Here is a 110,078-nt window from a genome sequence, read left to right on the forward strand (position 1 = left end):
ATGCAAGTCACTTAGCCAGATCTAAATGGCTTCTGCCTGTCATATTTGATGTCAATTCATGTGGCTAGTGAAGGCTGGTGACAAATTTGAGTGTACATTCTTACAGCTTTTGTTCCTACCTGTGCTCCTTTCTGCATGGCATCAGGTTATCTTAAGACAAAATTAGATTAACTTCATAAAAATCTCTTTAACCCATGGACTTGGGCTCGAAGAATCCCTTGCTTAATGGCATTGGTCCATGGTTTAATAAAGCCTGGGAACTCTGCTTTAATCAGGAAATAGTTAGGGTACTTTCAACCAAGTCAGAATTTTTGTGAGGATGAGTTATATTTTAAATTACTGTATGACATATACTAAAAATTCTCATATTAAAATACAAACTACATTCTAGCAATTTCAATATGAGTAGAAAATATCCAAAGGACATTATAATTTAATAATGTGAGAAAAATATTTTAGCTCTTATTACTACATCCCTTAAAAAAGGCTCTGTTTTCAGAGAAGAGAATATATAAATGAGTTTTTTTGTCTCTTAGCAATAAAATATGCTCTTCAGCAATTTATCTAAAAAAAGACACTAAATTGACTAGTATTACAGCTTCAAATTTTAAATGTCATTCAAAGAAATGATTTTGTTAATTGAGCCCTATTCAAAATGGAACAGGTTCCAATGAAGTTATCACTAAAACTATACATATATGTATTCAGAGCATTTAATAAGTCCTACAAATATTTAATGACATCAGAATATCTATCTTTTATTCAGAAATTCAGCATTTACTTTAGTAACAATAACTTTCATATCACATTTAAAAATCTAATGAAGTGTTTAAAACTTCTTAGACTTAAAAAGTGTCTGGATTTTTAACTATTTTTTCAGAGCATATGTATGCTTTTATTTTTGTTTTTTTAATGCTTTAAAGATTTTGCATTTTGAACAATTCCAAATGTCTCAGAAACATTGTGAAATGGTTGAAGGGTTGAAATGGTTTTATAAATTTCATCTTTCTACCATCCTTTATCAACTGGCCACCGATCCTTTTACCTTTTAATGATTACTGGGCTAGTTTTAGTCAACATGTGAGATTCCATAACGACAAGGAATATATTTTCGCTCTGCAGGACTTTGTCCTCCTGCAATTTTCAAAGTTCCAATGAGTAGGATTGCCAGAGGAGGTGTGCATTTTCTTCGCAGTACCAATGGTGAACCAATAGGCCAAAGTGGTTACTCAATAGTTCCCACTGACTGCAACATCAAAACAACTGATTCCAGTGAACGGAAAAGTGCAGCATTGTGTCCCCAACACAGCATAGATGCCCTGACATGAGAAAGTAATTTCATTGTTTATCAGAGACTCAGATGCAATTCAACTGCCATACACAGGGATGGGAGGGGGCCATTTTACAATGTGTCCCAGTTCCTGCATTCAATGATACTCTGGATCTGTGTCCTGATTCCATAGATTTGCCTTTGTTCGATATTCAGGAACGTGTTTGGTTAACAAAAATCTACTTTCCTCTGATTTCAACCTAATAATTATGGCTAGCAGAACACTGTTCCAAACTGCAACTGAAGGATAGAAATTTAGTCCTTATTAGTGCTAAATCTACAAGAATTTTCTTGTGTTGTTTTATTAATGATTTTCTCAAAGACTACAGGGACTGCCTGTCTTATCTTATTTCCTTTGGAGGTTCTAATCCATTACTCCCTTTCAGAAGCTCCAGATCAAACAGAGTAATTTGAAAAGAGCGAGACTGATAATCCCTGAGAGAGAGAGCAACTAGACTTCCTTGAATTTAAAACAACTGTTTAGTTCAAAAGAAATTGCAAATCAAAAACACATCTGAACAAATCACATGGCATGTTTATATTTGAATTGAGTGGCTTGGCTCTTCCGTAAAGCAATCTGCTGGAAACCAACCAAGCTATATTTGCAACACCATCATTTCACGCCAGGACATCATTTCGGTGAAGCAGGTGGTAACTGTCCAATCACAGCAATCTCAGTAGCTAAGTCAAAGTTAAAATTAAGAGAAAATTACTTCAACCTTAGATAAATAACTACTTAAGTTTTTTTCCTTCTAAGAGTTTCAAATTAAAATACAAGATAAAATATGCTGTGCAGTAAATGTTATGATTACCATTAAAGATGGTCTTGGAAGGGACCTCGAAAGGAAATACCCGTACTTTCAATTTAACATTCAAAAGTTCAAAGTAAATTTATTATCAAAGTACCTGTATGCTGTAGGGTAATGTAATTGGTAGAAATGTAGATAATTCATAACCACCAACATTGAACCATGGTTCATTTTAAGGGGCCGGTCTGACGTGACGACATAATTATTTGAAGCTTTGTGATCCGATTTTGGAGTACAATAAATGAGTTGTCATGGTTTTTCTTTTAAAACATAAAATGTCTCACGTCATTTTATTTGCTAAAATCTACATTGGCGACCCCAATACTCAAGGACAATTCCAGTTTTATTGAACATGTCAGCCAATGCAATCGCTTTGAAACTGCCGGACTTTTGGGAGCAAAATGCTCGGTTTGTACAAGCTGAGGCCCAATTCGCGCAGCGAGAAATCTTCACTGATAACACCAAATATTTCTATGTAGTAGTGTTGCTCAGCCACTCTACACTGTGAGACCGGTGAGTCTACTAGAACACCGGCCAGAACACAATAAACACCAATCGCTGAAATCTCACCCATTACAGACTTCTGGAACATTGGAGTCTGATCGCACCAAACAGTTGCTCTCCTTGCCTGGCTTCGGTGATGCTAAGCTGTCAGAGCTGATGAACCACATGCTGCCTCTCCTGGGAAATCACCATGCTTGTTTTATTTTTAAGGGATAATGCCTGATCAAGTTCAAATGTTCATTTATTACCAAAGCAGGCATCCATATACAACTCTGAAATTCATCTTCTCCAGATAACCACGAAACAAAGAAAGAACATGAAAGTTGCTCAGAGACAAGCAACAAATCTACCCCCACCTGCACAAAAAGGATTGGCATCCCGATCATCAACTCCCAAAAACCCCCTTCCCCACACACGCAAAATGGAATAGGAACATCAACGGCCAAAAAACAACCCCTCCCCCCCCCCCCACAAAAAACTAAGAGGACACAACAGAATATCAACTCCCAAACAGCCTACCCTCACACAACAAAACAGAAAAGGAATGGGTGATAAAACCATTAGGCTGAAAACTGTCCGAAGTCCATAAACACAACAGTCCAATCCATAAACGCAGAACCACAGTACCTTCTTATGATATCACCAACAATCATCGGAAGAGAGGGACACTACACGAGACGGAGACGGAGACCACATGCCACAGTGATCCACATAGTGACAAGCCACTCATAGACTCCTTCTCGGCAGTGAATAAAAGAAAGGCACTCGCTCGCTTTCTGCATTTGCCTCGATGTCTCAATCTTCCTCGACGATTTAATCAGCGATTAATGGACGTCCTAATCAGCGAAATGGAGTCATACATAAGCAAAACGGAGTTGTACATCAGTTTGCACCCCATCTCAAAGTTTCTTTGCATCGAGGCCGTCCAAGTACACGCTCGCTTCCCGGAATCTTCTCAGAGACAGCAAAGCGCTGGATCACTCAAACAATCTCCAAGCTGTAAATCGTAGGCTCTAACAAACCCAGAAACACACTCAAGGTAAGAAACAAATATAAAAGAAGTAAAAAAGACATTTTCATGAGCTATCTGGAAGATGCCGACCGAGGGAGTATTGTACACTGGCACCATCTTGACAGCAAGTTCCCATAGGTCTCGCTAATGCACCTGTGAAGGACTATAAGGAGCTTGCTAAAATAGTAGACAGTCGACACTCAGCCAGCCTTCTCTTTTCCCTGTCTCAATAAGCCCGGTCAACAAACCTCCAAACAGAACATGTTTTCACCACGCTCACTTTGATACAAATTCTAGGAAGAGCCAACTATCTTGCAGCTTCAACAGTGCCAGCGCATCGGGACATCGGGGGTCTGTCAACACCATGGATTCCAGCTACCAGGGACGCCTACTGTTCATTACGGACACCTTTTCAGGGTGACGCTTCCTGTGTGACACGGGTGCTCAAGTGAGTGTGCTGCCAGCATCACTCATTGATCAGAAAGCAAAGAGTGATGAAACCTTGCTGTAGGCCGTCAACAGAAGCAGGATCAATGCTTATGTTACATGGTGGGTGACGCTCTGCTTCAGTGGGCAACGTTACACATGTAACTTTGTCCTGGCTAAAGTGGCTAGTCCTCTGCTCGGTGCAGGTTTCTTGTGTGCCCAAGGACTGTTAGTCAATTTTAAGAACTGCCATCTTGTGTGGATGTCAAGGACTTTGGGTCATTACCTCTCCCCCAGTAAGTTCCTCACAACGTCCCTGTCAAGAGCATGCACCACTTCTTGTGAGTTTACGAAACTCACCAAGCCTCAAACCTCACCAAGCCCACATTCTCCACTACCAGTCGCAAAACATGGGGTCAAGCACCAGATTTCCACAGTTGGCCCACTAGTCCATGTCCACGTGTGTAGACTGGACCCAGAAAAGCTGGCAAAAGCAAAAGCTGAGTTTGCCAACATGGAAAGACTTGGCATTGTATGCTGGTCGAATAGCCTGGGCTTCACCCCTCCATATGGTCCCTCAGTCTGATGGTAGTTGCCACCCACGTGGTGATTACCGATGCCTTAATGAGGTCACCATTCCCGATCACTACCCAGTTCCACACGTATAAGACTTTTCCGCACCTTTAGCAAGAAAGTGATCTTTTTCCCAAGTCAGCTTAGTTAGAGGTACCATCATGTGCCTGTGTACTTGGAGGACATTCCCAAAACAGCTGTGAAGACCCCATTTGGCATTTTTGACTTTCTGTGCATGCATTTGAACTGAAAAATGGAGCACAGACTTCCCAATGGCTGGCAGACTATGTACTAAAAGACTTGGTTTTCTTTTTGTTTACCTGGATGACATATTTGTCACCAATGCGTCCAAATCCGAACTCGTATCTCATCTCTGCATTTTTTGAACACTTAAGCCAGCATGGGTTGATTACTAACCCTGCTAAGTGCTAGTTTGGCATTTCAACTATTAACTTTTTCAACCATTGCATCTCCGCAGAAGGAGCAAAACCCCTCCCATCAAAAGTAGCCACTGTTATGGATTTCCCACTCCCCCCCCAACACAGGAGTTTTTAGGCATGGTGAATTTCTATCAACGCCTCATTCTGTGAGCTGCTGTACTTATGCTTCTCCTGTATAGTACGCTTAAACACAAAACCTCCAATCACATGCTTGACTGGTCAGTGGACTTGACCAGGGCATTTGATGACACTAAACAAGCACTTTCTAACTCAACCCTACTGAGTTCAACTACAACTACAACAACTACAACACAGAGTCTTGCCATCTTCAGAAGTTTTCTGATGACTCTGCCATAGTTGGATGCATCAGCAGGGGAGATGAGGCTGAGTACAGGGCTACGGTGGGAAACTTTGTCACATGGTGTGAGCAGAATCATCTGCAGCTTAATGTGAAAAAGACTAAGGAGCTGGTGGTGGACCTGAGGAGGGCTAAGATACCGGTGACCCCTGTTTCCATCCAAGGGGTTAGTGTGGACATGGTGAAGGATTACAAATACCTGGGGATACGAATGGACAATAAACTGGACTGGTCAAAGAACACTTATTTCCTGAGGAGACTGAGGTCCTTTAACATCTGCCGGACGATGCTGAGGATGTTCTACGAGGCTGTGGTGGCCAGTGCTATCATGTTTGCTGTTGTGTGCTGGGGCAGCAGGCTAAGGGTAGCAGACACCAACAGAATCAACAAACTCATTCATAAGCCAGTGATGTTGTGGGGGTGGAACTGGATTCTCTGATGGTGGTGTCTGAAAAGTGGGTGCTGTCCAGGTTGCATGCCATCTTGGACAATGACTCCCATCCACTCCATAGTGTACTAGTTAGGCACAGGAGTACATTCAGCCAGAGACTCATTCCACCGAGATGTAACACTGAGCGTCATAGGAAGTCATTCCTACCTGTGGCCATCAAACTTTACAACTCCTCCCTAGGAGTGTCAGACACTCTGAGTCAATAGGCTGGTCCTGGACTTATTTCCACTTGGCATGATTAACTTATTATTATTTAATTATTTATGGTTTTATGTTGCTATATTTCTTCACTATTCTTGGTTGGTGCGGCTGTAACGAAACCCAATTTCCCTCGGGATCACTAAAGTATGTCTGTCTGTCTGTCTACTGGCACACCCACTCCCCTACACACCTATAGCCATTACAACTGATGCCTCAGACTATGCTATAGGTGCTGTGCATGAACAGTTGGTCGGAGGCATGTGGCAGCCACTCACCTTCTTCGCCCAGCAGTTCTGTCCCACCAAAAGGAAGGACAGCACGTTTGACGTGAGCTTCTCGGTCTCTATCTGGCTGTCTGCCATTTTCATTTTCTTCTAGATGGTCATTTCACAGCGTTCATTGACCACAAACCCCTCATGCACACGATGGCCAAAATATCAGACCCTTGGTCTGCACAACAGCAACACCATTTGGCCTACATATCTGATATACATGTGAAAGGTGAAAACTAATGCCGTGGCTGATTTCCTCTCACGGACTGCCATTGAGGCCATACACAATGGGGTTGACTATGCCAACATGGCAGCTGACCTGGAGGTCCAGGCTTACTGAACAGCTGTCATAGGACTGCGGTTGGCTGATATTAAGTTTGGAGAAGCTGGGGTTTTTTTTCCTGTGCGATGTCTCAAGCCATCGTCCTTGCCCCATCATGCCTGCAAACAGAAATGGACTGTTTTTGACTCCATACATGCCCTCTTGCATCTGGCCAGAAGACCTCACAGAAACTGGTTACACTAAAGGAAGGACGTGCATGATTGGACTGTAGTCTGTGTGGAGTGCCAGCGGGCAAAAATTAACCATCATGTTCAGACACGATTGGCACCTTTTGAGGTCACTGAGAGATGGTCTGACCATGTCAATGTGGACCTAGTTGGTCCTCTTCCCCCCCCCCCAGGGTTTCTTGCACCTCCTTACCATATCACCAGGTGGCCAGAGGTCGTTCTTCCAGTATTAACAGTGACCGTAGGCATGACTTGGGCATTCATCAGCACCTGGGTTGCTCAGTGTGGCACCCCATCTGATATTTCTTCTGACCACTGTCCCCATGTCATTTCAGAACTCTGGGCTGTGATGCCCCAGAACCTCAGTGTTAGGCTAATCACACCACAGCGTATCATCCATAGTCCAAAGGCCTATGCAAGCAGTTTCACCGCTCCTTAAAGGCAGTTCTGAGGACTTCTCTGACCAATGAGTGTTTCCATGATTGTCTCCCATGGGCCCTGCTGGGGCTCAGAACAGCTCCAAAGGAGGATCTGCAGTTGCCTGCTGCTAAGTTAGTATATGGGCAGACATTACGAGTGCCAGGTGATTTTACTCCTGACACGACGACTGTTTGGTCGGCCTCTCAATAGCATTCCACCCTCTTCAGTAAATTCAATTCCTTTTCACCTATCCCCACTCCCACCATGTACAGCACTCTTGGGTTCCCGTTGACCTTGTTTGTTTTCATCCGCCATGATGTACATCGATAACCACTTAAGCCCCCTTACGTTGACCTGTTCCACATTTCGGAACAGAGAGAAAAGACTCTTATCATAGGTAATAAGGGGAAACCTGAATGTATTTTGGTAAATTGCCTTAAACCAACCCGCCAGAACTTTGAGGATTCTGCTACTATGCCCCTGCTGTGACGACGTAACCACGAGCACATCATTGGTAGGTGAGACTAGAACTAAGGGACTTTGGCTCAAGATTCAGGGAAGAAGATTTAGGACAGAGATGAGGAGAAGCTGTTTTTCCAGAGAGTGGCGAATCTGTGGAATTCTCTGCCCAGGGAAGCAGTTGAGGCTTCTTCACTAAATATATTTAAGATACAGTTAGATAGATTTTTACATAGTAGGGGAATTAAAGGTTATGGGGAAAAGGCAGGTAGATGGAGCTGAGTTTACGGACAGATCAGCCATGATCTTATTGAATGGTGGGGAAGGCTCGATGGGACGGATGGACTACTCCTGCTCCTATTTCTTATGTTCTAACACATCTCAGGACAAGCCAGAGACACCACCCACGGAACACAGCACCCGAGCCAGGCGGCTTATCCGAGCTCCAGACAGACTCACAATGCCGATTTTAGTGAATTCTGGGAGAGGTGGGGGGAGCCTGTGTAGGGTAATGTAATTGGTGGAAGCATACATAATTAATAGTTAGACTTTGAGAGGCAGCTCTGACGTGATGACATAATTACTGTACGTGAAGTTTGGTTACCAAACTCTGTGTTCAGGTTTTGGAGTACAGTTAAGTTTTGTTTAACCATAAAACACCTCACGTTCTTTTATTTGTGAAAACCTACAATATCACCACCTGCTACCTTGAGATTCATTTTCTTGCAGGCATTTACAGGAAAGTAAAGAAATACAATTGAATTTAGGAAAAACTATACATAACCATACTCTGCTTCTGGTTTAAGATGGCGTTGGTGAAGCACAGTGACGACCTGCTAGCAGCAAAAGCAGCTATTACTTATGGGATTAATCATGCTTTTTTTATTAAAAAAAACAATCACTACAACCAACTTCCCTTTCGGATCTGAGCTTTTGAACTGCCTGTACGACCTGGCACTTTTGTGGTGTGAACTGAAGTCTCAAAGGTGCAGAACATTTGCAGTTTATCAACTTATTCCATTTTGACTCTGGATTTCATCTCCCTCCCCACCCCCCCCCCCCCGCCCCGATCTTTCTTCCCCACTGCTTGACCCTGCTCAGTGGATAAATAGAGATGGCGTGTTGACAATTAGGCTCAATCTCTGGCTCTTAGCATCCTTGCTCAGGACATGTTTTCTTAAAAGAAAGTGGTTTGGGCTTGTCACTGCCGTTCGCTGATCCATGCTGGTGGCAGAGTGATCATGAGAGAATGTTCACTGATGTGATAGCCTTCACTGTCAAATAAGTAGGGACGGAGGGGCTGACAGCAAAAGAGCTGCGTGGCCTCGGTAGTACCAAGCACTAGCCCTCAAGTCCCAGTGTCGCATGTTTACAGCCGGCCAGGAGGGGCATCGGAGTTGGTGCACCCCGCCAGAAGCTGTGTAGCACAGAGTCCAAGCTGGAGTTGGTGCTGCCCCCCAATGTTCATTCATCAGTAGACAAGCGGTACTGTATTGTGTTCAACTGCAGATTGCTGCAGCCTTCATGGATTCAGGATCTTGGACTGTATTCCTTTGTGTGACGGTCTCTTACTGATACCTCATATGTGCTTGCAATTGTGTGTGTGCTATAGTGCCTTGTGTGTGTCAGTTTTATACCTTGTCTCGAGAGGATCACTGTTTCAATTGGCTGTAGTCATATGTGGTTGAATGACCTTTAAACTTGAACTGGACCTTGAAGAATCGATCCCATTTTAACCAAATTGTAATTTGTAGAAAGCACTATTGAGTTCTTTCATGTACTCCTTGATAGAAAGATAGAAATGTAAATTGACAAAATACCAACAGAAAATTATTAATCAAACATAAAATATTCTGTGCTTTTAAAATTCTTTAATATTATTGAATATCTAGATAATTTTCTATGCCATACTTTTTATTGTATTTTTATGTCAACACTACACTGGAAAAATGTCTGTAAATATTTAGAATTAAGCCCCTTCCATGTAGTTGCCGGTTTGAGCCATGGGTTGGCAGTGTGCACCGAATGTCCATTGGTTTCTGTTCACTTCATCAGCAAATAAAAATGCCTTCCACCTATCAACTGGCCACGAGCAATGACACAGATACTTTACTGTAGATTCACAAGATCTAAGAATGTGTTATTATGTTAGACTTAGTGGCTACAAAAAATTAATTAAAAACATGGGGAAATTAGCACAAACCTAGATTGTTGAGAATCCTTTGTTTAAAACCTCCAAACTCCCACTGAACTCACAGGACAGGCTGTAACATCACTTTGACCAGGGCTCTGGACATTACACAGTTCTTTCAGATATTGCTCCTTCCCTGTATGCACTGTTAGTGGATATGTCTGTATATTTACTGGGATTGCTTGAAGTCTGTATATTTTCTACATCAGACGTGATGAATTAGGGTAATTTTAAGCACAGCAGTGCCTCAAAATTAATACTTTTATCCTTTAAAAAGGTAATAAATCATTATTTTCCAATTAATGATACTGATTAATAGTAAAAAAACCACAAAATGCTAGCAGAACTCAGCAGGCCAGACAGCATCTATGGGAGGAGTAGTGACAACGTTTGGGGCCGAAACATCGTCATTACCTCCTCCTATAGATGCTGTCTGGCCTGCTGAGTTCTGCCAGCATTTTGTGTTTTTTATTTACTTCCAGCATCTGCAGATTCACTCGTGTTGCCTGCTGATTAAAAGTAGCATCTTATGTTTACAAAATGTTGCTTTCAACACAGCTAACTCCACGTCAAACACATAAAAAATACTCAGGCAATGATCAATATGGGTTATTAAAGAGGAAATATGTAGAGGCAGAAATGCTTAAAGTAAGAATTTCAGAGATTAAAGTCTTGACAACTAAAGGTACAGTAACCAGTACCTCCAAACCAGAAGCCCTGGATGAACCAGAAGATTTGTAGTCTGCTGAGGGCTTGACTTGCGGTGTTCAAGACATGCAATCCAAAGTGCTACAGAAAGTCAAGTACGACCTATCATGAAAGTAGAAAAAAAACAATTCCGTGTGCAGTTAAGGACGCAGTCGGATGCACGACAGCTATGGCAGGGTTCGCATGCCACTACTTCCTATAAAGCAAAACCTAGCAGCATAATGGCTGTGATGCTTCACTCCACAATGAGCTGATCGCCTTTTACGCACTCTTCTAAAGGTAAATGAAACAACCTGTGCAAATCCCCACAACATATGGCAACCATTTAATCTTCGTCTCAGAGGACAACGTTAGAACATCCTCCAAGATGAATCCTCACAAAGCTTCAGGCACTGATGGTGTACCTGGCAGGTTACACAAAACCCATGCCAACCCATGCTGGAGTGTTCAAGGACATCTTCAGCTTCTCACTGCCGAATTCTGAAATTCCCATCTGCTTCAAAACAGCGTTAATCATCTGGTGCCTAAGAAGAGCAATGTGAGCTGCCTCAATAACTATCACCCAGTAGCACTTACATCTACTGCGATTAACTGCTTTTGAGAGATTGGTCGTAGCTAGAATTAACCCCTGCCAGAGCAAAGACCTGGTCTGGCTGCAGTTTGCCTATTGCCATAACAAGTCTATAGCAGCTATAAACACAGAAAATCTATAGTTGTTGGAAATCCAAAGCAACACCCACAAAATGCCAGAGTAACTCCGCAGCATCTATGAAAAAGAGTGAACAGTTAACGTTTCAGGACAAGAACCTTTATCAGGGCTGGAAAGAGGAGAAGTCTGAGTAGGAAGAAGTACAAGGTGGTAGGTGATAGGTGAAACTGGGAGAGGAGGAGGGTGTGAAGTAAAGGGCTGGAAAGTTGAATGGTGAAAGACATACAGGGCTGGAGAAGAGGGAATCTAATAGGAGAGGATAGAAGGCCTTGGAAGGAAGGGAAGGAGGATGTGCACCAGAGGGAGGTGATGGGCAGGTAAGGAGATAGGGTGAGAGAGGGGAAACAAGAATAGGGAATGATGAAGGGGGGGCAATTACTGGAAGTTTGAGAAATCGATGTTCATACCATTGATTGGATTGGGTTGGAGCCTACCCGGATGGAATACAAAGTATTGCTCCTCCACCCTAAGTGTGGCTTCATCACGGCAGCAGAGGAGGCCACAGACTGACATATTGGAATGGAAATGGGAAGTAGAATTGAAATAGGCGTCTACTGGGAGATCACACTTTTTCTGAAGAATGTAGGTGCTCGGCAACACGGTCTCACAATGTACATTGTGTCTTACCAATATACTGCAGGCTACACCGGGAGCACCAGATACAGTAGGTGACCCCAACAGATTCACAAGTGATGTGTCGCCTCAACTGGAAGAACTGTTTGAGGCCCTGAATGGCAGTGAAGAACTATGTGCTGGACACGGAGGCCAGTGAGTAGGGTGATAGGTAAAGATAAGAGGAAGTCTATCCCTGGTGTGGCAATGGAGGGGATGGAGTGAGGACAGATGTGCGCAAAATGGAAGAGATGAGGGTGAATGCAGCATTGATGGTGGAGAAAGGGAAGCCCCTTTCTTTGAAGAAGGGGATCTCAGTAGTTCTGGAATGAAAGCAGATAGCAGGTACAATCTCGCTGGTTCTCCACTCAGCCATGGAACACCTGGATACAACAATACATACATCAGACTATTTGGCATTCAACACCATTAGCCACTCAGTACTAATCAACAAGCTTCAAAACCTGGACCTCCGGACCTCCACCTGCAATTGGATTCTTGACTTCTTCACTGGGAGACCAGTCAGTGCATATCAGAAATAACATCTCCTTGCTGATAATCAACACAGAATGCGCCTCGTTTGTTTATTCCACCGATCTACTCTTTCTATACACATACACTGTGTGACTAGGCACACCTCAAATACTACCTCTAAACTCTCTTTTGACACCACTGTATTTGATGGAAATGAGAAGGCATACATGAGTGAGATAGGTCAAGTGGAGTCATAACCGCAGCCTTGCACTCAATGTCAGAAGGGCGAGGAATGATTATGGACTTTGGGAGAAGGGGAATTTGGGAGAACACAAGCAGTGGAACGAGGGAGCAGCCTCAATTTCCTGGGTGCCAATGTCTCAGAGAATCTATCCTGGGCTAGTTAACAGCTTGACGTGATCATGAAGAAAGCATTCCAGTGGCTATACTTTATTAGGAGTTTAAAGAGATTTGGCATGCCATCAAGGACCCTAGCAAATTTCGATGGATGCACAGTGGAGAACACCACCAAGTGTTGGCTTCAATGCACAGGATTGAAAGTCTGCAGGAGGTTGTAGACACAGCCAGCTCCATCATGGGAGCAACATCACCCTCAAAAGTTGGTGCCTCAAGAAGGGGACATCCCTCATTAAGGGCTCATTAAGGTAACTTGCAAACTCGGCACTCAGGACATCCAAGGTGAGGATTCAAACCAGGTCTGTGGAGTAGTCTGACAACAGTACCAACCAGTGTTAGTAACCTTAAAAAAGGAGCAAGATGTACAATTGAATGATGGCCAAACCACACTCTTTTCTCAATTCATCTGGAAAACTACATTTTGTGCACTTGTGCACTCACGCTAAAGTAGTAAAGGCAAATCAGTAAGTATTACAGTTAACGGTTAGATTAGGGCCAAAATTCTCCTCAGGTCTAACCTGGGCTGATACTTCATCACATGACGTCTTGGCGCCAAACATCTACTCGCCACTCCCCTCCCCCATCGCCAATACTTATATATAATAATTTCATCGGAGTTCCCCCAAAATTAACCTTTTGATCTGTGTGGGCTGCTGTTGATTTTTTAAAGCTTTTCCAGCTCGGAGCCGAGCGCGAAGGGCGTGAGTGGGGCCCAGTTAACACGTGCTTACCCGGGCGGGCAGTACACGATCAGAGGAAGAGCTGGATATGAAGAGAAACAGTCACTGGCTGCCTGATGGTAAACAAAAATATCTCTTCTGTTTGACAAAAAGCGAAGATGTTAATGATTTTTATTTGGTTTGCCAACCCCTTCCCCATGAAGCAATGTTAGACCACGCTTCCATGCCGCTTAGCGTATTCGCTGTAAACCATGGGTGAAAAAGGCAGGTTGGAATATATATCGAAGGAAATTATTAACGGATTATTAGTTATGGAAGCATGGACAGTACTAACCCTATAAAAGCAGTAGCGGGGCAGAGGTTCGTCGTGTTGACTATAAATACTCGGTTCTTCAACCGTTGCCACAGAAACCAGATTCCTCGGGCTTGGTATATGGCAGAGAAAAAATATCGTCTTCGCTCAGCGTAGAAATCGGAGCCGGAGGTATCCTGCCGAATGGCGAGGAACTCCATTACAATTGAGCGCCAGGCTGCGCTTCTATTGTTCACGGCTGTGTAAACGCTCGTGCGCTTTGACAACCCTCACACAAATGAGCATAAACAAGAGTTTGAATGCGTCCGCTTCATTGAGGCCCTTCTCTATTTCGAGTCAACTTCCCCTTTCCCATTACTGCTTTCTGTACCCTCTTCATTTCTCCCGTTTTACAATTTTTTTTCTCTCTTCATTCCCTAGCTTCCCCATAATCTCCAATGACCTGGTTATGTTTCCATGTTTTAAGAATACCAGACTATCGCCATACATGCAAGTTACATTGTCTTGTCATTAGGTAGATATAATTCGGATATATAAATACATTGCATTTAACATAGCAAAAAACTGCATTGACTGTCGTGCTATTACCCAAAATATTTTTACAGTGACTGGAGTGTCCTTGATATGTGGGTGTCTTTTCACTACAAATTAACTTTATAGTTAACGTGACATTGCTGAATCAATACTGATTTATTAAAATGTGTCTAAATTGTACATAAGCAGTAGATATTATGTTTGCTATCCAGTTTAGCTAAAACAAATATTTGAATAGATCACAGGTCTTGCAGCTTCCATCAATTTCTGACGTAGGATGGCAATAAATCAGGGCTTCTTCATGGTAAATTATTCAATTGACAAGACTTGTTAATATATCCTATTAAAATCAGCGGACCGACAAAAAGTACTAAAACAGATAAACCCTTAAATACAATGGAAACTATACAGCCATATTTGCAATAGGGCAAAACTCCGATGTAGTACTGAGTAGAGCAGTTAAAGGTATTTTTTCTTCAGATTTAATATCAAGTAGTATTTAGAGTCACACAGCACAGAAATAGGCCCTTCGGTCCATCTGGTGTATGCTGAACAAGATTCCAACCTAAGATTTGTCTGCATTTGGCCCATAGCTACCTTTCCTATCCAAGTATCATTTAAATGTTATTAATGTACCTGCCTAAACCAGTTCCTCTAGTAGCCCATTCCATGTATGGACCACCTTCTGAGTGAAGAAATTGTCCTTCAGGTCCTTGCTCAGTCTAAACTTTGCCCACTGGTTCTTGATACCACAGCCCTGGGGAAAAGACTGCATTGCTCCTATCTAAGCCCCTCGTGATTTTGTACACCTCCGTAAAGGTCACTCCTCAGTCTCCTACACCTCAAGGGATAATAACCTAGCTTGTCCAATCTCTCCCTGGGATCGGGAGCCTATTACTATCGGAGGTGCACTCAGTGTGGAAATCACAGAGGGTTGGAGTGAAACTTTATTTTAATGCAGACTTCTGTTCTCCTGTTTGAATATCTAGCTGGATATAGTATATGAATTTTGTGGATCATTAAACAAAGAGGACATTTCTTTCATTGTCCTGACCAATATTCTTCCCTGCATCAAGAATAGATCCTTTTTTTTTTCTTTTCTGGTATCGTGGTGTTCACTGAATATTGTATTTCCTTGCATGTGAAAAAAATAATACCCTTCCACAATATTTCTGTATGAAATGTTGAGAAATTTCAAACAGTGAGAAGTCTGGAAATAGTTAAATTAGCTTAACCAGAATGGACTACACCTAAGGGTTCTGAAAGAGGTAGCTAAAGAGACTGAGGATGCATTAGAAGTGATCTTTCAAGACTCACTAGTTTCTGGAATAGTTCTCAAAATTGCAAATATTCAAGAAGGAAGGGAGACAAAGTACAGACCAGTTAGCTTGACTTCAGTGGTTGGCAAGATGTTTGAGTCCTTTATTAATAATGAAGGTTCAGGATGCTTGGAGGCACATGATAAAATAGGCTAAAGTCATCATGGTTTCCTTAAAGGGAAATTTGCCTGACAAATCTGTTGGAATTCTTTGCAGAAATAACAGGCAGGATAGACAAAAGTCAGTAGATGTTTTCAGAGGGCCTTTGAAAGGTGCCATGCTTGAGACTACTAAACAATTTCAGCGCCCATTCAGGAAGATTGGCTGACGGGCAGGAGGCAAGAGTGTGAATACAGAGGGCCTTTTCTCATTGGCTGTCAGTGACAAGTGATGTTCCACAGGAGTTGGTGTTAGGTCTGCCACTTGTCACATTGTGTGATAATGATCTGGATGATGGAATTGATGGCTTTGTGGATGATACAAAGCTAGGTAGAGGAACAGCTGGTGCTGAGGAAGCAGGGAGTCTACAGAAGAACTTGGACAGATGAGAATGGACAAAGAAGTGGCAGATGGAATATAGTGTAGAAAAGTGTACGGTCATGCACTTTGGAAGAAGGGACAAAGTTGTAGACTATTTTCTAAATGGGGAGTGAATTCAGATTAGAGGTGCAAAGGGTCTTAGGATTCCGAGTGCAGGATTCTTTGGTTAACCTGCAGGTTGAATAGGAGGTAAGGAAGTCAATCGCAATGTCAGCGCTAATTTTGAGAGGACTAGAATATAAAAGCAAGGATGTGATGCTGAGGCTTTTTAAAGCATTGGATGGACTACATTTGGAATATTGTGAGCAATTTTGGGCCCACATCTAAAAAAGGATGTGCTGGCTCCAGAGGGTCAGAGGAGGTTCACGAGAATAGTCCTGACAAAGGGTCTCGGCCCGAAACGTCGACAGTGTTTCTCCTTATAGATGCTGCCTGGCCTGCTGTGTTCCACCAGCATTTTGTGTGTGTTGTTTCACAAGAATAATGCTGGGAATGAAATGGTTAACGTACCAAGAGCATTTGGCTGTGTTGCCTGTACTCTCTGGAGTTTAGAAGAATGAAAGGTGATCTCATCGGAAAAAAAACAATTATTGAATGTCTATACAGATTGAACATGGAGAGCATGTTTCCACAATTAGGAGAATCTAGGGCCAGAGAGTACAGCCCCAGAATACAACAATGCCCTTTTAGAACAGAATTGAGGAGGATTTTATTTAGCCAGAGAGTGATGAATTTGTGGAAGTCATTGCCACAGATAGTAATAAATAGTATCCATCAAATCCTCTCACTCAAAAGCATTTTCTTGCACTGGGAGAACTTCATACTGAAAGCAAATTGCTTATCTTGCTACAACTAGAAGAAAAAGAACATTTTTTGAAAAACTATTTAAAGCTAATTTAATTTCACCTGCATTGGTGAGATTTGAGAGATTTCAGCTTTGAAAATGAAGTTAACAGTAAACAGACATGTTGAGAAGTACTGTATATGATAATCTGTGGTCTCAGTAAATGGGATCAGAAATGAATTTACATCTGCCATCTTTGATCTGCAAATAAAAATGTTAAAATTTATTTATAAAAATAATTTTTAATTGACAGAATTAAAATCAGAATTAGGTTTCATACACTGGCATATGACATGAAATTTGTTTTAAGGCAGCAGTCCATTGCAATAATTTACATCTTTAGTAATAGTATAGCAAAGACTGAAAATATTTCATTGGAGCATTATCAATCATTAATTTAGACTACATAAGACAACATAGATTTTAAGAACATTCTAAAAAGAAGAAAGTGGGGTAGTGAGGACTAACAAGAAACACTCTTGGCAGCTAAAGGCACAGAGTAAGTGGATGAAGCAATTAACATCAGTGGCCAAGGAGCTCAAAGTAGAAGAGTCTAGATCAGGCATGGGCAAACTACGGCCCGCGGAACTTGATGAAATTATATTAATAAACCTTGTTAACGTTTTTTCCCTGCAATTCTGGCATTTTCCCAATATTTGACGCACTCTATATACATTGACCTTTGTTGAGGTGCAGCGTATTACTCCACATTTGCGCTTTACTCTTTGTTCGGCTCAACCTATTTGTGTGAACAGGCGTTCAGCATCATGAACATCAACAAAGCCAGCCACAGATCCAAGTTAACTGACCAACACCTCAGATCCATCCTGAGAATCGCCACAACAAAACTAAATCCAGACTTTGATGCGCTGGCTAAAAAGGGAGACCAACAACACTGTTCCCACTGAAATTAAAAATAAGTTTCTTCGTTGTGTTATGTAAAAAATGCATTTGAAAATATTTTTTTCAATAAGCCTTACATGTTACATGTCATTTCTGTTAAGTGATGGACATGAGTAGTGCGCAGGTGCATGTACGTTCTCAAAATAAAAAATGCGCTCCAGATCAAATAACGCGCTCCGCATACTGGCGTGCTGTCACTGTTCTGTCTTTGTGCTGGTCGTTGTTGAGTTTTGGCACAGGGGACAATTGAATAAGAAGGAGCGGGACAAGTAGACCTGCATCTCCTACCGTTTTTGAAATAAAGACAGTTAGGAGGAGAGTGATGATGATAATATCTTGAAGGATAACAGAATTTTCAGTGCTTTAAAATAATAACTGTTTCTATTAAAAAAGCTGTATTTTATTCATTTAATTTTCAGTGTTTTAAAAGTCATTTCAATAAATAGCTAAATACCATGGGACTTCAAAGATAGATATTTTGTTGTAATGCATTTGTTCATTTTCAATTTAAATTAAAGCACATGTTTTCTACATATTCCCTGATATTTTATTTTCTCTTATGAGGTGTATTACCAAAACACTCCGTCCATCTGCTCCTGGTCCATCCCCCCTGTCAAATTTTAGAACCCTTTGTGGCCCACAAGTCAAAAAGTTTGCCCACCCCTGGTCTAGATGTCTGAAAGAAGAAATGTGAAGGGTTGAAGTCATGAAACAATGTGAAAATCAGGATTTGAATTTGTTAAAGCAAAATTCATTGTAAGTTAGTGACTTCATTGCAGAAAGACTTGGATTTAAATATCACCTCTCATAACTTTGGTCATCCAAAGGACTTTTCAGGTAATAAAGAATTTCTAAAGTGTAGCCACTGTTGATGGAAATACAGCTACCAGTGCACAGAAACAGCAATGTAAAAATAAATGGAAGCTCTATTTTAGTATTGTTGATTGAGAAATATTTATTGCTGTTAAGAATAAGGGATCTGCTATTTAAAATAGATGAGGTGAATATTTTTCTTGGAAATTTTGGAATTCTTCCACAAAGGGAAAAATATTTAATTAAAGCATTTAAGTTTTTTTTATTACAAAGTAGATGGATTCCTGATGGGCAAAGGGGGTTGAAAGGTCAGATATGCCATGATCGTTTTGATTGGCAAAGCAGTGGGCCAAACTGTTAACACTTAATTTGTATGTTCCTAAATAACAGAATCTTTGTCACATAATACTTTACATTGATTGGCAGTTTTCCTCAGCATTAAAGCCTAACAATTCCACATGGAGCAAGATGAAGTTTTCTCTTAAATTCAGTCCTCAATCTATGAAAAACAGAAAAAAAAGTTTTGTGGGAAAAATATATATTTTTCTAACAATTATGAAAAATCCAGTACTATTTCTCTAAGTTAATTTAGAAACACACACAGCAACCCAAATCACCAATGACTTGACTAATCCAATGCAGTCATACACTGAAAGAAATTAAAACCTTTTTTCTACTTTCTCTACTGTGGATGTTATTCTTTTGTTTGTTATGCTCCATTGGTATCTCAAGCTCCCTGGTATCCAAAGACAGATGGATGTTTGATGTGTGGACAGCAAGCACCTGCAGGTAATTATATCAAAGAGCAATCAACCAAATCTGGACCTTACTTCAGCCTCTGGCAGGAACTGATCTGAAATGCCAAGCTTGTCTGATGATGTTTCTGTCCTCTCTAAAACATTAAGTAACTGCATTTCGTACAGTTCTGCTTGGGCTGTCTGTTAACTTAATAAAAGCTGGGGATCAAACCAGTGATATCTCTGGACTATAGATTTTAGATACATGCCCATAAAACCTGATGGATTGTTCTTGTTTAGTTGTCAGTCAGAATCAAGCTGATGATTAGAAATTATTAATATTCAGAAGTGGTGCATGTAATTTAAGTCTGTTGTTTGCTGATAGGCCAAGATGATTTTCTCAGGAGCAGAGAATTACATCTACTAGAAATCTGAAATAAAACAGAAAACACTGGAAGCAACATGTTTGGCAACACCTGTAGAGAATGAAACTAAATTAACATTTCAGGTTCTGATGAAAAATCATTGATCTTAAATCACTGTATTTCTCACACATTTGCTACTGGAATTGCTGAGTATTTCCAGCATTTTGTGACGTACCTGCCTGGGCTTAAATTTTCTGAGGGTTGAAATATTTGATTGTATCTACTTATTGCCAGTATCCTTCGAGTATTCTGCTTGTAATTTATCATCAGACATAACTTGTGATTGCCTTGTAGTGCCACTTCTCAAGCGAAAGTTCATGGGTTTGAAATTAGTTGAGGTTCCTAAATGGACTTTAAGACGTCTGCTTTCTCCAAAATCTATCCTCGATGCTCTCTGCAGAGGTAAGTGTGATACAAAGTATCATTCAATGCCACCTTAAGAATTCATAAATCAGAAAAAGCAAGAGTTAGCTTTTGATCATAGCTTCTCTTTAGTAACTATTCACTCTAATTCCAACATTTAGGCCACAATGCCTATTATAAGAAGTACATCGATGTGAAGAAAGGTGGGATTGGTGGAGCTGCAATGTTCCTAATGGGCTACGTTGTAATCAGCTACATATGGGAATACAGCCACATTAGTAAGTAGATTTAGGGGCCTTACCAAATTGAATTTTATTTACTTACTTGTGTTTAACCCTGTATTCTTAAAGAGCTGCACACACTTAAGCAACTTACCTCTATTCTCACCCTGTTATGTGTGAAATTCTCAAGCAATGGCATTGTTAGCAGGGACGGAGTCCCACAATCAATGGAAGTGTTTAATTATCAAAATTACTAATTTTCACCTCCTTTTCAATCCTCAAGTTTCATGTTATAATGAGAAAAAGGTGATAGTTTTAAACCAATTACTTCCCTAATTTCTGATTTAAGCTATTCTCAGAATTTTAATATTATTTATCTTTTATTACATTTGCACAACACATAAATCTCAATTTTTGACAATTGCAATAGGATAAATTAAGATACCTGCAAATATACAGTGGGATCCTTGGTATCCAGTAGCTATGATGTAGTCAGACTAACTGTATAGCCAATTATGTTAAAAATAATCTCATAGGTAGCAATCTCTAGAAGCAGAAGCACTATTTTAATTAACCTTAACATTTACCTAGTGCTTAATAAAGATCAGTCTAATCAAATGTAGATTAAGCTGGAAGCTGAAATATTTGAACTCTTAAAAATGCTTATTTTATTTCAAATCCTTTCATTAAAAATTCCTGTGCATCCAAATGGACGTAATGTTCAGTCACGGTAGAAAGATGCAAACCACTGATTTCATCATGGGCTCCCTACTATGTATTTAGTGAAGTATTTCACTAGTTGAAGGGCTCTGCGTGTTTTCACAGTTCAAAGTGTGTCTGGTAGGATCAGGGATGGGCATTAGTTTAGAGGCCATTAGCTGAGGAGTAGATCAGCAGCAGTTCATATTTACAGTCCACAAAATACTTTTATCCATCTCTTTCAACCTTGCTGGTGTAATCTTCTATTCTTTTCTCCATCCTGTGATTGAGTGGAATCATGATTAGGTCAAACCTGTTCAATCTCTTCAAAAGCTGGCTAACATTCAGATTTGTTTTGCCATCACACCTCACACATTTGTTAATTGAAAACAAATCACTTCAGAATTTTCACCTAGTTGCTAGTTACTGTAGTTGTTCTGTGGCTGTTGCAGGTTGCAAACAATGCCAACAAATTATATTTGCTACATGACATATGAATATCCTTCCTGATCTTGGGCACCATGTAGCAATGTAGTGATTAGCATAATCTTTTACAGTGCCAGCTGTAAGATCAGGGTTCAATTCCCATCCACGTCTGTGTAGAACCTGTAGATTCTCCCCATGACTGTGGTGCTCTAGTTCCTCTCACTTTCCAAAAGACTTATGAGTTAAGATTAGTAAGTTTTGTCCTGCTATGTTGTACGGTGACACTGCAGGTTGCATATCCTCGGATCCTGTTGATTATTGACACAAGAGATAGATTTCACTATATACTTCAATGTGTGTGTGACAATAAATTTAACCTTTATTGCTAGAGTTAATTCAGTCATTCAAATTCCATACAGTAGACTAGACTCTTAAGGAAAGACCAGTGTGTTCTTTAAATCATGGTATGGCCTGTGTGTGTGCTATAATTATTTTTTCTCAGGAAAACATTCAAGTTCAGATCGCTACCTTTGCTCCTAGATTACTGAAAACAAACTCAGTAGCTGATAAATGCCAGTCCCTTGAATTGATACTTGTATTTCTCGTAACAAACTTGTTAACTTTATTGTTAATTTTGAGTTTATTATTTTAGATATTTGGTTCTGATATTCAGTTGAAAGGAATAATTCATTTTGATTAGCTTTTCTCAATATTTTGAAGCAAAGAATAATGTAGAGATTATCCTGAGTTGAAAATATTAATTTTGCTTTTATAATAAGCTTGGTCAGTTGATGTCAAATTTGGTATAGATAAGAAAATTCCTCTGATAGTAATTTCAAGAGGCAAAATTTTAATTTCTAGTCTGTTTTCACTCTCTAAGAAATGCAAAATAGCAGAGTGGAGCAGTGTCACTTGCAAATTCCAAATACAGCACTGTTCTAGATGCACTGACCTAGCTCCAGCTGTATACCAGAGATCCAAAGTAAAAAGTAGTTAAAACTACTCTTGCAATGGAAAATTAATGACAAATATATAATTATAGGTTTTATTCCTGTGTATTACAGAGAATGATCGCTGGAGGAAATATCACTAAACAGCTCTATTAACACATGACAGATCAAGGAAATAATGCAAAGGGAAATACTTCATGATTACACACCAGTGAATTCAAATAGTCGTTGCTGAACTGAAACTGTGAATTGAAACATTGTTATTGTAGTTGGAGGAGGCAGGGTTCTTCACAAATTGAGGACAATAAAATTTCCTTTCACTTTCTTTCCTAATGTTCCTTGGCATTTGGTAATTTATATGCGAGTGTTAATTGTCAAAACAAAAAGTTTCTTCATTTGAAGAATTTAAATGGTATAGGCCTGTATTTGGCTTCATTTGAGGTATAACTGTTGATGCAAAATAAACCATCCAGGGAGCACCTACTTCAAAGGCCCAAGTATAAGTTTATATGTGAAACTTAATTGAGTGGATCATTGATCAGGCCAGGAAACAAGATACCCCAAACTCTTTAAAGGTTCAGAAGCAGGTTTATCATCACCACCAGCATGTGCCATGAAATTTGTTAACTTAGCGGCAGCAGTACAGTGCAGTAGATGATAAATATAGAAAATCAAATAAATCAATTACAGTAGTATATGCATTATATTAAGTAGTTAAATCAAAAATAGTGCAAAACCAGAAAGAAAAAAGTGAGGTAGTTATTCATGAGCTCATGGGAAGAACCAGTAGCAGCTTTGTACCTTCATTTTCTACAAAGATTGTGCCTGGGCTTGAAAGACCAAGTAATTACATGTCAATTAACCTAATAATGTTGGTGGGCAATTTACTGGAAGGATTTCCAAAGAACAGTTAATCATTCAATAAGTTAAAGGTAATCAGAGATATTTGGTATTAATTTAGGAGGTCAAAGCATTGCCTGATTAATTAGTGAATTCTCAGAGTTCAATGAAAGTAGTATAGTTGTAGTGTACATGAAAACGGCATGTAATAAAGACCTACAAGACAGACTTAATCATAAAAGTGTGTGTTAATGTATCCAAGAGAAAATGGCAAATTACAAAGAAATGCAAAGTAGTATCATGGTTGCCAGGAATTTCTAGAAATACACATGGGAGTTTCATGAGCTCTGTGTACATGGGTCTACTGATTCTTAGCATAAATTAATAATTGAGACTTGTAAGTTTGCAGATGCTACCAACATTATCAGTGAGCCAACAGTGGGTGTAACTTGTAGCCTGAAAGATATAATCATAGACTGAACAGGTTGGTACGAAAGCAATACTGTACTTAAAATTCAATATGGAGAAATGTGGGTTAATGCATTCTGCAATAGCAAACAAAGCAATGGAATTCATAATGAGATTATAGAGCATAAGGACGATATTGGTGCACAGCTATAGATCCCTGAAAATAGCAGGGTTGGTAGATAAGCTAATTATGGATTATGAAAAGTTATGTATATCCTCTGAGAGTTTATCAAAGAGATCCATCCCAGGAAACCTTATCTGCATAGCTTCCAAAGGATCTCACAGGAATAAATATGGATTCTAAAACTGTACACAGTAATTATCAGCAAACTGTAAAGTTCATCAAAACCTTTCAACTTTTAGTATTATATCCTTTGCAATAAAAGCTAACATTCCATTAGTCTATTCAGATCCTTGCTGTACTTGTACCCTAACCTTTTGTTTCGGGTAGGACTCCAGATCCCTTAACATTTTGTCAGCTCACTGCATTTATATTTTGTTTTTTTTTAATCTCCCTTCTGAAGTCCACCTACTTTTTAATCCACTCACTTTAACCTATTATATTTACAAGTTGCTCACCACTTACCTTTCTATCATCAGCAATATACAGTTGCAAGAAAAAGTTTGTGAACCCTTTACAATTACCTGGTTTTCTGCATTAGTTACTTATAGATGAAGATTGGACCACACTTTAAGTCAGAATAATAGACAAACACTATCTACCTAAACTAAACACACAAATAATTGTACTTTTCATGTCTTGATTGAACACATTGTTTAATCATTCACATCAGTCTGCAAAACGTATGTGAACCCTTGTATTTAATAACCAGTAGAACCTCCTTCAGTAGCAACAAACTCCATTAAACATTTCCTGTAACTGCAAATCAGACTGGCACCATGGAGAAGAGGAATTTTAGACCATTCCTTCATACAAAACTGTTTCAGTTCATCAATATTTTTGGGATACCTTGCATGAACAGTCCTCTTCAAGTCATGCCACAGCATCTCAATTGTGTTAAGGTCTGGATTCTGACTTGGCCATTCCGAAACATGAATTTCTTTTTAAACCATTCTGTTGTTGATTTACTCGTGTTTTGGATCGTTGTCTTATTGCATCATCCAACTTTATTAAGCTACAGCTGACTGACTGCTACCCTGACATTCTCCTGTAAAATGTCTTCATACAATTTTGAATTAATTGTTCCGTCAACAAATGCAAGCTGTCCAGGCCCTGAGACAGCAATGTAGCCCCAAACCATGATGTTCCTTCCACCATGCTTTACAGTTGGGATGAGGTTTTGGTGTTAATATGCAGTGCCCTTTTGCTTCCATTTCTGCCAAAAGTTCCTGTTGTCTCATCCGTCCACAGAACATTGCCCCGGAAGCATTGAGGACATCCAGGTGGTCTTTTGAGACAAGTGCAGCAATGTTTCTTTGGAGAGCAGTGGTTTCCTCCATGGTGTCCTTCCATGAACACCATTCTTGTTTAATATTTTTCTTATAGTGAATATATGAACAGAGACTTAAGCAAGTTCTGGAGATTTCTGCAGGTCTTTTGCTGTTACCCATGGGTTCTGTTTCACCACCTTCAGTATTGCATATTGTGCTCTAGGTGTTTATAGGACACCCACTCCTAGGAAGAGTAGCAACTGTACTGAATCTCCTCCATTTATAGACCATCTCTTACTGTGGACTGATGAACACTCAGGTCTTTAGAAATGTTTTTGTAGCCTTTTCCTGCTTCAGGGATCTCTACAATTCTTCTAAGGTTCTCTGAAAATTGTTTTGATCAGGCATGGTGCACATAAACAGGTCTTTCTTAAGATCAGGCTCCATCAGTAACCTGACTTTGTGTGCCTTTTTTTTATAGGGCAGGGCACCTCTACAACCCACACCTCCAATCTCATCCCATTGCTTCCAACACCTGACTCCAATTAGCTTTTATAGAAGGCATGATCCCAGAGGTTCACATCCTTTTTTGAAGCTAGACTGTTTAAATGGTGTGTTCAGTATTGATGAGATGAGGTACAATTGTTAAGAGTATTATTAGTTTAGGCAGATTGTGTTTGTCTATTATTGTGGCTTAGTTGATGATCAGACCACATTTTATGAGTAATTAATGCAGAAATCTAGATAATTACAAAGGATTCACAAAGTTTTTCTTGCAACTGTACCTGTTTATCTTTAAAACACGAAGGTTCCAGCAATTATCCCGATGGCACTCCACTAGATTTGAAAAATAACCCATTTATCTCCTATCAATATCAATGTTTACTTCAATGTCATCTGCTCTTATGCAGGCAACAACTTTATAGATATAAAAATATTATCTACTAGTTCCCATTTGATACACCCTCAAAGAACTCAAACTCAAATTGTCAGTTTCATGAAACCATACTGGATCTACCGAATTGTTCTATGATTTTATAAATTTCTACTAGCTCTTTGTAATGGATCATTGCAATTTCCCAGAGACAGATAAAGTTATGTTTTTTTAAATCACTATTTTTATTGCAACACCAACAAATTACATTCAATACAATCAGTTGCCAATTACATTTTGACTGTTTAACCCAGCCACCCCCCAACCCTCATCCCCCTCTCCATCAACCAACTAAATAGTAGTGCATACACAGACAGCATTTCTATTCTAACAGAAGATCTTTTAAGTTAGATATCAAATTTGTCCACATTAAGATTGTGTTTGGTCGTGCATCATTTACTCTTGCTGATGATAATTCCAGGTAAGAAATGTCCAAAAAGCTCTGAAGCCAGTGAGTACTTGAAATATTATGAGGAGGTTTCCAACGCTGGACTACAATCTTCTTAGCAGTCAGGCCTGCCAGCCAGACTTTGTGTATTTTTTCCATAAGGGAAAGGTGGGAGTCATCATTTAGAAGATGTACAGCAGGGTCTATTGGTAATCCTGTTCTGTAAGAGTTCTGATAACCTTCCCCCACAAACCAAAATCCTTGGATATTCCCATACAACATGTATAGAAGAGCTAACGGTTCCATGGGGGGCAAAATGAGCAATGTGTATCAGGAACCAGTCCCATTTGATGTCTAATTCTCGGTGTTAGATATGCTCTTTGACAAAATTTCAAGTGTATATACCGATGATTTGGGTTTTTCAAAGCACCGGCAGCATTATCCCAAATCGCATCCCAGTCTAAGTCTTGTCCCAATTAAAATGGGATGGTCCTTTAAATCTGACCCCCAGGGAACCCCATCGGCTCTACAAGCTGATCTTACTCTAAAGTAGAAGAAAAGAGAGTGTTTATCAATATTATATCGAGATACCAGTTCTTGAAAGCTAAGGATAGTACTTGCCCCATTAATATCTTGAAGAGTAGTAATACCTTTATCCTCCCAAGTTCTGTTCGTGAATGGATCCCCCCCCCCCCCGGATAGAAAATGATTATTGTTCCAGAATGGAGATGACTTGTACCATATGCTTTAAAATTTTAAGAATTTTTCAGCTGCTGTAAACACTTGTAGCATATGGGTTAAAATTGGACCATAATACAAATCACATTTTTTGGTAGACATACCTATAAGGAGAAAGTCCTTCAACCTTATTGGTCCTATTAGCTCTTGATAAAGTTATGTGCTTTATAGCTGGCAGCTTTCTGGCTTCATCCTTTCTTGCAAAGCATGTTACACTTGCAGATTTCCAACATCTGGGACCTCTCAAGGAAGTTTAGTAGGTTGCAATCAACAGGTCCATGGAACTTGAGAGCCTTTAACCACATTAGTTTACCCAAGTAATTTTTAAATGACAGATTGCTCTAATCCCCATCATCTATAATTGGGATTTTAGCTACCATATATATATAAGCAGGATATTGAGAGATATTAAAGAGAATTCTCATGATCCCTTTGAGCCTTTTTAGTTGCTTTCAAACATCTCCCTACCCTTACAGTTACAGATTGGCTTTAACACCTGCTACTTCTTCTTTGAATGCTTCACACTGTGTAGATGTAACCTTATCTTCAAGTAGATGCCCCCAATCTACCTCCTTATGTAAATAAAATTGGCCTCTCACCCACAATTTAACACCTTTGTTACTGGTCGATCCCTAACTTTTTCCATTATTACTTTACAGAGACACGGTCTGTATCTAGAAAGTAATTTCCCACTGACACTCCCTCCACCTGACCCACCACATATATTCCCCAGGGTCCAGTAATGTTACTTCATTCGTTATTCTCCTTAACTACTAAATCAAATAGCCTCTGGCCACAACTCAAAAATTCAACCCCAAATCTTTACCACTAATGCAATCCCAGTTAACATTTGGGAAGTTGAAATCCTCTAGTATAACAACACTATCTTGTTCATCAATCTCCTGTTGACTGTTGGGAAATCTGTAATATACCCTGTAAGTGACTTTCCCCATGTTTCTACTCCCTACCATATGGCTTCTTTTGAGCAGCTATTTAGGACATCATGCCATTAGTGAAGTAATGCAATCTGACTAACAGTGATATGACTTGCCAGTCCTGCTTGCCCTTAAACATGTCTCAGTAATGGTAACAATATTGTAGAACCTCCCCCACCACCCTCCACTGTGTGCGGCCTCAAGACCAAGAGGCTTGGAGATGTGGCGCAAGCCCAAGATCGACTCCATTTCTTGCTGATCTCACCAATTAAAGCTGCAAAGAAGGTTGAAATCATCAAGGCAAGAGAGTGTTCAGCACCATCTACCAGCCTCTCGCTCGCTGTCGGAGGAAGCTGTCTGCGTGTGACGGATCTCTCTTGCTTACTCCCGAAGGAAGATCCCTGCGTTCAAAAGGTCTCCCACCACCCCTCTCCTAAAAAAAAACCCTTGAGTTGCCAGAGTTCCTGGGCAAGGTTTAATTGACACTTGTTTGCGGTTTGGACTCTAGTTCATGTTATGATGCTTTTCTGGTTGCTCATTTTGAATTGGGCAGCCTGCAGATAAATAACACTGAGCTGAACTGAATATACGTCTGTTTTTTTACCTCGCTTTTTTTTTGTTAGTGGTTGCACAATTTCGTTTTGTTGTGCATGGGGGGATGGGTCTTTGCCGTTTCCTTTGAATGGGTTGTTTCCTTTGATTCGTTGCTGTCTGTGGGGAAGACAAATCTCAGGATTGTATACTGTATACATACTTTGATAATAAATGTACTTTGAGTTTTATATTCCTGACATTAAAATAGATGCAAATTAGCTTTAAAATTCCTTTAATGTTCATTTACTCATCTTTTCTGCCTCTTCCTCTTCTAGATGGTTGTACTTCCTCTCCTGTAGGACCACTCTGAACCCCCTTCTCCTACCAACTCAGTTTAAACCTTCCCCAGCAGTGCCAACAGCAAGGGTGTCGGCCCCCACTCTGATTAAGGTGCAACCTGCCCTGCTTGTTCAGATTCTGGTTTCCCCAGAAACAGTCCCAATGATACAGCCAATTAAATTACAGGCTCTTGCTACATTCCTTAAGTCACACCCTTATCTAGTCTTGTTCATCTTCTATAACATTGTCTCACAGTGTTATCACGACCTCTGCCTGGTCACCCCTTTCAGAATGTTCTGCAGTCATCTGAGATCCTTGACCCTAGCATCAAGGAAGCAAGCAACATGGATTGACTTACTTGGCTACAAAATGCCAGTCTGACTCCCTCACAACCGAACCCTCTAGCACCACTGCTGTCCCGATCTGTTTACATCCCTTTTGTACATCAACGCCCACTGTGGTGCAGTTCTCTGCCGGGAGGCTCCTGACCCTTATGCCAACGGTATCCAACACTATATTTGTTACTGATAATGACCACAGGGATCTCCCTGCATGTCTTCTACTTGTCCTTCATGATGACCACCCTTCTCCACTTTTTTTTGTAAATGCCTGGTGACCAACTCACTAAATATATTGTCTGCTGTGTTCTCTGCATCCCCAATTAAACGCGGCGAGAACTTCATAGCTCCAGCTGAGTGTACTGCCTGAAACTAACTGATACATTTCCTGCAGGTGCTGTCATCATGAACATTGGAAATGTCCCCAACTCTCAAATCCTGCGGAAGGAGAATACCCCTGCCTTAGCCTCCATAACTTTTATGATTACTCCCCAAAACAGTTAAAAAAAATATACAAAATAGTTTAAAAAAAACTTGCTTTGTCAATACTCACCAAAGCCCACATTTTGAGCTCAGTAGTAAAACTTCAATCGGACGATAGTCCTTCCAAATAAGGCCACTCAAGTCAGAGCTTGCCCCCTTGCTGCTAGTAGGTTAGGAAAATCCTCATCACTACTACCTTCCTCCCTGTTGCTAGGTTTACTGGTAGAAAAATCCTGCTGTCGTACTCGTTTGTTTAGGAGAAATCAATAGAATAAACTAGTAATGAAAATAAATGAATGCAAGATCTTTGTTAAAAAATATTTATTAAATTGGATAAAAATGAACCCTTTACAGTCAAATGGTAATTGAGGCTTTAAGAATAGAATTTCTGCAACTCTTATGCACTTCTCTTTTGCCGCAAAACTAAAAACCTTTTTCCTATAAAATGTAATAACATAGAGGCAAATTAATATGACACCATATCAAGAAACTTGATGTAGCAAAGTAATCCATATCAATTAATTCAAAATTTCAACAGCTATTTGCAGCTGCTTACACAAGGCCAGAATTTTCTTCCTATTTTTGTGTTAATTTACATGAGTGGTTGTCTGGATGGTAGTGTGCTATAATGTTATACCTAGGCTGGAAACCATCCATGCCAAACACATTAATGGCATTTGCAATGCCCTCCTGCCCAATTAACCATGTGCACAACTCAACCGTCATCACAATATCTCAACATTAAACATTCTGAAAGGGGAAGATGCCTTGTTTGTGTAAGACTGTATAGCCGGCAGTTTTGCATACCCACCCCAAGCACAAATGGAGCTCCATATGTGACATGTCACAAGTTGGGAGGTATACTTAAAAGGCTTCTAATTGAAGAAATTCAAGCCTGACTGATGGGAAATTACAAAACTACCCTCAAAGTAGGTGTTTTTAGAAAATCAAAAAAGAAACATACACAATGATATTAGAAATATCACAGTTGAAGATAACTTGCAGTAATCTATTGAACTTGTGTTCTTGCCTCTCAGTTTCATTTGAATCCACTGCACATCTGTTTATTGGAAAGTTTGTTAGAAGATTAAAAAAACTATGGGTGAGGTACAGTAAAAGCTCCAGTTGTAGTTATTCTCTGTAGCTTTTTCATTCGTCAGAGTGCAGTCCTTCCCAACACCAAACCTCAATTATAACTGGTAGCTTAGACAGCAGTAACAACTATCACAGTGTGTGCAAGGAAGGACAAAAAAATCAAATTCAGCTTTTAAATTGCTAGCCCCTTCGAAGAATAAAATGTCCATTCCATTGGGGCATCAGTTGAACTTGAGTTTTTCCAGAATAATTTTCACCAGTGAGATCACTACTGACCGCTAAGAAACGCCAAGTGTCCTTTGGTGCATCGGTTGGCATAATGCCCTTTTTCACCGCACTGGAAAACAAAAAGAACTTATTTCAAGGCCATGATTCTACAGCTCATAACGCAAGTATACAATCAGTGAAGGAGAAAGTGCTGTCAGTATCGACCACTCCCTCACCATTGTATCATGAGACTAATATTCACCATAGCTAGGATTATCTTATACAGTTGAAAGATCCGATCAGCTCCTTTCTCCCCAGATTTTTTATTTTTCATGAAGAATTTACCAAAATACAATGTGCAAAATATGTTACAACTAAACCTCTAATTTACATGAATGTATATTATGTATGCACAGTTAAAGCATACAGAGATAACAATAACTCAAACAGAATGAAATACAAATTCATCTCTACTTTCCATATCAAGTCAACATATTCCATTGAAAGAGCATTTTTATTCCTGCCATGTCAACCACTGAAAAGGCAACATTCCTTGAGATCATGGCTTAAATGCTAAATACCTTAAGGATTAAATATTTACCAAACTGTAGTATAGGTAGAGTTGGGTCATTCAAATGTAAACTATTACCAATAACCTTTTTAAATGAATTGCCTTCTCTTGTACAGGTAAATATATCAACCTTAACAATAATCCTTAGAAAGTATCAAGGTATTTTCACCCAAACAGCAATTTCACACATCCAAATGATAGTGGTGTTAAGACCCAAGAAGTATGTATGCATCTTATAAGTCAGACATGACATGACAGAAATCATAAGTATTTGCATTTCTCTCACTCATGGAACCATTTCTCTGAGATGTTGATCCACTCACCTTATAACATGTGACTTGTTCCAATGGTCTGGGGCCTCGATTTGATGATGTCTGAAACTGGGACTGTTGTGCTGATCCTCCGGATTGTGTAACTGGTTTCTGCTGTCCGACACTAGTGTTCGTGCTAGTAATCTGTACCAAGGAGGAAGATCGCTGTTGAAACTGATTAACATTTTGCTGCAAATGGAGAGAAACATCATCGACCATCAGCACACTTCAAGAGCTGTGTACTGTGGCATCTCAATTTGCATGTAACAATTTTCTAAACTATTTTAAATTCAAAATTAACAAATCAAATCACCACCTCACTCTGCAAATAAATTCTTTGCTAAAGGACCTGCCAATCTTGCCTGCTGTGTCCTGGACCAATTAACTTCTTAAAATGTAGTGCTATCACTAGCAAAAAGATACCAATACCTCACTTGTACATCAGTAATTAATTTATCATTATAGACGTGCCTTCCTTCTCACTCAGAGAATGGGAGTATGCTTCTGTTGGCACGAAGATTACTGTATGTCACGGATAGTTAGTTTCCCTTTGACATACCTCTATTTCACACATCAATATGATACTGGCGTCAGACACATCTAATCCAAACGACAAAAATCCTATCATTTTTCACGTGTGATTCTGTAGGCCCCTTTATCATCATATTAATCCCGTTTAAACTAAACAATTACTAGGCAGCATGTGACAAAAGTTTTTGTCTACCTTTTAACTTCCTAGCTTAGGGTTATTCCTGGTTAAATTAAAATGCCTCTGCATAAACTTCAGGGATCCCAACTGGAACAATGTTTAGAACTACACTATAGTGTCAAATACTGATCCCAATAACATTTTTATTACAACCCATTCGTACCAGCGGACTACTATGAGTAAAGGCTGTGGAAAGAAAGATACTAAATGAGGGGAAGCTCTTCCTTTAACAAAAGGTTGTGAGATAACTTGTAAACCAAAACAAAATGTAGGAAAAATACTATTTCCACAGGCTAACTTTCTGCCATACCTGCTGTTGCTGTTGCAGTGGTGGTTGGTCAGCAGCAGTACCCATTGGTAGTTCGAACCGAGGGCTGATAGAAAGAATAAATACATGAGTTTCATTGTTAGATTAAACCTCGAAAGTAACATTCATGGTAAGTTTAAAAAAAACGCCTGAGGAGAATACAGCAGAAAGACTTAAGTCAAGTGCAACAAATCAGCCCCAAGAGAGATGCCCTCTAATTTAGGTAATGTCTTTAGATGACTTGTGGCATGTGGCCAAGTGGTTAAGGCATTGGACTAGCGATCTGAAGGTCGTGAGTTCCAAGTCCCAGCCAAGGCAGTGTGTTGTGTCCTTGAGAAAGGCCATACACTGCTCCAGTCCACCCAGCTAAAAATAGGTACCTCGCAATAGACTGGTGTCCTATCCAGGGCGGGGGGGGGGGGGGTGGGGGGGTGGGGGGGGGGTGTCCTCACACTCTCAGTCCCTCATACTCTCAGTCGCTTCACGCCACGGAAACCGGCATAAGCATCAGCCTGATGAGCCTATCAGGCTCGGGACAGACTTTAACTAACTTTAGATGATTTACATCTTGATGCCATTTTATATCCTTCAAAACCTATTCCAACACAAATCTATCGGCTTCAGTGTTGTAAATTTCCATCATCCATGGTCTTTTGGGATCAAGAGTTACAGATTACCTCTACCAGTTGTACCACTGGTCCAACTTCAGTTTTAAGGTTAAGTCTCTTAATCCTGTATTAATCTACAAGAGGAAGTAACTTCTTTGTATCAACTCTATTGAATGCCTTTACGGTATTTGAAGACTTATACTTGATCATGCCTCAACCTTCTCGTCTGCTTTACTTTGCAGTAAGTTCTAGTACATGACTACCAATAAAATTAAGTATTATTACATCAGAAATTGATGCAATAACTCAAGAGTATATACATTGCTTTGCCCTTTTCTCATCCATCTGTCTCCCCTGATCAATTCCCTTCCTATTCCACCTTACTTTTCAATATGAGCAAACATGAGGAAATCTGCAGATGCTGAAAATTCAAACAACACACACAAAATGCTGGTGGAACACAGCAGGCCAGGCAGCATCTATAGGAAGAAGCGCTGTTGACGTTTCGGGCCGAGACCTGAGACCTGAGGTCTCGGCCCGAAATGTCAACAGCGCTTCTCCCTATAGATGCTGCCTGGCCTGCTGTGTTCCACCAGCATTTTGTGTGTGTTGTTGTTTTTACTTTTCAATATTCAGTTTTCCCTCTCCCTGCCATATATATACACCCTCCTCTCCCACTGTCTTATAGCTTGTAGTTCTAGGGGGATCCAGCGATTTCCTCCCCCATCTCACTTACTTTTCTATTATGGACTTCATATAAAATAAGTTTCATTATTCATAGACACCATAGTGAGAGATTGTAACCAAAAATAAAAGAAATGCAGAGAAGACATAGCTAGTTAAACTTTCAGATCTTTTGTGCAAATTGAGCTATTAACCCAAACCATTAAATTCCTGCTTGTTGTTGTCTATCTTGCTGAACGTGTTCATAATTTTATGTTGCCATTCATTATGGTAATTTTTAAAACATTTTTTACACATGTCATAGCTAGTCAGAAAATGCCTGATCAATGGGATTTCAAAGCATATGCAGCAGCAAAGGATGAATGAAATTAGGGCAGACATCAGCCACAATCCAAAACAATGGAAGGATAAACTCAAATAAAAACAGAAAATAGTGCAAACATTCAGCGGCACGGACAGCATCTGTGGAAAGAGAAAGAGTAAACATTTCAGTTCAAAGACCTGGTAAAGAGGAAGCAAGTTAGTTTTAAGCTGCTGAGATGGTAGGGGAGAGATGAATACAGATCTCTCTAAAAAGGAGATGACAAGTTTGCTTAGAGACAAATTGAAAAAGGTCATCAGATAGATGGGTTATTAGGGGCACATAGAGAAAATGAAAAACAAGGTAGGGTTGGTAAACTAAAGAGAACATAAAGGAACAAAAATGTAGCAAACTGCAGGGCTTTTGTACATACCAAGCAGATATTGAAAAGTAAAACCCCAATGTCACAAATGGATGACGTAATGGTCATTCCTAACAGAGAAAATGAATTTCATCCAGTTCTAGAATTCAATATTGTCCAAAAGACTACAATTTGCTCAGATGGAAAATTAGATGTTCCTCGTTTATATTGTGTTTCATTACAATCTTTCATTTTGAGCAGTTCTGTATTCCTTTGGTTATATTCCCAATCTCTAACTGCCCTCATCTAATATGTTAATTTTCTCTCCAACTGCCCCATAAAACCATTTGACCTCCACAGTAATCCTGGCCTCGCTTTGGAAATATCCCCTTTGTCCTATCCATTCTTCCACCACTTTCCATACAACTTAAATTGAACATACAACTTAAATTTTTCTCTTTCCCAGTTGGGACGAAGAGTCTTCAACCTAAAAGGTTAACTGTTTCTTTTGCTACAGATGCTACCTGATCTATTGTGCTAAATAATTTTCAGATTTCAGATTTTCAGATTTCAGATTTCAGATTTTCAGATTTCAGATTTCAGATTTTCAGATTTCAAGTTTAAACTGGTTTTGATTTAATTTTGCTGACAGGATATGCTGAAAGGCCTTCTCTATCATGCTCCAAATTGTTGTATACTTACTGCATGAATTTACAATAGGGGCCTTCGGGACAGAACCCCACCAGATAATTTACACAGATGACTCGGCGGGTATGCCGGTGCCTGCACAAAGGACCTGCAAAAGGACAGGATTTGGATCAGCAATCTGAAGTTATAACTCAGCAATAACATCCCTCCATCTCCATGACACGCTATTAAAAACGACTCCGAGACAAAATGGTCAGAGCATCCTTTCCAGAAAAACAATGTAAATGTTTATTCTGTTAAAAAGAAAATTTATATTGGTAGAGGCAGGTTCGATACTATCATTTTTTTTTTAATTTTTAAAAAAAATTTTAATTAGTTTTTCAAAACATTTTACAAATTAAAAACCCCAAATCCCAATGAGGAACATTAAAACGGTGCAAAATTAAGCATACAATAACAATATGCTACAAAGGAAGAGAATTAAGCAAAAAAAAAGCACCTAAATTAAAGACAAGTAAGCTTAGTGCCCTCCCCAAGCCCCACAACACAAGAAAAAACAACAACTCCTCCAGACCAACCACAACACAATATAGAGAGAATAAGTCAGGATAGCCAAGCTCCCAGACTGTGAATACACTCAGCAACAGAGGATAATAATGCCTTCTACCAGAAAAAAAAAGGAGCTGAAAGCAAGGGACCAAAAAGAAAAAAAAAACCCTAGTCAAGAGGAAGGTTATGAAAGTACTCGATAAAAGGTCCCCAGACCTTATGGAACTTTAGATCCGAATTGAGAACTGAATAATGAATTTTTTCGAGGTCCAAACAGGCCATGATGTCGTTAAGCCATTGAGCATGAGTGGGCGGGGCAACATCTCTCCATCTGAGGAAGATGAAGCATCTAGCCAGGAGAGAGGCAAAGGATAATATTCGGCATTTGGTCGGACCCAGACATAAATCTGTCTCGCCCCAAAAACCGAACAGAGCAATTAAGGGGTTTGATTCTAGGTGCTGATTCAAAATACACAATAACGTAGTGAAGACATCTTTCCAGAATTTCTCCAAGCTAGGACAGAACCAGTACATATGGATGAGAGAGGCCACGCCCCTCTTGCATTTATCACAGAGCGGACTAACACTAGGGTAGAATCGAGATAGTTTAGATTTAGACATATGGGCTATATGAACAATCTTAAACTGTAAAAGGCAGTGGCGAGCACAAAGAGAAGTTGAGTTAACTGATTTGAGAACTGAATCCCAGCTCTCCTCAGATAAGGAGATATTTAAATCCTGCTCCCAGGCCATTTTGATTTTATCCATGGGGGGATACTGTCATTTAAAGTAACATTAGATAGGTATATGGACAGGAAAGGAATGGAGGGTTATGGGCTGAGTGCAGGTCAGTGGGACTAGGTGAGAGTAAGCATTCGGCAAGGACCAGAAGGGCCGAGATGTCCGTGCTGTAATTGTTATGTGGTTATAACGGCAACTGGAACTGAATAAAGAATATTTTTAACTTTCCCTAATTTGGACATTGCCCAAATTAAAAGTAAAAAAACATCTGCCCAATACAAATATTTTAGTTTAAAAAAACTAATTTTAACATCTTACAACTACTCCTCACCTCTAGAGAGTCAATCCCTCAGGTAGGATGGTAAGTGTGCCACCACAATTGCTCGTCTCTCCCTCATCACATTTTTGGTTAAGTTGTAAAATCAAAACAAATGAATAGATTTCTGTATCTGATCACCAGGCAATGCATCCTATTGGAGGTTACACAGGTGTCTACAACAGCCTAAAATGGGATCAGGCTTGCGATCAGAGTGAATGCTGACCAGATTCACATGTGAAGAATGATCATTTGGATATTCTGCTGAAATGGATGGCATCTAGAGAGTAAAAAATTGTTTCTCTTTCCCTCAGGGTACTTTGGAAGTTTTGTTCCATTCTCAACCACCGTTCTCTCCGTGCCACACAACAGCCCAACTGAGAGTCAAGTAAAACGACACATTCTCCAATCTCCAACAGAGCCAAAACAATGTACTTGACAGCATCCATTCAGATAATTTAACCACTTTTCCACCTTACATAACACTTACCATGTTTACAAAATCCTCTGTCATACCATGGACAGTCTTTAATTTTGGACTCAGGATCAATATGTAGAAATGGACATTCTTTGTTACTACATTCTCCTGCAGCAGCATGAGAGGGGGAAAGAAAACCAAATTAAAACAAATCACAAAGGGAAAATAAGGGAACTAATTGCATTTAGGCTAGCTTAGATTATTTCAATTCTCCCTTCTTGATATCATCCTATAACCTATTCCTTAAGGAATGTTTCAACCGAACGAACTGATCATTCTGATAGCAGTCTATTAACTCTCAAACACCAACTAAATTTGCTCTGAAGCAATATCCCTAATCTGAGGCAACTGATTGTAACAGCTGGGAGATACTTAAGGAATTTATCACTGCATGTTGCAGGCATATCCAAATCCTAAACTTGGCCCGGGAAGCAGATGCACTCAGCATTACGTGCAAGGAATTTGAAAATACATAGGTGATCATATTCCAAAACAGCGTCGTTTCAGAAACTTGAGGGTTATTTCTTATTAAAGTGTACCACACTGCCCTGATATAAGAGATTATAACAGAAGTAATTCTTAGATGTGACTTTAAAGCTGTAGTGCACAATTCTTGTACATAGGAAAGCCATAATAAGATTTTTTAAAACATTTCAGCAAGACAGCATTTTGTCACAGTTACTAATGCTAAGCCTGCTTTTTCCACCTTCAATTAGCTTGGAAATCCCACACAAAGTGAACAGTGAGCTCACCAAACTTGGAATAGAAATAACACTCTGGCATCTTCGTCATGTCATACTCATGTAAGAATTCACACTGATCTCCTTTCTTGCACAGCCCCCGCAACCAGTGTTTACACACCACTGTCTTCTCACCACTAATGTGGCGAAAGGGACACATTCCACCTGCAATAGAAAAGTCAGGTTCAATCACTAGAATAGTTACTGGGGATGGGAGAAAGGAAGAGAGGAAGAGGCACATCACCAACAAAGGGAAGAACATATAAACATGTACAAAATACCATTCCTCAAGGTTTCAGAGTCACAAAGGCAGCGATTCATAAACTTTGAGGAATAGTGTACTGTACATGTTTATATACATCCAGTTTCACAAAACATGTTCTCCTGTTTCTCTCGAGAGCACATACCATACCACAGGCTTTGTGAGATCTGCAAGCAAAAGTTCACCTCTATCAGGAAATGCATATTAATAACAGGTACCAGGATTTAATTTCCATGTGATTCAATATTTTTAGAAGTATTTGGCCTCATTCTCTAGAAACCAAGGAAAAGATCAGAATGCTCTCAAACAAAAAAATTAACATACCTGTACCTCCCAGATTGTTATGACCAGACCTAATCCAAGCTTGTAGGACAACACTTAATTTTCCATCAGTACATATCACAGGGATCAAAATCATTATCAAATTCTGTAACTTCGTATGACTGACGTTCTCTGTAGCAGAGTTAATCTTCTGTGATATTGGCTCAGTTTTTCCTCTTTCTATTAATGAAACCTGACATGTTGAGCATGTTCCTAGTGATAAATTTTGCAACTCTTACAGTCCTTTTCTCTTCTCACTGTCATTTCAAACATTTTATAGGAAGAAATGGCAAAAGTTTCCCCTTCCTAATAACTACCAATGAGATGACTATATCTTAACTTCACTCCACACCAGAGATATTCCCATTGTCCTATTCGTCCCTGTCTTAGCTTGGAGAGGAAGGAAGATGACAGAGGGCTACCTACCTAGGACAAAGAGTCTTTAACTTGAAAAATAAACTGCTTCTCTTCTCACAGAAAATACCTGATCAATATTTCTAGCATCTTCTGGTCCTATTTAAGATTTTCAATGGCTACAGTTATTTTGAATTTCACCACATATTGATGGTCCAGTGCACAAGGTCCCTACCATGTCAGCATGGATTAGGACATCATTGTGATGAATACTGCAAATGATTGTCTCATTAAAGACACAGTCTTTTCGGTAGTTTAGTTTCCTCTCCTCATTCCATTAGTCTCCCTATCCCACCACCTAGCTGAGAGAATTGACTAATGAGCCACCAACCCACCATCAATACCAGGTGAGGTGCTGGTAATGGGTGGATGCAAATACTGAGTGCTTCCCGTCCTTACAGAAAGAGCTTATCTCAGACATTCCTCTAACGTGATGCAGCAAAACAGACAAATAGGTAAGGAAGAATAAAAAAGGCGGAGGATGATTCTGTGTCTGCTGAGAACGTTTGTGTAAAATTATAATTAGTTAAAAGTGAAATTCCATGTTCTTAGTAATAAATGCTATAGTAACTAATCAAACTGATCAACAGTTGCTTTGATAGCTTACCCTTCCCACATGACGCCCGCAGAAAAAATTCACATACCGCTGCACCAGACTCTGTAAAAGAAAAATAACAAGCACATAAGCTATGTTCAATAGCTTTTAAAATCCTTGTCCCAATTATGGAGATAGAGTCACTGATACCTCAAATGCCTAAAAATGCTTCCTTTTTCTTCATTGGAAATGAATTGTTTTGGACGATCTAACTATTTTCTAGGGACCATTAACAAAAAAATACACAAGTTACTCCAGTAAACAACTGATGTCAAAATTAGTGCACTGTCCAAGTAGTGAAACAATGTGGGCACAAGAATAATTGCAAGTCAGATTTGTTCTGTCTCCAATAAGTCATTTGGTTTATTTAAACTTGAAAGTTTAGATAATATGTCCTACTAAAGCAAGTAGACAAACTTATTAAATGCACTATTAAAAATATTAGTCAGCACAAATGGATGCAGTATTGAACACATCATGCTTCGCAGGTAGCTTAAGAGGGATCTCAGTATTTAGGACAAGTACACCAGGGATGGAAAACAAATGTAGCTGCAGGCGCTGGAATCTGAAACAAGAACAAAAATGTGGAAAACTTAAGTCAGTCAAGCAGCAGCCATGGAATGGCAATTGAATACTGTATTTCAGTCCAATGACCCCGCCAAAGAACTGCTACAGAATTGCATCAGGAATGCTGACTGCCCTGGAACTGACCTATTGCTTGCATACACATTAATTCAAAGCAACAGCAATTTTTCTTTTAAAGTATGCATCTAGTAGGAATAAGACATCTTTAGTCTGCTCATTCATTAAGCTCATGGCTCACCCACTTCCCCTGCTAGCCCAAGACCCCAAACACCCAAAAATTTTGTACGTATTCAATATCTGAGTAACAGGCACCTGCAGTATTTAATTATAAGCATTTAAAAAGAACTGTGTAATGCAATTTGTCATCTCAGCTCTAAATAAACTATGTTCTCCAGTCTAAGGAAACTGCTTCCCAGCATTTAATCTTCTTAGAATCTTCTCTCTCAATTAAACTATTTCTCACCCTTTTAGACCCTGGTGAGTACCATCATCCAGTAAGTACTTTTGTCCCAGAAGTTAATCTAATGAATGCATACTGCACTTTCTCCAAGGCAACAAAAAGAGATCAAAAGAGTACATAGTACTCAACAAACCCTGTCACAAGAGGAACAAGCCTTACAGTCGCAAACTCCAAATTTTACCTGCAATTAAAAATTCTCTTTGCATCATTTATTTTACCCATGTTTACTTATTCATGAATCAACAAGATTTTGCCAGTGTTTCCTACAGAGTGAATAAATTCAGATTTTCCCACACTTATCACAGCTGCCAGAAGTGAGGCCAAAACTGCCGACCTCGGAAATCGAGCCTCCGCAACCGTGACTCAGTTCACAGACTTGTTTCAGCCGGGAGCCCGGCCGTCCGGGATTAAGTGTCGGCTTTGGGGCCCGACCCAATCGACAGCCCGGGCCCCCTGCAGTTGGAAGTGGCAGCGGAGCCTCCCCTATCACTCAGCCCGACCTGGAGCGCCAGACGATGTGACTTGCCAATCAATCCCTGTGGGATGCATCCACCAATCTCAAAGAGCTGCCAACAACACACTGCATCGATGGAAACCTGGAAAGATGCACTATTTACTGAGGAAGTGTGGGAAAAGAACTGGGCTACTGGTCAGATTGAAGCTGAGGGGCTTTAGGGTCCCCCTGCCCACTACTAGCTAATATGCAAGCCATAGAGAACAAGGTGGATGATCTTAAAGGGAAACTCACCTCAGGGAGATGCAGAACTACTGTGTATTCTGTTTCACAGAGAACTGGCTCTCCCCTGCCACCTCAGACTGTGCCATCCGACCAGAGGGATTTTCGATCCATTGGATGGACCGCACGGCATCTTTGGGCAAGACGAAGGGAGGTGGTGTCTGCCTACTGATCAACACTGCGTGGTGCTCGGACACAGTGGCACTGACAAGCTCCTGCAGTCCGGACCTGGAACATCTGTCTGAAGTGTTGTCCCTATTATCTGCCATGGGAATTCACCTCGGTCATACTGACGGCGGTCTACATTCCCCCCCAGGCGGGCGTGGAGTGTGCTGTGAACACACTGTATGCCAACATCAGTGAACTTGAGACCAGGTATTCGGAGGCTTTGCTCACTACAGCTGGGGACTTCAACCAGGCCAATCTCAGAAAAGTGCTACCAAAGTTATACCAACATGTCTCCTGCTCCACTAGAGAGGTCTGAATATACTTGACCACTGCTACACAACAGTCAAGGATGCCTACCGTTCCACCACGACCTCACTTCGGAAAATCAGACCATCAGGCCATACTCCTCCTCCCGGCTTACAAACAGAAACTGAAGTGGGAGGTCACGGTGTCAAAAGTGGTGTCGCGTTGGACAGAGGAAATGGATGAGATCCTCCGTGACTGCTTTGAATCGGTGGACTGGTTAGTATTCAAGGACTTGGCAGCTAACCTCGATGAGTATGCCTCAGCTGTCACGGACTTTATCTGGAAGCGCACAGAGGACTGTGTGTCTCGCAAGATGATCCGGGTATTCCCTAACCAGAAACCTTGGATGACTTGAGGTCCAGTCCCTCCTGAAGGCTAAAGCTGCGGCTTTTAGGTCCGGGGATACCAGTTGCTACACAGAATCCAGGCGTGAACTCTGGAAAGCCATTAAGGGCGCCAAGAGGCAATATCGAGCCAAGTTGGAAGCCCAGGCTAACCAGAGGGATGCCAGTAGACTATGGCAGGGTGTAAATGAGATCACTGAGCGCAAAGAAAAGGCTGGGAATATCAATAACTGTACCGCTTCTCTTCCTGACGAACTTAACATATTCGACGCAAGATTTGAATACGAGTGTCCCGCCCCCTCCAGATGAACCGGACTTGGTGGCATCGAGATTCATCATCACTGAGGAAGACGTTAGAAGAGCCTTCCTGAAGAATAATCCAAGGAAGGCGACAGGCCCAGATGGCGACCCGGGACAGGTTCTCCAGGCCTAGCGAGCTAGCTGGAGTGTTTGCTGACATCTTCAACTGCTCCCTGCTTCAGACTAAGATCCCCTCATGTTTTAAGAAGGCAACGATAATTCCGGTGCCGAAGAAAAGCAAGGTAGCATGCCTGAATGACTATCTACCTGTGGCTGTGACATCAATTGCTATGAAGTGTTTCGAGCGAATGGTTATGGCACATAGCAACCATAACCTACCAGTCAACCTCGACGCTTTGCAATTCGCCTACCCGAGCAACAGGTCAACGGCAGATGCCATCTCTCTGTCACTACATTGCTCCTTAGAACACCTGAAGAAAAAAGACACATATGAAAGGCTCCTTTTCATTGAATACAGCTCTGCCTTTAATACCATCATTCCAAATAAACTGATTCCTGAGCTCTGGAACCTGGGTCTTAGCACTCAGATCTGCAGCTGGATCTTCAACTTCCTCACAGACAGGACCCAGGCTGTAAAAATAGGGGCCAAGCTCTCCTCTACAATCACTCTGAGCACCGGTGTCCCACTAGGCTGTGTACTCAGCCCCCTGCAGTGCTCACTGTACACCCATGATTGTGTAGCAAAGTTTCCATCGAACTCAATATATAAGTTTGCTGATGACACCACAATTGTAAGCCGTATTTTGGATAATGATGAGTCTGAGTACAGAGAGGAAATTAAGAACCTGGTGGCATGGTGCGAAGACAATAACCTATCCCTCAACGTCAGCAAGACGAAGGAATTGGTTGTTGACTTCAGAAGGAATAGTGGACCACATGACCCCATCTACATCGGAGGTGCGCAAGTGGAACAGGTCAAAAACTTTAAGTTCCTCAAGGTGAATATCACAAATGACCTGCCTTGGTCTAACCAAGCAGAGTCCACTGCCAAGAAGGCCCAACTGTGCGTTTACTTCCTGAGAAAGCTGAAGAAATTTGGCCTGTCCCCTAAAATCTCACTAATTTTTATAGATGCACCGTAGAAAACATTCTTCTAAGGTGCATCACAACCTGGTATGGAAGTTGTCCTGTCCAAGACCAGAAGAAGCTGCAGAAGATCGCGAACATAGCCCAGCACATCACACAAACCAATCTTCCATCCTTGGACTCACTTTACACTGCACACTGTCAGAGCAGTGCTGCCAGGATAATCAAGGACACGACCCACCCAGCCAACACACTTTTTGTCCCACTTCCCTCCGGGAGAAGGTTCAGGAGCATGGAGATTTGTACGGCCAGATTTGGGAATAGCTTCTTTTCAACTGTGATAAGACTGCTGAACAGATCCTGACCCGGATCTGCGCCATACCTTCCAAATATCGGGACCTGACTTGCACTACCCTACTTTCCCTTTTCTATTATCTAATTATGATTTATAATTTAAATTTTTATTATATTTACTTTGATCTGTACTCCAGGGAGCGCGAAGCGCAGAATCAAATATCGCTGTGATGATTGTACGCTCTAGTATCAGTTGTTTGGTGACAATAAAGTAAAGTAAGTAACTTCTACTTGCTCAAGTCTAGAACCCTTCACTCCCCTGCCCAAACTGCAATAGCAACACAATATGAACACACTTACATCATTAATATAAATTGCAATTAATCCTGATTGTTGCATAATAAAACAAGTACTTTAAAAGAACACAGGAAATACATTGCCTTGAAAAAGTATTCAACCCTCACAACTATTTTCACATTTTACTGTTATTTTCTAAATTTAAAATATATCGATGTAGGATTTTTCCGAGTTAATCTTCAAAACATTGTGCATCACGTCAAATCTAAAGAATTCCCAAAACTGTCAACAATTTACTAAAATTAAAAAGCAAGATTGTGAGGCTGAAGCAGTATTCATCCCCTTTGTAATTACTATGCTAACCTTCCTCAGGTGCAATACTGTATATTACCTTACCAACTCACCCAATTTGTTGATGTAGAAAATTGGAATATCACCTGTTTTCAATGAATTTGTAAGAATCAATACCCTTCTCTCTATAAGGTCCAACTCTATGCAGATTTTCAACAGACCAAACCAAAATGAAGACTGAAGAGCATTCTAGACAAGTCATGGAAGCGATAATAGAGAAGTATAAATCCGGGAAAGGATAGATTAGCTCAAAGGCCCTGAAAATACCTTGGAGCTCAGTCCAGTTCATTGTGAAAAAATATGAAACCACAGTCACACTGCCTAGGTCAGGCTGCCCCTCTAAACTTACATGCCAGAGAAGAATGGCACTTGTATTGAGGCCACTGTGATGCCAACAGTCACTCTGAGTGAGCTGCAGAAGTCAGTGGTTGCAACTGGAGATGAAGCTCATTGCTCCACCATCTCCAAGGCCTTGCACAAAAAAGGTATTCATGAAAGAGTGGCAAGGAAGAAGCCATGGCTAAAAAAAAACATATCCTTGTCTGTAAAGACTTTGCAAAGCGTCGCTTAGAAGATACAGTTGACCTTCACTAATCCAACTACTTGTAATCCTGTTCCTTCAATAATCCGGCACTGATTTCAAATTTCCCGAGCCACCGTACCAATCTGCTGCGCGTTGTTTTGGTTGCGCTAGTTCTGTTCACGTGTTGGCACGCTCTTGTAAGCAGACAGGCGATTCCTGCTTATTGTGATAGTGGCTCAAAGAAACAGATGTGCGTTAAAAAAAACAATGAAAGACGGAAGAAGTTCATAACTAGATAAAGTGCTGATAACGTGGTTTAATCTTCGTGTAAGTGAAGGTGTTGAACTATCTGGAGATATGGTGAAGGAACAAGCAAAAGTGTTTCATGAAGAACTAGGACTAGATTATGAGTGTGACTATAGTGAAGCCTGGCTTCATTGGTTTAAGCAGTGTCATGGCTTACAGTTTTGTGCAGCCTGTGGTGAAAAACATTCAGCAGACAAGGAAGCAGCAGTAGAGTTTGTTGAGTTCACCAAGTTAGTCTCCGATGAAAAATTAAGCCCCGAGCAGGTGTACAATGTTGTGCCACTTTCAGCACCAGTTCCTGATGCTTCACTCATTTTTCAAGATGAAGATGTTGATGATCCTGACAATCCCACACTTGCAGACACGTAACTTTGCCTGAAGGTATATTAAACATCTCACTTTAGAAGCGGAAGTGCTCAACTTTTCTATATAATTTCTGTACATTTAGCTGTACCCTTTATTTTATCTGTGCCTGTACAGTATATTACCTTATTAAAATTTCACTTGCTACTTATGTAATATTTCTGTTTCATTATTATCTAACTTGTACTGATACACATGATATTTTAAAGGTATGATGAGGCTGTTAGCTATTGCTTAATGTGGTCCTTCTGTAATTCAGCATTTTCATTAATCCGGCACTCCTCAGGTCCCAATGGTGCCAGATTAGAGAAGGTCGACCTGTACTGTGAAGCTGTGGAAGAAGGTCTTGTGGTCAGATGAGACTAAAGTGGAACTTTGGCCTCAACACTAAGTGTTACATATGGCATAAACCTAATACTGCTCTTCAGCCAGGTAACAACATCTCTACTGTAAAGTATGAAAGAGGTAGCATCAAGCTATGGGACAGGGACTGGAAATCTGGTCAGGAAGATGAATGCCCCTAAATACAGAGAGATGCTGGATAAAAACCTGCTGCCCTTTGACAGAAAGCCTATACTGGGGAGGAAGTTTGCCTTTTAGCAGGAAAACGACCCAAGGCACACTGCCAGAGTAACCATGGAGTGGCTTCAAATGAAGAAAATTGATGTTATTGAATGGCCCAGAGTCCTAACTTTAACCAGATCAAACATTTTATGCAAAATCTCAAAATCACTGTCACTGTCACTCCCCAACTAACTTGGCACAGCTTGAGCAATTTTGCAAGGAGGAAAGGGCAAATCTTTCTCCATCACATTGTGCAAAGCTAACAGAGACTTACCCAAAAATACTACTGGCTGTAATAGCTGTGAGAGGTGATTCAACTAAGTACTGAACGGGGGGGGGGGGGGGGGGGGGGATGAATACTTTTGAGCTGCTGACATTTCAGTTTTTGAATGTTTAGGTTTTCATGCTTTACAATTTTTTGTGTTTTTGGGCTTTATTGTCAAAAAAAAAGGAGGACGTGATTCACAAATAAAAATTATCAAGTTAAATTGATCAAAATCCCTGGTTGTAATACTCATTTATGTGAACAAAGGGTTGGGTGCTAAATACTTTTACAAGGCCCTGTACATTATTTAGCCACAGGTCAGTGAAGATTGTCAAGATGTTGTTGGTGGGGAACAAGGTAATGGTAATGCCAATGCCATTGAGTACAAGGGAAGGCCAACTAAACTGCTTCACATTGGAGAAGGAATGGCCTGGTACTTCTACTTGTCACTTATCAGCCCACGTCTGAAATGTTATCTTGGGTCTTCCTGCATGTTGGCTTGATTCAGCTTCTGAAGAATTAAAAGTGAAATATAATATTGAGCAACATCACACTTCTGAATTTGAGAGAAGTGAGAATGTTACTAGATCAGATACTGAAGTAGTGGAAGATGAGGAACTCCTACAATGGCCCTACAGCTGTGATGGTTGATCTTTAAATATCATAACCACTGCCCTTTGTGCATGCATCGACATCAACTACTGGAGCTTTTTAATGTCCTTTATGCCCACTGGCTTCGGTTTAACCAGAACTAATTAGTCAAATGACATCCTGATATCAAGGCTCATCACTTTCACCCCACCCGGAAAACTTAGCTCTGTGAAGCAAGGCTGTGACAAAGTTCGGTGCAGAGTGGTCGGAGAGCAAATTATTGGAGAGCTAATGCTCCCATTACTTTCCTGATGACATATTGGGCTGACTGAATGCTATTCTGCACATGGGATTTATCGTGCTTTTTGTGAACAGCACATACCTGGGCAAATTTCCATATCGAGTAGATGTGGGAGATGCAACTGTAGTGGAACTACTCGGATGCAGTAATGAAGAACAAGTCTTCAGTGCTTCCTTCTGAAGTGACTGTTTCATTCCTAACTTTCTGGATTACTCTTCCATTTCCACCAACTACTCTGTAACTTGCCCCTTCAAGGACCCAAACAGCCCTTACAGGTGAAGCAGCAATTCACTTTACCGCAACTTAATATACTGCATTTGAAACTAAAGATGTGGTCTTCACCACAGAGAGTAAACCTAGACTCTAACCACTTTGCAGAACACAAAGGCAACCCTATAAGTCCGATTACCTGCTAATAACCCTGTATCCCATTCCCAGTCTGTTCTGTCCTTGTTGTCCAAAACTGTTACAGCATAAACTCGGGGGAAGAGTGCTTCATCTTCTTTTTAGACACACTGCAGTCTATGGGATTCAAGACTGAATATAAGTTTAGACCACCAGCCTTTTCAATGTCAGAAATGGCTGATTCTGAGATACATTCAACAATTTTAATTACATTTTTCTCTCACTACCAGTGTTGCCAGAACTGCTTGGTACTCCCAGAATTCACTTTCATTTACCATTTTCAGCAACTTATAGCCTAGTTTTCACTTATTCTGAGTGGACTTTATTTCCTCTTGATCTCCATCAGGAAGGGTGCACAAGGCTGTGTGCTTAATCCCCTGCTCTACTCACTTTATTCTTATGACTGTGAGGCTCAGCCTTTGTTCCAATGCCAAATTTAAGTTTACTATGACAACACTGTTGTTGGCTGAATCAAAGGTGGTGACGAATCAACATACAGGAGGGAGACTGAAAATCTGGCCCCGTGGTGCCACAACAACCTCTCACTCAATGTCAGCAAGACCAAGGGGCTGATTATTGTCTTCAGGGGGAGGAAACTGGAAGTACATGAACCTCATCAGGGGACCAGAGGTAGAGTGGGTTGGCAACTTTAAATTCCTTGGTGTTATCCTTTCAGCAGATCTGTCCAGGGTCCAGTAATTAAGTGCCATTACAAAGAAAGCATGGCAGTGCCTCTAACTTAGAAGTCTGCGAAAATTTGGCATGTCATCTAAAACTTTTTTTTGAGCTGAAGGATTTTATTTTTATTTTTTTTTAAGTATGACATGCAGATCTCTTAATGCTTCTTGCTGGCTGCTGCAACCTGCCCAGCGATCTGATCCAAGTCTCTCTGTCCCTGTGGAGTCAGCCTCCCACTCCCATTGGGATCTTTTTCCACCATCTTCAACCCGAGTGCCTGTAGCACTTTCTAAGCGACGGACTTGGAGCCAAGGCTGAAGTGGCTAGGCTTCACGCCGTTATGCTGGTGGCCCCCGTAGATCTTGGTCATGGTCCCCATGCCAACGCCGCCCCTCAGGGACAGGTGACGGACTGTGGAGGCAACTCGGGCGTAGAACCAGTTTTCGTTGTAAGGAGTCAGCTCCTTGTGTTTACCCAGTTTCACAGTGTCAACCCAGTCGGGGAGCTTCAGTTTCCAAACCTTCAGAAAGGCTCCCAGGGCCCGAACAAACTCCTGCTGGTTCACGTCCTTCATCATGACAGCCGCCAAATTCATTCCCTGGGCTCTGCGTGCAGAAAGCTCTAAAACTTTGACAAACTCCTATAGGTGTGTGGTGGGGAGTATACTAACTGGTTGCATCATGGCCTGGTTTGGAAACCCCCAACGCCCTTGCATGGAAAAACCTCCATAAAGTAGTGGATATGGCCCAGCCCATCACGGATAAAGCTCTCCTCATCACTGAGCACACCTACACGGAGCACTGTAATAGGGAAGCAGCTTCCACCATCAAGGACATTCACCACCCAGACTTCTTCTCGTCACTGCCGTCAGGAAGAGCGTTCAGGAGCTGCTCCACTAGGTGCAAGAACACTGTTTACCCCTCAACCATAAGGCTCTTGAACCAGAGAGGATAATTTCACTCACCCCTTCACTAAACTGTTCCCACAACCTATGGACTCACTTTCAAGGATCTTCATCTCACATTCTCGATATTTATTATTTATTTGTTTTCTCTTTTTATATTTGCAGTTTGTTGGGGTTTTCTGCACATTGGTTGTTTGTCCTATTTGTTGCAATCTTTCATTGATTCTATTGTGTTTCTTGTATTTACTGTGATTTTATGCAAGAAAATCTCAGGGTTGTTTATGGTGACATACATGTACTTTGATAACAAAATTACTTTGAAATTTGATCTAATAGTCTTGAATATCTTTTAACTAGACGGTGCTGTAGGTATTGTGGACTATTCTATCATACACATTCAATTCACAACTTAAAAACAAATTTGTTTTCACTTCACTAATTCTGATAAAGAAATCTGGATTAAGAACATTAGTTCTATGTCTCTCTCTCTATAGGGAATGCTGCCTGATCTGCTACATGCTGCCAATATTTTGTTTTTATTTCAGGTTTGTAGCATGTGTAGTTTTTATTTGATATCAGGAGTGGAGATATTATTGAAACTGTCTCTTCTATTACCTCTAATTGTCTATTGCTACTATATATAGTACGACTACAAGGCTTTGGAGTGGGATTACACACCACAACCTGCTGGTTGTTGTTTTTGCCGTTTTGCACACATGTAGTTCTGTGTTGTAGCTTTGGCCTCATCCTCAGTTACATCTGCAGCTGCCCGCAGTGTACTCTTCTGCACTTCCTCATGGTGTTGATCTACTGGCTTGATTGGCATAACATGTTTAATACACCGGACCATGAAGTTATAGATGATGTAGTACATTTCTATTCCTACTGATAGTTCTTATCGCCTCACATGCCATATCTGTCTGAACCTATGCCAACTAGTATGATAACACTGCCAATACATGGAACCTGTACAGAAGGATAGTGCAATGGTCACTGCTAGCAATGCCAGCACGGAGAGATGAATCAGTCATTGGTAGAATGAAGGTCAGGCTTCTCTCTCAGCCCAGATCTCTCAACTTTTCATAGACAATTAATCAATTCGTAGCAGTGATGATAGTAAGCAGACTTAGATATGGACATTGAACTCAAACAGCTTGCGTGCACTGAACTCTTACTACGTTCAATGTTTCCTCCACACGTTCAAGCAAATTGTATCGTCCAATGAGGTGGTGTAAGGCAACAGGATCAATCTTGAGAATGATTCCTGGGTTTCCATCTTTCTTTTTATAAATAAAAAAGGTAACACTTAAGTCATACAGCACAGAAATAGGTCGTTCAGACCTCTACATCCATGCCGAACTTTTTGCTTAACTACCATTGAGAGGTCTAATGTTATTTACTCACAATGGTCAGAAAGGCGTTGGTGTTTAAAAAGACCCAGGTACACTTTTTTCCCTGCTTGGGAACAGTGGCGTGTTGAAAGAGGAGCTGTAAAGGGTGGGAGGTATGACAGGAGGGGAAGTCTGTGGGCGGGGAAGGGAAGGGCCTCCAGGCCCGGCTCTGCCTTGCGTGTCGAGGCTGGTACTTACTGTCCATGCCCGGGAAAGGCAGCGGCTGAGCCCCCAGCTGCTGCTCCACCGCCATCTCCAGCTCAAACCTGATGTGCTCCACATTGGAAATGAGCTCCTGCATCTTGCGCCGCTGCCTCTCCGGCCCGAGATTCAAACGCTAAGACCGCCTCAGCACCGAGCCCGGGAACAGAGCAACCCGCCCCTTGACCCCTCACCCCAACAAAGAGTCGTCGGCGGCGCAAGAGTCGTCCCTCCCGGCGGTGACTGGAGCGCCCCCTCAACCCAGGAGGACCGCAGCCACCCGAGGGCGAACGGGTGGGTTTAGATGGCTGGACTGGGAAAGGCTTCACAGCACCTTAGAACTTAAATGGGGAAACAATTGGAAGTGAAATTTTAGCGACAATATTTCAATTATTTATGCTACAGCTTTCATACTTCAGGAAGAAAATGCTTCTATGCTTTCCTGTTACACATTCTCTTACTCTGTGTCCTTCAGTTGATTTCTCTCGTTATGCCTGTTTGTCTCGTCTCATAACGAATCTAGAATTTAACCACAAAAGCTAAATTTTCCAGGTTTCGCATGAACTGTAGTGACTACACCAACCTTGCGGAGAGGTGTGCTGGCGCTGTATGACAGAGTTTATAAACTAACCTGACAGGAGAATGAGGCATGGTAAGGAACTGCCAAATATGAAGAACAATAAGTGCTGGCCACACCGGTAACACAAAACCCGAAAACGTGAACGAGGGAATACATTTGTTTATGAGGCTAGGAATACATGTATTGTTGCTGTGGAGATGTATTCAGTTTAATTGATTGATGAGAACTCTATTACTCGGCAATCCACCACATTGGTCCCGTTGTCCTCAAAGACTAACGAGACCATTGACCAATCAATGCCTGGATTCTGAGACAGACGCCCGGCTGTTCGAGAACGGTGACCAATCGCAGTCCTTGTAGGCGGGATCTATATAAACCGGAAGCACATGGGGAGAAGGTACGTTGTTAGGAGCATTTTAGAACTATAATGATCTCCTAGAATTTTCTATGTCCTGTTTGTTCTCTTATCGAGATTACAGTTGGTGCAATGATTACCTTGCACTCAATGTTGTATGTAGGTGCGGATCACGTCCTTCTCTGCAGTCGTTTCTGGTGTGGGAACTGCACATAGCAAATGTTCAGTGAAGACTATCATACCAACAGAGGGCCAGAACTGAAATGAATAGCTCTGCTGTAAATTTATGAAAATTATACACTTTGAGAGTGCAAAACATTTCATAATGTCAAGTAAGTTACACTGCAGATTCTGGAATCTGAAGCATAAACTAGAAACGCTACTCAGCCCATCGAATAGCATCTGTGGAAAGAGAAAACAGTTAACATTCTTCAGGACTGAAGAAAACCCATGTCTCTTTTCACAATGCTGTTGACTTGATAAATTGTTTTTCTGTATAATTACAATGTCATTTGCATCTTCAGTTTGAAGTCTTAAACAATTGAACGTTTCAAAACTCAGGCTGAACCAGAATCAGGTTTATGATTGCTGACGATGTCGTGCATTTTGTTGTTTTTGTGGCAGCAGTACAGTGCAAGATATGAAAAACTGCTACGTTTCAATTTTTTTTAAAGTGCAAAGAGGAATAATGAGGTAGCCTTCATGGATTGTTCAGAAATCCCATAGTAGAGGGGAAGAAGCTGTTTCTAAAATGTTGAGTGTGCACCTTCAGGCTCCTGTTCCTCATCTCTGATGGTAGTAATCAGAAGTCGGCATGTCCTGGATGGTGAGAGTCCTTAATGATGGACGCTGTATTCTTGAGGCACTGCCTTTTGATTAAGTCCTTGATGGTGGAGCTAGTGCCCATGATGCAGCTGCCTGAGTTGACAACCCATGGCAGCCTCTTCCAATCCAGGGCATTGGAGCCTCCATACCAGGGGATGATGCTCTCCAGGGCACCCTATGGAAATTTGCTCTTTGGTGACATACCGAATCTCCTCAAATTCCAAATGAAGTATATCATTGTTTAATAAGGGAAATAGGGACACAACAGGTAGTTTACCTTTGATTGTAGGCAAATTATTGGAATCCATTGAATAAACATTTTATAAAAGTGGAACTTAATTTGACAAGTCAGAACGGATTTGTTAAGGGAAGGATTTCCTAACTTGATTTAAGTCTCAGAGGTAACAAAAAAGCTTGATGAGGACAGTGTATTTTATGTAATCTATCGCAGGCTTAGCAAGCCTCTTGTTAAAATCCACATGGCAGGCTGATACATATATTTTTTTAGAAAGCCCAAGAGATCTGGGGGTCCATTCAAACAAGGAACAAATTAGATGAAAAACTGGCTGCCTTGCAGGAAGCTGAGCATAAATGGTTGTTTCCTGTTGTTACTGATGAAGTTCACAGATCTCAGATCAATTTGTTTCCCTTTATAAAATAGATTAATGATTTCATTCTAAGTTTAGCAGACTTGAGAAAGAAGTTTGTGGTGCTTACAAAAACATGCTGTGTGATGGACGGAGAAAGGGAAAATCAGACTGTATGATAATATAAATGGAGTGGTTAGTTGGCAGGAAAATATAAACAAATGGAATTTGCTGGAGACCTGAAGTGATAACATAAAATGGTGAAGACCACTATGAGACTTCAAAATACTCCATTTGGTTCAACTGCCACCTCCAGCAAATCTCATAACATATATTTTATTTTTCTTTTTTATTATTATTTTTATTTCTGTACTGATTTTATTCTCACTTGAAGCTTAACAGAAACTTACCTTCTGGAGAATCCAGACTGAATCAGGAGGAATTTGCAAAACATGATTTGGCCTAAATTTTTGCAGCTTCGGTACATCCCCTTGCAATGCCATTCTTTTCTGCATTCAGCAAGTCATGTCCAGTTGAAACACTTCAATATTCTTGCGAGGATCAGTCCTGTGAGAACCTTGTCCCGTGAAAGGAACCTGCTGTCTGCACCCTGCAGGTCCATCACAGTCAACGGCTCGGAGAATGGCGTGCAGGACCATGCTGCGCCCGGGCAGAAAGCGCTGCTCGCCTCCGCAGAGGATAAAGATGACTTGGAAGGCTTTGGAGCACAAGGAAAGTTCTATTCTGCCAGGAGAATTTTCCGTAAAACCTCTTCACAGATGCAGGATTCCAAATACAATGATACTGAGGATCAGGATGAGGAAGTTGAAACTCCTAAAGTGAGGCGGAAGCTGGGTCGAAGGAATACTACCTACTGGTACTTCCTACAATGTAAAAAACTCATCAAGGAAGATAAGGTTTGAAATGTTACTATACGTTTTTTCTGGTTTTACTAACGCTAATTTGTTACAAAAGAACACAGAGTCAACAGATTATAACAATCAAACTCCAGGCTTTTAGATACACAGGGCAACAATCACTTCATAATGCATGGGATAGACCCTGCAGCACATGATTTTTCAGCTTTCCTCCCCATAGAATTGCCTACAAATGTGTCATTAAATTCAGCCTCTCCATTTCCCCCCACATAAGGAACTCCGACACCTTCTGCTCAGCCGCTCAAGATCATTGCAGCAGGGCAGGCCAAGATCATTTTAGAAAATAGGCAGAAAAGAAGATTTGTGTAAAGGGAACACTTCATTAAAAGGATCCAGTTTCCCTTTGAAAGATTCTAGAACTGTCTTGAATGCTTGTGTATTTGAGGTGTTGCTTTAGGATACAATGCTACCAATCCAATACTAAGTACAAAGAAGTACAAATGACTGTTCAAGGGATGGTAGAAGAACGATGGGAGCATTTGTTAAATTTTGAATCCCAGTGGAATGCATGCCAAAAATGGTGTTAATGTTTGTGAATTCAGGAGTCACAGAATAGTTGGGCTGTGGGTAGGGACCAATTGGTCCAGAGCCTTCAAACAAGCCTTTTAAAGTCCTGAATTCCCCAAATGATTTGCAGCTGGCTTGTATCTGGACAGGTGACTTGGCTTACCTGGAGCAGAAGTTATGTTTTTATAGAATCAGATCTGTAAGACGTTTCACTGATCTGAGTGGAACCTTTATGAATATGAAACCCAATTAAAACTGAAAATGCTGGAAACACTCATCAGGAAACACACGTCTTCTCTAGAAAGAGAACCAGAATGAATCTCGCACCAATTTCTGTCAAAGGGTCTTGAACCTGAAACATTAACCGTTTCCCTTCCACAGAAGCTGCCTGACCTGCTGAGTATTTTGAACAGTCTCTGTTTATGTCAGGTTTCTAGCATCCGCAGATTTTTAATTTTCCTCACCCCTAGTTATTTATCCTTTACTCTTTTTACAAAGGCATCTAGGCAAGTACAGCAGGGGAATTACTCTCATTGTACTAACTGAGCAAATTATCATTCAATAAACATTAGTACAAAAAATCTGTTGAGTGCTACACTGGTGTTTGTAGACAGTTGGGTGCAGCTGTCCACTACATTTGTTCATTGCAACAGTTGCTTTGCTTCTGAAATACTTCATTGGGTGTCTGATACTTTGGAATGTCAGAGGGGGATTGAAAGACACTAGCTCCACAAGTCTCTCTTTAATTTGAAATGCATCCAGTTATATTTTTGTCTCGCTGGGTTCCTGAACAACATTTCTGAATGATTATAATCCTGAGTGGGAAATAATGGTTGTCCAGACTTCCTTTGTACTTTATTATTTGGTGGCAGTTAATCTAGATCAAATCTCAAGTCTCATTGTAATGGGAAAAATTGCTTGTTCAAGACAGGGTACTTTTCCAACAAGAGGAGGTATAGCTTCTGAGATATTTCCTCACAACTAGGACTCCGAATGGTCTTTGCAGATAGGATACTACACCCTTTCATGCACACAGGTTTGGCTGCAAGAACTGAACACCGGTCTAGAGACTAATCTAGTATACCCGATGACAGTATCTCCTGTTTTGAATGCTAATGTCTGCAGTCAACATACTTTAAACTTGCATTGATCTCATGTGTATGCCTGTCAGGTTGTTTACTTATAACCTTTTCTTGGTTAGTACATTGTTTGTTCCAGCACTTAATGAGAATGCTCACAATGATATTTTTCCTGCATTCTAGTTAGCCGAGGCCCTGGACCTGTTTGAGACTCGGATGATGAAGGAAGAGCAGCTCTTTCCGGAAGAATACAATTACACAGTGTTGATAGGGGGATGTGGAAGAGCAGGTTATTTGAAGAAAGCCTTTAATCTCTATAACGACGTGAGTAGCAGAGACTGAACAAATATGTTAGTGAACTTTATACTAACCATTTCTTTGTATGAAGGAAGAGATTTTAAAAGAACCACTGTTGCTTCATTGGTGAATAATTCTTACAAACTTGAAATGCATCAACACTCACATATTTCTGCTTTATGGGTCTGAGGTTTCATGCTGCCCACCTTTGCCCCTCATGAAATTGAAGATCCAGTCAGTAGTATTCAATGTAGAACAGTCTGACTTTTGAACTTTCAGGTTCCAGCTGTGTATCTTGAGGACTTATCCAATTTAAGTCAAGTTGAGTTCTTGTCATATTCACAAGGAATTGTTTGCACAGGTGCAATGAAAAACTTACCTGCAGTAGTACTGCAGGAACATAACGTTAGAGACACAACATTTACAGGAAGGACATAAATTAAGTATAAATTATCCAAGCAACAACACAATTAGAATTTTTGAAAAGGCAATGCACTCTTGTTGTGCAATGTGGTCATAGTGTAGGGATACTGAGGTGAGGATTGGATTTATGTCACTCAGAGGAAGAACCAAGTGGTTGAAGGGAAGTAGCTGTCCTTGAATCTGGTGGTGTGGGGCTTCAGGCTACTGTCCCACCTGTCTAATGGTGGCTGTGAGAAAAAGGCATGGCCTGGATGATGTTGACTTTTAATGCTGAGGCAATGTCTCATGCAGGTACTTTTTAACAGTGGAGAGGGATGTGGGACAACACAACCAGTCAGGCAGGATATTTTCAACGATTCAACGATGTGCTGTTAACAAAAGCACATCAAATGAAGCTTGTCAAGAGCAAATGGCCGTCACCATTGGACCTTTATCTTAGTCATTCATTCAAGCCCCAAAATCTGCTTTTCTCTTTAAATTTCTCCTTGTTTTCAAAAAATGTTATTTAATTATTTTCCTTGAAGGATTTTGATCCAGCCAGTCAATGCATGTTCCTCTGTTGGCTCCGTGTCTGCTTTAAGCAGGTTACCAACGCTCTATCATGACAAGGATTTGTTAAGATTTGAAATATGGTTAACATTTTTCTGTGCAGATGAAGAAGAGAGGACTGACTCCCTCTGTCGCAACCTACACTGCTCTATTCAATGCTTGTGCAGAATCCCCATGGAAAGACACGGGCCTTCAGTTTGCCGCGAAGCTTCGCGAAGAATTAAGGAGCAAGAATATCCGCATGAACCTTATCGGTTACCACGCCATGCTGAAGGCATATGCTATCTGCTCCGATATGAGGGCTTGTTTTAATGTGGTCAGGGTAAGCACTTGCACAAGATGCTGACGCATACTGTCATGATTACCAATTAAAATGTTCTAGACCACTCCACACTGTGTAGAAGTCATTGTCACCACCTGTTCAGGATATATAAGAAATAGGAGCAGGAGTAGGCCATCTGGCCCATTGAGCCTGCCCCGCCATTCAATAAGATCATGGCTGATCTGTCCGTAAACTCAGCTCCATCTACCTGCCTTTTCCCCATAACCTTTAATTCCCCTACTATGTAAAAACCTATCTAACTGTATCTTAAATATATTTAGCGAAGAAGCCTCTACTGCTTTCCTGGGCAGAAAATTCCACAGATTCATCACTCTCTGGGAAAAACAGTTTCTCCTCATCTCCATCCTAAATCTTCTCCCCTGAATCTCGAGGCAATACCCCCTAGTTCTAGTCTCACCCACCAATGGAAACAACTTTTCTACTTCTATTTTATCTATCCTTTTCAAAATTTTGTATGTTTCTATAAGATCCCCTTTCATTCTTCTGAATTCCAGAGAGTATAGTCCCAGATGACTCAATCTCTCCTCATAAGTTAACCCCTTCATCTCTGGAATCAACCTGGTGAACCTCCTCTGCACTGCCTCCAAAGCCAGTATATCCTTTCTCATGGAGACCAGAACTGCAGACAGTACTCCAGGTGCGGCCTCACCAGTACCCTATATAGTTGCAGGATGGCCTCCCTGCTCTTGAATTCAATCCCTCTGGCAATGAAGTCCAACGTTCCGTTTGCCTTCTTAATAACCTGTTGTACCTGCAAGCCAACTTTTTGCAATTCATGCAGAAGCACTCCCAGGTCCCTCTGCACAACAGCATGCTGCAATCTTTCACCATTTAAATAATAATCTGCTCTTCTATTATTCCTTCCAAAGTGGATGATCTTGCATTTACCAACATTGTATTCCATCTGCCAGACCTTGGCCGATTCATTGAGCCTATCTATATCCCTCTGCAGACTCTCCACATCCTTTGCACAATTTGCTTTTCCACTCAGTTTAGTGTCATCAGCAAATTTTGCTAAACTCAGTCCCCTCTTCAAAATCATCAATGTAAATGGTAAACAGCTGCGGGCCCAGCACGGACCCTTGCAGCACCCCACTCACCACTGACTGCCAACTGGAGAAACACCCATTTATACCAACTCTGTCTTCTATTGGTTAACCAATTCACTATCCATGCCAATACACTTCCTCCGACTCCATGCATCCGTACCTTATTTATAAGACTCTTGTGCGGCACCTTATCGAACGCCTTCTGGAAATCCAAGAATACAACATCCACCTGTTCCCTCTATCCACTGCACTCATTATGTCCTCAAAGAACTCCAGTAAGTTTGTCAAACAGGACCTGCCCCTTCTGAATCCATGCTGCGTCTGTCTAGTGGAACCATTCCTTTCTAAATGTTTTGATATTTCTTCCTTAATGACAACTCCAAGCATTTTCCCAACTACAGATGTTAAGCTAACTGGCCTACAGTTGTCCATCTTTTGCCTCCATCCTTTTTTAAAAAGTGATGTGACACTTGCTGTCTTCCAATCTGCCGGGAGCTGCCCAGAGTCTAGAGAATTTTGGTAAATGATTACCAACGTGTCTTCTATAACCTCCGCCAATTCCGTCAGTACCCTGGGATGCATCCCATCAGGACCTCCACCATGAAGACTGACACAAAATAGTCATTCAATGACTCAGCCATTTCCTTATCACCCAATATCAATTTCCCCTCTCATTTTCCAAGGGACCTACATTGACTTTAGCCACCCTCTTCCGCTTTACATATAAAAAATTTTCGCTATCTTTTTATATTTTGTGCTAATTTACTTTCATACTCTATCTTCCCTTTCCTTATTTCTTGTTTAGTTGTTCCTTGTTGCTTTTTAGTTTTCCCAATCCTCCAGTCTCTCACTACTCTTAGCGACTTTGTACATATGAGCTTTTAATTTGATACTACCTTTTATTTCCTTGGTTATCCAAGGCTGGCTCTCCCCACACTTACTGTCCTTACTTTTGACTGGAATATACTTTTGTTGAACACTGTGAAAAACCTCTTTGAAAGTATTCCACTGTTCTTTAACTGTCCTACCAAATAGCCTGTGCTCCCAATCCACATTAGCCAACTCCTCCCTCATCCTATTGCTATCTCCCTCGTTCAAGCTTTAGATCTAACTATTTCATCCGCCATCTGTTGCGAAATTCAATCATACTATTATCACTCTTTCCAAGAGGATCCCTGACTACAAGATCATTAATTTTACCTGTCTCATTGAACAGGACTAAATCTAAGATAGCATTTTTCCTTGTAGGTTCACTAACATGCTGCTCAAAAAAGCCATCACGAATGCATTCTATGAAGCCCTTCTCAAGACTTCCTTGACCAACCTGATTTACTCAATCTATGTGGAAGTTAAAATGCCCCATGACAACTGCCATTCTGGAGAGGTTAGTTATCATCAGCCTCCATAAAGCCTTTTAATGACAGATCTCTTGGCTGTTTCTGAAAAGACTTAAGAGGTAGAGATCATGGTTAAAATATTTAATTCTCCAGTGTAATTGTTAGGAAGTACATATATACTGACATCTATGCAGCTCTTAACACAATCTTAAAGCTTGTCAGCTAACAAGAGAGTTACAGATGTGATAAACTTCTGAACATGATGCAAACGCCAGCCTATTATTAGGACCGAATAGCATTTCTCACACTTAACAATTCTTTAATTATTCCTATAAGAACGAGTCTTGCTTTGTTATTTGTATGAAACGCTTTATTGTGTTTAATGTATAGGATTTTGTAAACAGTAGGTTGTATTCAACTGATTTATTATAATTCTTGGTACAATATTGTATGTATGAATTTATTAAATTGAATAGTACACAATATAGAATCATTTCACCTCGTGCATCCTTTGCCTCTGACTGCAAATCCAATGTAGCTGTACGTTATAGGTAATACAAGGAAACTTCATTTTCTTCTCTGTTTCCTGCAGTCTTTGAGCTTGTGAGATGAGCTGCAGCATCAGGTAGAGTCTACACTCTGAAATTTAACCCTCACTCCTCCGGCTTTCCACCTCCCTGCATTTCTGGAGACCCTCTTTAAAGCACATTTCCTTGACCAGGTTTTTAAAGAGCCTTCCCAATGTCCTTCAGCTCATTTTGTTTTCTTTATACCTTTGGGATATTTATCTTTGTTAAAGGAGTATTATGTTAATGAAAGTTTTTGTTTAATACAAATACAATGATGATAAAGTTATGCTAAATATTAGTTCATTGGAAGATTGTGGTGAACATAAACTAAGGTGCATCAGGACCAAGAAGATAAAATAATGAAGAGGGACTTGTAAAACAGGTATTTCTGTCTAGAATAGCAAAGTTTAAGAGGTTTTGTGGGGTGGCAGGGTGGAGAAACGTCTCTGCCAAAGGAGGTGTAAGGTGCTCCTTCCCTCCGCTAACCTGCAGGTCACCCTTGGGCAAGGTGTAGCACCTGCTTAGCCCCTCCCCCCCCCCCCCCCCCCCCCCCCCCCGATCGGGGTTAGGTGAAGCCATGTGAGCAGGTGTTGGATGGTCGTACGAGCAGTGGTGCAGATCACAATTCCTGGTTATGCAACCACTGACACCAGGCAGACAGTCTGAGGAGTATTGATACTGGCTGGGGCCACCCGTCTTGTAAAGACACTGCCCAGAAAATGGTAACGGTAAACCACTTCTGTAGAAAAATGTGCCAAGTACAGTCATGGTCATAGAAAGACCATGGTGGCCTAAGTCATACAACACGGCACATAACGAACGAAGAGGTTTTTAAAAATATACATGGGCCAGCTGAGACTTTGAACAAGTTATGCTATGTTGCTGCCTTTCTTATGAGAGACGCCTTGTGTGTTTATTTTTCAGGAAATAGTTGACAGTGGTTTTGAGCTTAATGTAGAAATGTTCAGCACTTTAATGATGGCCAGCATTATGGACACTGACAATGGCTTTAGATATTCATTACAGGTAAATTGAGCATCATTTTCTTCTCTTTTCCTGCCTTTCAATTTTCAGGATAAAGTGGAGCTACAAGAGGCAGTTCTTGCCTCTCTCAGTGATTAGCTGCTGGAAGTGACAGCAGGAAATCCTGAACTCAGTGACAAAGCCTGCCACTCAGTGTTCCACCACTGTCCTGCTAAGTAGGAGTGTTGAATGCATTGATTTTCCCTCTTTTGTCTGAAATGACAGCTAACATATTGATGGCCCTTCCCGTTCAGTAGTGTGGTGTGCTGGTGAGTCACCATATACCAGAGGGCTTTCTTAGTCAGTGATAATCTGTCTCTTCTGACATTTTTGTAAAGGTCAATTCCCCTTTCTCCCAATAGTTTTCAGAAAATGAAATAATGTAAGAACAGTGATTGTACTAAATGTCACAGCTCCAGCTGAAGCAGAGCTTCGAGTGGCAGTAGGTGGATATTGTAAGATATTGCTCGTTCATTGTTTCTGTTTTTCAAATTCAAGGACATCAGTATAAAAACCAACAACTCTGGTTGGATAATGAAGCAATAGACAGTAAGTAATTCTTCAAAAAGGAACATGCAGCAGATATAACCCAGCAGTGAACTGGGCATAACTGAGACACCAGAGTGGGAACCAGGTGACGGGCAAGACCAATGCAGCTTAGTGTACTAAATAAAGGAATGAGGGGAGCAAAGCATTAGGATGGTTATTCATTAAAAAAGACCAACTTTTTTGAAGCCAGAGATGGTTGCCCAGCCTGATAAAACTCTGCTGGAAGAATGAATAAAGAGCAAGAGGTTGCTTCCGTAAAGCGCCTATCACATCTTCAGATTCACAAAGAGCTTTAAAATCCATGAAATATTTTTCAAAGAGGTATCATGAAATGCAGCAGGTGATTTTTACCTACCACGGGCCAATTAATTCTGCTTTGGTGGAATTACTCAAGGGTATTCTAGATCCTATCTTTCTTCAAGTTGTGTAAGTGAATTGCCGGTCCACTAATGAAAGAGAAGGAATCTTCATTTAATGTATTATTTGTTAAGAGCCATTGCTCTTGTAGCACTTAGTGAATTGATCATCTAAAATGCCAGTCTGTCAACTCTTAAGAAGATGGTACTGACACTGAGCCAGAGATAAAAACCAGGGCTCATAGCTTTCTTTTAAATTTGAGAGGATGAAACTTAGTTCAATAAATTAATGATGGATTTGGGCAAACAGGTTTTATTGTAACATTCTCTTTCAAGTATGATCAATGATACCATATTGGATCTCACAAGCTTATCGTGAAAAATGCACCTTAGTCTTGCCTTTGTCTCTTTTGCAGGTTTGGCGGGAGATGTTAAAACTGGGCATTCAGCCTGATGCCAAGAGCTACAACCTGCTACTGCGGGCTGCTAGGGACTGTGGTATCGGGAATCCTACAGTGGCGTCTCACGCTCTGTTGAGTGACGAGAATGTGAGGAGGCAACTAAAGCAGTTCAGAAGAGTTCAGAAGCTGAGAGGTCAGAAAGTGACAAGAAACAGTAAACACACAGCCACTTTGTCAGTTGATACATTGGAAGAGCAGTTGCTTAGCCTGTCTGCTAATGAGCATAAGGGCAATTCGTTTACTACCTGCAGAGCCTCTGAACCCGAGGATGAGCACAGCAATGTAACTTTATCAGGACTGATTGAAGCACCAAACCTGCCATTCGAAAGTAGCCAAGGAAAAGAACTTGTTCCCAGGAATGAAAGTCATATAATTGACTCAGACTCCAAAGGACTTCCCCAAAATAATCTACCTAATCTGCTCCACATCCAGGTCAACAAGAAGAATATAATTTCTCTGGGAAGTGCAACCACACCGCACGACAGACTAGCACTGATCGGATATCTGGATGGCTTTCTAAGTAAAATGAGGGAAGATAATGTGCCTCCAGATATTAAGACATTCACACTCTTGGCTGATATAGTGGAACCAAACAGCCAGTCCGAGTCATCCTTGCTGTCCCTCATGGATGAGCATGGTGTGAAGCCAGACATTTCATTCTTTAACACCCTCATCAGGAAAAAGAGCAGACAGGGTGATCTAAAAGGTGCAAAGGTAAGCGATTTTAGCAGCCTCAGGCTAACACTGGAGGGGCTTAGTGATCAGAAAATGTCTATCTCATAATCTCTACACCAAAAAAAGTCAAATAAATCTGTCAAAGTTATGACAACTATAATTAGTGTAGAGTTCATGACTCCTGTTCTTCTGAATGAATGTATTGCATGAACCATCACTTATTCCCTTTCTGGAGTCGGCACTGATCTATAATAAGCTAGATTAGCCCTGATGGTGCAAAGATCTAGTACCAAGATCTGAGTAAGATTGACAATTCTTTCAAAGATATATCTCAAAATCTCAGTGACATCCTTACTGAGACCTTAGTTATCTTAAACCGTACCAAATACACTTCATAAACCTGTCGACAAGATTAAGTTCCCAATCTGTATGAAGATTTGCTGCTCACAATTATTGCAGTGCCTTTCCTACACAGCTGCGTTATTTTGTGGTTTACATGATTCTTATGATTAGCTACAATTGGGAAGCCCTTTAAACTACTCCCACCAGTTTTATCAGTACCCCAGCTGATTCTAGTTGTGATCACCCAAGCCAAGTTCCTGTTATTATTCTGATTTCATCTTTTGTTGGCAAAGCTGTTCTAGCTCCTTTTCCTTTCTGCCAGCAAGAAACGTGGCATATTCAATTCCTCGTTTTATCATTACTCAGATTTCTACCTTGTCCTTCCTCTATTTCCCCTCACCCAAAACACCACTGCTGGTCTGTTTCAAGTGAAGTCCTTCCCTGTGGAACAGCAAACACTTTCCTCAGTAACTGTGTCAGTGCCCCGTTCATTTCTTCCATACCAATCCTCAACGTATGCACTTAATGCCCTGGGTTTATTTACTCCATGTCAGTTTGCTTAATGCCCAGGTAACAGCCCAGGGATTACTCAGTTGAGATTCCAATTTCTAATTTGGGGCCTAATTGGAATAATTTATCTTTAAGCCTACCTATTTTGACGGTACCTTTGTTAACCTTGACAATTGATTCCTCCCTTTCCGTCCCTAGTTTCTCCCCATCTCCTTGGTGATATCTTTACTCCTGGAACAGACAGGCAATATGGCCTTTGAGACGTGCTCAAAGCCAGGTTCTATCAGTCCTACGTTCCTTTTCACTCCCCCAATTTAAATGGGTGTATTGGCATAATATCCTTTGTATTGTTGTTGAGTGAACTATTTATATTTAGCTAGTTTCAATTTGGGTAATTTTCTGATTTTGTTGACTCTAAAATGAAAGCACATCGGGGAGCCAGAAATTGTAGAAACACTGTTGAGGTTCACAGGATATCTGAGACATTTTCCACCTTCAGTGATGTGATGTGCAGATCAATCAGAATCTTGACTAATGACACCACACTGGGATCCTCTCATTTATATTCTCCGTAAAATTGTATTTGTTCATATTCAGAATCTATGTCACTGTTTCACTTCAATAATATGAAATCCGTATAAAGTGCACATTTGTATCCAGATGGATTTTGTGTACTGAGGTCAGAAAACTGAATACTTCCAGTTCAGCTATAAAGTACCCCAGGCTGAATCGCCACTTGGCTATGTCCATCCTGTCCAATCTGCGTGTGTCTACCCAGTCTCCAAAGAACTTTCACCTTCAGTATTAGACCATGCTTCATTATTACCCATAGTTATCCAGGATCTGAATTTAACTTGCCACTTTGTGGTGTTAGTTCACACCTGCCAGAAATTAGACTGAAGCTGTTCAGAGTATCTTCACTGAAAATTGTTATAGGAAGCAGACATGCCACCAGGCTGGGTTGGATTGGAATCCATTTTGCTGAGCACAGCTTTATTTCACCTAGTTACATACATTACTGAAGACCATTGCTTGGTTTCCATTCAGGATGTAGCACAGCAGTAACACGTCGTCTTTTTAAACCCTGTGATAAAATGTATTAATTCCCTTTAGGCTTTACTGTCAATTGTAGTTGAGCGAGGCCTCTCACCAACCATGCATACTTTCTGCAACCTGGCAATAGCCTGCAGGAAAAGCCATGACGGACTGAAGCTCCTCCAGGACATGAAGGTAACCATTAATGATCTGTTCCTAAAGAGAATAAATGACAATAATCTTGAATGTAACTGTACATTTATGTAGGTCTACACAACATCTTAACTATAACTGGAGCATTTTTATGAAATGAATGGAGAATACGCTTCCAGTAAATAGAAATTAAATTCTTCTGTGTCTCCTGCAATGTGGATTGCAGGAAATCTCAATCTCAGAACAGAATAAAAGTCAGGCTAATAGAGGGAAGAAGTGCCTTACACCTCCTTTGGTAGAGACATCTCCACCCTGCCACCCAAGTCAGACTGGTGTTAATTATTAATTGAACTAAATGACTTCATAAGCTATTTTCAAGAGATACTTAAAGTCAACTGTTGAGAGTCAAAAATAGGAGCCACAGGTTAGGATGACAGTTTTCCTCCTTTCAAAGAAATTTTTGGTGAACCAGGTGGGCATTTACAGTAAGTAATCTGTTAGTTTCACAGTTACCAGCACAGGCATTAACATAGCTTACCCTGATTCCTTTCGAATCATTGCTGGGGACTTCAGTCAGGCTTGCTTGAAGAAATCACTGCCAGATTGTCCTCAACATACAACCTGCAGCACCAGGGGTCCCAACGCATTCAACCACTGTTACAGTTAGGAATGCCTTCCGTCCCATCCCTAAACTACATTTTGGGGAATCTGATTATCTGTCTGTCCTTGTTCTACCTGCATACAGGCAGAGGCTAAGGAGCAAGGCACCAGAGGTAACAATAACAATGGGGTGGTCATGGGAGGCAGACAGGGTTGCTTCGAGTTAGTGGACTGGGTGATGTTCAAGGACTTGTCAGATTATCTGAATGAATATGTCATGGTTGTCACAGACTTAAGACACTTGTGGACGAGTGTGTCCCCATAAGATCATTAAGAAAGTTCTCCAACCAGAAGCCCTGGGTGACCAAGAGATCCGTTATCGACTGAGGGTTAGATCAATGGTGTTCAGGTCTGGTGACTAAGTAGAGTACAAGAAGTCCAGGTATGACCTTCTGAAGGCCAGCTTGTGTGAAATAGCAATTCCGATCAAACCTGAATCACAGGATGTTCGACAACTGTGGCAGAGTTTGAATGCTATCACCTCCACAAAGTAAAACCAAGTTACGTAGGTGACAAGAAGATTTCACTCCCAGATCAGCTCATTACTTGCTTTGGCCGACATAACATGGAGGCATCTTCACGAACAACCACAGCCCCCAACGACCGTGATTTCAGTCTCTGAGGCTGACATGAGAGCATCCTTCAGGAGGGTGAACCCAGAGAAAACATCTGGCCCAGGCTGTACCTAGCTGAGCACAGAACACCTGTTCTAAACAGCTGGCAGGAGTGTTTACTGATGCCTTTAACCTGTCACTTCAGCATTCTGGGGTATCCACCTGCTTCAAGCAGTCTTCAGTTTTACCGGTGTCCAAAACGAACGTGGTAACCTGTCTCAATGACTATCGTCAGGCAGCACCTACATCCACTTTCATTGGCTCTTCACTCAATCCTCGGACATCTGGACAGTAAAGATGCATACATCGGGATGCTCTTCATTGCCTACAGCTCTGAATTTAACACCATCATCCCCTCAAAACTCCTCAAGACCTGATCCCCAATTTCCTCACTTGCAGACCCCAGGCAGTTTGGATTGGCAACAATATCTCCTGCACATTCACTGTGCAACACAAGGCTGTGTGCTTAGCCCCCTGCTCTACTTGCTTTATACTTATGACTGTCAGGCTAAGTACAGCTCCAGTGCCATAGTTAAATGTGCTGATGACACCGTGTTGTTGGCTGAATCAAATGTGATGATGAATCAGAATATAGGAGGTAGCTTACAAGTCTGGCTAAATGGTGCCACAACCACCTCTCACTCAACATAACCAAAAACAAAAAGCTGATTATTGACTACATGAGCCACAGGATGCACAGATTTCTTTCTTGAAAATGATTACAATCAGTGCAATTAAACAAGCTGGTTATCCAGCTCACTCAGATAGAGATACAATTCAAAACAAAAACAAATAGAAGCAAACATCAACAATCTTTATTAACTCATCAAATATTTTGAACCAGTTTCAGAGTTCAAAGTAAATTTATTATTTTAGTATGTATATGTTACCATTTATTACTTTGACATTCATTTCCTTACAGGCATTTACAGGAAAATATACAATAAAACTTTGTGAAAACTATACATGGCTGACAAACAATCAATGTGCAAAAGAAGATAAGCTGTGCCAATAAAAATAATACTAGGAACACGAGTTATCAAGAATCCTTGAGTGAGTATGGAAGTCACAGAATCAGTTTAGAGTAGCATTGAATGAAGTTATCCACACCGGTTCAGGAGCCCGTTTCTGACCTGGTAGTGTGGGACTCAAGGCTTGCATTCCTCTTCCCTGGTGGTAGTAGTAAGAAGAGGGTATGGCCTAGGTGCTGGGGATCTTCAATGATGGATGCTGCTTTCTTGTGGCAGTACTCCATGTAAGTGTACTCGACGGTGGGGAGTGATGGACTGGGCTGGGATGGAAAGCTTTGGTACGTAAAGGGCAACTAAAAAAGCTACGAGAAGGGAGAAGATAAAATTTGAGGGCAAACTTGCCATTAACATACAGTAGGATACTAAAAGGTTTTTCAGTTATATAAAGAGGAAAAGGGAGGTGAGAGTTGGTATTGAACCACTGGAAATGATGCTGGTGAGGTAGTAATGGGGGACAAAGAACTGGCAGATGAACTTAATGGATACTTTGCATCTGTCTTCACTGTGGAAGCCACTAGCAGTGTGCAAGAGGTCTGTGAGCATCAGGAAGCAGGAGTGAGAGCCAGTGCTATTACAAAGGGAAAAGTTCTTGATCTTGGCATGGTCCTGGAGGACTGGAAAATTGCAAATGTCACTCTTTAAGAAAGGAGGAGGGCAAAGGAAAGGAAATTATGGGCCAGTTAGCCTAACCTCAGTGGTTGGGAAAGTGTTGAAGTCTGTTAGTAAGGATGGAATTTTGGGGTACTTGAAGACTACTAATAAAATAAGTCATAGTTTCTGTAGAGGGAAATTTGCTTGACAAATCTGTTAGAGTTCTTTGAGGAAGTAACAAGCAGGGTGGACAAAGGAGAGGCAGTGGATGTCATTTACTTGGACTTTCAGAAGGCATTTGATAAGGTGCCACACATTTGACTGCTTAACAAGATAATATCCTATGGCGTTACAGGAAAGATACTGGCATGGATAGAGGAATGGCTGACTGCCAGGTGGCAGTGAGTGGGAATAAAAGGGGGCCTTTGCTGGTTGGCTGCCAGTGACTAGTGATGTTCCTCAGGGATCAGTATTGGGACCACAACTTTTCACATTGTTTGTCAGTGATTTGGATAATGGAATTGATGGTTTTGTGGCAAAGTTTGTGGATGATTCAAAGATAGGCAGAGGGATAGTAGTGCTGAGGAAGCAATGCATTTGCACCAGGACTTAAGACAATTTGGAAGAATGGACAAAAAAGTGGCAGATGAAATACAGTGTTGGGAAATGTATAATAATGCATTTTGGTAAAAGGAATGATAGTGCAGACTATTGTTTAAAAGGGGAGAAGTTTCAAACATCAGAGGTGCAGAGGGACTTAAGAATCCTTGTGCAACACTCCCAGAAAGTTAATTTACAGATTGAGTCTGTGGTAAAGAAGGCAGATGCAATGTTGGCATTTATTTCAAGGGGAATAGTATATCTAAATGAGATAATTCTTACGCTTTATATGACACTAGTCAGACTGCACTTGGAGTATTGTCAACTGTTTTGGGCCCCATATCTCAGAAAGGATGTGTTGTCATTGGAGACAGTCCAGAAGAGGTTTATGGGAATGATTCCAGGGACAAACTGGTTAACAAATGAAAAGCATTTGGTAGCTTTGGGCCTGTACTCACTAAAATTTAGGAGAATGTGTGGGGAACTCATTGAAACCCACTGAATGTTGAAAGGATTAGGTAAGGTGGATGTGGAGAGGATGTTTTCTCTCGTGGGGGTATTCAGAACTAGAGGGCACAGCCTCAAAATTGAGGGGTGACCTTTTTGAACAGAGGTAAGGAGGAATTATTTCAGCCAGAGAATAGTGAATCTGTGGAATGCTCTGCCACAGACTGCAGCAGAGGCCAAGTCCATAGGTATACTTAAGGTCCTGATCAGTCAGGACATCAGAGGATATGGTGAGATGGTAGGTGCATGGGGTTGAGCCATGTTGGAATAGCAGAGCAGACTCGATGGGCTGAGTGGCCTAATTCTGCTTCTATGTCTTATGGACATATGAGGCCATGATGCAACCAGTGAAGATACTCTCCATTGTGTATCTATAGACGTTTTCAGAGATTTTGGTGACATGCCAAATCTACTGAAACTTACAAGAAAGTAGCAGCATTGTCGTGCCTTCTTCATAATAGCATTTATGTGCTGGTCCAAGGACAGATGCTTTAATATGTTAACAAGAAATTTAAAGCTACTGACTCTTCACCTCTGATCCCCTAACGAGGACTGTCTCACGGACCTCTAGCTGCATCCTCCTGTAGTCAATAATCAGCTCTTTGGTTTTTCTGACATTGGTGAGAGGGTGGTGGTGTGGCACCACTCAACCACATTTTCAATCTCCCTACTATTTGCTGATTTGTCACCACCTTTGATTCAGCCAACAACAGTGGGACCATCAGCAAACTTAAATATGGCGTTGGAGCTGTACTTAGCCACACTAAGTATAAAATGAGTAGAACGGGGGCTAAGCATACAGCCTTGTGGTGTCCCTGTGCTGATGGTGGGTGTGGATGGGATGTAGTTTCCAATCCACACCAACTGCGGTCTGCCAGTGAGGAAACCCAGGATCAAGATGCACAGGGAGGTTCTGAGGCCCTGGTCTTGGAGCTTCGCGATGAGTTTAGAGGGGATGGAAGTTCTGAAGGCTAAGCTGTAGTCAATGAAGAGCATCCTGGTGTGTGCATCTTCACTGTCCAGATGTTCCAGAGCTGAGAGAAGATCCAATGAATGTGGTATTTACTGTTGATCTATTGTGAGGGCGCACATTACAGTGCATCCAAGCCACTCCTCAGGCAGGGCATACACTTCATGGCCAGTGTCTTGAAGCACTTCATCACAGTGGATATAAGTGCTACTGGTTGGTAGTCATTGGGCAGTTGACCACATTCTTCTTGATGTCTCCTTGAAGCAGGCGGTACTCCAGATTGCCGAAGCAAGAGGCTGGTGTCCATAAATACATCAGCCATTTGATTAGTACAGATCTTCAGTAGCCTTTTGAATCATATGTCCTTCATAACGTATTAAATATGTTTATTGACATTTCATTATTTCATTCATATTTAGCTATAATTAGAAATATTTTTGTCAGGTCTATGATCTTGTTATGAAAACAGAAAAATATACTTTAATTGTGATGAAAATTGTGAGTCCAGTATCCTTGAAAATCAGATGCAGAGTCAACTGTGATGCTTAAATGGGAAGATTCAGATACTTATGTTGGAAGTAGGAGGGGGAATTTAAAAGGATCTGCTCTGGCAAACAAAATGAAAGAGCAGGTTTCAGGAGATGAATGAACTGATCAGAAGGCTAAGGTATTTAAATATGGCAAATAAACACAGACGCAACTTGGTCAGGGTATGCACACTGCGCCAAATGGAACAATTATAGTAGAATGCATCGGAGGCAGTTTTACTAAGTGGCAGTGAGAAGCTATTTTCCATGTTGTCGTCTCCCAGCTATGCACCCACTTAATCTGCAAACAGCCACCATTTTTTAAGTGTCAATGAACTCAGTTTTGTTCCTGTCAATCCACTCTTTATTTCAGTTTAGCAGAGAGGGTAGCTGGATTATAATGTATTTCTGCTTAGCATCAGTCAAAGAATGGAGCACATTTGTCTTGCACTGCCAGGCAGCTGAATTAATTGCAGGGATGACACAAGGCTGCAAGTGTTTCTGGCTACTACTGCAACCCTGCCTGAATGGAAGGACACAAGGAGACAAAATTTTGTGCTTGCTGTTATTACATCACTGCTACATAACAAACTGTACTTTTCTTTTCTCCCTTTAGTAATTCATCTAGGTATTCCAAAAGCACTGTATTCATTGAAACCTGCTTTATTTCAGCTCTCTGGAATAATCCCCAATGTCAATGTCTACAGCACCCTGATCAACAATGCAGCAAAGCGATTAGATTATGTGTTTCTCACCAAGATCCTGCAAGACATGGCGAGAAATCAAGTACCCCCCAATGAGGTTGTCCTTAAGCAGTTGGAATTTGTTGTTAAGTACCCTCCAAACTTTGACAAGGTTGGTGATGAGCATTAATATTTTTTAAAGTTTTTTTAAAAATGCATGCTGTTCACTAAACCAAGGGAAACAGGAGGCAACACCTGTGTATTCTGTGGTCAGCGAGTGTGGTTGGGAGCCTAGACTGGTCGTTTATTCATAGTTACAGGCAATGTGGCTGCCTCCAGAAATACACACTATGTGCAACAGGGTGCTCTTCCTGGCGCATTGATCTTGTACAGCAAAAAGTGACAGACGAGTTCATGTGCATTTGCTGAAATTGTGCCTACAGTGGCTTTTGCTGCCTTCAACAGCAATAATTTTTGCAGTGTTTCTGATAGCGAGTGTAATTGAGTCAGAAAGAAATGGTAGCAGTTTAAATTCCGTTGTATCTAATTGAAGTATCTCAGAAGTTCACGTACAATGAAGATACTTTATTAGGCAATACTGGACTGAAGCGCCATAAGAAAAAAATGTAAGTTTGGAGCGTCATCATACTGATGCAGCTGTTAGCCAGAACACAAATGTCTGACTTATTATAGCAGTTACTTAATGTCTATGCACCTAGTAGATAGGACATTACTTTTCATCTCTTCCAGTCCGAAAAAAAACCATACGTTAGAAAATGTACCAGTTACATTAAAAGCAGCATGAAGAAAGAATGTAACTAATCTGTAATTAAGTGGTAATGGCAGAAGACTCGTTATTTTGCTATAATTCACTTTTACATTTGATCAGTATTTGGCTGGTGTATACTGAAACTAGAAGTAACAATGCAGTGGACTCTTAGTACCAAATTAATATGACATCACCATTACTTCTAGTGCTGAATTACTGTTCTAAGCTATAACCAACATTATTGTACCCAGTTCTTACAAGAACCTATGGCAGTGATCATGTTAAGATAGAATTCACCCTGCAGTTTGAAAGGGAGAAGCTTACAGTTGAGTAAGGGCAACCACGGGGCACGAAGAGGAGCTGGCCAAAGTTGATTGGAAGGGGACACTATCAGAGGTGACGGCAGAGTACCAATAGCTGGAGTGTCTGAGAGAAACATGCAAGAGGCAGGATCAGTTTACCCCAAAGAAGCAGCATTTTAATGGGAGGATAAGAGAACCGTGTCTGATAAGGGAAATAAGACAATATAAAAGCAAAAGAAGGGACACAATGTACCAAAATTTGTAGGAAGCTAAAAGATTGGGAAGCTTTTGAAACTAACAGAAGGCAACTGAAAAATGAGAAAAATAAAGATGAAATATGAGCAATAGAGGATACCAGAAGTTTTTTTTAGTCTATAAATAGTAAAAGAGGGGCAAGAGTGGACATCAGTCCACTGGAAAATGACACTTGTGAGGTAGTAATGGGGAACAAAGAAATGGTAGTTGAAATAAATGAGTTTTTGCGTTAGTCTTCACTATGGAAGACACCAGCAGCATATCAGAAATTCAAGTGTGTTCGGAGAGTGTACTAAGGTGTTTGGGAAGCTGATAGGTCTAAAGGTATATGTCACCTGGACCAGACTGAATACACTCCAGGGTTCAGAACGAGTTAACTGTACAGATTGTAGAGACATTAGTAGTGATCATTCAAAAATAGCTTTGGGAATCTTTCAAGCACTCTTAAATCACAAATGTCCACACTTTAAAGGGAGGAAGGCAAAAGACAAAATTAGAGACCAGTTAGCCTGACTTCAGTAGTTGGCAAGATATTAGAGTCCATTATTAAGGATGAAGTTTTGGGGTATTTGGAGGCACGTGATAAAACAGACCAAAGACACCATTGTTTCCTTAAGGTGTAATCTATTCCCTAAAGGTTAACTCTCAGGCTGAGTCAGTAATAAGGAAGGCAAACGCAATGCTAGCCTCCTTTTCAAGAGGACTAAAACATAAAAGCAAAGATGTAATGGTGAGGATTTATAAGGCATTGGCAAGTCTGCCATTGGAATACGGTGAGTGGGGAGTCTACATTGTAGACAGGATGTTCTGACATTGGAGAGGATCCAGAGATCGTTTACAAGAATGATCGCAGGAATGAAAAAGTTAATTTACAAGGAATATTTGATGGGTCTGGACCTGTACTTGGAGTTTAGAAGAACGAGGAGGAAATCTCATTGAAACTTACCGAATATTGAAAGCCCTGAATAGAGTGTACGTGGAGGATGGATCCAATTGTGAGAGAGCTTTGGAGCAGAAGACACAGCCTCAGAATGGAAGGATATACCTTCAGAATACAGATGAGGAGGAATTTCTTTAGCCAGGTGATGATTCTGTGGAATCCATTGCCACAGACGGCTGTGGAGGTTGAGTCATTGAGTATATTTAAAGCAGAAGTTCATAAGTTCTTGGTTAATAAGGACATCAAAGATTATGGAGAGAAGGCTAGAGAATGGAGTTAAGAGGGAAAATGTTAGCTATGATTGATTGGCAGAGCAGATCTGATGGACTGAACAGACTGATTTCTGCTATGTCTTAAGATTAGGACACCATCAGTATAATACCTAATCCTGGTCAAGTTCACAGACTTGGGTAGAGAGACATTGATACACTCAATCTGATTTATCTCCTCTTTTTTTCAGTACAAGTCAAGGAACATCTATCTGGAAAAAATTGATGGGTTTCGAGGGTTTTACTATCGTTGGTTAAACTTTATGCCAGCAGTGGAAACACCACATCCTTGGGAAAAGTACAGAATTAAGAGTGATGTTGCTGGAGAAGAACAACCACACTCATAATCCTTGAAGCTGAAGAACACAACGGGATCAGTTCCGAAACGCAACACTGCAGTGTCAATTTTCAGCCCTTCATCTCCTCAATGTATTCACTCACTGCTGTTTCTGTCCATACCAGTCCTGGACAAATGAAAGTCAATGCTGTAAATCTGTCCTAATAAATTAACAATTTATTATGTTTGTCTGAGAGAATAAAGACATTTAAATGCATAAGGGATACAGAGTTTCAAGTCTGTGGCGAAAAAAAAATTACCTTTAAACTCTTAAGAATCAGCAGTGAAAACCATGGCTACTTAACACAAATTATGGAAAGCTTCAAACCTCGAAAAGAATACACACAATTTCAAATATATACATTGTAATAGCATGAAAGGAAATTATTTAGCCTGTCAAATCCAGTCCAGCTTTTTGCTGCAGTAATCTAAACCCATTTCCCAACAAATCCTCCATCTCCTTTTTAAATGTTACAATGAAATGTACCTTGATGAACATGTGACAAATAAACGTGAACAAGAAATTGAATAATTAAGATTATAAGCAGGTCGTTACATTAAATAGTGAAGGGGAAAATGGCTTGGGGGAGTGGAATGTTAAAGTGAACAGGTGAGGAAATACTGATTATTAATTATGAGGTGTCTAAAGGGGCACTTGGATAAACATAATAAAAGGGCAAAATTAAAATCTAAACAAAGAAAGCTATTGCCCTATCCTAATGATACTAAAGAACCCTCTTCAAAAAAACAAATATGTGCCAGTCCCCAGTAGAACAATCCCATCTGTCATATCCCCCCCCCCCATTTCCCAATAGCCCCAGAAATCGTACTCATCATTACCTTTTCCCATAAACCTAAATCTGACACATGGAATATAATGTGAAATATAACATTTTCTACTTTGTTGGGAAAAATAGAAATGGTCATTTCAATAGAGAGATGATTATTTGCAGGCACTCCTGGTACATGAAATACAATGGTAGCATAAAGATGCAGCACATAATTATAAAGAAATATATGTTAATCTTTATTGCAAGGTAAGTGGAATATACAAGTAGAAAAATCTTGCTGCAGTTGTCTATGGTTCTGGTAAGACCACACCTAACTGTTATGATCTCATTTAAGGAATAATGTACTTTCCTTGGAAGCTGCACACTGAAGGTCCGCCTGATTAATTCATGGGTTGAGGGGATTTTCTTAAGAGGAGAAAAAGGAAGATTGGTTTAAACTTTTTGCCATTTAGAAGTGAGATAATCAGAGTGCAAGACACAGGATCCCACATGGCTTAATAGTGTAAATATATTAAGGTCAGCTCAATATCATTGGGCTGAAGGGCTGGTACTATACTTTTGTGTTCTCTTCCTTGTTCAGGGCAATGCAAAATAAGATGGGTAACTCAATATAATCAGTTGATCACTTAATACTGAGAAAAGAAAGAAATCCCATTGGAGATTTTTTCTGAACAATGAATTATTGAGTTTGTAGAAGAACAAGATTGAGAAGACTGCAAGGAAATCAAGGGTTATGAGCAGCATATTCTAATACTTAAGTATACCAATATTTTCAGGTAAGTAAGTGAACAAAAAGAAAAACTTTATTTTGTAGCAACCTTCAGTACAGTTCAATAAGCAGTTTTAAAAAGGATTACAGTACTCATAAATGAAAATCTAGACGACCATCAAAGATAGTTGTATAATCGGGTAGTCTAAAGTAAATGTTACTGCTATGACATAACTATATAGGTCAAGGTGACTCCAATCACCTACTAAAAAGTCATCTGCAGGGCAAAAAACATCTTTCCTTCCAAACCTAAATTACACACAAGTACGATTGTTGCATTACATTCACATCAAACTGCCCTACCTTCTTAAGACGGTGCTTCAGACTGGGGAGCTTGCTGTCCAACCAATCTGTATGCAATGTTGGGTTCATGTTGGTTTATGCAGTCTACAGTGTTCACAAACTTCAGTTTTTAAAAAAGTTTTATTTCATTCCAGTCGAAGAGAAAGTTAATTAGAAGCAAGCCACAGCATTTACAGAACATCTTACTATGGTCCATATATTCTAAATCAGAAATAAGATTGATTGTACATGGACTAAAATCCACTTCATCCAAGAAAGAAAAGTTAACCAGAGCAACCTCTGCATCCACAGTGTGTGCACTCAATAATCCTTCCCTGCAAAGGAAAAATAAACAATAAATAAATGACTAAGAACACAATTTCAAAGCATAAATACCGATCAAGGGTAAACTATATATACAGACCGTTGCCCCCAACATCTATTCGAGAACCCTGAATTACCTATCCTACCACCCACATTGTTCTGCATTTATTATACCTTGGTCCTTTCACATTTTCTCTAAGCACAGCCAAGTTTACCAACTCTGCACACTTGAGGCTTGTTTGAATTTGCATCCTAAATATACCAGTGTTTTCTGTGGTTCAAGCTACAACCAAAGCCCCATAACAGATTATGTCCTTGCAAGTTGTTCCATCCTACCCCTGACCTCTGCTTCAGGCCAAGTGAGCGCAGTTGCAGCAAATGAATCCAAATTAACACCAAGCCAAGTTCTTTCCTTTATCTAATCCATTCCAAAATCCCCTCTTTGTATCTACACCTTACCTTAATCCATTCATGACTGAAACACTCATCCTAAGTTAATATTCAGAGTTGGCTGTTTGCAAATGCTATCAAAGTCATCTTAGAGATGCAGCCCAGAAACAAGATTTTGACCCACCAAGTTCATGCCAGGCATTAAGCACTCATCTTTACACCAACCCTAGCCTAACCCATTTTAGCCCAACCCCCAGAATCTCCAAGTTATCCAAAGCTCATCACTCTATACTCTACCCATCACAAGGAAGTACTCCACACTCATCATCTTGATGAGCAAGCACTGGCTCCTGGGTTCCAATACCTCAATTCTAAAATCTTCATCCTGCTTTATAAATCTGCTATTTATGCTCTTTCCTATTCCCATCTCTGCAAGCTTCTCCAGCTGATCGTGCGACCTCACTCCTCTTTAATTCACAACTGATGATATGCTAGAATTACAGATTTTTATCACTGAAGCAAAGAGCACAGCTGGTTAACGTGTGGGTTCACAGTACATGATTTAATGATATTTCTATTCAACACTGTATTTACACAACAGTACATGGCAACTGTGGTACACAAGAAAACACCACTTTCTACATTTTTGTCTATGTTTACATCATCAGCAAATGGAAAGGCATTAAAGGAACCTGCTTCAAGGGATATGCTAATCAATTTAAGGACTTCCAGCGGTGCAGACACTGCATATCCAAAATATGTTATTACAACTGGACTCCAGTAACTGAAATTTTGGCCACAATTAGATATGAAAGTACAACATAGGTAACAGGAAAGTTCCTTGCACTCAAAAGTGCACTACAATGCCACAGCATCCTTTCAATTTGTCTTTAATTACTGAAAGCTATGAGGGGGTGCAGTGGTATCCAACATACACATTTAGTTGGAAACTGTTTCAACCTGAAAAATCCCAAACAAACTTAAAGCTTATTATCTTTTGGAAGTAATGATTTTGTAAGCAAATGAACTGTGGATTAAATATTAACTTTGGTAGTTGAAATTATTTCATAGTATCTTTTTAGACAAACTGCTGTTGGATCAAACTCTCTCATGTTAACAGCTTGGCAAGTTGGAATGTTTTTTTACTAAAAGAAGATGGAAACTCACCACTTCAAGTTTGCTTTTTGGAACTCTACAGATGCAGTTAGTTCCAAAGTTGGTGTCTCGGGTTTGAATACAACGAAGACAACACAGGTTTTCATAGCCTTGCTTCTTCCACTTGGCAATCAGATTCTTATCAGCATATCCCTCCCTTATGCAATAATCATAAAGCTCTAGAGAAAAAGATTGTGATGTTACCTGAGGTGCCATTTATAAAACAGCCAATAACAGAGGATATAAATGATATGTTTAAGTTCCTTAGAAAAATTTAAACAATTAGAACTTTGCAGTGCAAATTAGATTTGCCAAAACAAACATCCTACAGACAGTGGGTTTACTCTCTCTAGCATGACAAACCATTTATAAGCCCTATGAAATGCCACTCATTTTGTAAACTTTCAAATCTCAAAAACTTTTTCCTCACTTGCACAAATAATTGTAAGTCACAAAATAAAAGCAGTATTGTAATTTTTGAAATACAGACTGAACATAACACTCATTAAATTTTAACAACCCAGGGGGAAATTTAATTAGTTCTACTGCACACTGTCGTAGAACCACTTGTACCCTATAAAGCACCATTATGGGCAAGAACAAAACCAACAATTCCAAATTCAATGCATAAATAGAACATTTTAAGCACCTAGTATGTAGACTTCAACACAATCATACCCTCAGTTCTAAACAAAACCTGAGCCTCTGTCCCTCCCTCTGCAACTGAATTCTTCACTTCTTCACCAGGCCAGTCTGTGCAGATTGGAAATAACATCATCTCCTTGCTGACAATCAACACTCACACTTCCAAGGGAGTGTGCTTAGCGCAGTGCTCTACTCTCTCTATACCCATGACAGTGTGGCTAGGCACAGTTCAAATGTCATCTATAAACTTGCTGCACCACAACTATTGTTGCAGAATTTCAGATGGTGACGAGAAGACGTACAGGAGTGAGGTAGATCAGCTGGATCAGTGTTGTGACATCAACAACCTTGCACTCAACGTCAGTAAGACCGAGGAATTGATTGTGGACTTCAGGAAGGGCAAGTCAAGGGATCAAAGTGGAAAAGGTGAGCAGTTTCAAGCTCCTGGGTGTCAACATCTGAGGATGTATCCTGGCACCAACATATCGATACAATTACAAGGAAGATACAACAGTCGCTATATTCCATTAGGAGTTTGAGGGGAATTGGTAGGGCAAAGGAACTCTCAAATTTCTACACATACCATGGAGAACATTTTAATTGGTTGCATCATTGTCTAGCATGGAGGAGTCTCTACACAAGATCAGAAAAGACTGCAGAAAGTTGTAAACACTGCCAGCTCCATCATGGGCACTAGTCTCCCCAAAAGGAGCTGCCTCCAGCATCCATCAATAAGGACCTTCATTACCCTGGATATGCCCGCTTCTTATTGCTACCATCAATGAGGTGGTACAGGAGTCTGAAGATACACACTCAACATTTCAGTAACAGCTTCTTTCCCTCTGCCAACAGATTTCTGAATGGACAATGAAGTCATGAACACTTCCTCAGATATTGTGTGTGTGCGTGTGCAAGAGAGAAAAATAACTTACAAGATACTTCCTGTGTTTTGAGTGTTTGTGAAACTTTTAAAATGTAGCATATTTATATAAAATAAGAGGAGTTGTAAAAGTAAGTAAACTCCCTTTGTCAGTTTGGACCAAAAAGAGCCAAATAACAAGCTATAATTTGAGAGCTCTAAAATGATGCAGCAAGATATCAAGTGAATAATTGCTGCTGGTTCCAAAGGACAACCCAGGTATTACATCACAATGAAACCAACGGGATATCGGCCCAGTCAATACTGTAATGTTCTCCATACAAATATCTGGAGTTGCTGACCTACAGAATATTTAATCGACGCCGTGCCAAAAATAAGATAGTATAACAGGTGAACATTAAAGTATCAAACTTTGTGAATCCATTATGTTAAGGTACCAGGTAAGCAACAGATCAAAGCAAGTCTCAGTTGCTCTATTAAATCCAAATGAGAATCATTGTACTGTCCACATCAATCAACATTCCCATTCTAAACCAGCAAGAGTGTAGAAGGAAACACAAAGTATTCTGCCTTCTTTCAAGACTTTTCTCCATTTTCTTAAGCTAGGCAGATAGGTAAACTATAGTCCAGGTGTAGTTGGAGCTTGAAGGTGGTTTTATTGATCACCAATGTGTTACAATATGCAAGAAGCTGAATAAAAGACAGTAGTTCTGCATTCTCACAAAAGATTCAAATATTGAATAAAATTCCTTTGCCTCATAAAAACAGGCCATCGACAAGAGTGGGAATGTCATGAACACAAAACTTCTAAGGAAAAGATGCTGTGGCAAGGCTGCTATTCTGCAAAAGACCAAATGGATTTTTTAAATTCCAAAATAAATTGCAATGAACCTGGGTGGAAATTTATTTGGTTGTAGTCAAGTCTCTTTTCAGCAATTTAACTATTGATTATATACCAACATGAAATAGATTCAACTGAACAATTTTGCTTTTAAAAACATAAGTATTTCACTTTGAATAAGGAAATTTCCAATAGTTCACAAATGTATCCATACAGCAAATATTAGTGGTAAAAGTGTACTATTTAATACTTATACCTCTGCTAATCGCCTTTCTCTTGTAGAAGAGGTCAAATATGTAACGTGTTCGCTGGTGATGGAGTCTGAAGATAGGCCACAGTGATTCTACCTTCCTCTTCCCTTCATGCGGCTCTGTCTCAGCTACAAAGAAAAAGTTAAATTAATTTAATAGAAACTCAATCTAAGTTCAGACATTTCTTTGTATCACGGTGCTGTCTGTAAGGAGTTTGTACATTCTTTCTTTGACTGCATGGCTTTCCTCTGGGTGCTCTGCTTTCCTCCCACAGTCCAAAGAAGATAGCTTACAGTTGTTCAAATGAAAAATAACTCTCATTTATTCTCTACATCTTTAGTCCACAAATTTGAATCCACAACTTGTTTGTTAAGTCACTTGCTAAAGAGTATTTTTTCCAGATCCACTCTTTAGAAGCCTTTCATTGGGAATTTTTCAGGTTTTCTCTCAACTTCCTCCACTTCAAAGACAACTATATTCACCTTCCCAGCTCTCTCCATTATGGAATTTCCTGATAACATCCTGCTAAACCCTCCTGTACACTCTTCAACACCTTTGCATCTTTCTTGTTCTCTTGCAGCCTAACAATTTATAAAGTCTAGCCTTCTTTTCTTTGCATTTGTATTCTACTTCTGTTTATTAATTTGCCTAACTTACAACTTACCCAAAGTTGAGATATTCACCAGGGTTGTACAAGATGAGGAAACGTCTGTGGAACTTTTTGACTATAAGATCAGTTCCCCTGATGTAACCAGGCATTGGGTCAAACACAGGAAACTCCCTCTAGTAAGCATACACACCCACCCTCAGCTGGCGATTCAGCACTCAGCCAATGAGGAAAGTGCTTGTGATAGTATGGACACACTGTATGCTCTGGGTGGTCAACTTCAAATGTCTATTATCGAGAACAGCTCTATTGCCCTTTACTCACTGAACTCTGAGCTGACGACAGATCAAACATCTCATCCCCATCAATCTACCTGTTACAAACGAACATCTGTTTCAGCAGACGCACCAGTGACCCGCAAACAAAGCAAATCTTTAAAAGAACGATGTTGCATTACTAACATACTAAGAAGGTGGATTCAGAACAAATCTGGGAATGTGCAAGGTGGACCTGCAGCAGAACTGTATCACCCTAGTGAAACCAGATAGGTGGAAGAGATGATAGAAATGTTTAATAGTCCAGTCAGCATCCGTGGAGGTACTGAGTTGACATTCAGATCACTGATCTTTCTTTACTTCTGGACCGCCAGCACCACGGACAACCCGAACAGCTGATGGAAGTCATCAAAATACCCCATTTTAGTCTGGTATGGCGGAGAACCATAACTGCATATATAATGTGTACGGACAGTGACGAAGTTTCATTGCAAGAGAACAATTACTGCTGCTTATAACAGACAGAAATCGACCAGACTGTGACCAGCACACTGTCCCTTTCAGAAGCCGCTGGCAAAAGAAGGTTCAACATGCTGGTCTGATGGTGCCTTAATAAAAACACAAGGGTTTTGACTCCCAAAACCAACTATCTTGCTGGCAAATGCAGTCTCTGGTAAATAAAACTGACGATCTCAGAGCTAGGGTGGTGTATCAGAGGGACGCAAGGCCCATGTGTGTCCCTTATTTTACGAAATCTTGCTTAACCCCTTCCATGCCAGTTACAACAATTCGAATAGAATTCACAGTTCATTGTCAAGATAGGTTGGTCGAGTCTCTCAAAAGCAGAGGTGGAAGTGTATGCCTCACAATCAACTCTTCAAGGTGTAGTATTGTGTTGCTGACATCCCAATATTGCTCATCAGACTTGGAACGTCTCATAATTACATGCCGGCATTTTACCTGCCACGAGAGATTTCTGTGATCACTTTGGTAGCGGTGTACATTCCACCTCAGGCCAGTGTAAAACAGGGTCTAGATAATCTGAGCAATGGGATCAACATGCGTGAAACAGCACACCCTGATGCCTTTACTATCACCTTGGGGAATTTTAACCAGGCCAGCCTGACAAAGTCACTAAATAATACAAGTCATCCATAGTACTGGGGAAATAACACACTGGACCACTGTTACACCAAATTCAAGAGTGCCTATCATGCTATCACACGCCTACACTTTGGTAACTCTGATCAGCTGCTGGTAATTCTACTTCCTAAGTATAGGCAGAGACTAAAGACTGCAGCACCGGTTGTGAGGACCAAGAAGGCATGGACCAGGGAGGCACAGGAGCGCCTACAGGATTGCTTTCAATCAGTGGACTGGACTGTGTTCCGGGAGTCATCTTTGAGCCTGGATGAGTATGCCAGTCGTCACCAACTTCATTAAAACCTGTGTGGATGAGTGTGTGCCTACAAAACCTTACTGTACGTTTCCAAAGCAAAAGCCATGGATGAACCAAGAGGTTTGTAGTCTGCAAGGGGCTAGATCTGTGGCATGCAAGTCTGGAGATCCAGGTCTGTGTAAGAAAATCAAGTGTGACATGCAGAGGCCATTTCAAGAACCAAGAAACAACTCCAGGAGAAGTTAGAAGTGACAAAAGAGGCACATCAGCTCTGGCAGGGTTTGCAGGCCATTACTTCCCACAAAGCAAAACCCAGTATCACAAATGACAGCGATGCTTCACTGCCAAATGAGATCAATGCCTTTTATGCATCCATTGAAAGGCAGAATTAATGCACCGTTATGAGTACACCTGCTGCACCCAGTGGCCCTTCGATCTCTATCTCACAGGCCGATGTCAGGCTGTCATTCAAGAGGGTGAACCCTCACAAGGTGGCAGGGGCTGATGGAGTACCTGGTAAGGCTATGAAAACCTGTGTAAACCAACTGTTGGGGGTATTCAAAGACATTTTCAACCTCTCACTGCTAGTCAGAAGTTCCCACCTGCTTCAAAAGGGTAACAATTATACCCAGTACCCAAGAAAAGTAGTGAGCTACCTCAATTACTATCACCCAGTAGCACTCACATCTATGGTGACAAAATGCTTTGAGAGGTTGGTAATGGATAGAATCAACACCTGTCTCAATAAGAACCTGGACCCACTGCAATTTGCCTGTCGCCACAGTATGTCTATGGTAGATGCAATCTCACTGGCTCTCAATGTGGCCTTGGATCACCTACGTCAGGATGCTGTTTATTGTTATAGCTCAGCTTTTAACACCATCATTCCTACAGTTCTGATCAAAGAGCTCCAGTACCTGGGCCTCTGTGTCCCCTTGTGCAATTGGATCCTTGACTTCCTAACCAGAAGACCACAATCTGTGCGGTTTGGTGATAACACCTCCTCCTTGCTGATGATCAACACCAGCGCACCTCAGGGGTGTGTGCTCAGCCTACTGCTCTACTCTCTGTATACCCATGACTGTGTGGCTAGGCACAGCTGAAATACCATCTATAAATTTGCTGATGATACAACCATTGTTGGTAGAATCTGAGATGGAGATGAGAGGGTGTACAGGAGTGAGATATACCAACTAGTGGTATCTTGCACCAAAAAGACTAAAGAGTTGATTGTGGGCTTCAGGAAGGGTTGGGTGAGGGAGCACAAATAAGTTCTCTCAGAAGTGGAGAGAGTGCACAATTTCAAGCTCCTGGGTGACAATATCTCTGAGGACCTACATAGATGCAACGTATTGATGCAGCTATAAAGAAGGCAAGACAACAGCTATATTTCATTAGGAGTTTGAAGAGATTTGGTTTGTCAACAAAAACACTCAAAAAGGTTTACAAATAGAAACTGGCTAAACCACTATATGATATGGGGGGGGGGGGGGTCTACAGCACCAGATCAAAGTAAGTTGCAGAAACTTGTAAGATTAGTCCGCTCTATCATGTGTAATGGTCTCTATAGTAACCAACGGAGTAGTGCCCTAGGAAGGTGGCGTCCATGATGAAGACTCCCACCACCCAGGACATGCCTTCTTCTCCTTATTACCATCATGTAGGAGGTACAGAAGCCTGAGGGCACACACTCAGCGATTCAGGAACAGCTTCTTCCCCTCTGCCATCCGATTTCTAAATGGACATTACTACTTTTTATGTTTGTATTTTGCACAACTTACTTTAACTTAGCTATTTAATACACACATACATACTTACTATAACTCAGTTTTTTTCTCCATATTCATCATGTATTTCATTGCACTGCTGCCATCCTGTTAATAAATTTCTGGATATTCGCCGGTGATACTGAATTTGATTCAACTGAAACGTCAATCGCGTTTCTCTCTCCAAGGACACTGTGCTACCTGCTGACTAGTGCCAGCATTTTTCTTTTTCATATTTGCAGTATCGGTAATACGTTTTAACGAAATATAGCCGGAGCAACCCACCCACCTCCCTCGCTCGCAGACCAGCCCGGGATCGGAGGGTAGCGCCTGGCTGGTGAGTCGCAGGCCGGGCCGTCTGCCCCCGATGGTACTGGCGTAGGCTCAGTGCCCCCTCTCCCACCCGAATCTCACTCACCCTCCCTCATTTTCTGGTCCAGCTCGTCGAGGGTGGGCTCGATCAGCTCCCAGCCGTCAGGGGGAGGTTTGCGGCTCCGCTTCACTTTCGGCATCTCAACCGTTCAGGAACCTGCTCATCCGGGCACCGCCGCCGCTTCCCGGTCCTGGCGCAGGCCGTCGCACAAATAACACGTCCCGCTCCGTCATAACTAAGCGATTTCATCTCCATGCCGGAGTTGCCCCTGGAGACTGGACAGGGAGTTTTTTTTTGGGTGAGGAAACCCTTAAATTATTGTAGTGCTGTACTACCCCGATACCCATATAAGACACGAGAACGGAGTTAAGCCGTTCAGCCCATCGAGCCTGTTCTCCCATTCCATCATGACTGATTTGTTATCCCTCTCAACCCCATTCTGCTTTCTCCTCGTAATGTTTGAACACCTTTGCCAATCAACAACAGTATACCCAATGACGGCTTCCATATCTGTAGCAATTAATTCCACCCATTCACCACCCTCTGGCTAAAGAAATTCCTCCTCATCTCGGTTGTCCCTCTACTTTCAGGCTGTGTCCTCCGGTCCTAGACTCAGCCACAATAGGAACCATCCTCTCCACAACCGCTCTGTCTAATCCTTTCAATATGTGATAGGTTTCAATGAGATTCCCCCTCATTCTTCTAATCTCCAGCGAGTACAGTTCCAGAGCCGTCCAACACACTTTTCATTCCTGCAATCATTCTTGTGAGCCTCCACGGGAGAAGCTCGCAAAGTTCTTCTCTTCCTTCAAAGTCAAGTTCTCATGGTGAGCAGAAGATTGAGAAAAAGGGTCTCTCACCCAGGGCCTTGCATCAGAAATTAGGTTGAAAGTTCTGAGCAGCAGCTATATTCATTTGATTTGCCAATTTGCAGGGAAATTGAATCACAGAGCTTTACAGCAGAAAAGATAATCTTTTGGCCTATATGGAGAAGTCTGAAGCCAATCCTGTTGCTATTTATATGATTTAAGACCATAAGATATAGGAGCAGAATTGGGCCATTTGGCTCATTGAGTCTCCTCTGCCATTTCATCATGGCCAATCCATTTTCCCTCTCGGCCCCAATCTCCTGCCTTCCCCCCTGTATCCCTTCATGCCCTGACTAACCAAGAATCCATCAGCCTCTGCCTTAAATATACCCAATGACTTTGCCTCCACAGCCACCTGAGGCAACAAATTCCACAGATTCACCACTGTCTGGCTAAAGAATTTCCTTCTCATCTCTGTTCTAAAAGGATGTCCCTCTATTCTGAAGGATGTGTTCTCTGGTCTTAGACTCCCCCACCATAGGAGTCGTCTGCTACACATCCACTAGGTCGCTTGCTTTCTCTCCTTTGTAACACAAGTTCATCTACTTTAGATATTTGTTGGGACCTCCCTGAAAAAATGGCAATACCCTGCACTTCTGCCATTTTATGTGATAAACAATAAAGGGATTTGATAAGATTTTAATCAAAGATTGCGTGGGATAACAGGTGGGATCCAAATGAGATCCCGAGTTAGCTTAATGGCAGAATATTAATTGTTGATGTGTTTGTATGAAAATAAGACTGTTAGTGGTATGGTTCTGCAGGGCTTAGTATTTACTACCTTACTTTTATTGCCCAGACTTCAATGTTGTAGAAAGATTGCAGATGATACAAAAAGTTGTATGGTGCAGGCAGATAGGAACTGGGCAGGAAGTTACAAAAGGAATTCAATCTAGAAACGTGTGAGGCAATGCACTGAGGGGATGGAGCAAGGCGATGGAATGCAGAGTATGGAGGGACAAAGTACATTGGAATGAATATTCTCAGGTCATCAAAGGCAGCAGCTCAAAATAATTGCACGTTTCATGCCTTGTACGAACAGCTGAAGCTTTCTCCTCTCTGTACTGAGCAATTTAATATGAATTCCTAGTGCTGTTTATTGGTTGAGGTATGAACTAAAAGAGCAAGAGGTTATGCTGGAATGGAATATAGTTGAAAAGTAATAAAGGCGGAAATGATCATTACATTTAACAAGGTATTTGGATGTGTATTTGCAGAACTCTGGATCAACAGACATGAACTTGATGGGCTGAATGGCCCCCTTCCCTCCATACTATAAATAATTCCATTCTACGTTGTAAATAGAAACTATGCACTTTTAAAATGAATAAATACTTGCAACGTGAAAGAGGCAGTATGATAAGAAAGCCTGCTTATATGCACAGGACCCAATCATGCTCTTCTGTGTAAATTCTACATTTCATTATCTGCGGCTGAAATTTCTAATGCTTAGCAAGAGTTGTTAATAGTTACAGAGATACGGATTAATTTTGTGGGTTTGCAGTATGACTGGGTTTTGAAAAGAAACACTAGAAATGCAGATCAGAGCCTACCTAAGAAAAATTAAGTTGTCAATCTAGAAGCAATTGACAACTGAAATGTACCGAGCTTCCAATTGAGACAGAGTTTTACTACTATTGTTTCACACAATATTGATTTATCAGGGTCAGCAATGAGGTGGAATAAGTTTATTTAGAACTGCCATTATGGTGTAGAAAATAAGTTGCAAAGCCTCATTTCAGACATTGAAATTTTGTAAGCGAAAGTGAACTTATCTAGTGTGATACCTCGTTCTGTCAGCAGATGGCGGCATTGCCACATTAATATTAATTTAGCAATTTTGTATAATCCTGACTGACAAGATCAAGAAGGCCATATAGCAAATGCAAAATAACAAAGCTTCAAGAGCTATCAGTATGCCCACTAAAATTTTAAAACTCAGAACTGAAGAGCTTCACAAATCTGTTGTTTCTTTGTTCAATGGGAAGAGGAGATATTTGTGGGGACCTCAAAGATTCTGTGATTGTGACCATCTTCAAGTAAGGAGACCACTACAGGGGAAGTCCTCCCTAAATCTTCTTGTTCATGGTTGAAGAACTACTCCCTGCATCCATCCATCTAGAGGCACAATAGATATAGTCTTCACCGAATAACAACTCCAAGAATATTGTGGGGAGCAGCAGCTACTATAATGTTCTTGATGGACCACACCAGAAACTTTGATACCATCGATTCACATGGACAACACATTGCCCAAACAAAACTGATCTCTATCTTACATTTACTTCACAATAACAACCAGAGGATCTACTCGATAAAGAATGGTTTCACACAAGGTAGTGCCATTGCCCAACACTTTGCACCATTTTTCCTGCCATGATGATGCCCCTCCAAGAAATTTTCCAAAGGAGTGCAGCTAATCTTTAGAGCTAATGAGGAATGGTGACTACATTCTAGAACTGTGATAAAACAAACTTCAATAATTAAGCACAACAATGAGATCTCTCTCTCTCTCTCTCTTTCTTTCTTCTATCTCCTCTCCCCATCCATCTCCCTCCCTTTCTCACTCTCCCTCCCCCTCACCTCTCCCACTCTCACTCACTCTCCCACCCCTCCCCCCTCTCTCTCTATCTCTATCTCTATCTCTATCTGTAGTGCCAGACTAGACTTGCCGCAGATCTAGCCTTCAGCAGATGACATACCTCCTGCTTCATCCACAGCTTTTGGTTTGGGAATGTACAGTAAAGTCTTTGTAGGCACACACTCACCCACACAGGTTTTAATGAAGTCGGTAACAGCTGCAGTGCACTCAGACAGATTCGAAGCTGAATCCCTAAATACGGTCCAGTCCACCGACTCAAAGCAGTCCTGTCAGCGCTCCTGTGATTCCCTTGTGCAAATCTTCTTGGTCCTCTCTACTACTGGTGCTGGAGTCTTCAGTCTCTGCCTATACTCAGGGAGTAGAAGTCCAGCCAGGTGATCAGACTTCCCAAAGTGAGGGCGTGCAATAGCATGGTAGGCACTCTTGATGGCGGTGTAACAACAGTCCAGAGTGTTGTTTCCTCTGGTATTGATGGTAATTGCTTAGTGTTTGTACTTTAAAGCAAGGTTTTGGTGAATGGTGTTTGTCACTTATTTTGGCTCTGTAAGTAATCAAATTGAGTTAAACTGCTGCAGGATCTTGTGATGTGGTTTCTCTTGGCATTTTCTGTATTTAATCCTCTTGAATTTGTTGGTGTTTTATCATGTAGTTTTGAGCATTCTCTATGTTAAACACTTGGTCCTGTATTGCCACCAGGAATCCCTCTGCTTCTAGGAAAACCTCTCCATCTCTGAGGCAGGCATTCGACGCTTCCTTGTTGTCATCTAGTCTGCTCAGATCGTGGGAATGTCTTCCATGGAGGATCATGCTCTTCCATTGTTTAACTTTTTCTTCTATAGTTATAATTTCTTCATTTTTTTGGCTGTTCTTTCATTTAGTTTAATAGTGTGTACTTATCAAAATTGTGTATGCTTGCATGGAGTACTGAGTCCTGTTTTTGTTGATGAGAATATATTCTTAGAAGTTTTATCTGACTGCAGTGTAAATTTTATGTCTCTTATTCCTCTTCCCACTTCTGTCCTTCTGTCCTAAGCACGTTCAAGTGTACATAGTGTTTTCTAAAAGGTGTTTTCTCAATTCCTTTTCTTTGTACATTTTCCAGATCAGTTTCAGACCAAGATATTATGCCGAAAGAACACATTTAAAAATGTTGGTGGAATGCAGCAGGTCAGGCAGCATCTATAGGGAGAAGCACTGTCGACGTTTCGGGCCAAGACCCGTCCTGACGAAGGGTCTCATTTCTCCCTATAGATGCTGCCTGACCTGCTGCGTTCTACCAGCATTTTGTGTGTGTTGCTTGAATTTCCAGCACCTGCAGATTTCCTCGTGTTTGCCATTAATATAGGTATAAGGAAGGTGTTTATTGCCCTTGTTATATTTTTGCTATTGAGCTCCGTTTGGCAGATTTTCTTGAAGTAAGTTCTGTCAAAAGCTTTTCCTTTGTCACATCTATTTTCTTTGCTTGTTGATATCCCAGATATTTATATGTTTCACATTTATCCACCAGTTGTATTGTACCCTGCTGCTCTGTTTTGTATTTTAGCTCTTTTGCACCTTTCATTATGTTTAATGTTCTGCATTTCTCGTGTTCAAAGTTCAAATTTATATGTTTAGAAGCTAGTTTTATGATATAAATTAATTAGTTTAGCTTTATTGATGAAGGAACATATAATTTCAAATTGTCCGTGTAGAAGGTTCAAAGGTTTAAAGGTACAATTTAATGTCAGAGAAATGTATATAGTACAATGTACATCCTGAAATGCTTTTTCTTCACAAACATCCACTAAAACAGAGAAGAGCCCCAAAGAATGAATGACAGTTAAACATAAGAACCCCAAAGTCTCTCCCAGCTCCCCTCCCTCCTGCGTGTAGGAGTGAGTCAAGTTATCATTCATTGGTTGTTTCTGATTTAATACCCTATCTTAGTCGGGTTCACTAGAGAGCAGGTTTAAAGCTAGTCAAAACCACAGAGGGCTTAGAGAATCACCTGGAAAATGCCTTGGTTTATTTTGATAATGGTGGTTATTCTTTTTTGATTGTTAATAGATAGGGTGATTTTAGTACACCAGTGCTTCATCAGATGTTGCAGGAATTTCTCAAGTATTGGGTGTAGTTTACATGTGTAAAGAACTTCTATTAACCATAAGTCTGGGACAAAATCAAATGCTTTCTGGTAGTCAATTACAACAACATGAAAGGTTTCTGCTTTAAAGCTGGGCTTGATTTAGAATTACAGAATCTATTATCAGTTGTTCTTTACATCCCTTCATACCCTTATGGCATCCTGTCTGCTCTGCTGTAAGTATATTGTGGTTATGCAAGTGAGTGGTGATTAGTTGTGAGATACATGATGCTAAAATTTTGAATAATGTGAGCTGCCTTAATGACTATCGCCCAGTAGCTCTCACATCTACAGTGATGAAATGCTTTGAGAGGTTGGTCATGGTAGATGCAATCTCAGCGGCTCTTCACACGGCCTTAGATCACCTGACAATACAAACACCTACATCAGGATGTTGTTCATCGACTATAGCTCAGCATCTAATACCATCAGTCCCACAATCCTGATTGAGAAGTTGCAGAACCTGGGCCTCTGTACCTCCCTCTACAATTGACTTCCTAACAGGAAGACTACAATCTGTGCGGATTGGTGATAATATATCCTTCTTGCCGACAATCAATATTGGTGCACCTCAGGGGTGTGTGCTTAGCCCACTGCTCTACTCTCTATATACACATGACTGTGTGGCTAGGCATAGCTCAAATACCATCTGTAAATTTGCTGATGATTCAACCATTGTTGGTAGAATCTCAGGTGGTGACAAGAGGGCATACTGGAGTGAGATATGCCAACTAATGGAATGGTGCTGCAGCAACAACCTGGCGCTCAGTGTCAGTAAGACGAAAGAGCTGATCGTGGACTTCCAGAAGGGTAAAATGAAGGAAAACATACCAATCCTTATTGAGGGATCAGAAGTGGAGCGAGTGAGCAGTTTCAAGTTCCTGGGTGTCAAGATCTCTGAGGACCTAACCTAGTCCCAAAATATTGATGCAGTTATAAAGAAGGCGAAACAATGGCTATACTTCATTAGAAGTTTGAAGAGATTTGGTATGTCAACAAAACACTCAAAAACTTATATGGATGTACAGTGGAGAGCATTCCGACAGGCTGCATCACTGTCTGGTATGGGGGGAGGGGGTGGCTACTGCACAGGACCAAATGAAGGGTTGTAAATCTAGTCAGCTCCATCTTGGGTACTAGCTTACGAAGTACCCAGGACTTTTTCAAGTACTGGTGTCTCAGAAAGGCAGTGTCCCAGCGTTCTCAAACGCATCTCTCCCATTTCCCGCACATCTGCCCTCACCCCATCCACCCGCCACCCCACTCGGGATAGCGTTCCCCTTGTCCTTACCTACCACCCCACCAGCCTCCAGGTCCAACATATAGTTCTTCGTAACTTCCGCCACCTCCAACGGGATCCCACTACCAAACACATTTTTCCCTCCCCACCCTTTCTGCTTTTCGCAGGGATTGCTCCCTACATGACTCCCTTGTCCACTCGTTCCCCCCCCCCCCATCCCTTCCCACTGATCTCCCTCCTGGCACTTATCCTTGTAAATGGAACAAGTGCTACACCTGCCCTTACACTTCCTCCCTCACCACCATTCAGGGCCCCAGACAGTCCTTCCAGGTGAGGCGACACTTCACCTGTGAGTCGGCTGGTGTGGTATACTGTGTCCGGTGCTCCTGGTGTGGCCTTTTATATATTGGTGAGACCCGATGCAGACTGGGAGACCATTTCGTGGCACACTTACACTCCGTCTGCCAGAAAAAGCAGGATCTCCCAGTGGCCACACATTTTAATTCCACGTCCCATTCCCATTCTGATATGTCTATCCATGGCCTCCTCTACTGTCAAAATGAATCCAAACTCAGGTTGGAGGAACAACACCTTATATAACGGCTGGGTAGCCTCCAACCTGATGGCATGAACTTTGACTTCTCTAACTTCCGTTAATGCCCCTCCTCCCCTTCTTACCCCATCCCTGACATATTTAGTTGTTTGCCTGTTCTCCATCTCCCTCTGGTGCTCCCCCCACCCCCCGCCTTTCTTTCTCCCTAGGCCTCCCGTCCCATGATCCTTTCCCTTCTCCAGCTCTATATCCCTTTTGCCAATCACCTGTCTGGCTCTTAGCTTCATCCCACCCCCTCCGGTCTACTCCTATCATTTCGCATTTCCCCCTCCCCCCCTCTACTTTCAAATCTCTTACTATCTTTCCTTTCAGTTAGTCCTAACGAAGGGTCTCGGCCCGAAACGTCGACATCGCTTCTCCCTATACATGCTGCCTAGCCTGCTGTGTTCTACCAGCATTTTGTGTGTGTTGTTGTTTGAATTCCCAGCATCTGCAGATTTCCTCATGTTTGTCCTTTATTGAGGACCTCCAGCACCCAGGGCATGCCGATTCCTCACTATTGCCATCACTATTGATAGGAGGTACAGAAGCCTGAAGGCACACACTCAGCAATTCAAGAACAGCTTCTTCCCCCTGCCATCCGATTCCTAAATGGACATTGAACCTGTGAACACTACGTCACTTTTTAAATATATATTATTTCTGCTTTTTGCATGATTTTTAATCTATACAATATACATATACTGTAATTGATTTACTTATTTATTAATGATTATTTTTATTTTGCTTTGCTTTTATCTTCTATATTATGTATTGCATTGACCTGCTGCCACTAGCTTAACAAACTTCACAACACTTGCTGGTGATAATAAACCTGATTCTGATTTTATATATAGTTTGTAAACAAGTTATAGGATGATATTTTGATGGATCATTTATGATCTCTCCTTTAGGTAACAGAAATATTTTACCTTCTGTTATTTTCAAAAATCTGGGCACTTTTTCAGGATTTTTGTGACCAATAGGTACGGATGAAGGCAAGTACATTTCTTATCCCTGTAACTATGAATATTATCTCATGGCTGGTACTTTTTCAATTGTGGGTATTCTTTAGAACTGCTTTTAACATATCCCTTGTAACTTCAGGTGTTATCATGTCTTTAGTTGTGTGAATGTATTCTTTTTCCTCCACAATCCAGTTTGTTTCTTGATTGTGGGTCACCCTGTTTGACCAGATATTAGTTCAAAGGCTCGTTATCATTGTGCTTGTTGGTAATTCTGTGCCAGGGTTGCTGACACTTTGGTGCATGGAATTTAGTTTCAATGTTCATTTATTATCCCGTTGTAATATGGAAATTTAATTTATTTGCTGATCAGAAATTGTTGTGAAAGTTGTTTCCACCGTACTGATTAATGTCCATGCTGCAGGTATGTAGCCGACTTCCTATTGGTTAGCTCTCATGACATGAGGCACCAGTTTCTGGTCTCAGGTCACATGCTGCGATATGGCTTCTGGTCTTCAGGTATAAAGATGATCATACGTGTGTGAGTGGCTCTCTTGACCCTGAGCTCTCTCCAGACTGCACTGGAAGGTGTGTTGCAATTAATAAGGGGAGGGGTTCGTGCATCGGGTGCACACCTAGTTAAGTCATTGTTTATTGCTTGTTTTATCTTGTTTTATCATGGATGGATTTAACACGTGTATCGATTGTAGTAGATTGGGTGACTTGGAAGAGTGCTTGTTTGACTTACATGTGAGCAAAGTGTTTCATTGCTTGCTTGTGAATACACAGTTGTTGTACTTATCTGCAATCAGCATCTGCTGTTTCGCTTACCGAACCCACAAACCTGCTTCCTTTCAAAATCTGTATAAAACTTTTTCATAGTTCCCAAACTGATAATTCTGTTTACTTTGTCTGATGCATTTCATGTATCTATTTCGTCTGTCTTTGTATGCACTGAGTTTCTGTTGTGGTGCAGCAATAAATTCTACAATGCTATCTCAAGGAAATCTGCAGATGCTGGAAATTCAAACAACACTCACAAAATGCTGGTGGAACACAGCAGGCCAGGCAGCATCTATAAGGAGAAGCACTGTCGATGTTTCAGGCCGAGTCCCTTCGTCAGGACTAACTGGAAGGAGAGATACTAAGAGATTTGAAAGTAGTGGGGGGAGGGGGAAATGCTAAATGATAGAAGAAGACCGGAGGGGGTGGGATGAAGCTAAGAGCTGGAAAGGTGATTGGTGAAAGTGATACCGAGAGGGGAAAAGATCATGGGATGGGAGGCCTCGGGAGAAAGAGTGGGGGGGGGGGGAGCACCAGAGGGAGATGGAGAACAGGCAGGGTGATGGGCAGAGAGAGAGAGAGAAAAAAACAAACCACTAAATATGTCAGGGATGGGGTAAGAAGGGGAGGAGGGGCATTAACGGAAGTTAGAGAAGTCAATGTTCATGTCATGACAGTATTTTGTGTGTGTTGTCTACAATGCTATGTTAGGTTGATCGTAACTTGTTATAGACCTTATATTTCCTTAACTTTTCTCTTAACTTTCTTCCTCAGGTCCTTTTAATACTCCATTAGGTGGGCTATTTCTGTATTTATGGTTTCAATTTTGTTTCTTAATCTCTTTTGCCATTTGGGTGTCCTCATTTCATTACTCAGTTTTGGGTTTCTATTAATGAATGTCTCTGTTTTTGAGCCATTGCTGTTAATGTTATTGTGTGTAGTTCTTCAAATGTTTCAAGTTTTCCTGAATATTGTGGTAATATAACATTGTTGAGATATAATATAATAATATATGATTATTATTTCTTTTTTTTCCTCTTTTATTTTGTATATGCATAGAGTTTTTTTGTAACTTTGGTTGTTTTTGGGTGTGGTCTTTCACTGATTCTATTGTGTTTGTTGTAATTACTGTGACTGCCTGCAAGAAAATGAATCTTGGAGTTGTATACAGTGACATATATATACTGTAGTTTGATAATATTTACTTTGAACTTTGAATGCCCCTATTCTGGGCTATAATGCTTGCAGCTAAAGACTGAGTAAGTTCGGGCAAGGTGTTGGAGAGGGATCAAATTCTTGAATCGTGGTCAGGCAGGGAGAGAATTGAAAAATGGATCTTGGATTGGGGAAGAAGTGGGGAAAAGAAAAATCTGACACATATTGTTTTGCATGATAGCTCCCTCCAAATGTTGCTGGCTTTGTAAAACAAAAGTTTGACATTGAAGATTTGATGCATCTGTTTTCTATCTGCACTGTATTCTGTGTTGTGTGTTTATTATGGTAGTCAGTCACATGGGTGGGGGAGTGGTTAAAGTGTAGTGTTTAGGTGCGTATTTGGGCTTTGCTCTTGGCAGTTTAGTTTAGAACTGGGGACCAAGAGGTGTCATATCTTTAGTTGACTACTTCATTTCATTTAATTATGCTTCATTACATCGCTTCAAGATTGTTTGTCTTGCTGTTGCTAATAAAGGATTAAATACATTTCTTCAGTTAGTTGGAACACAATTATTGGATTGATCCAAGTGCATGTCAAACAAGGATAACAATCATTGGGGGTCGCCAGTAGTGTTAGAGTTTACCCATACGGAATGTTGAACGACATTCTGAGCACATTACTTTTTGAAGTCAAACAATCATTATAAAGTAAAATAAAACACTTTATGTTACGCAGAAAATAAGGTGCAGACGTTCATATACCAATTATCTATAGCCCTTTTCTGAGAAATACAGCATACAATAACAGTATTAATCAAAGCCTCAGTATGGGGTAATATTCTGAAGGAAGGCTTGCTTGCAAGAAATTTTCTTTAGTGATCTTGATCTTATATTCCAGAAAAGCACAAAATTTACTTTTTTTAATGAAATGTCATATGTTTATTTTCTCATAAAATTCACTGTTACTAAGGAAACATCATGTTCTAAATTCTGAATAACAATTAAAGCACTTAATGCATGCTGTACAGTCGAGGGAGGTATGTTCGCTGTCATGGATCTCTCATAGGGATTTCCAGTCATAGATTGGCCACGAAAACCAATGGGAGGGACAGGGGACAGCATATTAGTAAGTGAGTCATCTTATACCCAAGTGAAGCACAGATCAGAGCCACAATGTAGCCATTAGCACAATTGCAGGAACTGTATTTTGCCATTTCATAATGGTACTTAAGAACAAAATATAAAACCTACATAAAATGAATCTAATTATGCATTTTATTTAAGTGTTCAAGATTGGCAGAGCTGATGAAAGCTCTTTTGCTGCAAATTCAGTATAGTGTGTCATTTATCCCTTTATTACTTTGACATATACAGTTGAATGAATGTTCAAAGTAAACTTATTATCAAAGTCGGTGTATGTCACCATGTACTTCTTTGAGATTCATTTTCTTGCAGGCATTTACAAGAACATACAAAGAAAGTTATGAAAACTATACAAAACATAGACTGACAACAAATAACAACCAACATGCAAAAGCAAAAACTGACAAACAATCAATATGCATAACACTCTTAAGCTTTATACACACTGGGTATCAGGTCTGAAATTTTATAAATTGTTTTGAAAAAAATAAGCAAGTAGCTTTGAAGTCCAATCACAAACAGAGAAAACCTTCAGATGCTGGGAATCTAAGCAACACTCACAAAATGCTGGAGGAACTCAGCAGGCCAGGCATCCACAGAAAAGAGTACAGTCGACGTTTCGGGCCGAGACCCATCATTAGGACTGGAGGAGAAAGATAAGGAGTCAGAGTAAGAAGCTGGGAGAGGGGAGGAAGAAACACAAGGAGATAGGTGAAACTGGGGAGGGGGTGGGGAGAGAGGTGAAGTTTCTCCCTCCCCTTTCATGACTTCTCTGTCTCTTTCTCTGGACGCAGCTTATCTACTGATGTCTATTATAAACCCACTGACTCTCACAGCTACCTGGATTATATCTCTTCCCACCCTGTTACTTGTAAAAATACCATCCCCTTCACTCAATTCTTCCATCTCCGCCACATCTGCTCTTAGGATGAGGCTTTTCATTCCAGAACAAATGAGTCCTTTCTTCAAAGAAAGGACTTTGCTTCCTCCACCATCAACACTGCCCTCAACTTCATCTCTTCCATTTCGCACACATCTGATCTCACCCATCCTCCCGCCACCTTACCCGGGATAGGGTTCTTTTTGTCCTCGCTGACCATCCCACCAGCCTCCGCATCCAGCACATAATTCTCTGGAACTTCCACCATCTCCAATGGGATCCCACCACCAAACACATCTTTCCCTCCCCCCCACCCCCCAACTTTCTGCTTTCCACAGGGTCGTCCTTGTCTATTTGTCCTCCCCACTGATCTCCCTCCTATTATTTATCTTTGCAAGTGGAGCAAGTGTTACAGCTCCTCCCTCGTTACCATTCAGGGCCCCAAACAATCCTTCCAGGTGAGGTGACACTGTACCTGTGAGTCTGTTGGGGTCATATACTGTGTCTGGTGCTCCCAGTTTATCGGTGAGACCCAAAGTAGATTGGGAAACCATTTCACCGAGCACCTACGCTCTGTCCACCAGAAAAGGCTGGATCTCCCAATGGCCATCCATTTTAATTCCACTACGCAAACACGAGGAAATCTGCAGATGCTGGAAATTCAAGCAACGCACACAAAATGCTGGTGGAACACAGCAGGCCAGGCAGAATCTATAGGAAGAAGTACTGTCGACGTTTCGGGCTGAGACCCTTCGTCAGGGCTAACTGAAAGAAAGGATAGTAAGAGATTTGAAAGTAGGAGGGGGAGGGGGAAATCCTAAATGGTAGAAGACAGGAGAGGGTGGGGTGAAGCTAAGAGCTGGAAAGGTGATTAGAAAAAGGGATATAGAGCTGGAGAAGGGAAAAGATCATGGATGGGAGGCCTAGGGAGAAAGAAAGGGGGAGGGGAGCACCAGAGGGAGATGGAGAACAGGCAAAAAGTGATGGGCAGGGAGGTTGGAGGCTACCCAGATGGAATATAAGGTGTTGTTCCTCCAACCTGAGTGTGGCTTCATCTTGACAGTAGAGGAGGCCATGGAGAGACATATTAGAATGGGAATGGGACGTGGAATTAAAATGTGTAGCCACAAGGATAAGTGCTGCCTGGCCTGCTGCATTCCACCAGCATTTTGTGTGTGTTGCTTTAATTCCACTTCTCATTCTCATTTTGACATGTCAGTCCATGCCCTCCTCTGCTGTCATGAGGCCACACTCAGGTTGGAGGAGCAACACCTTATATTCTGACAGGGCAAACTCCAACCTGATGGCATGAACATCGATTTCTCAAACTTCCTGTAAATCCCCCCCTCCCCGTCACCATTTCCCATTCCCATTTCCCTCTCTCACCTTATCTCCCTCTGCTGCTCCTCCCCCCTTTTCTTTCTTCCATGGTCTTCTGTCCTCTCCTATCAGACTCGCCCTTCTACAGCCCTGTATCTCTTTCACTAATCAATTTCCCAGCTCTTTACTTCACCCTTCCCTCCCCTCCCAATTTCATCTATCACCTTCTTCCTCCCCTCTACCCACCTTCTTACTCTGACTCCTCATCTTTTATTTTTCCAGTCCTGACAAAGGGACTCAGCCTGAAACGTCAGCTGTACTCTTTTCCATAGATGCTGCCTGGCCTGCTGAGGTCCTCAGCATTTTGTGTGTGTTGCTTGCAATAGCTTTGAAGCATTAGTCAGTGCTAAAAGCAGAAAAAAATAACCCAACTGATATTCAAAAATCTGTATATACTGGAATTCTGAAATGAAAACAGAACCTGTTATAACTTATCAACAGGGCAGCATTCCACGGAGAGAAAAAGTACCATTTGGGGAGGATAAACAAAAGGAGTGTCAGTGGCAGGTTAGATTATCCAGTTGATACAAAACTTTCACAGCTGACTAGTTAATAATAACTAAAACGCTAGGCTGGAACTTTAAAAAGCAAAACATAGTTACCAAAACAGTGCTGGAAATACCTTGGAGATCGGGCAGCATCTGTGGAGAAAGAAAGTCCAAGTCAGGGGTTCCCAAACTGGTGTCCAGGACCCCTCAGTTAATGGTAGGGGTCCATGGCATAAATAAGACTGGGAACCCCTGCTCTAAATTAAGGTGACTTCAGAAATAAAACCAGAGAATGCTAGAAATACTTAGTAGGTGAAATAATATCTGTGGAAAGAGAAATCTAGTTAATGTTTCAGGTTGAAGGTCTTCCATCAGAACCGAGAAAGAGAAAAACTGGTTAGTTTTAAGACTGGAGGGCAGTGAGGAGGGATGTATAGGGCAAAGAAGATATTTTTCATAGGCTAAGAACAGCACTGCTGAAAAGATTTCACTGAGTACAAAGCTAAGGACATTTAGGGATTGAAAAAACAAGCAAGGGGCATGCAAACACAGTGAAATACAGGTTGCTGGGGTTTCTATAAACAATAGGATGATGCTGGAAATGCCAGGCAGTGTTTGTGGAGTAGGCAAAATCAGAGTTAATGTTATGGATAGATAACTTTACAGCAGAACTGGCCAGGTTAGATAGAACAAACTGAGGAACAGAAAGAAGTTGTGTGAAACTGTTGAATTCAATATTCAGTCCTGAAGGCTTCCGCCTGTCCAATTAGAAGATGTGATCCACTCCTGAAGCTTACTTTGGACCTCATTGGATCTCTGTAGGATGCAGAATTAAAGTTGCCCCTGCACATTGAACAGCAGTATTCTGTGAAGCTGTCATCCAACTAGTTTTTGTTTCCTGTGATGTAGAAGACATCACATTCAATACGTTAGACTGGAAAAAGTCCAAGTGAATCATTGTTTCCTCTGAAAGGACTGCTTGGGTCCTTGGATGGTGAAATAGGATGTAATAAAAGAGCAAGTGTTTCAACTTTTATGGTTGCACGGAAAAGTGACATGAGAGGGTGAGTTAATTGGTGTAAATATAAATAAATGTAAGCAAGTTGTGAAGGGAATGGCCACATCAGGATGGGAAGTTCAGTAAAGGTGGTGGAAATTGTGAAAGTTGATCCATTCAGACAAATTGATGTATCACTCTAAAATTCAGGCACCAAGGATTTCCTCATTCCCTCTGATCCCAATAAATGAAAGAGTTAAATGAATAATGAAATATTGACTTGAAAAATCCAAGATTGGATAAAATTCTCTGGATTATATCAAGGAGATAGTTGCGGACATTGCTGTGACTCAAGTCAGATGATTATTGGTCCAGATGTCACTCCAAATCCTGAGCACAAGAATCTAAGCTGATAATTTAGTCAACATTCAGGAAGGAGGAGCGGCCATTTTTACAAAGGACATTAAATGAATGCCTCTCCTGCACTTACAAGTAATCTGAAATTTCCCAGAGCACTATCTCAGAGGTGCAGGGGAATTCTCTTCATTGGCTTTTTTAATGTGTTCTCACATAGTACTAAAACAAATTAACTTCTCGGTCTCTGCCTTCTGCAGAGCTCGCTGTGCACAAATTGGCTGCTGCCTGTCCCACATAACAACAGTGACAACGAATTAAGTTTCTTGGCTCTAGAAAAGTTTGAAAATGAACATTAAAATGATTTAATGAAAATGAACATCATTAAAAGGCTAAGGAAGGTGGGAAACTAGCTTGATTAAGGATGAGATGGAGAACTGGTAAAGTTGATTTGGAGTTAGAAAGAATAAAAAAGGAGTAAAATTTTGGGGGCCAAAGCTCAGGGTTTCTCCTGCAGATGGAACAAAGGTATTCTGCAAAGCAGCCACCCATTCAAACTGAGACCCTACATCAGGGCTCATGATGAATAGTCCTGATGAAGGATCTCAGCCTGAAACATTGACTGTGTGTTCCCCTTCGTGGATATTGTCTGACCTGCTGAGTTCCTTCAGCATTTTGGGTGTGTTGCGTAAATCATCAGCCTGTTATTTTATAAGCCATGAACTGCCATTAACTAAATGATCTGAATTGCCTTGAGTTCCTCTTTGGTTTTGATGCAGTTTTCTCAACACATCTTTCTGAATAATCTCACTGGATCAGTCTTAGTCAAACCTCCCTTGGCAGTTCTATTGAAACATGGCTTGAAGCAAATGCAAGTGCCTCCTTCAGCCCTCCTCCTTCTAAATGTATCCATGGAGGTGGGAACAATAGGATACTGTACATAGAAAAAGAGCAATTGAAAATTTCATTGGTGATATCAAAATATTATAATATTTATAAGTTGAGCAGAAATATTGCCCTCAAGACATTTAATACTATGATCAGTTATATTTTAATAGGCTTTTTACATTATACCTTTAACAATTTTAGATATTTCCATTTTCAACATTTTTGATTCTTTTTCTGTTATTATATTTTCTTGCTGAATTTACTAACAACAATTTATTAACAATTTCAGAATCTACTATCATTACTAGTACCAGCCCAAACCGTTAACTCTTTTACATAGATCTGCCTGGCCTGCTGAGTTCCTCCAACTTTTTGTGCTTGTTGCTTGGCTTTCCAGCATCTGCAGATTTTCTCTTGTTCATATTTTATTAGTTTATTTTTCTTCACTTATTTCTGTCAACTTCTCCACTATGTATTCAAACTGTAGTTTAAGTGGGAGCAGAATGCCCTCTCAGCAGAGCTGTTCCTGGAAACAAAAGAGAATTCCAAGAATTAAGCTTACGTGTTTGGATGAGTCAATTAAAATAAGAGTGGCTCCTTTCACTTTCTCTAGAATACAGTGTTTTGTCTGCCATTTCTGTTCATGTTCAATGCGGATGTCACAGAAATACAAATGTCACTGCAGCAAGTCCGGAGGCAAGCTAATCTCTGACCCAAATCACAACAGATAAGAAACAGAGGCACTGTGAAGGAAGCATTGGGGTTTCTGTGTTAAGAGTCTTGAAGTTAAAGCCGATACAAGAAATTTCAGGTATGATAAATACTGGGAAATAAATACTGCTCTTTCATAGATACTGTCAGTGAATAATAAATTATCTCAGGGTCTTCACCAATTATAAATTAAATTGTGGGGAAATTAAAAATTTCCATTATTGTAATAAGAAAGAGTCAGTCAGTTCACTGGAGTGATAAACCTGGATATGGTTGTTTTGTACTGAAAGGAAAAAAGATTTGCCAAAGATCTGTTCACATAGACTTTGTTCAAGATCAGGTTCAAGTTTATAGTCATTCAGCCATACACATGTATACAGCTAAACAAAATAGTGTTCCTCTGGAGACAAGGAGCAAATTACAATACACATAATCACACACAGCACATATAGTTACGATCCAGCACATAGAGTCACAAAATAAAATTAGCACAAGCCCCTGAGTGGCATGACCTGAAGATTGACAGGTGGACATAAAGTGCAGGGTGCATGTTTATGTAAGACAGTGCCATGTTACTGGTGCTAATATAATAAAACAGGCAGAACAGGTTCTGGAGAAAGATGTCGCTAAGCCTACATGCAAGATCAGGAATCAAAAGGTTGAGCATTGTGGCACTAATGTTCTGAGCTGCATATATCTCAATGCAATGAGTATTGTAGGAAAGGTGGATGAGCTTAGGGCATGGATCAGCATGTGGATATTGTTGCCATTAGTGAGGCTTGGTTGCAGGAGGGGCGGAACTGGCAGCTCAATGTTCTGGGGTCCCGTTGTTTTAGACGTGATAGAATGAGATCAATCAAAGGAAGAGAGGAGGCGTTACTAGTCAGAGAGAATGTCATGGCAGTGCTCGGAAAGGACAGACTGGAGAGCTTGTCTAGTGAGACGTTATGGGTATAACTGAGGAAAAGCAATGGTATTACCACACTAATGGGATTATATTTTAACTATCCACCCAATTGCCCTCGGGGTTTAAAGGAGCAAATTTCTAGAGAGATCGCAGATTGTTGCAAGCAACATAAGGTTGTGATAGTAGGTGGTTTTAACTTTCCACATATTGACTAGGACTCCTGTACTGTAAGGGGGCTGGATGGGAGAGAGTTTGTCAAATGTGTTCAAGAAAGTTTCCTTTATCAGTATGTAGAAGTCCCAACTCGAGAGAGTGTGATTCTAGATCTCCTATTAGGGAATGAGACAGGGCAGGTGACAAAACTTTGCATCTAGTGCTCATAATGCCATTAGTTTCAGAGCATTTATGGAAATGGATAGGTCTGGTCCTCAGGCTGAGATCCTACATTTTAGAAAGGCCAGTTTTGATAGTACCAGAAAGAACTTGGCAAGTGTGGATTGGGACAGGTTGTTTTCTGGCAAAGGTGTACTTGGTAAGTGGGAGGCCTTCAAAAGTGAAATTTTGAGAGTGCAGAGTTGGTATGTTCCTGTCAGAATAAAGACAAGGACAACAGAGTAATAGACCCTTGGTTTTCAAGAGATACTGAGGTCATGGTTAAGAAAAAGAAGGAAGTGCATAGTAGGTACAAATGAGATACTTGAGGAAAAGAAATGCAAGAGAACACTTAAGGAGGATATCAGGACTAAAATAAGACATGGGGTTATTCTAGCAGACAAGGTGAAGGAGAATCCTAAGGACTTCTCCAGATATATTAAGGACAAAAGGATAGCAAGCAACAAATTAGTCCTCTGGAAGATCAAAGTGATAATCTATGTGTGGAGCCAAAAGAGATGAGGGAGATCTTAACTGGATTTTTTGCACCTGTATTTACTCAGGAGATGGACACAGGGTGTATAGAAATTCAGCAGCAAGGTCATGGACCCCATACAGATTACAGAAGAGGAGGTGTTTGCTGTCCTGAGGCAAATTGGGGTGGATAACCCTTAGGGCCCGACAAGGTGTTTCCTCAGATCCTGTAGGAGGCAAGTGCAGAAATTGCAAAGGCCTTATCAAGGACATTTTAACAATCCTTAGCCATGAGTAAGGCACCGGAAGATTGGAGGATAGCTAATGTTGCACTGTTGTTTAAGAAAGGCTCTAAGAATAAGCCAGGAAATTATAGGCTGATAAATCCAATGTCAGTAATGGGAAAGTTATTGGAAGGTATTCTAAGGGACCAGATTTATAAGTATTTGGATAGACAGGGACTGAATAGTGATAGGCAAAATGGTTTTGTGCAATGTAAGTCATGTCTATCAATCTTATAGAGCTTTTCTAGGAAGTTATCAGGAAAGTTGATGAAGGCAAGGTAATGGATGTTGTCTACTTGGACAAGGCATTTGATAAAGTCCCAAATGAGAGGTTAGTTAAGACTATTCAATCACTTGGCATTCAAGTTGAGACAGTAAATTGGATGAGATATTGGCTTCATGAAAGAAGTCAGAGAGTGATTGGAGATGGTCGCCTATCTGACTGGAAGCCTGTGACTAGTGGTATGCCACAAGGATCCATGCTGGGTCCATTGTTGTTTGTCATCTACTGTATATCAGTTATCTGGATGATAACGTAGTAAACTGGATTGGCAAATTTGCAGATGACACCAATTTTAGGGCTGTGGTGGACAGTGAGGAAGACTATCAAAGCTTGCAGCGGTATCTGGACCAGCTAGGAAATGGGCAGATGGAATTTAATGCAGACAAGTGTGAGGTGTTGTCCTTTGGGAGGACCAACCAAAGTAGGTCTTACACCGGGAGTGGTAGAGAACTAATGAATGCAGCAGAACAGAGGAATCTGGGAAATACAGACCATAATATTTGAAAGTGGTGTCATAGGTAGATAGGATCTCAAAGAAAGCTTTTGGCACATTGGCCTTCATGAATCAATGTACTGAATACAGGAGTTGAAATTGTGTTAAGACATTTTTGAGGATTAATGTGGATTATTGTGCACAGTTTTTGTCACCTACCTTCAGGAAAGATATAAATAAGATTGAAAGAGTGCAGAAAAAAATTACTAGGATGTTGCTGGGACTTGAGGACCTGAGTTATAGGGAAAGGTTGAATAGGTTAGGACTTTATCCCTAGAGCGTTGAATATTATGGGGAGATGTCATAGAAGTATACAAAATTATGAGGGGGAAGAGATAGCATAAATGCAAGCAGGTTTTTTTCACCAGGTTTGGGTGAGACTACAATTAGAGGTCATGGGTTAAGGACAAAAGGTGAAATGTTTAAGGGGAACATGAGGGGAAATGTCTTCAAACAGAAGGTGGTGAGAACGTGGACAGAGCTGCCAACACAAATAGTGGATGCGGGGTCGATTTCAACATTTACAAGAAATTTAGATAAGTACATAGATGAAAGGGATATGGTGGGCTATGTTCCAAATACAGTTTGATGGGACTAGACATATTAATGGTTCGGTACATACTTGATGGGCCAAATGGCCTGTTTCTATACTGTATTGCTCTATGACCCGTGTTCCTTCTTTCTCTTCCTGGACCTCAATTAAGCGGTATAGTGTCCCAAATACACAAAGTGATTCCTGGATATTTTCTCGATTAGCTTTTGGTCTTTTAAGTGTTGCCCCAAGTAAGTTATCCTGATTAACCAAAGAACCAATTAACCAGAATCCAATGTATATATTTCTGAGTTTAGTAGTTTTGAGAGAGCTGTTTAGGAGGTATTTAAAATGATAATGGGACTTACTAGGTTAAATACAAAGAAAGCAATTTATTTAGTGGAGGAATCCAGAATAGGAACATAAAACCATTAGAACTAGGCTGCTCAGAAGAAATAGGGACTTTACTTTTCCAAACAACTATGGGGACCAAATTATTCAAAATTTTCAACACTGGTTTGAACAGATTTTCATTTAGAAAAGACTCTGAGAAGTTAAGAACAGAGTATTGAAAGAAAGTGAACGAAGGGTGGTAAATAGATTTGTGAACCCATATTTGTTAAATGGACTAGTTTGGTTACATAAACAGTTGAACTGTTGTACCCATCTGGATTTTACTTTTATCAATGTTTTATTCTAGGTTACTGCCCTGATAGTTCCCTTATTGTTAAAATATTTGTGTTTTCTTTCTCTCATCAGCATTCACTGTGAACTTTGAATTGGCATCTATAAGCAACAGATTTACAGTAAGGTTACTTAAGCATCACCAACCATCTTTTAAGGACCTGTGAGATAAAATAGATTGCATTTTGTTCAGTTTGAACTGTAAGAGGCTTGTAATAGTTGAGTAAAGGATAATTTTCAATTAGATAAAGTAAAACTTGCATGATCTTCATGGATTATAGGGTGCTTTAACATCACTGAAGTACTTATTTGAAGTACTTATAGAATAGTCTATGACAATAGTACAATACAGCAATATCTCACAAACTGGATTAAGATAAGACAATTTGATTTCATGCGGATGTTTCAGGGATTAAACACTAAGTGGAATACAAAATTTCCATTTTAAGTAGTAATGCAGAAATTAGAGTTGAAAACCTGAGATATGTTAATGTTTTAGTTGGATCAAGGGAGTCCACATATTTGTATGAGAGAACAGGATTTATGAGACATACTAAAACCCAGACACATTTATTACTCATTAAATTTCCATGGTCATCACATATAAAAAACTGACATCTCTCACCCCTTCAAAAATCAATCTTTCATTTTCCACTGCCTGTCAGCTTCAAAGTAATTCTATGTTGCTGCTTTCATTATTGTCCTCGATACTTATTATTCAGGTTAATATTTCATATTTTCTCACAATATTGTAGGCCATTCCGACGACTGAGACTTAGGCTAGCTCTCAGTGCAAGCCGATCAACCCCATTCTCCCATATTTCCAAGTAAACAATTCTCTTTCCTGTGTGTCTATGAATACTCCTCACCCCCCCCCCCACCCATCCACACGAGGAGTAATTTACAGTAACCAATAAACGCATCAAGCATCACCTATTTGGGATGCTTGGGAGGGACTGGTGGCTCCCATTATCCAAAATTATCTCACAGTGCACTTTCTTGGGCCAGATGCAGAAAGCCTTTCTCAATTGCCTTCAATATTTGACCCATCGTTCTTGTCTACGATCCAATCCACAGACTAAACATTTTTAGGTTCTTAACCTTTAAATTCTTTTCTTTGTTAAGGGCCATCCTCCACTCTAGTACGCTTACCCAACACAGAGGAATGTTTAGCTCAGCCAATGTGAGATTTTACTCAACACTACCTTAAAAAAAAGTCCAAAGCTCTGTTTAGCCATTTATACTAATTCAGTGTAGAGTCCAGCACTTTTTGCCTGTGTTAGCTCTTCAGCTGGTGCTGCCTACTGTCACTCCAAAATCAGAATCAGGCTTATAATCACTTCGTAATTCCTGAAGCAACTGTTTGAAAAGAAAAGTGATTAGAGGAAATGGAATTGCCAGTATCCCAGAGGATTGGCCCTTTTAGAATATTGAAAGGACAGTATCTGGTGGTGGAATCCTGCTGCTGGTGGAGGATTGTACAGAAGTTGATCTACATAGGGAATCTAGTAGAGTGGAAGGAGAACAAGGATCTGAGAAACTTTTTCCTTCTGTTCTGGCTGGAGGGAAAGTGGCTGAGAGAAGGAGTTTGGGTAATAAAGGAGATGGCTGTGATTTCCACTCTCACAGCCACCACTCACGATCTTGCTGCAGACTGCCAGTGTTAGCTGACAGCCATTAGCATTCTCGCCAATGCAATTCAGCCCACCCCCGGCATCTTGTGGGTCCTCCTTTTCTGCTGCCCCAACAACCCCTGCCCCTAATGCTCCCACTCCCGCAGACTCCTGTGTTCAGGCCACCACAAACTCCTGGGGCCATACAAGAAACCGAATATTCCACCACCAAGCAGATTCTCTGGTGATCCCAGTGGCTGCAGAAATATTGTTACCCAGCACGATCTGATATTCCAAGCCCAGTCTGGTTGTCTTGATAATGATGCACGAAAACTGATGTACATGGTCAATCTCTTCACTCAGCCTGTTCGATGCTTTAAGGGAGCAAGAATACCCCACAGTCCAGTCATTCTGACATTTCATTGCAGAGTTAAGGAGGGTTTTTAACCTTCCAGTATGGGTTCAGGAGGCTGTCCACTGACTCCTGGACTTGCACCAAGGCAGAGGGACGGTGAGGACCTACGCAGTCAAATTCCGCACACTTGCAGTAGAGATGGGATGGAATGAGAGATCTCTCATCACTGCCTTTTAGCGTGGACTGAATTCAGGGGTCTAGCATGAGATCACTATCTGTGAAGAGCAGGATAGTATGGATGATCTGAATTGACCACTGGGTAACTAAGTGGTGCAAGGTAAGAATGCCTGAAGCTTCCTACACACTGTCTGACGACTATCTTTCCTCGCCCCTTCCCTCATCACCCTGCACCCTGTCTCAGGAAGAATGAGAGTGGCGCAGGAGAACAGGTCCCTGCCTCTGTTGCGGGGTGATCCAGGACATTTCTGGTGGCATGTGCCAAGCATCCAGTAATAGAGGATACCCTTCAGCAGGGAAGGGAATCCTGATGTGTCAGTTCTCTCTGCAGTCAGCTTCCCTAATTGTGTTATACTCGCAGCTTCCTTGTCGTGGGGGTCTTGAACCCATGAACTTAAAGCATTTATCAACATCAGTGCAGCTGGGAATCTCATGGACATCTCTCTAGTTCAAAGTTGGGGAGTTTTGATTCAGGACGTAAGAGAAAAGATCAACATCAAGGCCCTGGATAGTTGATCTCCAGGCACTGGTCAGATCCATTTTAGCACAGAACCCCTCAAAGTTGTGCTCGAAAGCAACCATGTTGAAGAACTCTCCTTCTATCTGGTTGATTCGACTTAACTGTCAGGGGTGTTTGGTCTCCCCTCCCCTGTAATCTCAATATAACCCACGACTGACTGGTCTCTTAAAGAACTCCAAG

General features: G+C 40.9%; 4 protein-coding genes and 1 pseudogene across 7 annotated transcripts; 2 read left to right on the top strand and 3 right to left on the bottom strand.

Annotated features, from left to right (window-relative positions):
* Positions 1–13,533: 13,533 nt before the first annotated feature.
* Positions 13,534–24,474, top strand: atp5mf (ATP synthase membrane subunit f). 2 transcript variants are annotated; one of them, XM_059978657.1, is made up of 4 exons: positions 13,534–13,675; positions 20,279–20,386; positions 20,509–20,625; positions 22,758–24,474. In XM_059978657.1, exons 1-4 carry the CDS (start codon positions 13,645–13,647, stop codon positions 22,784–22,786), a joined length of 285 nt encoding a protein of 94 aa, XP_059834640.1. In that variant the 5' UTR covers positions 13,534–13,644; the 3' UTR covers positions 22,787–24,474. The 2 variants fall into 2 exon arrangements, with proteins under 2 accessions (XP_059834640.1, XP_059834641.1); XM_059978658.1 differs by lacking the exon at positions 13,534–13,675 and adding an exon at positions 19,555–19,611.
* Positions 24,475–30,336: 5,862 nt separating this feature from the next.
* On the bottom strand, positions 30,337–51,824 carry cpsf4 (cleavage and polyadenylation specific factor 4). Of its 2 annotated transcripts, none has more exons than XM_059979537.1 (8): positions 51,628–51,824; positions 40,263–40,313; positions 38,671–38,823; positions 37,931–38,026; positions 35,889–35,982; positions 33,236–33,299; positions 32,229–32,360; positions 30,337–31,464 (listed from the first exon to the last, which is right to left on the bottom strand). In XM_059979537.1, exons 1-8 carry the CDS (start codon positions 51,728–51,730, stop codon positions 31,396–31,398), a joined length of 762 nt encoding a protein of 253 aa, XP_059835520.1. In that variant the 5' UTR covers positions 51,731–51,824; the 3' UTR covers positions 30,337–31,395. The 2 variants fall into 2 exon arrangements, with proteins under 2 accessions (XP_059835520.1, XP_059835519.1); XM_059979536.1 differs by having other exon boundaries at positions 32,229–32,405.
* Positions 47,304–51,393, bottom strand: LOC132399298 (small ribosomal subunit protein eS19-like; annotated as a pseudogene).
* A 392-nt stretch (positions 51,825–52,216) lies between the features above and the next one.
* On the top strand, positions 52,217–75,566 carry ptcd1 (pentatricopeptide repeat domain 1). Of its 2 annotated transcripts, XM_059979538.1 has the most exons (10): positions 52,217–52,607; positions 52,729–52,897; positions 54,372–54,894; positions 56,685–56,825; positions 57,874–58,092; positions 61,993–62,094; positions 63,413–64,171; positions 66,098–66,214; positions 72,345–72,527; positions 75,082–75,566. In XM_059979538.1, exons 3-10 carry the CDS (start codon positions 54,430–54,432, stop codon positions 75,235–75,237), a joined length of 2,142 nt encoding a protein of 713 aa, XP_059835521.1. In that variant the 5' UTR covers positions 52,217–52,607; positions 52,729–52,897; positions 54,372–54,429; the 3' UTR covers positions 75,238–75,566. The 2 variants fall into 2 exon arrangements, with proteins under 2 accessions (XP_059835521.1, XP_059835522.1); XM_059979539.1 differs by lacking the exon at positions 52,729–52,897.
* Positions 75,567–76,799: 1,233 nt separating this feature from the next.
* On the bottom strand, positions 76,800–86,184 carry bud31 (BUD31 homolog). The gene is made up of 4 exons (XM_059979544.1): positions 86,021–86,184; positions 81,561–81,683; positions 78,951–79,117; positions 76,800–77,404 (listed from the first exon to the last, which is right to left on the bottom strand). Exons 1-4 carry the CDS (start codon positions 86,112–86,114, stop codon positions 77,354–77,356), a joined length of 435 nt encoding a protein of 144 aa, XP_059835527.1. The 5' UTR covers positions 86,115–86,184; the 3' UTR covers positions 76,800–77,353.
* Positions 86,185–110,078: the final 23,894 nt, after the last annotated feature.

Source organism: Hypanus sabinus, chromosome 9, assembly GCF_030144855.1.
Source record: "Hypanus sabinus isolate sHypSab1 chromosome 9, sHypSab1.hap1, whole genome shotgun sequence".
In the NCBI taxonomy this organism is placed as follows: Eukaryota; Metazoa; Chordata; class Chondrichthyes; order Myliobatiformes; family Dasyatidae; genus Hypanus; species Hypanus sabinus.

Coding starts and splice junctions, on each gene's coding strand:
- cpsf4 (XM_059979536.1), bottom strand. CDS start 51,730: ATGCAGGAGCTCATTTCCAATGTGGAGCACATCAGGTTTGAGCTGGAG. Junction 40,314..51,627: donor GCCTTTCCCGGGCATGGACA/GTAAGTACCAGC, acceptor TTTCTTTTACAG/AGTCTGGTGCAGCGGTATGT. Junction 33,300..35,888: donor CCCTATTGTAAATTCATGCA/GTAAGTATACAA, acceptor TCTTTCTATCAG/CCCTCGGTTCGAACTACCAA.
- bud31 (XM_059979544.1), bottom strand. CDS start 86,114: ATGCCGAAAGTGAAGCGGAGCCGCAAACCTCCCCCTGACGGCTGGGAG. Junction 81,684..86,020: donor GGACCAGAAAATGAGGGAGG/GTGAGTGAGATT, acceptor TTTTCTTTGTAG/CTGAGACAGAGCCGCATGAA. Junction 79,118..81,560: donor GAGAAAGGCGATTAGCAGAG/GTATAAGTATTA, acceptor CTTTTTCTCTAG/AGCTTTATGATTATTGCATA.
- ptcd1 (XM_059979538.1), top strand. CDS start 54,430: ATGATTTGGCCTAAATTTTTGCAGCTTCGGTACATCCCCTTGCAATGC. Junction 56,826..57,873: donor CCTTTAATCTCTATAACGAC/GTGAGTAGCAGA, acceptor TTTTCTGTGCAG/ATGAAGAAGAGAGGACTGAC. Junction 64,172..66,097: donor GTGATCTAAAAGGTGCAAAG/GTAAGCGATTTT, acceptor AATTCCCTTTAG/GCTTTACTGTCAATTGTAGT.
- atp5mf (XM_059978657.1), top strand. CDS start 13,645: ATGAAGAGAAACAGTCACTGGCTGCCTGATG. Junction 13,676..20,278: donor CAGTCACTGGCTGCCTGATG/GTAAACAAAAAT, acceptor ATTGCCTTGTAG/TGCCACTTCTCAAGCGAAAG. Junction 20,387..20,508: donor CCTCGATGCTCTCTGCAGAG/GTAAGTGTGATA, acceptor TCCAACATTTAG/GCCACAATGCCTATTATAAG.